Here is a 144,179-nt window from a genome sequence, read left to right on the forward strand (position 1 = left end):
GGCACTCGAACATGAACATGGGTTCCTGTCTGGACCATGTTACCTGTGGCCTCCAAAGCCTGCAGTGAACTAGTTCATGTGTCTTCAAGAATGAAAGTGTATGCGGTGCAAGACGTGCATGCAGCACTTGCTAAGTCAATAAACTCTGCGGTTTCAACTGTGAGAATTAGGGCGAGCACTTTTAAACTGTAAACTTTGGTTAGTGATGACATTTTTGGCACATAATGTTGTTTTATTTATACCTCATGCACGGTATTTTCGGTGACTGCAGTTTATATCAACGGTATTTTGTTAGAGATTTTGTCTTCAGTTTGACTATTTTGTGTGTATAAGTAAAATCATCTCGGTCTCTTCTAAATAAAAGAGTTGTATTTCCTGACCCTGAAAATATATGTTTTGACACTTAGACTGTTCTTCGATATTGGGTGAGATTTCAGTAAATTCAATTATCTGGCGGCCATGTTTAAAATCAAAGATGGCCAGAACAGTGTACAAACTGACCATTTGACACTGTCATAAATGGTATAGTTGCATTCCTTGACCCCGAAAATGTGAACTCCAGAATTTTAATCCCAAGTGGCTTAGAAGAACAGATATTGGTAGATATAGGTTTTCAATGGCGGCCACCCTTAAAACCCAAGATGGCCAACGCAATGTATCTGGACAAACCAACCATTTACCACTAACCCGAATGGTTCAGTTGCGTTCCTAGACCCTGAAAATATATGTTTAGACACTAAGATTTCAATCCTAAGTGGCTTAAATATGCAATACATTTTGTTTTCAATCATGGCGGCCATCTTCAAAAGTAAGATAGTCACGATACTGTTTCTGGACAAACAAACTATTTGACACTATCACAAATGGTACAGTTGCATATCTTGACCCTAAAAATGTATGTTTTGACACCAAAACTGTAATCCTAGGTGGCTTAGAAGATTAGATATTGGTAAATATAAGTTTTCGATAAAAAATGAAAGCTAAGGCATTGAGGAGCAGATATGGAAAGTTTGGCGCTTTTGTCAGGAATGTCCACATCCATTCCAAAAGCTGGCCTAAGCTGCCTGACTATTATAAAGTGATAACGGCGGTACTCTAGGGATAGCTCCCAGGGTGACCGTTTTAGCCGAATTTCGGCAACATTTGACAGGATTTTTCGAAAAAAAAAACGACTTTACAGAAAACTTTGCAGAAGGATTTTTTAGCAGATTTTTAGCAGAATTCGGTAATATTTTTTTCGTGAAAGGGAATTTTATAATTTTTGTTTTGAAATTGTATTACATCGGCATGTGACTATGAGTGTCTATGATGTATTTCTTGTAATAATAGGTGATTTTGCAGATTTGTGTTAAATCTAGCAGATTTTTGAAGTACATCTAGCAGAATTTGTCACCTTACGGTCACCCTAGTCCCCCAGCAAGCAACAGAGTCAACCATTTGTATACAAAGTATTACATTTAACCCATCCGGGCGCCTGGCCAAACCCATTGATCTCTATAAAAGACCCTTCCTGCGTTTCTGAAAAATAGAACCCAAGTTAAGCAGTTTATTTATAGAGTCTATTTAAGAAGACCTTAAAGTCAGAGCTAGCCAGAATCCAACCCACACATTTCGGTTTTACCTGCTGCGTGTTGGTTGCGGATTGCGGATTGCGGTCTGCGGATTGTGGATTGCGAATCGCGGATTGTGAATTGCGGATTATAGATTCATTATTTAATAATAATTTTTTAAATTTCATGGAATCCAATTTTTGTTTAATCAGTTCGCCCTTGTTTGCTCACAGCAACTATTGTCCTGTATAAGTTGAATTTAGTGATTATTCTCACGTACCCTATCAGTATCGGAGTCTTTTTGGGCTCTTTGGGACTAGGGGTGGAAGGGGACGGAGAGGTGGCGGCTCATTTTGTGGTCCGTCGTAATTTCCATATGCATCTGTCGTAATGTTCATACTTTGGAAGGAATGGAGGTTGAAACGTAGTCTGACAGAAGACGTCAGAAGGCCTGTGAGGCGACAGCCACGATACGCTTTTGCTCATTTGCACCCGTTTTTGGTCAAAAGCAACTATGGGAATCCTTTGTGACATTATACTCAACTTCATCTCATAGATGAGAAAGTACTATTTTTAATGTAAAACTCATGTTATATTATGAAACTACTGCTGCAATGACTACCTTTACGTTGAAGAAAATCGCTACAGACCCGGTTGTTAGAAACTAGAATTACAAATAGTTAATAATTCAAAGAGGGCGGCTCAAAGATACACATAATCATTCTATACAGGAAAAAACAAACAAACAAACACCCCAACAAACAAACAAACAAACAAACAAACAAACGAACTTGCTGACGGATGTAGCCAGAATTTGTACAATATCGTACTTTTCAGTTGTAATTGTAACCGCGTCAAACGATCCATATTTAACTAAACTATTCGGAAACAACTTAAGAATTTCAGGCTTATAATTATGTTGCCCTATGTCCGATCTGTTGGGAAATTTGGACAGCTATCAACAAAGGTATCCAGGACAACACACAGGGCCACTGGCAGGTAAAACATATATATTTTATTTGTTTTTGTTTAAACAGGTACATAAGCTGTTACAGGTGTTGTGAAGGATGGACTGGGCATAAATCAGATCGCTGCCCAACCCGTAAGTTGAACCCTTTTTTAGAATATTAACTTCAAATCCAAATACAAATGTAGGAAAAATAAAATCAACGAAACGTACCGTTGAGGTATAAGTAAAATTGTGTCTTAAGAGAAATATTTTTAAATCTTCAAACTGATTTTGCATCGGTGCTTTTCCTTTGTATTGGGTGTTTCTAATCTTTTCCCCTTTATTGAATGGTCGCTAGCCATTTGTTCTTACGGATGTCCCAATGGAGGTCAGTGTACCTCTCCTGACTACTGCAGCTACTGCAACCGAGGCTTCTACTCTCCGCGATGTTATCGTAAGTAAAGACACATGTTAGTAGCACCGCAAATGATATAGCTTTAACCCTCCCAAATCTACAACAGGGATACGTGTGGTCTCAGAAAGTCAAGAGGACAAAATCCTACCAGGAACACCTTTTTCACAGCCCCAGTGTTGGAGACAGGCCCAAACTTGTCAGGCCCTACTCTGAGTTTTCGGACTATCGAGCAGACCTTGAACCTTTACTTAAACACCGTCGGACTAACAAATCTTCGGACTAACGAGCCTTCGGACTTTACTGAACCTTTGGACTATATTGAATCTTCAGACTATATTGAAACTTCGGACTAACGAACCATCGGACTAATGAGCCCCAGGCGTGGTTGTAAGGGGGAGGGGGGGGGGGCCCTAGGGGGCTGTCCCCCTCTCCCCTAGGAGAAACAAACCGGTCTGCATTTCAGCATGCCTGCACGCAAACATTTCTGGATCCACCCCTGCTAGTCCCCCTAAAATATTGGCTCTGGATCTGCGCCTGAATGAAACTTTGGACTACCAGATCTTCGGACTACCGAGCGGTAACCCACCAACATACGTATTTAATGGGAACTACAGTCCTGTACGCCGAGTCATCACGAATGCCTTTTTAGCTGTTTCGGTAACACACCGAAACAGCTCTTGTTTTCGTTAAGATTTTTTTTTCTTTTTCTTTTTTTTTTTTTTTTGGCTTTTTCGCCATCAGCGAAAAAGCCTTTGTTTTTGTTCTGATTTTTTTTTTTCTTACTTCTTCTTCTTGTTCTTCTATCCCAAATCCCATTGACTTTGCACATGTTTCATTCTGGACCCCACTTTTGACCCTGAACAAACTTCAATCTTAATGAAACTTGGCACAGAGTCAGAACCCACAGTGAACTCGTGCATGGAAAAGTGACGTCATCATGACGTCATCATGGGCCACGTGACGTCATCTGAAATGTGCAAACTCTAGGACCATATATCTAAAGAACTATAAGTCGGATTGGGTTGAAACTCGGTATGTTGGTAGACCGGGATGTGTTATAGATAAAAATTGAGGTGACGTCATCATGACGTCATCGTGTGATTTTATATCGATTTTTGACGTTTTGGACCTTGAAGCCATATCTCACGAATGCAATATTCTAAATTCAAAATTCTTTTTGTATTAGGTTTGTTAAGCAATAGGTATATGCACAAAATTTTGAAAAATGTGTGACGTCATGATGACGTCATCAAAAATGCGATTTTGTAAAACACATATAAGGGAATGTCCGATCTTACTGAAACTTGGTGGGTGGGTAGATAATTGTACCAGTGCACAAAATATGAAATGACGTAACGATGACGTCATCGACAGTTTTTTAACGATTTTTTTAATATTTACTATTTTATTCTGATTACGAAATTTAACACTTTTATTCATCCAAGTCGCTTCAAACTTGGTACAGGCTAAATCCACAAAAGAATAATGAGCACCGCCAAGTATTGATATAATGACGTCATCATGGGTCACGTGACGTCATCTTATAGTTCATAATTCAAAGCCCAATATCTACAGCACAGTAAGTCTGATTGGATTGAAACTCGGTATGTAGGTAGACCGGGATGTGTTATAGGTAGAAATTGAAATGACGTCATAATGACGTCATCATACGATTTTATATGATTTTATGAGTTGTTGGACCCTTTAAGCCATATCACACGAACGCGACATGCAAAATTCAAAATAAATTCTTTTTGTATTTGGTTTGACAGGGAATACGTATATACACGAAATTATGAAAAGAATGTGACGTCATCCTGACGTCATCAAAAATGTGATAGTTGAAAACACATATAAACATAACATCAACATCACTGAACAATCACCATCAACTAATCAACAATAACAAATCAAAAATCAAAATCAACAGTCAAAATCAACAATCAACACCAAAAGCATCAGCTATCAACTATCAATAATCATCAAACCGACATCAACATCAACAATCAACAATCAACAATAAAAATCAACAATTAACAATTAACATCAACAATCATCAACAATCAACATCAATAACCAACATCAACAATCAACATCAAGAAACATCATCAACAATCGACATAAATAATCAACATCAACAATCAACTTCAACAATCATCAACAACATCAACATCAAAGATCAATATCAAAAATTAACATCAACATTCAACAACAACATCATCAACATCAACAATTAACATCAACATCAACAATCTGCATCAACTAATCATCAATCAACATCAACATCAACATTAACAATCAACAATCAACAATTAACAATTAACATCAACATTCATCAACAATCAACATCAATAACCAACATAAACAATCATCATCAGAAACATCATCAACAATCGACATCAATAATCAACATCAACAATCAACGTTAACAATCAACATCAACAATCAACAATCAACATCAACATCAACAATCAACAATCAACAATCAACAATCAACAACAACAATCAACAATGCGAAAAAGCCTTATGTTCTGTTGATTGAACAGACATAAACCTCTAGTTTTCTTTTTTTTTTCTCCTTGTTCAGACTTTTTCTCCATAGGTTTAACACACGTTTCTTCTACCAGTCCACTTTGCCACTTTTTAAAATCCGATTGATTTCAGACTTGGTACATACTTAGACCACCACCCACAGATGGTCGTAGAAGAAATTTGTGATCGTGACGTCATCAGGTGTCAGGTTACGTCACATTAAAGATGCATTTCTCCCCATATGTTTTGTACACGTTTTAAAACACTCCAGTTTGTCATCTTCGTAAATCCGATCGACTTTTAACTTAATTCATACATAGACCACCACCCAGAGATGGACCTAGAAGAAATTCGTGATCGTGACGTCATCAAGTGTCAGGTTACGTCACATTAAAGATGCATTTTTCCCCATAGGGTTTGTACATGTTTTTAAACACTCCATTTCGGCACTTTCGTAAATCCGATCAACCTTACACTTGGTACACACTTAGGCCATCACCCACAAGTGGTCCTTGAAGAAATTCGTGATCGTGACGTCATCAGGTGTCACGTTACTTTACATTAAAGATGCACATTTTCCCCATAGGTTTTGTACACGTTTTAAAACGCTCCACTTTGTCACTTTCGTAAATGTGATCGACTATATACTTGGTACACACTTAGACCACTACCCATAGATGGTCCTAGAACAAATTCGTCATCGTGGCGTCATGAGGTGTCAGGTTACATCACATTAAAGATGCATTGTTTCCCTATTGGTTTTGTATACGTTTTTCTTTAAAGAAACTTCGGAAGTACAAGTCTGATTGGGTTAAAACTTGGTATGCATATTCACATGGAGGTGTTATAGATGGAAATTAAAGTGACATTATCATCAAATGCCATGTGAAGTCCCTTAAAGGGGCATTTTATTCTTTTATAGGTCTATATCTACAGGACTAAAATGTTCGATTTGGTTGTAACTTGACATGTACATATTATAATATGCTAAATGACATTTATAGTGACGTCACTGATTGTTTATCCCGTGCTCAGAGTATTTCAAATATCCGAAACAGCTTGTGTTTGTCCACAAACACATCTCTAGTTACACTTGTTTATTAATTAATCTCATTCTATAACTTCTCAACCCTTAGGGTGGAAATATTTCAGCAGATAATTAACAAGGCCCATTCAAAAGTAGCTGCAATCACAGTGGCCTATCAGCTGTGACGGGTTTCAATGTAATTTCAACGTTCATGTCAGCAGAAGCGCGGTAAAGAATAACTAGACGGACGTTGTGTTTGTAGGTAAACAAACACCGAGCTGTTTCGGTGTTTTTTTTCTGTCTTCGAATGAAAAAGATTGACGTGGCCATCGGCGGCTATCGAACCCAGAACCTTTGTGTGGGGATTCCAAGTTTTTGCCGTGTGTGCCAAGTGTGTGAAGTCGATTTATGTCAGACGTTCTAAAGCCACGTGGTTCAATGTGTGCGCAGTCCTCTTTTCTTTGCGTTCGGGAACGGGTGCGCGTGCAAAGCGTAGTTGGGTGATTCCATAAATTTAGGGTCCAATTTTGGTGTCCGAGTTACATCTGACTTGTGTAAGATTTTGTAATTCAGGACACATGTCTCTGATTCTAAGAGTGATTATGTAAAGCAAACTACCTGGTAAACAAATGAAAAATAGTGTGAAGTCATTTTTATTGACACTTGAATGGCAAACAAGGATGATTTTTTTTCCCACATGGTAGGCAATGGGCATGGTTGTGCAATGGGGGGGGTGGGTTCTCTGTGAATATTGTATGCTTTACATGTAGTTAACTAAGCACCTCTGATTTTTTATAAAACGTTATCAGCCTACATGTATATGACTGCCCAAATCATCACTTGGTATCCAGTTTTGCCTTTCTCTGATTATATCCTTTTATCCCAGCCCCTAGCATTCGTCACATGACTGTCTCCTTTTAACTGCACACATTGATTCCTCAGATTGTATGTAATTTTGCCCCTCGAAATATAATCCTGACAATCTCGAACGTTTCATTATAGGTAGATTATTAAAACACTAGGGCAGCAAACAACTTTAACAGTGCCACAGTTGTGTGCGAGGTCTGACAAGAATACAACCAAAATCAAAGCGAAAAAAGGGTAAAGAATCTGAACATTTCACAACATCATTATCAAATTTCTTAATTTTTTTGTACATCTTACATCCTGGTATACAATGTAGGCCTACTTACATGTTCATCGCAGGTCAAAACCCAATCCGACGTATAGTTCAGACATTATTGGCCTCAGAAAAAAAATGTCCCTTTAATGTGACATCACTTCCAACGAGTTGACATTATGATGTCAGTTGAATTCTAATCTATACCACACCCTTATTTCGGTACATATCAAGTAACAACCAAATCAGATGGAAATCCACCATTTTAACGACACATCACGCGACATGTAATCAAATCACGGATATATCGCAGAAAAAAGGCACCACCATAATTGGACCTATTGTTCTATAGCTATACGTCTCAGACATACCCCCTTTAATGTGACCTCAGATGATATGTAACGATGTCATGACGTCATCTTGACCTATATTCTGGTATACAGTGTACAGTATAACTAATCCAAGTTTGTGTGAATACAAAGTTTCAACCAAATCGTAAGCATACATCTGGAGCCATGGGGATGGAAATGATGCAAAGTCAGGGTGCCCTCACATGACAGCAAATAAAGTCACTATGATTTCACCTATATTATCAAATATAACAGATCCCAATATCAACCCTATGAAGAAAAGAACGTGTACAAACCCTATGGAGAAAAGAACGTGTACAAACCCTATGGAGAAAAGAACGTGTACAAAACCTATGGACAAAAAAAAATCCCCTTTAATGTTACGTAACTTGACACCTGATGACATCATGATGACAATTTTCTTCTAGGACCCTCTCTGGATGATTGTCTAAGTATGTACCAAGTCTGAAGTCGATCAGATTTACAAAGGTGCCAAAGTGGCATGGTAGAAGGAAAATGTGTACAAACCCTATGGGCGAATTGACTGAAAAAGAAAAAAAAAAAAAATCTTAACGAAAACAAGAGCTGTTTCGGTGGGTCACCGAAACAGCTAATTATGCAACGCGTGGGCAGGTGCACGTGCAGAGATATCCGATTCCGAGAACTTATTTGTCCAAAAACCAAACGCAAATGGCCCTCTAGACAGTCACGCGGCCTGAACAGCCTCCGCACAAATCGGTTCATGGCTTCGCCTGTTGTGCTTTGAATTTAACAGGTTATGGCTACATTGCAAAAGGCAACAAGGTTTCGGGAAATTATGGTCATTGAAATCTGTGTGACAAAAAGGATTCTTTTGCAGATTAACAAATCCCGTGTCTCATTGTTTGGAACACTTCAAGAATGGAATTTGAGTGATTTTTTTTTATAATAAGCCTTTAAATAGCTCTTACCTTCTCGAGGGATTCCCTTTTAAATTGCATCTTTATTTTGGTACCTTTTGGGGACTTTTGTTGATACAGTCTGGATGAATTTTGTTTGAAGGGTGCACGGCCATCGCACATTGTCGTGAGGTGTACTGCAGCACTTACTCGGACCAGAGATGCGATAGATGTGATGGTGATTACGGCTCGTCTCTAGGTTCGGCGTATAAGAAGTCTTTCTCCATGACCCGGTGCATTAGTAAGTTTGCAGCTTGTTAATTAATTCAACTTTATTCCTCCATTCTTCCAAAAGATTTTTTTCTTCAATATATTTCTCATGGAGGAGACAATTATTAAATGAACACGTTTAGGGAATGAGTTTGAACATGAATGGTAGGAACAAGCCGCTTAATTCGCTGAGAAACCCCCCAAAAAGGGCAAAGATCAAGCACAAGAATATTCAATACAAAATAGACTGTTAAACGGGTCAAAAGATGTTACAGATTAAATCAACAAACCATGCAAAATTTACTGTTTCACCTGATGCACACAAAAATCGGCATCGGCCAATCAAAGGCCCAGTTTACAAAATTGCAAGACAAAAATCCATCATTATGTACTTGATTGCATTACATAAAACGTCAGCATTTTAACTGCGAAAAAGCGCACTGCGGGCCGGCAAGTGCCGTATTTGAATAAATAGAGACCGAAATTAGATAAACACCACATTCTCAGTGACAGATCGAAAGGAAGACAGACTGAACGAAATATTTATCCATCTTCAATCATTCACCTTTAATACTGTGCAAATGGGTGCAATATGAGAAAATAATTCACGAAGAAAATGTGGAGCGACTAAACTGCCTGTGATTACGTTTGAATTATATACCTGAAGAATCAGGGATACTGGGGACAAAAACAAATATTTTCGCTACTAAGACAATGCATCAATGTAGGACACACCCTTATACCAAAACCAGGAGTTAAATTGCTGTATACTCCCCAGGGAGCTGAGATGGTATTTGAAATGTTTCAGTGGCCCAATGAGCAGGGTATAATAACAATGATGAAGCGTTTTGAAACTGTATAGCTATAGCGCAATGTAAGCACCACATATGTAGTATTACTATTATTATTATTCATGCATGAGAACAACAATGGCTTAGGTTTCAGGAGATCTGAATGTACAGGCGCATAGTTGCTAAAAGCGTCCCTGAAGAAACTGACAAGATGTCATTTTTTTCGGTTGGAGCTTCAGTCGCACAGCCTCTTCCTAGTCTAGGAGAAGTTCTGGTCCTCCTTGTAGATGGGTCAGCTTAAAAAGTTCTAGAGATTTGATGAGTTTCCTTATTGAAAACGTTACTTTTGACAGAGCAATGTTCATGGAGGAGTGACAGCAATGCCTGCTACCCGGGGTCCTGCAGAGATTATGCCCAGTGCACCTGCAGCAGTGGATTCTGGGGAACTGATTGTAGAAGAAGTAAGTGATGACTCAGTAGAGATTTCTAGATAATTTCTAGTAGATAAATCGTAATCTTTGTCGATTGTTCTTCACACTGATTCACTCCAAAAACACTCATTTCGTTACTTTCCTATGTTTTTTTTAAATATTTTTTTTTTCAGAATGAAATCTTTTTAAAAACTTATTGCATGTTTTTCATTGCAAAAGTTGTAATTTTTTAAGGTCATGTGAATAACCATTCCCAATGGGCAAAAACATGTGAAGAAAGACAAATTAGACTAAAGGAAAGACCCGGATATTCTTTGGAGATGATGTCGGCAAACCGTATAAAAAAAGCATTCAAACTGAACATTTCGACATGACTTTCCTCTGCCTAATTAAAAAAAAATACACTGTTAAAAAAATATGTTGTTTTACATTGGCTTACAGCAAAAATCTCTGTGAAAATCATCGAAAAGCTCAAAGAATTTGTTGTTATTGCTTATATACAGTGAATATTAAGTTTCCTCGAAACTGTTTGTAATTGTACAGCCTCCATGTTAAGAAACAAAGGTTAACTGATGAAAACTGGCTCGTGCTGGATTTTTTTGTTTGTTTTAATCGATGCTGCATATTATTTGAAAACCCTACATTCAAACGATCAAAAACATTAATTGAACCTGTCATGATTTTTTAGGGCAAACCCTAATTCAATTTACTTCACCCCGACGCAAAAATTCGTGGGCTCGAGTCCCACCCGAGTGATTTGTTTCCAACTTTCACTCGGGAGGCAACACACTGAGTACACAGTGTTTATACGTCGGTGAAGGGCAAAACCTAATTTGATTTACACACCCCGACGCAAAACTTCCATCTTATGAATAGTTAATGCGATAACCGCTGCTTTGTACACCATATTCGAACCAGCTAACCGATCCCGTTAGCTCGGTGGTCAAGTGGTAAGACTTCTGCACTAGAAAGCAAGAGGTCGTGGGTTCGAAACCCGCGCGAGTTATTTTTTTAACTTCCACTCGGGCGGTAACACAACGTGTATACGTCGGTGAAGGGCAAAGCCGAATTTGATTTACATCACCCCGACGCAAAAAAATCATCTTATGAATAAAATGTTGTTCTTAAAAAAGGCAACTATCAGACCTGACCTGCGTGTGATCGGAAGTATGTACGTCCAAGTACATACCGAACAGCACAGACAATTTCAAAGCAGGGCTTGTCAAAATTAAGTTCCTAACTCAAGTGTTGTCCCTGCCTTAGTTCAGGATTTGCTCTTTCAGGAACAAGCCCAATTTCCGAAAGATTTGGATAATGCTTTGAAATTGTGTGTGTTGCGCGCGCTTTAAGCTAGTATGTGTGAACGTACATGTTGTCCAGCATGTTTTGCCCGCTGTATGTCAAGGCTACATGGTTCATTGTTTTGTCTGGATTAAGATGCTGTTTGACCGTCACTTTGTTTGATACAGGCATTACATTTTCCTTTTTTCCCCTGTTTTTATACAGCACTCTTAATCCACCATTATGGTTGAAAGAGACAAATATATTATGTACTGGCACACTGCATGTCATGTTCTCTAACAGCAGAAACATAGAAACAACTGTTCGCCAACAGAGCACATGTACTGTACAGTTTACAACAGTTCTGTAAATTCTCAAAAAGGTGTTGTTGCGCCCTCTACTGGCAACAAAGAAACCACTGTACAGTAACATGGCCATTGTAATACAAATTGACATAAGATCTCTGTGAAATAACAGCGATTTTTTTTTTATATTAACAGTGTATATAGCAGTATTGCCAGAACGTTTAACATAAACCTATACCATGACTTAGTTTGTGAGTATTACATAAATACAGTGAGCAGCAGTGAAGCACCAGTGATATCAGAGCACCGAGCCACCCTGATATCTGGAACAACCACGCTGGAATCCCCTTCGGTTCAGGACAGTACAGACACCGTCTTCACCAACGTAGCAAACTTCACAAACCTAACAATCACGTGGGTTAGCTCCTACCAGCCCTCTGGACTACCAAGCCTTAGTAGTGGTGGACATCCATACATCCAAAGTGTCCGGATGGGTGTTGTGGATGCAGGGGTGACAGCTGTTGTGAATCGTAAGTAAATTCACAAAAACGTATGCGCTTTTAATTGATTATCACAGTGTTTTATTAATATCATAGATAGGCTGAAAACTCTACACAATTGTGTCCCCCCCCCCACACACACACAAAGAGGAAAACATCAACCACTCACGAATTTAAGAGACACTTTTATTCCGCATAGCTAGGTACGTAATATTTTACGTTCATCCATTAACAGACCCATTACTTCAAAATTGAAACCGGGGTTCGGAAAATGGCCTTGCTCCCATCACCCAAGTTAATCGAACGACCATGTAATAAGGAACACCTCGGCGTTTCATGCCCATGAGTAGCCATTGTGCCCACACACGGCAAATGGGTCATTGTGCGTAATTGGCCCAGGCCCAGTTAGACTGCTATACAAGCCCACTCACGGCCAGCTGTTAATTATGTTTTTCCAGATGTGCGTAGAGGAAAGTCGGGAAGTTCGATGTATCCGCAAGCCAATTACCATTTCAAACTTAAAGTATCGATAAAATTATAGACCGTGCTAAGTAAAGCTTTACCATTTTTTTGTTTCGAGTTCTGCTATTCGAGTACGAGTACCTTGATGATCAAGTCCAATGTCGAGTACGAGTACTTTGCTGCCCGATTACGAATACCGTCTTTTCGAGTACGGGTTCTTTGACATTCGAGTACGAGTAGAGTACGAGTGCTCTAAAGAACAAAAAGAGAACTCAATTAGTACTCGAGTACGATACCGGGTACGAAATATTTGAATAAACCCTTCATAATCCGAACATTTGAATTTGCCGGTTTAATTCGTCTCTTTTCCAGGGGTTCGGGGAGTAACATATCAAGTAGGCACGTGGCAATGTAGTAGATCGACGAGTGGACAGTCCTTCAATCAAAACCAACCCGCAAACAGCCTGGTAACCTGTGCAAACACATTCACTATCGACAGTAATAGCTGGACGCCAGTTACCGGTGATGTGTAAGTCTATATAAAGCTATCCTAGCGATCGGATGCATGGACAAAATGCGGTAACAGTTAAACAGCTGCTTGTGGATGCTGTGTTTTTATGCACTGGGTATTCTTGATTTTGTTTCACTTAATTCCTATAATAAAATCACGGTTTTCTCAGTGGCACTTGTATTATGAGATCGGATGTCTAAAAATACTTTTCACAGTAAGACGATGGAAAAATGTGCATCTTCAAAGATTGCAAGAAACACATGGAAGGATATTTTCATAGAAGCACTCGGTATCAGGTCGGGCTGAGGATTCATTTTTCAACCTGTATGAAATTCTAACCCATGTCTTTGAAGTCAAATTATGCCAACCCGATGCCTATATATTCTTCTTCTTATTTTGTTTTTGTTTGGTGCAGTACTTAATGGTCCTTCAAATTTTCTTTCTAACACTGATATGGTACGGCAGACTGAGGGCTGATGTATCTTCAACCAGTGGCGGCTACATGAAACTTTACAACCGAGACAGCCATAGCCGGATCATCACCCGGTACTACAGCGGCAGCACAAGATACGGCAGCCCGTCTTTCACTTTTGACTTCGTTCAGCCGTACCACTGCGTGGGTGGCAGTGGCTGTAGGAACACAATGCTGGACACGGAGAATGTTATTTCTCAGGTGAAGTTTGGGGAATTTACGAAAACCTGGTAATGCAATGGCAAGGATATAACACTATGCATGGAAGAAATAATCCAAAGACTGACTTCCTCAGTCCTGGAAAAGGTGTTAGTGTTACATGACAACTGAACGGCCACCCTTTTCTCGCTGAGGCGGCATAAGAATGTACCACATTCCGAATCAACACTCATTACTATTTTAACATAGATCAGTAGTCTCAATTTATAGACTTCTAGTTGCACATGCCCACAAACCATAAATTGACTCATGATAATTGAAAGTTTGCATGCAGTCTGCAATATCTATGAACATGCCACGATAGCAGGCCACATGTATGTAGCTCGATATGTGACAGAGGGACCACCCCCTCTTTTGTGTTGGTCATTGCGTTACCAAACTGTCGGGAATTCTGTTGAGATATCTGGGTGATGTGTTAGGTAACAATAGTCTAGGGTGTGCATACGGTATAAGGAGATGGGGGTACCACTACGTTACATATTCTGCTTGTATAGCTGGCCAGGCTGGGAGAATTATGTCATGAACGGTCGACCTCCCCGTTTGCTTGTTCACACCGGGCTGGTAATCAGCACATTGCACAATACTTTCTTAAGAAAAAGCATTTGTCATGCTAATGCTTTTTAAAAAACTAAGGACACATCTCTTCCTTGTGTTTGTTTGTCGAAACAGTAAAAACTTAAATAAGATATAACAAGAACATAAACGTGGCTTTTATTTTCAAGCTTGAATTGTACAGACAAGTTGGGTACTATTTTGCTTTTTTTGTGTCCTCATTATACATTGGTGTCCTCCATAATTTGCCTTGGTGCCCTTTATCATTTGCCTTGGTGCAATTTCCCCATTCCTTTGTGCTTCTTGGTACAAGACAAACATTTGAGGAGGGCGGCAATAGAGGGCTCTGTAGTAGCTTCCGTGTTAATTTGAAAAAAAAAAAAGATTGACGCGCATGATTAAAATTGACGCGCGCTGACCAGAGACCGAGGTTTTTTTTTGCCTTATTGTGAATCAATTTACCTCGATATGATACAAAGGCATATTGTCACTATTATTTTTTTTCAAACAGGCAACAATGGCTGTAACCTGGGATGGCTGGTCAGACAGTGTGGCTGGCATCAAGGACTACCATCTGGAAGTGCGACAGTTGTCAGGTAGCCATGGCGATGAGATGACAGAAATCTTCGACAGCGACCCCATTTTCTCTGGGATAGCGAGCTCTGGTCAAAATGTCACCTTGACTGAAGTTGGTAAGTCCACGAGAAGCAACAATCATCTGCTGTTGTGCACTTGTTTTCTTTTTAAAAGTAATTGGCTATCGTCATATCTTAGCGATTGATGAAGACCTGGGGAACTTAAAACTGTTTGTTAGAAAACTCTAGTTTTAATTTCAAAAAAAGATCCTTTGAAACGTCTATTTTATAATGCCGCATGCAAGAAGCATACTAATACGCTGCTTGACTGAAATACAGTTATCTGCTAAGATTTTTTAAAACATTTTTTCCCCAATTTACATAGAAGAGCTAGAAACCCCTCACCTGGAATGTTGTCAGCCGTCTGGGTTCCAATGGGAGGGTATTAATGTGTGGAAATGGCGCATGGCAGTTCAAACAAATCCTGTAGCGTTGATTTCTGTACTGTAGACTCCAGACAGATTTCTGTACCGTAGACTCCTGACAAGACATCTTTAGCTCTCGACATTTCGGCCACTCTCTAAAAAATAACATATGTATCGTAAGAGTATGACCGCGTTACATCATTAGAGGTCCCTCCAAGACACCCTTTACTGTTAAGATTTCGTCTGGCTCGCTGTTTGTCCTTTTGTTTCCTTTTTGGTTATAGCCACGGGGAATGGATTCAAATCATCATCCCTCTTTCTCTGTGACACAGCTTTGTTCAAGTTTGTTTAGTACAGTTTTTGGTAGAACTTGCGGTAATAGCTAAAGGTAATTGGGTGTTTCAAATAATAGATTACTGATGTTGGGAATATCATAGAATAGTGATACTGAACGTACCCAAAACATGCAAAGGCCGTTCTTGTTAAACAGTAGGAGCAAGTCGTACTCCTTGATCTAAATTAAAGTAAAATTAAGCAATATCAATAGTATTTTCACTCGTGAGTAACCAACAAGAACATCTCCGCCTTTCTTGTCATCCCGACAGGCGTTTACTCTGTTGTCCTCGGTGTCTATGACAACGCGGGCAATGTCAAACATAGCAGACGCTTTGTGTTCTGTGACGACAATGACAGTGACGTTACGTTCACGCAGAGCAACGCGTCTGTGCGTGTACTCTCAGCCACGGAAGAAACCGACTATGTCTGGCTGACCCACCTGGATTCCCTCGCAGGGACGACATCTGTGCACCTTGATTGGACGAATCGTTTTATCAACGAATATCATCACAACCAAGGTTTACTTAAACCCATTAGGCCCTATGTCCCTGCAACTATTCATCCTGGTAAGTTTTACACATTCGACTGTGAACCACTTTCCATTCAAGGTCCGGTTAAGAAATAAAAAAAGAGAGCAGAGTTCACCTGTTTCTATCTAACAAGTTTTAGTTTAATTGAATATTTTTGACTTGAGAGAATGAATTAAATTGTGACTTTAAGCATTTTTATGGTAATGCAAATCAAATGAGAATTTGTGGCAATGTTTTATTATCACCAAAGTTTTATAATTTATTGTTTAGGGACAATTCCGTTAATTCAGTTTAATGAGCTGCTGTTGGATGAATGTAACACATCGCATCTGATGAACAGAAAACAGTTACAGACTAAACTTAACGACCTTGTACATTATGTAGTTGGACGTTCGCAGAGAAATGGATTTTACGGAATCAAAGTAAGGTGAAAATACTTCCTTTGACGAAAATAAATACTGCTGTTCCTTACCACTGCACGCTGTGAAAATTGTGGGCATTGACATTTTCATGTCAAACATTGATCACATCCTATGGTGACTTTTTGCTTTGCCTATATTTCCTGCCTAGATTATGATCAGAACTTTGGACTTCGTGGCCGTGCAGCCATCTCCAATGCCTTTGGCGTGACAGAATTCCGCGTGGTATATGACATTGACCACAGCGGTGGCAGGACCACTGTCAACGTAAGTGACGACAACTCAGACCACTGGAGCAGTGAAGGCTTAACTAAGCAAGCGACTTATGACGTGACCCTAGTAGACGGCGATTCCGTTCGGTTCTGGGTGGAGGCCAGAGACCTAGCTGGTCACTTTCTGAGGGACAGTGTGTTGGTTCACGCTGATTCATCCTCGCCTGTCATTGAAGACTTCTGGCTGGTACGGGACGGGGAGGTGAATCTAGCCGTTCATAATTCAGGGGATCTGCATGAAATGAGGTATGCATTCCGTTTGTTTCGGCTTTTGTTTCGCTGTTTCGGCAATTTGTAGAAAGCCCTTATTTTTGTCAAGACTTTTTTAGACTCTTGTCCATAGCATTTGTACACTTATTTTTGTTGCCAGCACTTTGGCCACGGAAGGCATCAATCTCATAAAGTCAATCAATCCGATCGCCTTTATACTTGGCATACACTTTGACCAGCATCTGGAAATATATTTGTGCCGAAATTGACGTCATCGTGAAGTCATCAGGTGTCCACTTACATTACATGAAAGGTGCATTTTTCAAAGCCCTATACCTACAATACCACTGGTGCGATTGTGTTGACACTTGGTGTTCGCATAATAGACAGGGGTGTGTTACAGATGAACGCCATTATGATGTCATCAGGTGTCATGCTGTATTATATAATGTTTATTATATGCATGTAGCCTACATCTGCTTAACCGCGGCCAAATGGGTTGGAAATTTGTATGCATATATACACATAGATAAATTGTAGGTGGACATTGATGTGCTGTTATGATGACGTCGTTAGGGGGTGAACTTACTTTACATTAAAGTTAAATATTTTGAAGCCTTATATTTGCAGAACTACATATACGACCGGTATTATACTTATTTTTCTCAGACAACACACAAAACCACACAGTGAGAGTTGATTTGACTTTTCTGGCATAGATTTTTAACTGTATTAAATGTCCGTAAATACGTTAACAAGCTATAACATACCAATAATTACCTATTTGCTAAAAGATATTTGCCTTAGAAACATTTAAAACAAGCTAAAAACGGGGCACGCTTGCCCCAAATACTTGCCATGCTTGGCATCACTGGGCCCGAAAACTTGGCACGCTTGCCAACCATTCAGTAGCCCCACCAGAACAAGTGGATGCTAGCCAAAGTGTTTTGTCACATGACTTAAGTATTTGTCACGTGACTTTAGTATTTATATGCTTATATTACTCAAGAAGTTATTTGTAGTTAAAGCACACCGATTTGGTCCACCGCTCGTAGATACGGTTGGCATGCCCCATCAGTACAAATGGGTGCTTGGCGTACTTTTTTACAAAGATTAAACACAACTTGTTAAATGTTTAACGTCCAAATTCAAAGGTTTTACTTAAGAACTATTCACCCAACTTGTTTATTTAGTTTGAATTGAGGCACTGCCCGTCGCTCCCAGCCAACTTCGCCAAACGCGCAACGCGCGCCCCATGGGACGACAGGCAGTACCCTCACACCCTTACCCCGAAGAGTAGAACCCCAAAAGAGAAAGACTGAACAAAACAAATACTAGCGCCAGGGTAATACTGGAGTTGTGTATAACTATTACCAACTGAGGATAGAGTGCGAACTGCTACCATTTCTTTCTTTTTTTTTAAAGAGTTAATGTTGCAAACATCATTAATGCTGTAACCTCATCGGCATGCTTGCCACAAATCTTTGGCACTCTTCCTAAACCACACAAGCTGCTTCTTTGAAATTTTTGAAAATTAAACACGCATAATAATAATACACATTACAAAGTTAGGTATTATAATCATACGCCACAACTTGATCATTGGATAACGTTGTCAAAAGAGGTAAAACTAATTACAAATGTTGATTAAATACTTTTATATATTTCTCAAACCAATCCTGATCGATATAGATTCAATTGATACAAAGGGGGAAATGTTAGTGGCTACCTTCTAAGCTGGCCTACAAAGTGGCACGAAATGTACTATTTTCCCGTGGGTAGATCTAATCTAAATCAGTAAGGGGAAATATCCCAACATATCAACCTCCTATTGTGAGTATCACTAACGTGAACTAAACAAATTAGCTGTTATTGCTCCTGAAAAAGGTGAAAAACCAGTACGAAACCCATCCTGGTGGAAAAGATCGAAAAAATTCCATTCCCGGCCCCCAAATAGGCGACCAAGTTTTCTTTGTAGTTTTTGGAGCAAAATTATCTGCAGGCATAAAGATTTCTCTTTTTTTTTTTTTTTTTTTAATTGTTTATGTTATCTTCCAAAAGTACAATTATTACTTAAATCCCCTTAAAACAATGAGTTTGTTGAAGAAGCCGTTATTAAATGTAAACAGTCAATGTGTAGCTATAGTTAGTCATTTAAACTGTTACCTGAAGATGAGTATTCGGTGTTCAATGTAAAATAAAATACAGTACAAAATAGCCAGGACTATGTACAACCTACAACCCAATACAATGACATCAAAAGCATGAATGCAATTTAGAAAATTCCAAGTTGTAATTTACTTAGCAATATTCATTTCATGTCAAGAAATGTTTTTAACCAGCTTGATCTGTTCCTTGTTGTTGAAGCCCAATTTTTTTTTTTGTTGAAAAATCATAACCAGCAGGAGGCTCAAGTACGGTGCATCAACGTTAAAATGAGAATGGGAAATATTATTACTCTTACAGGTAGGCCTACATATGAATAGTACAATTGGGCTGCTAAAGATCTGGGTCAAGCACGTAAACGCGCAACGTGTGGTTAAATGTATGTGTCTACGGATCATATAACTTAGCGTACACTTTATGTTGTATTATCCTCCTCAATGCCATCATGCTTTTAAATCGCGTCAACTTAATTGAAATCGATGTCCATAGAATTTAATAGGTCATGGTCAAGAAAGTGTGCCGCTTTTTCTGTTGATAGTTATTTTCCTGATATTCGCCTTTAGGCAACAGTTTATAATCTGGACGCCAAACTGGCCAAATTGCTGGACGATCAGTACCAACCGAACTTGACAAGATGTCCAACCTTGGAAGACCTCTATGTTGCAAATCTGAAGAGCATTCGATGGTATGAGTCCCGGTCCCAAACCAATTTGTAGCGTGTGCTATCCCCTGGCATCCTGCAACAGAAAATACTCAAAGCAGCAGCTATCCTTTGCAAACATATCTATCTTTTAAATGTATTCATTTATTTTTTGTTTATGTGTTCGTTAGGTTGTTTGTTTGTTGGGGTGTTGGGGTGTTTGTTTTATTTGTTTTGTCAGGGTGTTTGTTATCATTATTATCATTATTATTATATAATCTAAAGCATCCCACCAATGGGCGACAGGTTCTTTTTTTTCTTTTTTTATTTATTTATTTGGCAAGTCACATCTGGATTTTGGCAACATGCCATATGGGGGTGAAAAATTGGAGTCACCCTATTGTTAGAACGACCCTAAGGACAAGGAATGTTTGTGTTGCAAATTATCTAGCTCGAGAAAATCACCAAATTTCGTGAAGAAAAGATAAGAGGTAAACTTGGATTAGGTGATAGTTTAGGTTTGTGCACAAGTCTATGGTAAAGTCTCACTGTTATAGCATTAGTATAAATTATTACTATTTAATTATTAAAGTTTTTAGTATAGTATTTCATTATAATTTTAAATGTTAGTATAAATTCCTATGGCTTCACAAGTTTGCCCACGTGACAGAAAAGGATGTCAAGCTAAACAGGAGAGAAACTATACCTCGAATGAATAGGTCCCCCTTAATTGTGTGAAAAAGAATCTAGCATTTTGCTGCAATCATCATAGGTTGGGTTAATTACACATTGTCAAGCGGAGCCTACTGCGTTTTTGGACTCTTTGGCCAGGTTCCTTGGGTTAACAATTAACATGCCTTTTCAAAATAGGTTAAGAAAGTGCCCATCCAGTGATCTCAGATCTGCCAACCTGCTCCGAAAGCAGCTGCTCTGACAAACAGCGATCATGTCATGTTTGGCCAAAATCGCAAATTTATGTGGAAGTACTATCTTATCTTAGGAACTGTCAAGATTAATCATGCCAGTGGGGACACTGTCACTCCTCTTCTTCTTCTTCTTCTTTTTTGTTTTAAATTTGCATTAAAGTGCTTTCTTTACATTTAATTGTGTAGGCCCTACCATTAATATCATCATGATTATGTTTATAACTATGTAATTGGCATTACATGCACTGGCTAAAAACTGCTCAGGTTGCACCGCGGTGTTATTATAGGTCCCGGGCCCCTATTTATTGTATTAGGAACCAATGCCGAAAGATCGGCTCAAATTAGCTGCAGAACAATAACATTTGTCAGACTAGAAATGGTCTGAAAAATTAATTAATTGCCCAGGGCTGTTTTAGCTCTAGTATCTTATTGGATTTTGTTTTTTAATATTTGCGTGTTTGTTAGTTTATTTATTTATTACTATATTAGGCTATTCATTTACTTCTTACTATGTTTTACGGTTACGTTTGCACTCTGGCCACGATTTGAGACAAATACAAATGAAACAAATGAAATAACTGAATAGGCGCTAGAGCCTAGCCCCTGCTAATTCTTTCGAGAGTTTTAATCCTATATGTTAGGAAAACAAAACAAGCCCCACTGCATGCCTCAACATGTCGTAATATAGGGCCAACAAAGGCCTATTAATTATATTATTAAACATAAATGGCTGGCTGCAAAAACAAAACTATTGATAAAATTCAATAATTATTATTTTTTTTTTTCCAAATAAAATGAAGTAGGGACCAGGTATCTCCGTTGAGGGAAGTAATTGCAAAAGTGAATGAACAAGTCAACTGAACATTTAAAATAGCTCATGCTCATAGTCATAGCTTCAGGAAACCAGGATGTAGGCCTAAGCTTATTAAATATGGCAAACACTTAAGCTACCCAGGTATAAAGTTGACTCAGTAGGCTACCAAAGTTAAGGCCTCGGTGATCAAGTGATGCCTAATCGCCATGATTCGCCTTCAGCTTGCAGTGGATAGGCATTTTAACTATCGCGCTTAACGGTCCCCGAATGATCGAATTTATATCAAATCGGCCTAACCCTATGCCGACGTCAACACCGATGCCCCGTCTGAGTGATCATGGTGATATTACATTCAATGTGCCGTAAAAATCATCAGACATACTGGACAATTTGTTCAGTTTAAATATCAAAATCATTAATTCAACTATCCAAATTAGGTCAAACCATGGAGGTATGAAAGGAAATTGTAGGATTCAATCAAATGTCGATCGATCTCCGCACTTTCGCTTAGGGCCCTACCGCTGGCTGCGTATAATTGAGGCCTAGCGTTAAAACTAAAATCATAGAAACGGTGAACAAAAACTTCACACGATATTGCACAGTACAACAAACAATTACGGGCCCAAAGAAATGCTGTGTGATTGGAAAATTCTCACCTTGAATTCCATCATGCATGGCATATTTGAGCATGATGTCCAAGCCAGTGCACGAAGCGGGAAATCTCGAGAGAGGGTCGTGAAGAACAAAGATCCAGCGTTCACACTGTACTGCAAGCCGACACGTTGCCGCGGTCAAGATTGCCGAGAACACCAGCCACCAGCACCGGGGCGGATTTAAAGCTGGGCGGGGATGCGCCGCCCGGACTCGGCTGGAACGCACCGTCATGACCGTTGATTTAGCACCTGGACTTCGGTGTCCGTAAACTTATGACGGGCCATAATTCAAGTAGGACTACACAAGCTTCAATCATGGACGGCTGACATAATCCAGTGGTGATTCAGCATTCCAAAAAGTACGAGTAGGCCTAGGCCTATAACCCTGAGAATTCATGTTCTGGAAACCTTGGACGGCTGTGACAAATCGCATGAAATGTCGACAAGCGAGCGGATCGCTTGGGCATCTTGTAAAAGCTGTATGGTCGTACTCGTAGGATATACGTAAATGCCGTCTCCAAAACCCCAAAAGATCACTGAAGTCAGCTGCATAACATTTGCAAATCATAAGTTCACTAACCGAAGTTCAAATGTGAACGAAAAATCCATGGAATGTAAGCGAACAAACGCTTATTCCAGGAGAAATTTATTTTTGTTGTTGCGGTCTCAAAAAGCTACGCCGAACTGGCCTTTCATCCACGGCGTGCACGTAGTGCGTCTGTGCGCGCGCGTGGACTTATCACATTTGTATCAATATTTATATCTCCCTAGGAAGTTACATCAACTTCTGCCTATTGTAACGAGCGTTGCCCTTCGTCCTCAGCCAGGCCCCTATGGCGTTTTAGCTCCTGCGGTTGTATGCCACAACACTGGGCGACGGTCCAACTTCCAGACCTTGGTAGCGTAAAGCAGACTTGGAACAGTGCACCAGTGGAACTTTATTAGGGGTTGGGGGTTGGGTGCAATACTGGTGGATTGGGTGGATTACCTTGTGGATTTGGTGGATTACTTGTGGATTGGGTGGAATACTGGTGGATTGGGTGGATTACTGGTGGATGGGGTGGATTACTGGTGGATTGGGTGGATCACCAGTGGATTGGGTGGATTGCTGGTGGATTGGGTGGATTCAGTGGATGACCCGGCTGGTATAACAATTAATTGGACACAGGATACTGATTTGACTTCTCATTGGTCTCACTCCATCATAAGTCGAAGGAAAAGAAGAAGTGAGGTTTATTAGATCCTGCTCTTCCTTTTATACAGTCCTGATCATATGTCAGTCATAATATCTACATGTACAAACAGTGTATGGCATTAGCAAGTGCACAAAACCCATTAACCAATCAGAATCCAGTATTCCCACAGAGTGACTTAGAACCCGCCCCTTACACAATACAAGCCAATCAGAATCCACTGCTCATATGTGAGTGACTTAGCATGACTATTTGATCATACAATGCACGTTTGGCACATGTAACTTATTTATTTAAAGTTAATAAATGGCACATCACATGACCTCCCCCCAGAGTTTTCAGTCCCTGAAATAGTCCACCCTGAAGTATTAAATGATTAAATAACTAATTATCATTTCCACCCCATTCTAAACTCATACAAACAAAGATATTTCACAGCCATATCTTTTATGCAGTAGGTCTCATAACTTCTCAGCTGAAAAATCTTACATGCAGTTCTAAATTATAATTACAAAACGTGGCAGTAACTCTAGCATAAAACATTTTAAACTATACATCCGTGTAATTCTAACTAGTTTTCATCACACATGTCTCTGACAAGAATTACATAATTTAGCTTAACATTTACCAGATGATGATTTCCACTCTTAATCATATCCTTCCTAATTTTCTCGGTTTGAAGCAATAAACTTTAAATACGAAACTATTACACAACTCTTTAACTTTAACTTTATATAAATTATAACAACATGAACATCAACATTTTTCTTTGCAATAACACTTAAGGGCAAGTTATTTTTTTCTCTCTCTCTCTTAATCCTAATCTTGACATTTTTGTTGAAACTGGTTTGCAGGAAATTATAAAAATACTGATGACTTATCTATAATTTTAGGAAATTATAACTGTTGATTTGTCTTTAATTTTAGGAAATTATAAAAATAACTGATGATTCATCTATCTCCCTTAAATTTGAAGTTTACAAGTTAAATTCTTGTACCGCTTGTTCCTGGTGGTGCAGGATGGTTCCCTTGTAGACTCGGATTGTTGTTGTTACTTCTAGTCGATCTCCCACCTCCTCGCTCTCGGTGGATGAACTGACTGGGGCCATTTCTGCCTGCAACTGTCTAAGGAGTTTAATAGACTTTCCTCCTGTCTTGGGGTGACCGGTTGAAGTTAATGGGGGTGTGGGGGGTGTACCAGGTGGAAGAAGTTCCACTTGTGGCTCGGGTGGCATAGGGGTGTCGGCGAGTTCCACAGTTGGAGGAGCCGCTGCGGTGGATGCCAGGGGGCCAGTCGGGGCTGGTAATTGCATTCCCGGTTGGCAGTGGCTGCGTCTTTCGGCATGCCGATGGAGGCTGGCTTTTCGGGTAAACTCCTCTGAGCAGGTTTCGCATGTGAGTTTGGACGCCTTCTGGGGATGGGTCTCCTTAGTATGCCTGGCAAGGTTGGTCTTTAGAGAAAACTTCCTGCAGCACTCGGGGAATGGACACACGTACCTCTTGGCTGTGGACCTTGATGAAGACTGGTGTTGGTGCTGCTCGGCATGTTTATGGCTGCTTGGTGTTGAAGTTTTACCCAGGGGACGATGAGGTTGCTGCTCCCTCCCATGATGATCGGGCTGGGGATGGCTGGAAGTAGTAGGCCTACTACTTGTAGTTGCACCGCTAGTGCTACCCTGCTCCTTCCTTTGCTTCTTGAGGGACCCGCTCCCCTGCCGTCGCTCCCGCTTTTCCTGCTTTTTGTTGCCGTCATCTGCTCGTGGTTTTTCATTATCACGGCGATCACGACCATGATGACCACCACCACCATGACCACCTCGCATGGTGAATCTTGGATACAGTCCACTAGGGCTCCACAAAAACCCCCTTAATAAAGTTATGCGGTGGATCACGCACGTCCCCCGGTGGATCACGTTGGTTGCGGTGGATCACGTTGGTTGCGGTGGATCAGACACGGCGGCCCGGTGGATCACTTCGGTTGCGGTGGATCAAATCAGACTGAAGTATGTACGTGCGATGCGATATTGTGGCGAGTTCAACTAAGGAATGACGACAGTGTACGCGCGTGCGTACGTACGTACGTACGTTATCACTATGCAGCGAAGCGGTGCCCGCAAAAGTCACCGTTGTGTAGCTCTTTGCCTACCGGATACCAATTAAAAGTTTTCTGCCCTTTCTCGCATTGCCGCGTGGTGGCGCCCTTGTTTAATTATTTCGGAGATTTCTTCAATTTTTATCTTTCGAGGATTAAACTTCGTAATCCTGTAGTCTAGTGGGACGTCTTCTCTGCCGCCGGGGATATCGATGTTTTCGCGGCTGGGGGCTTGTAGAATCTTGTTCCTTCTCTTCCGAGGCCACTGTGAAGTTTTTACCCATGTTCTCTTCTGCTGTGCCCGGTGGTTCTGCCTCCGGATCCGCTGTCGGAAATTCGTCGGCACTTGATGCAAGGTGAGTTTCGTCATCCCGGAATTCACCGGCTTCCACATTAGACTCATTCAGTGGATTATCTGCTGAACTCGAGTCCACCGCAGTATTTGGCAACGATTGATCCTGCACATCCTCCAGTTCCACAGGGCTGCTGTTTCTTGATCCCACTCGCCATGTTCTCCTTTCGGGGCCGGTGTAAACCTTCAGTTTGTCATAGTGCACAACCTTCATCTTGGATCTTGGTGTTTCTTGTACTCGAAAAGTCACCTCAGACAGCTGGTCCACTACCAGATACGGTCCCAGCCACTTGAACTGAAGCTTAGGTGACAGCCCTTTTTTTCGTGCAGTGTTGTGTAACCACACGAACATACCCGCTCTTATTTTGTTGCCTGCCACATGGCGATCATAGTTGCGCTTCTGTCGCCGAAGATTCGCCTTCATGCTACTTCGAGCCTTCTTGTGTGCCTTGCTCATCTTTTCTCGCAGGTTTCTGGCGTAATCCGTTGACAACTGGTCTTCACAATTGTCTGGCAGCTCCGTAAGGGCATCCAGGGGTAGAGGTATCTCCCGTCCCATCAGCATGAAACACGGTGACTCTTCCGTGCTTGCTTGTGCTGCACTTCGGTAGGCCATCATAGAGTAAGCCAAGTTAACATCCCAGTCCTTCTGACCCGGCTCCACAAACGGAGCAACAAGGTTGATCAAACTCCGGTTGAATCGCTCGATGAACCCATCTGACTTGGGGTTCCATGGGCAGGTACGTGTCTGGTCGATTCCCAGCAGTCTACAAACTTCCCTAAACACCGCCGACTGGAAATTGGTGCCTTGATCACTGTGAATTTCCTTCGGGCAACCATATCTGCAGATAAACTGCTCCACCAGTGTTTCTGCTACCGTAGTTGCTTTCTGGTCCGGAAGTGCATACGCCTCAATCCACTTTGTAAATGGATCGCCAACTACGAGTACATAGGCCATACCCCGGTCACTTCTTGGAAGAGGGCCCATGATATCCAAAGCAATCCTCTCCATTGGCGCCCCAACCACGTACTGCTGAAGTGGAGCTCGTGGCTTCTTCCCCGGTGACTTTCTTCGAGCGCAGACTGTGCATTGCCGGATCTTGGTCCGCACGTCAGCTGACATCCCTGTCCAATAGTACTTCCGCCGGATTTTGTGCAGCGTCTTGTGCACCCCCTGGTGACGTGCTGTCTTGCTGTCGTGGAGTTCCTCCAGAACTTCATCCTGCAAGCTTCCTGGCAAAACCACCTGCCATCTGCCGTGCCTCCCGTCATCAGACTCATATCGTCGACATAGGACTCCCTGTCGTATCTTAAGCTGCTGCCAAAGTGCCCAGTATGTCTTTGTGGAAGCAGACTCTGTGGATATCGATTCCCATGCTGGTCTCGTATCCCTTTCCTCCTTCACTCTCATGATTGGTCCTATAGTGGAGTCTGCCAATTGCTGCTCCCTCAGCTCCTGTATGGTCCACTTCGGTGTTAGAGCGCTGAGAGTTCTAGCACCACGGTCTGCCTCAACCGTGGATGTAGCTTTATCTTTGGGTTGTTCCTCCGCTGAGGTCTCTGCTTTGGCTGCTTCTTCGGCTGTCTCCACTTTGGCCTCATCTTGCGGTGGATTAAGCTGGTCCTCTGCACCTGCAGTGTCTCTGCCGCACTGTCTGCATGGCTTTCGAGAAAGCGCATCGGCGTTCTGGTGGATCCGACCGGCACGATGTTGAACTGCAAAGTCATACTCGCTTAAGATCTCCATCCACCTTGCAAGTTGGCCCTCCGGGTTTCGGAAGTTGAGTAACCAGCGCAACGCTCCATGATCTGTCCTGACCACAAATCGCCGACCATACAGATAATGCTTGAAATGCTTTACGTATGACACCACAGCCAGCAGCTCCCGCCTCGTAACACAATAATTCTTCTCAGGTTTCGACATCGTGCGACTGGCATACGCAATGACTTTTTCCACCCCATCTTGTCTCTGCGACAGGACAGCTCCAATTCCGGTGTTGCTCGCATCCGTGTCCAACACAAACTCTCCTTCCGCCTTGGGGTAGACAAGGATGGGGGCTGTTGTCAATGACGTCTTTAAGGCTTGGAATGCCTGCTCACATTCATCTGTCCACTGGAAGATCTGGTTCTTCTCCATAAGTCGGTGCAAGGGTTTGGCCAGGTGTGCAAATCCCTTTATGTAGCGCCTGTAGTAAGATGACAGTCCAATGAAGCTCCTCACATCCTTTGTAGACTGAGGCGTTGGCCACTCCTCCACCACTCGGACTTTTTCCGGATCTGTGGACACTCCTTCATTGGATATCACATGACCCAGGTAGCTCACTGACTGCTGGAAGAGATGACATTTCTTGGGCTTTAACTTAAGGTTAGCTCGTCTGAGCCTTAGGAAGACCTCCTGAAGTCTTGCTACCTCCCCATCCACTGTCTTAGCGAAGACTACTATGTCGTCCAGGTAGAGCAGTAGGGTTTCCCACTGTAGCCCCGCAAAAAATTCTCTCCATCAGCCTCTCGAATGTAGCTGGAGCATTACATAAGCCAAAGGGCATTACCCTCCACTGGTAGAGTCCACCTCTTGTGACGAAAGCTGACTTAGCTTTTGCATCATCGTCCAGCGCTACCTGCCAGTATCCACTAGCCAAGTCGAGGGTTGAGAACCACTTAGATCCATCCAGCGAATCCAAGCTGTCGTCCACCCGGGGTATTGGGTAGGCATCCTTCAGAGTGTGAGAATTAAGGGACCTGTAGTCCACACAAAACCGGGTAGAACCGTCCTTCTTTTTCACCAATACCACTGGTGATGCCCACGGGCTACTTGATGGTTCTATGATTCCTTTCTGAAGCATGTCTCGCACCTGTTCATCCACCTCTGCACGCTGCCAGATGGGGAATCTTCTTGGGTGTTGTCGAATGGGGCGTGTCTCCTCCACCCTGATTTCATGCTGCACCACGTCGGTCTTGCCTAGGTCATCCATACCCCTTGAAAATACATCTTGATAATCTATCAGGAGATTTTTCACCTTTTCCCCGTCGACACTGTCTGGTAGATGACTTACGCTTTCCTGATACAGGCTCGTAAGGTGCTCTGGAAGTTCCTTACCAGTTTTACTAATTTCGTCTTCTGTTTCTTTTCCCCTTTCCATCATCATCACTGTGGAACCATCACTTGCTTGTATGGACTCTGCATCCGTGGATGTCAGTATGCCCACTATGCTTCTTTCGTCGACCTCTGCTACTTCTGTGCCCGGATTAAATATTTGTATGGGGTATCTCTCTGCCGTGGCGTCCACCAGCACTCTTGCTACCATCAGTCCTCGCTCAGCTAAGTTGTTTCTGTCAGTGGGCTCGATCAGCCCCAAGCCATTCAGTTTCTCCTGCCTTTCTAGCACTCCCATGATGATTGCTTCGTGCCCCGGTGGAATTCTGGTCGCCCTTTCCGCTCGGATGCGACAACAGAAAGAAGCTGGCTGATCCTTGCCGCAGCAGGGCGTGGTGAACTCCCCCATCTTTAAGTGGAGCTGCTTCAGATCCAGTGTACAGCCGGCTGTCAGCAGAACATTCATGCCAAGTATACCTTTGTTTCTGATCGAAGCGACGAGGACTTCAACTTCTGAACTGTACCCCCTATCTTTATCACCATGTTGGCACTTCCCCTAATCGCCAGTGGTTTCCCATCAGCTTGGCGGATAACTTCTCTGACTTGCCTCAACTTCGGTCGAGTCTCTCTACCCATTAGGTTATACTCTGACACCTCAATTAATGTTTCGGACGAACCAGTATCGATCAGGAACGGAATTGAATGTCCTCCTATTTCTCCCTGTACAAACACTCCATGTAGTGCTGCCCCCATCCCACGTGGTACGAGTTGTACTGGGTCTCTGGCAGGCCCTGTGTCCTCCTTTACTGACTTGTCTTCGTCTTCACGACTGGCACTTGGCTTGGGTCTCTTGTTGTTTCCGACCTTCCCATGACCCGCTGGGTTGGCCCGGATTCGTTTCCCGACGCCTGGTGGACCTTAAGTTCAGGACAGTCCCTCTTGAAGTGTCCCATCTTTCCACACTTGAAACACCCTTGGCTTTGACGCATCCACTCCCCTTCCCGGCTCACCCGCCGAGGAGTATCTTGTTGCATCGCCTGAGTCAACCCCGACATCATGTCATGCAACAACCTCATTTGTTCGGACATGGCCCTTGTCTGCCTCTCAAACTCGTCCCTTGAAACAGATTCCACTTGCCTCGTGGTTCTGGTGTTCCTATCTGGTCGGATACCTTGGTTCCGCTGCCGTTGCCTCTCTGCATTCAGAAAAGACTCCGTCTCCAGTGCTGCCCTTAATGCCTCATCCAGCGTAGCAGGATGAGCCCGGAAAATCCCTGCACGTATCTCAGCATCCGGTATTGCATCCACGAAATGCCCCCGTGCCAGCCTTTCCCTGCTATTCCTTGGGAGTTCTGGGTACGCCAGCTCTGTGAGTCTGCGTATCCCCTGCCCAGGCTCCTGCAAACTTTCATTTGCTTTCCTTACTCTGCTCCGCAGCTCAGCTAAGAACGTCTCGGCCTGCTCCCCTGGCCCATATCGTCTCTCTAGTCTTGCTGTTAGCTCCACGTAACTCAACACCTCCCCTGATGCCCTGTCCCCAAGGACTTGCTGGGCATGATTTTTCAAACTGGCTGCTAAAAAGTAGGCTTTTTCCTCCGCCTTCCAACCATTGATAACTGCGCAGGACTCGAAGTGGGCCTTGTAATCTCTCCACGGAACCACTCCAGCAAACCGGTCAGGGACGATACATGGTTTCCTGTGAATTCTCCCGGCACCTTCCACCTCTGCAACCTTGGGTGGACTTTTCCCTTCCGGGTCAGCCGGGAGTTTCACATCTGGCTGTTCTGATTGCAGCCCTTCAACCCCTCGTCCCACCAATTTCTGTTGCTGCTGTCCTGTACTCATCACTACTTCTGGCACCCTCACTTCCCCAGTACACAGATGCCGTCCTGGCATTTCCCCCAGCTTCTCCTGTAGATTACATCTCACTTCCCCCATTGAGAGTGGAGTGGTGAAGATGCTTGGAGTTTGCTGGAAAACGTATTGTCTGCTAGTGGCCTGAGGCGGAGTCCCTCCAAATCCTGCCAGCCCATCCAGCGACCCCAGTGGTCCCCCATGCAGTGTTTCTGGATATTTAGGCCAACTCACACTATCAGGCGTGGTCACTGCCTGGTACCACTCTGTCGGACCTCGGTGAGTGGGTCTTGGTCCCCATGTTACTGGTGTGGACACGTACCTGGGCCTGTGCGAAGACTCAGATGTGCCAACAGTTGATGACGCCACCTCCCCAACTTTCTCCTTCCTCAGGAAAAGTTCCTGAGCGGCCATCACTCTCTGTCGGACACCTCCAGTCTCTTTATCAGCTGCCCCAGGCTTTATCTCCACCCCCTCCACTCCGACATCTGTCCCTTCCGTTGATCTTGTCAGTGGAGGCCTTGTGGTGCTAGTTGTACATACTGGCGTTAACACAGGAGGCGATGGTGTAACTACCGGCTGCAGTCTGATGCTTGCCCGGCTGACCACCCTTCCCGTTGGTCCCTCAGAGTATCCCATACTCCCTGGAAACATCCCGTCTTTGCTGTCCATTGGTTTCTGTACCAGCTCCACTTGATCGCACCTATTCAGCTACTGCTTTTCCCCTGGATTTTCTGCCTATACGTCGCCCTCAGTGGATCCCACCGCTGCCACCAATGTAACGAGCGTTGCCCTTCGTCCTCAGCCAGGCCCCTATGGCGTTTTAGCTCCTGCGGTTGTATGCCACAACACTGGGCGACGGTCCAACTTCCAGACCTTGGTAGCGTAAAGCAGACTTGGAACAGTGCACCAGTGGAACTTTATTAGGGGTTGGGGGTTGGGTGCAATACTGGTGGATTGGGTGGATTACCTTGTGGATTTGGTGGATTACTTGTGGATTGGGTGGAATACTGGTGGATTGGGTGGATTACTGGTGGATGGGGTGGATTACTGGTGGATTGGGTGGATCACCAGTGGATTGGGTGGATTGCTGGTGGATTGGGTGGATTCAGTGGATGACCCGGCTGGTATAACAATTAATTGGACACAGGATACTGATTTGACTTCTCATTGGTCTCACTCCATCATAAGTCGAAGGAAAAGAAGAAGTGAGGTTTATTAGATCCTGCTCTTCCTTTTATACAGTCCTGATCATATGTCAGTCATAATATCTACATGTACAAACAGTGTATGGCATTAGCAAGTGCACAAAACCCATTAACCAATCAGAATCCAGTATTCCCACAGAGTGACTTAGAACCCGCCCCTTACACAATACAAGCCAATCAGAATCCACTGCTCATATGTGAGTGACTTAGCATGACTATTTGATCATACAATGCACGTTTGGCACATGTAACTTATTTATTTAAAGTTAATAAATGGCACATCACACTATCAACAGCACTTTTGGCTTGATGCCAGCAATGGATGGCCAGCTGCAATTTGGGGAATCAAAATGTTTACTAATTCCATACCATAGCAACCATCCGCTGATTAACAGAGAGTTTGAAACTCAGCCAGCCGTGTGTTCGTGGAGAATAATGTATTTTATCTTTCAGTGATAAAATGAAGTATTTACATTATATGTGTGATACAGACGAAAATCACATTAAAGTTGCATTATATGAAGCCCCTTATTTATTAAATCACACGGTCATTGGGGTTGATACTTAATATGCAAATTTATAAATGAACAGGGATGTGTTATAGATGAAAACGAATCTGATGTCATAATGACGTCATAATGACCACATTACATTAAAAGTGCACTTTATAAAGCCTTTTATCTACTATTTAACTACAAGTATAATTAGTTTGACATTTTGTATGTACAAAAGTGACAGTGACGTGTAATAGATGAAAATTCATGTACGTCAGGATGGTGTCACCAGATGTTATACACATTAAAGGTACATTTATTAGAATCCCTATATCTATTTAACCACAGGGACATTTGGGTTGACATTTGCACAGGACTATCGAAAAGTGCGTTTTTTTTCGGGGGGGGGGATTTTTTTTATTGTTATTTTACTAAGCCTATGGGCCGCCTAACCATCATTCTTTCAGTTCACCAATCAGCTCATTATAACTCTGCAGGGATTTAATACAATTACAAAATGATACATTTTTTTTCAGTCAGCTCAAAGCTCTGGCTCACAGAATGGCCAAAACCTCTTGCAATAATCTCCATTTTGTTGCCACCTGCTTGCTTTTTTAGGGATAGATAAGAATGCATTATCGTACAGCACATCATAATGTAGGTCCAACAACTTTGGCTTAGGCCTAAAGGGTGCAGATTAATATTGTAATTGGCAATGACTTAGTAGCATCTGGGGAAAAGAATTTGAAACGTTGTATAACATTGAGGTCATGGCTTACAATTCAATTACTTGTTTGCCCATTATAGGTTGATTATTTTCACTGGAAAGTTGACCCTATTTTTACAAAAACATGCTGGAATTTTGTTGTAATCCGCCCAGTCACCTTATTTTAGCAGTAAGGATATGACCAAAACAGCTTTGTACGGCATTATGGAAATTAATTAAATACCGGACTTAAAAGTAGGCCTAAATCAAAGTTGTCAGAGACTAAAATACGGGCCAATCAAATACTTCAGAAAGGGGAGAATATAGGTACATTAGTGAAACAGTTTTTGGCATTTAATTAAAATATTGATACAACAGTGACCAGTTAAAGCATAAGAGCTTTCTTTCCTGATATTGCATATTTTGTATTTCTTCTATTATATCCAGTGTTGCATTTAGGACCTATGATATTCACAGCGGCGTAAGAACCATCGAAACGCGTCTCTTTGACAATCACACTGGAACTGAGGTTGAACTTGACCATCAAACAATCCCAGCGAGGACAATCAATACGGTAATCATATTATTAGACTTGCTATTTCTTACGCCCTCCCAAAGTTCTAAAATAAGAAATATCTGAATTAATGACGATCTTAAAGGATTATGGGCCTTAGTCACGAGTCGGCCATATTGAATTGAAAGTTAGGTAAGATGATACATTTTGGAGAAATAAAAGCAAGTTAATTTCTAATAAATTCCAGTCTGCTTCAATGAATTATTTAAAGGTTGTAATTAAACATTCCCCAATGTTTAAAGCCATATTTAAAATAAAATGACAGTAAGGTAAGGCTGCACTGTGCCTGCATAAATAATCTGGCGCCATCCCATTTAGCAATTAACAATTAATGAAATGCTTTCAGGGAACTCGCCAAAAATGGCCAACGCGTGAATAAGGCCCATTACAGTTCAAATGTAAAACAAGCATACATACAGGAAATGCAAAGCATCTTTTAAGTGAAGTTCCATACATATCGATTGAAATCGTGAGCAGAGGAGATTCTCACGAGTGTCGTCCTGCATAACTCGCAACTGTCCAACTGTCAAAAAGAAAAAAAAAAAATAAAATAAGCTCCTCCAGAGGATTAGTTCAATCCTTCACATTTATTGAGACAAAATCCATGCATCCATAATCATCGCGGTGGTATATCCAGGCTCTTGAGGTGACTCTCAACTGTTTAACATGATGAACAATTCAATTGAGGTTGCTGTCTTCACAGTAGAACTCATTAATTTTCTTTGCAAAAATTAATATGTTACCTTCTTAATAGATTTTTCGAAACATCTAGTATTTGAGAGTTATCTTCCATAACAAAACACAGCGACGTTCAAATGTATTTTTTAGAACGTGCTGATAGAAAGGCATGCCATCTAAAGTATAAACGCTATCGTTATAAGCCATGTCCTCAGGCCAATACGCTTTCATTGATTACTGTTCCAGATATTACTTATAGCATTTTTATTTTATAAAAATAAGCAAGCTGTATTTGTAATGTTCCTTGGCACAGGACGACGAGCCTTGTGATCCTGTAAGCTGCATGTGTGTCCCAATCGGTAACTGTTATGCCGCAGACTATGGTTTCCATCCAAGAGATGTCACTATTGTGCACGACCATGACTACTTCATCACGCTGACGGTTACCAACCATGCAAGACTGATGACTACGCAGACTATCAAGGTATGTGGGCCTATTTTGCAATAGTATACAGCTTTTCAGAGTAAGTTTTAACTTGGTCTGTGTAATCAACTTTATTCTTAACCAATATGTATGACCCACAGGTAACAATCGACACATCAGCCCCTCAAGCCGGCGTGGTGCATGATGGGATACGTGGATCCAATGAGGTAGACTTTCAGGAAGGCAATGACCTCTCAGCTCACTGGGAGGGGTTCTTTGACAAGGAGAGTGGGGTCAAGTTCTACCAGTATCTGTTTGACAACTCCTGCTGGATTGACGAAGCATCGATTGGAAGGGTCAGAGATAATGTGAGTTTGTGCTGACGCCTTTTTCCTTGATATAAGCAGTATGCGAATTTCTGATTTTCCCCTAACGATTAACATTCTCGAACCTTGTCACAAATAGTAGAAATAACTTCCCCCTCATAGCAAAAGCAAAAAAATCGGAAACAGCTAGCATCCAAATTTTTGACCAAAAGTGTATTTAATTTATTACAATACCTTAATTTCTTTAGATGATAAGGACCACTTCCACACGTGCAAGTTGGGCAGCGCCCTCTCCTGGCCTCTACTACGTAACTGTCATTGCTTACAACCGAGCTATGGAACCTTCAGAGGCCGTGTGCTCCGATGGCGTCGTGATTGATACCAGCCCTCCAGAGCTGACCCAGATTGCTATCAGCTATGCCCGGATGTGGCCTAGTCTGGCTAAGGATGCTGAGGGTCGGGTGTGGTTCATCAACGAGCGTCGAAGGAAGATAGAGCTGGTTAATGCATCTAGTGACTGCAGGTAGGGAAAAGAAAGTCTGAGATTTTTCCCTTTCTCATCAAGCTGATGCCTCATTAGCTTAATTGTGGATGATTAAAAAAAGTGGTAGGTTGTTGTACTATATTCTTATGCAAGGCAGTTTTCTATAATTGCCTATTAACCTACAAGTTATGTGACTCTGCAAAGCGCAACTGACTGCTTGTTCTTGATAAATGCTTTTCAAATACCACGGGAGTTTTGTGTACTCATATGTGTTAGCCGATTGATGTAATTTACCAACAGTTCCAAGGCAGCTCTGGTAGATGATTTGTCTGTTTATCCTGAGATGTCTGCCACCAATGACACTACACAAATACCCCAAGAAGACCTGGACTGCCTCTGGATCTCAGCCGTTCAGCAGACATTCTTCCTCCCGACCGACAAACATGTACGATTGGTCATATTATTAATTTGTTTTGGACCTGTCATGTGGTCAGATCTCATGATTTTGAGTTTGAAGCTGTGCCCATTAATTATCCTGAAGTCTTTTTTAAGCTGTAGAGTTAATTTAGCAGGTACACATTAGTACACCTTAAGGTGAAGATTGGAAAATTTAAGTCCAAGGTCCCATGTCACAAGCATGATGGTCACAAAGCTGAGAACACATGATGTGATTGACTGCTCAACCAATTGTCAAATGAGGTGAACGAACACATCGATATTTATCTGAAAAGGAAAGCACCAAGGATTGCAGGTGGTCAATTGAAATGGCGCCCTCAACTGTTACTTTTCACATTATCACCACTGTATTTGCAACGTCCGTTGGCAAATGTGATTAAACTTGTATAGTCATTAGTAATGAAGCAGAATTTATTTTATAGTTTCGTCGTGTTTCCAATTTCAGGTTACCATCTCCTGGACTGGAGAGGATGCAGAGAGCTCCATTTATGACTACGAGATCGGTCTTAGCACTGACCCATCAAGTCTGACCACTGACCTCGTGACCTTCAGGTCAACATCAGGTCAAGATCACTTTATGATGTACCATCCCCATATCAGTCATGGATCTGTGTTCTATCTGGTTTTGAGGGCAGTCAACAAGGCTCAGTTGTCTACGTTCAAGGTAAGTGATGAATAATACTAGAGCTAACGAGTTCATCTTAGATTAACCAAAGGTTAAAAGAAGAATTCATTAGATGCTCACTTGCAAGTCATGCTGACTTGAGTTTGGACTTGTACAAAACAACTCAAATCTGGAAGACTTGATACCAATATTTAGTTCTTGCTTCCGATATCGCAGAAAGTTGGACCAATTGTAGTGGACACCACGCCACCCATATTTGTTGTGCGTGTCTCGGTCCATGCGGAGGATGAGTACTTGATTGCTGAATGGGGAGAGAGTGGCTTCATTGATGATGAGGATACCAGCCTGAGATTCCAAGTTGCCATCGGTGAGTCAATCAAACCTAGATAGGGTGGATTATTGGTCCAGAAAAGCCCCGCCCGTATTTGTTGGGTGTTTCTCTATCCATGTGAAGGATTACTTGGTACTTGGTTGCAGAATGGGGAGATAGTTGCTTCATGCGCAAACAAGAATGAGATATCATTGAGAATATTTACTTGATTTCTTTCACTGAGTAGATGGTACACTGAGCAATAATCATTTCACTCACATAACAAGCTACCATATATGAGGGCTAAGCGATTTAACCAAGTTATATATTCTCAAGTGACATTAAATATTCATAGCAATTAGATTAAATAAATCACCTAGTTTTCAATTGAAGAAAATATAGTCGTACTTTTGTGGTATTTGATAGCACTGGTCGCTGTCAATTTAAAACAAAAAGATCAAAAATGTCTTCCTATACACGTATTCAACCCTTTTTTAACCTAAAATATAACATCATCGATCACGGTCATTGCCTGGCCAAATTTAATATGATTACAGTATTGAATCAAATGTTTAATTGTTCCACTCATTTTCAGGAATGTATTGTCCCAACATGTTTTGGATTAAAATTACAATCCCGAGATGGACAATTGTTATAATTTTTGAAAGTTAAATATTTATCTGCATAAATACAGGGAGTACCCCGGGTGGCACGGAAACTCTTACCTTCGAGACAGAGAAAGATTACCGAATTGGGCCGTGTTTGTCACGATCATACTGTGCTGCATTCTCATTGGACGATATCAACTGGCATCTCCACGGCAATCATGAGTATTACGTAACAGTTCAAGCACAGAATGGCGCTGGGTTAACCACAGCTGGGACCTCATCGGTGTATAGACACATGGTGCAGTTGCCATCCGTGGGTGTTGTATTTGATGTTGCACCCCCTAAGGAGGAATCCGATGTGGACTTTGGGGTAATGTATGCTGATATCAAATCTACGGGTTTTAGTCCCTTCGTTTGTCGTAAATTGTTTCAAATGGTCAATTATATGATTTTCTTTCCAAACGTGCAATTTTTTTATATCAGACTTTTACATGAAGACATCAATGTAAACAGTTGTATTAAGACTTAAAAGATATCACGAGGATGATCACCATGCTTAACCGTGTCTCAAAACAGGTAGCCAACGATATTGACGTTCAGATGAACACCACCAGCATCTCAGCCCGTTGGTTTGGTTTTGAGCATCCTCATCTTGATATCAACTATGAGATTGCCGTTGGATCAGGAGGAGGCCCTACTGACGTCAGCGGTGGTTTCATCAATATCGGCAGTGCAACCTCCTATCGATTGCATGGACTAGATCTTACTTTGCTCGGGGTAATAACATCAGTTCAATTTATTGAAGAGGTTCCCCGGAACTCTTCTGTTGCTTTGAAACTGTCGAAAAGTGAATTAAATTTACATCACCCCGACGCAAACTCCATCTTATGATTACTAAGATCTCCTGACATCATCTTGGTGGTTTCTGTAGACCTTTTTCATTCGGGCTGAAACCGTCTGTTTTCATTTTTATCAACAGACTTATTACGTGACCATCCGTGCCAACTCTGAAGCCGGTAGCGTCAACGTTACTTCAGACGGCGTCAAAGTCATTCAGGAGGGTGTGGCATTGGAGGGAGCTGTGATCAAAGATGGACTGGGCTGTGATCAAGATGAAAGTAAGGTGTTCACTTCCTTTCTTTTTACTTTCTTATCTGCTTCATTCTTATCTTATACATCTTTATACATAATTACTACGCACAATTGCTAAGACGATAAAGCTTATCTCAGAAGACTGCCACTTTAATTAGATCTGCCTCTTCTTCTCCCCTTCTCTTCAATTATTGTTTTTTGCATCCTTCTTGCATGGTATGTACTATTAAGATTCTTCCAACACTCAGCCGTTGCTGATCTAGTAGCATGATTTCAGTTGTGATTACCTACCAGTTCTATACCCCCAGACATCTCAGTTCTATGGACCACTGTTCTGAGATTTCTCTACCATTTCTTCACTGACAATTTCTTGTTTCCTTCTTGCAGTGCATGTGCCATCAGGATTCTTCCATCACTCATATGTTGGTTATCAACCCTGTCAGGATGACATCACATACTAGTCCTTTACCTCAGGCACCTCAGCTGCTTGGGCCACTCCTCTAGATCCCCCTCTCTATACTCTCTTTATTCAAAGTTTCCTTATTCAATATTTTTGGCTTGATTCGATGTCCATGCCATCAGATGTATCCACTGGCTCATATCTTGCTCATCAACACTGTAGGATGACATCACCACCTACCAGGCCTATTTCTCAGTCATCTCAGCTTGTTGGACCATCTGTCTAGATCTCCCTACTCTTTCCTCATTCACAATTCATTATCTCCTCTTTGCAGTTTTTTGTGCCATCAGGATTATGCCATCAATCATCTGATGTTCATCAACCCTTTCATGATAACCTCAATCCTACCAGTCCTCTACCTCAGACAAATCAGCTAATTAGTTCATCCCTAGAGATCTTTCACTACTCTCTCTTCATTCACAGTTTGTTGCCTCCTTCTTGCAGTGCATGTGCCATCAGGACTATCCCATCAATCAGCCGATGCTCATTAACCCTGTCAGGATGACATCACCTACCAGTCCCCTATTTCGGACATCTGAGCTCATTCGATCATCCCTTTAGATCTCTCCTTTCTCTCTCTTCATTCACAGTTTCTTGCCTCCTTCTTGCAGTGTCTGCGCCATCAGGATTATCTCATTACCCATCCGTTGCGCATCAACCCTGTCAGGATGACATCGCCATTTACCAGTCCTCTTCCTCAGATTCTCAGCTCGTTGGACCATCTCTCTAGATCTCTCTACTTTTTCTTCATTCACAGTTCCTTTCTTCCTTCTTGCAGTTTCCGTTTCAGCGGGATTCTTTCATCACTCGTCTGATGCATGTCAATTCTGCAAGGATGACGTCACTTTTTCTTCCACCTCTGACATCTCAGGTCGCTTGCAGTGTCAGGGTTATCTTAACACTTACCCATTGCTCATGAGCTCTTCTACCTCAGCAATCTAAGTTTTGTGACCACCCTCTAGATCTCTCTCAACTCTATGTTTAGACGAGTTACTATTCTGACCATTATATCCGTTCCTCAGTCTCGCTCTTCATTTCCATTTCCTTGCCTCCTTCTTGCAGTGTCTGTGCCGTCAGGATTATCTCATCACTCATCTGTTGCTGACAAACCCTGTGAGGATGACATCACATACCAGTCGTCTACTTCAGACATCTCAGCTCGTTGGATAATCCCAGAGATGCTTGTACCGTTTGTGACTAATGTCGTCTGGACTGTTGAACGGGAGATTGAAATATACATAGGTAACCGCAATTGTTAACTTAGAGGGGGGGGGTTCATGGGGTGGGGAAGGCTTTTTTTCTAGCGGGAGTCGGGTCTGGAGGCGGGGCGACCGTCAACCTGGGCTTGGGTGGGAAGGCACGCAGGTTCAAAGAAGGGCCCAATGAAGTGAAGACATGACAGCTCTTTCTCTAATCTGTCTTCATTCACTTTACTATGCACTGGCTGACAGCTGGTGGCTTGTAAAAATTGGGCAGGGACTAATTAGTTTCGTTTTGCAAATTAAGACAAGGTTTATATAAAATTAATTAAGACATAACTGAAAATTAAAGTACATATACGTACCCATGTACAGACTCCAACTGAAGTCACAAACTACATGTATGGCTATGTTACCCTTGTGTCGAACAACTAAGGGAAAAAAAAAACACAGTTTCCTCAACTCTTGCCGAGGGCTGACCACGACTTGCACACTCTCACACATTACACTTACATTACATTACCCCTACGTGCACTGCACTTGGTCACACTTCGCATGCCATCGGTGCAAAAGTGGGCTACCCAAACCCTCGTGCATTTCGTCACAGTGCTTTCGTCATATCATCACACCATTCTACAATCATAATAAAAATAAAATCTCATCATTTTATGGAATAAAAGTGATGCAAATTATGTCAAAATTACTATGCAGTAATACCTGTAAACTGTAACAAATTTAGCAGGCACTGCCATGCAGCCTACATGGTCCTGGAGTTAATAACCGAGCGTACAACACATGTCAAGTGAATAATGCACGTAAGGACTAACACCTGGGCCTACGACAATTGGAATTTAACACATCAAAGCGGGGAAAAATAGGTGTTGAACTAATTTAAAACTTCCGTTTACATAATGGAGTTACCGAAATATTTTTTGTCGATAGAACGCATGGACTAAAGCTATTGTATATTTATATTAAACTTGCTTTTTGCAATTGAAGTTTTTTTAGTCTAATTTTGAAGTGTTGGATTTCAATGCATAAAGTAAGAATGGGCGAGTACAAAATGATTTTGTGAACAAAATTTTGCCACATCTCATTTGCTTTTTGTAAATATTTGTTCATACCGACGTTGTAGTTCTTCTTGGTTGTTCTTCGTTTAAATTTTAAAACCCTGTTATTCACTCTGAGAAATAGAACCTGTTTATTTTTTTTTTCTAAATGTACAGGATTAGTTTTAAAAAAAGATGGTAGAGGTAAGCATTTTGATGTTTTTCTCTTTGGACGTGCAAGAAACCAAACAAGCCGCTTAAATGTTTTGAATTAAGTTTGGATCTGTTTAAAAAAATATTACAGTAGGCCTCATTGATATTATGATTGATGCAAATTTTGTTTACTTCAGATGATGACAACACTACAAAAAAGTGGATACCTGTGCTTGATGATCAAAATCTTGGCATGGCATATCAACATGTCGGGGCTGGTATGGGGTTCCATGGTGGAAATCACTACAGAACAAAGGTAAGAAAAATATCATAGCATTATGAAATTATTTAACGTGAAACATAATATTGAATAAACAAGTGGAATGTATATTTTTATGAGAATACATGTTTGAAAAGGTCCTACGTATTTTGTATGGTAGGTGCAGTTCTGCCATAGTAATGTTTGCTTCCGACCGATCGTCACTGATGGATTCTGGGTATTATCCCAACCACCTGAGGTCGGTCAGATCACAGTCAACAGCACTGAGACTACGCAAGGCGGGACAGAGCTCCGTGTGGTCTTTCAGCCCTTTGCGCATGATTACGTCCGTCGTGACGAACCACAAGAACTGATGGATTTCTATGAATGGAGCATTGCTGAGGACGGTAGTGATGGAGCCTTACTGAGCCAGTGGACACGAATCCAGAATCTGATGGTTACTGGGGATGCGGTACGTATTTTGTGCTGTTTTTGAAGCAGAAAGGAGCGCTGGATATAGTAAAATAGAATACCACCTTAAACTGTATATCATCCACGATAGTGAAATGTTGACGAATGTGATCTGCGTTAGAGAAGTTCCAGGGTGCACGCGTGCACGTGTACTCAGGAAATGATATAGATCTCAATAGTATTTATGTACGATCAATCTTTCTTTGAGGTTTTTTTCATGTCAAGTAAACAAGTCATAGGGCAACTGACAATTTTGGTATAAGGTTGCTGAATGTAACCCCCCCCCCCCAAAAAAAAAAACACCTCTGAGCAATAATCGTAAAAAAAATAATCAGGTTAACACAGTATAAGCAGATTGCCCACGGTATTGAGAAATACATTTAGACACTTCTCCCCGATATTGAGAAATGCGCTTAGACACCTCTCAACATTAACTGTACATGATCCCTAGTCATACGATTTTTTTCTCTAAAGGCCCGCTTCACAGCTTCCTACAATGGGTCGTTGGACCTTGATTCGTGTTTGCGATTATCAGTGAGGGGCTACAATAACGCTGGTCTGTCCTCCATTGCCAGCAAGGAGATTGTTGACTGTGATGATGTGAAGCAGGTTGTCCCTCATCTTGTCATAGATGCAGATCGTAAGTTTCTTTGAACCAGGTTCTAATATACTGAAATGACAGATATTTTTGTTGTGTGCCTTCTCGTAATTTTGAAACGTTCCACTGCAGTTGGGCTGTACCAAAAATGTATTAACTACCCACTCATGCCCCCCACAATTTCCCTATTGAGGCAAGAAAAAGCAGCTTCAGGCATTCATTAATGTTTTTTCACCAAAAAGAAAAAAATAGAAAGCGAATGAACACACTTTAGTATAGGCCTGTTCATTAAAGGGTTACTAACTTTATTTGGGTTTTTTGTTTTGTTTGTGTTTTTGTATAGCCGCGGCAGTTTAATATTTTCTATAAAATTGCACCAAGAGTAATATTTCTGCTTGTTAGTAAAAAGAAATGTGAAAACAGGAAAAATATTTTCACATTTTCGAATTTGAAATCATAATGTACAATTAAAGTCATTTGATCAATTAATAAAAGTTAATTACTGCATTTAAAGTCCTAGTTTTGTCAGTATGCACTGCAGTTACATAATCAAGTTTTTAAGTGCTTTATCAGTTTATTAAAATGTGCACGCTTAGGCCTTTTAGAAAAACACATCGTGTATCACTCTCATTATGTTAGTTTCGTTTGTTTTGCCGTTTATTGTCTGTGATACAGTCGAAAGTCCGAAGACTACTAAAAACCACGATAATCTGTATCAACCTTTGTAATACAGATGAAGTAAACATTGAGCAGAATGCCCTGTGGCCGGAACCAGACAAGAACTACATCTCATCTACGTCCTCATTATCAGCAGTCTGGCCTACTCTACGTCACAGAGCCTATATCTGGGCAGTCATTGAAGACATCGGATCCAATGCATTAGGAAACTTGGACAATGGTCTGCAGTACCCCTGCGATCACCCGATGATGAAGGGCTGTGGGGAAACAGGTAAGAAAGATTCAAAATGAATTTAAGGAACCAAGGGTGACCATTGTGAAATAATAATTAAAAAAAAACGTGCTTACAAAGCGCTTTCCACACAAGGTCCCGATAAGCTGTACAAGAATAACTATTTCCCCTGCTCATTGGGAAAATGAAACGCTCTACATCAGACAACAATATACGACAACGAGACCGCCGCTTGGATTCAAAACCCAAGGCCACGATGGCCTTTTCAACAGGCCAGTCGGTGTGATGGATGGACCCATATGATGGCATGGGAATGACAAAAATTTGATTTATCTTGTAGATAAAGAGTTTGTCAACGTTCCTGATTTGGTCCTGGCTCATGGAAAGCGTTATCGAATTTGCATCCATGCTGATGAAGTGACATTGGAGCATGAGTTGTGGAATGAACCTCTGCCTGCTGTGTCCACCTGTAGTGATGGTGTTGTCATAGATACGACCCCACCGACCCCTGGCTCTGTGTGGATTGGATGGAACAGGCATCAAGCCTATCAAGTAATATAAATATTTGTTTGCACAAATTCATTCCACGCAACTGTGAACGCAACTATTGAATTGGGACTGTTGAACTTGGTTTTGAGCATCACACCAAATTTACGGAAAAATTCCACATTTCAGAGGAGGTACTGCTTTCTTGGTGTTGAGCAAGTTTGCCTTTACCTTTGCATAATCTCCTTTTTTCTCCCCTTCTTTTTGACAGAGTTCTAGCTCTGAATTAGTTCTTCATTGGGAGTCATTTACTGACATTGAGGAACACGGCATGGCACCACACCACTCAGGGATCAAGTACTATGAATATGCCATCGGTAGGAACTGTTATGTTCTGTACGGCCCATAGTTCTAGAATGGCTCTACTCTATTTGTTTTGGGGATGTGTATGGCCTATTTTTACATTATAGTGTTGAGTGGATTTGCCAATACTTCTTTCAATGGACCAAATTTGGTTCAATAGTCAGAAATTACGAATGGCCATTATTTATTTTGTTCCCTTCAATTTTGTGTGTTGCAGGTTCAATGCCGGGAAAAAGTGACGTGAAAGCATTCACGCGTGTTGGAATCACCAACAGTGTTATAATACACGATCTGAGATTACAGAATGGACACAAGTACTACGCTACAGTGAAAGGTAAGAAATCATGAGATTTAAAACGAAATTTGTAGTACAAAATTGTTTTTTTTTTAAATGACACCATAAACTAATTAAAGATATTAAAACGAAAACCAAACTTCAACAGCACACGTCGCCTGATAGCCGCTGCAATACAATTTGCCGTACCGTACTGGTTCTAGTCCCAAGAAGTAAAAGACGATGTTTCCAACTCACGTGGTACTCCGGATTGAGACGATAGTCAAATGTTAGCCGGGTAGTCAATTTTACTCTATGGTTCGTTTAGTTCCAAACAGGTACTATTTCGATTTTATATGCCTTGGAAGATTTAGGTGGTCAATATTGTGCGGTCTCAGTCTTTTAAAAATAACTTTCATACGCGGTGTAAATCAAGTTCGTTTGATCGGATATGGTGATTTGTATGTGTGGAAAGTTGAATCAAATTATTTCTTGACCATTATCGTATACAAGTTGATTTGACCGACTGCTTTTAAAAGTTGTAATTTCCTTAACAACCAGCGACTGACTTTGTCGGTCTGTCATCACAAGCAATGTCAGATTCAATCATCATCGATACATCACCTCCTGTCGTCAGTGCTGATTATACGTTGGACATTGGAGGCATCTTCATCCGGTCTACAACGTCCATCTCCGCAAGGTAGTGGACAAGAGACTAGACTTATGTTCATAATTCGTCATATCTCTATCATATTTCTTAATACAATGGAAAGATTCATGTATGCATTCTCTTTGTGAAACTGTGAACAAAGAATTTCACGGGATACAGAAAGTGTGAACATTTTGTGGGCTTCCACACGTATGCACGTTCACACTAGCTTCTTCCTTTCTGGAACAGGTTTAGAGACATTATCGGGTTAGGTTCATCTATCGCTAAATGAAGAGGAACGTTTGGTTTGAAAGAGTTTTCTCAGTGCGAGTTAAATGATGTTTTTCTTCGGTAGTTGTTGAACTACACAGCAAGGAATGTTCACAGTAGGTACATGGCTGTGTGGGATGTGTACAGGTTATCCTATACCACTGAGGACTTGGGACAATTTGGTTTATGCGATAACAATGGGACCGAAGCTGCCACTAGTCCTCGAGAATTTCGTGTACAAACCCTATGGGAGTTGTCGAGAGATTGTCAGAGTACAAACAAAAGGGAACAAAAAGCGAAAGGGGCAGGTCCTTTGAACATTCAGGGTTGCGTGTGTGTGTGTCTTCTAGCTACATAGCTGAGTACCGTTCTGGTTTATATTCGGCCAGTTTGCCTCATGTGAGTTAAACAAGTGAAATATGTATATATAGAGTGGTGTTGCTTTTGTATTTTTAATTTACAGAAGCAACTGAATCAAATACAGTTTTATTCTTTGTAGATGGCCCAATAGTGATCACTTCTTCAGAGCAAGGAATGGAACTATTGATAATGCAGGATTTGTGTTGTCGAGAAAAAAAATTGCATTAGAGTGGCATGAAATAGACCAATCATAATATGAAAACTGAACCACGTCTTGTGGACATCCCTCCTATCGAACACGACCACGACAGGGTGCGTCTAAACTCCATAATATAATACTAACAGTTGTGATCATTTGACTCATTTGTGTTGTTTGCTGCTCTTCTTTCAGTTGGGAGAATATATTCTCTGACAAGGAGAGTGGTGTATCGTATTATGAGTGGGCCGTGGGTTCACATCCGGGACATGCAGACATCATGCAATTTACTAGGGAGAGTACAGAGAACGGAGTCAGTGACCTTTCCAGACCTTTACTTCTACAAGAAGGTCACGCGTATTTCATTTCTGTAAAGGTGGGTTTGTGTTTACAGACTCGGTATAAGACCTCCCGTAAATGAAACAAAAAAAAAATTGATTTATGTCTGTGATATATGACAAAGAACACTGCGTTAGACAATTGCATCGCTTCTTATTTGTCATTGTTCGCATGTCCTGTTGCCTTTGATACAGATACTGCAAGGATCGAAATATCAGACCCTATTACGTTTAATGTGTGACAAAATTCTTCATTATGTCGTTCTACATTTTTAGGCCATCAACAGAGTTGGTCTAATATCTATGAAGAGTTACGGAGCTTTCGCAGTTGATGCAAGCCCGCCATTGGCCGGCCAAGTCCTTGATGGAAACCCAGCGCTTGCTCAAGCCAATCACAGAGACCGAGACTTCCAGGAGGATCGCAGAATGATCGGCGCATCATGGGAAGGTTTTAATGACCCTCACAGCGCCATCGTTGGTTATTCTTGGAGAGCTGGTACATGTCAAGGGTGTAGCGATGTCGTTCCTGAGCAGCAAGTGGGCATGGATACCGGTAAGTTTCGAATACGAATTTTAACAAACCACTGACTTATTTAAGTTTTTTTCACGCGGGTCTTTCAGCTTTTTTGTCTGTCATTTACATTTATTATCAATTAAATAGAGCATTTAACCATGATTTTATTATTACAGTTTTGTATCCTTAAATTTTACGTTGAAGTTCAGGTTTGACGGTCAAGAAAGAATATTTAAAGTACATAAAGAAATCGATGTATATCTATTTGGCTTACAGGTGTTCTTGCTGAAAATCTGAACCTAGTGGCAGGTCTGACCTACTTCTTGACCGTGACAGCCTGTAATGCTGCTGACCTTTGTACCTCAAAGACATCTGATGGGGTCATGGTTGATGATTCTCCACCAGTGCCAGGGCGGGTGTATGATGGCGGTCCTGGGAGTGGTGACATAAATTACCAATCATCAAGGTGAACCAAAAATTGAATTCCGAAAATTGAATAACAAAAAACCTGAATTGCTTATTTGGAGAGAGGTTTTCCCGACAGCCCAAACAGTAACAGTGGTAGAGGCAGGACACTGCACTGATGCATGCTGTAAATGTTTTTTTTTATTTTAACAAAGAATATACCTTCTTAAACAAGAAGTGCGGCGTTTAACCTGATTTTGAGGCGTTTGACAGACGCCGAATGCGTGAGAATTGGAAAGTATACACTTGGAAAACACCAAAGATGTGTAGAAAGACCAGAGTGATAGCCCTCCTCAAACCAGGAAAGGATCCATCACCAGCTGAGACTTTTTGCCCCATATCCCTTCTATGTGGTACACTTAAATTTTTTCAGCGCCTCATCCTGAACAGACTCGAATCCAACATGGATCAACATTCTATCCCAGAGCAGGTTGGCGGGCGCTTTCAATATCGGGTCTTCGGTAATTCACCCATTCACCCATGCGCCCGTCTGTTGTTGTATTACAAAACACTGCATTCGAATTGACCAATCAAACCATTTAGTACTGATTTGGGAATGAAATGACGTCACGATTTTGTAAAGTTGACTCCGATTGGCTGGCGCCCGTCCTGGGAGGTCAACAAACAACCAATTTCTCAAACCATTGAGGCAGTTGAGATCATCGGTTCAGTATTCGTGGACCTGACAGCAGCTTATGACACCATCAACCACTGTAAACTCTTCTGTAAGATCTTGGATATGTCTAAGACCTGGCCCTTACAGACCCTATAGGAACCAGAACCCAGAAATGGAAGTTCTTGGTGATGCTGCATGGTAAACAGATCAGGGGGCTAATTTCATGGAGCTGTTAAGCACAAACATTTGCTAAGCACCTTAAAGTCTGGTTTACTAGATGGTAAGATGGAGGTTACCAGCCAAAACTCCATGTGATTTTCAAGCTAAGCAAACAACAGCTGCTGGAATACCAATCATAAGCGATATACATCACATGGACATTTGGTTGGTAATCCTGGTTTTGCCAAGGAAGACTTTTCATTGTAAGCAAATGTTTGTGCTTAGCTGCTCCATGAAATTGGCCCAGGATGGTGACGACAACGAATTATATGGCCTTTCACAAGTCTATGTCTGTGCACAAACATGTTCAACACATACACCAATGACCAACTAACGAATATGGTGTCTAGACGATTAATCCATGCCAGTGACCCAAGTATGTTAGGAAAAGGAGTTTGTAGGTATATCGATGACACAGTTTTCAAAAGCACTTGCAAGCGCAGCATCACTCAATAATTTGTGAAGAACCCGCTTACATAGACTAAGGTCTCCGCCTTTAACCTAAAGAGCCAGGAAGCGAACCAATAACTCAACTTCACTAGGTCAGGGGCCATGTTGGAGAACTGCTCGAATCTGGTCCAGCTTTTTGTGCCGCGGGCATAATGAAGACCTACTGTATCGACACCTGAACCGTCCTAAAACCGTCGAAACATCAACGATAAAAAAACATGCCGCAAGGGGGCAAGTTGCGACTACCACAGCCTTTGCTCCCGCGTCTAAAGGTCTGCTTCCAGCTGGCGCAGCCAGGTGTTGCGTGGTCGGTCTCTGGGTATCCTCCAAGCCGGGCACGGTTGGAATCCCCCTCGCACTTCAACGCACATATTGAGGGCGGCGTTGGCGGGCGTGTCTTCCAGAAGCCGTCGGACGTGGCCGAAGTGGGAGTGGCGTCTCCGTGAAATGGTGACATAGATTTCTCGAGACAGGTGGCATCCGAGATTGTTGCGTTGTTGACAAAATCGGACCATCGGATAACGAAAATCTGCCGTTGGCACCTATAATGTTGAAGGCTTGGAGCCGTCGCCCAACCTCTGCTAGAATTGTCCAGGTTTCTGACCCGTAGAGAAGGGCGGGGAGAACACCTGACCCGTAGAGAAGGGCGGGAAGAACACCGGTTGTATATACCTTTGATTTGGTTCTGAGGTTGAGGCGTTTGTTCCGTCACATTTGGTCTAGTTGGCCGAAGGTTGATTTGGCAAGTGCAATACGTCTAAGGATGTCTGGAGAGGAGTACCCTAAGTAATCGATGTGGCTGAGATACCTTAACTTCTGTGTTGTATCGATAGGCTGGCCCTTGATAGTGACTGATGCGGGTAGTGGACCAAGGCCGGTGAAGTTCTGGATCTTGGTTTTGGTCCGTTATGTATCCATCCCAATCGTCCCGGCTTCTTCACCAAACCACTGGAGTGAAATAGGCCACAGGTCGGGATTTCCTATGAATAGGACGGCGTCGTCAGCATAGTCCAGTTCTGTGAAGGACGTGCCTCTAACCGCTAGAATCCAGTCGATAGCACAACAAATTAGCGTTAGGGCGAGGATGCAGCCCTGATGGACACCTGAAGTGTAGGGGAAGGGGTGGAGGTGTCGTCTCCGATGCGCTTGGTGGATGAACTGTCCTTGTGCAGGTCCTTCATCAGGTAAAGCAGGAATGGTGGGACTCCGGTTGCTTTAAAGACCTTCCATAGAGCTTCCCGGTCTTCCCCATCAACATATGCAAAATGGAGAGGTATCTCAAACTGGCGGTGAAGTTCTGACAGCAGAAGAAGCTAGGGCTTGCACCGCATTCACTGTTGACCTGCCCCTCGTGACTGCTGGGGGCAACGGCGTCGAGGGTCACGCAAACTGGGGGCTCTGCCCACTTGAGCAGCTTAGGAGGAATGTCATAAGGCCCTGCAACACGTCCATTCTTTAGCTTCCTGACAGTGCGTCGTACCTCAGCCAGGGTAGGAGTCTCTGAGGAGACATTTTCAGCTGGAACTGCGTCTGATGCCTGTGTAGTGAGGTCTGGGCAGGGCGTATCTGGAGGGTGGTAAAGCAAGGAGTTGTAGGGCTCTCGCCAGCGGGCCAGCGTCTCCTCAGCTGCCTTGCTGTGGGCGCCGAGAAACTACATCCCTGTTGTGGATGGCAACGCATTTGATGGCTTGGAAGATTGGACGCAGATCGCTTCTACGCAGCCCTTCTTCTGGGTAGTCAGCAATTTTGCCATAGAACTTGCGCCCCTAAAGACACGTAAGACCAGACAAGTGAGCATTCTCTAGTCAACATGTGGTCGATCCTTCAATCCTCTGATACTCCTTCCTGGTGTGACCATCGTTGGATAATTATGTCAACCTGTGAATTTCTTTCCGTCTAAAGAAGAATCCCAGGGTTGACAGGTCGGCAAGGGAACGTCATGGATCGGGGTGGCGCGTTGAGTTGTCGTATTGCCGTCCGGAAATCAGTTCCTAACAACGCGTAGCCTGCATGCTCTTTCCCGCGGACAGCGTTCAGATTTACAATGCCTAGGAGTTGGTCATGGGATGGCGTGGGATGAATGAGTGGTTCTAATTAAATTCTAATTTGCAAATTCATTTTGGTAATTAATGTTAATCACAGACATTAGTAGTGTGGTTATTCATTCCTCGAGGTATGCTAACTCAAATCAAGGCAGCTAGGTTTCAAGTTTTAAGTTTCAGTTTCATTTTCAGTCAATTTGAATCATTGTTGATAGGCTGCAGCTGCATGCTCATTGGTGGGGCTTCCACGACCCTCACTCTGGCCTCTCCCACTACGAATGGCGCGCTGGTACGACACAAGGAGCTGAAGACATTCTCTCCTCTACACGCATCGAGCTGTCAGAGGATGCGCTTACATTCCTGTCCGATTCAGGCCAGTTGCCAATCAGTACAGATATCTACATCACTGTGCGCGCCTATAACCAGCTTGGTTTGTGGAGTCAGGCTACGTCTAATGGGTTCCGGGTCGACTCTACCCCTCCTGCTGCGGTGAATGCACCTGCTGTGAGTGAGAGGCAGGGAATGGCTTTTAAAAACACTCAAGTAAGAACATTAATGTTTAGATATATGTGTTTGTAGTGTCATTTTGGTATTTTCGCAGTGTTGCTATGTGGAAGTTTTTTTTTTTATACCAACACTATTAATGACAGTCTTCTTGTGTTTAACCTTGTGGTAATTTCTGGTTGTCGTTCTCCGTCTTTTAGTTCTTACATAGTTTTATTAATAATCTTTGTTTAGATTACGCGGGATGTGATTCACGTTTCTTGGAAGTTCAGGGACACTGAGAGTGGTATTAAAAACCAGTTCATATCCGTCAGCACTCACCACAACGGAGATGTCAACATACCTACAATAAAGGTACTCTTTATCAAAGAAGTGGCCCGTGAATGGGTTTTCACCAACTAAACTACCAAGCCTATTAGTTTTGTCTTGAAAAGACCAGCAAAAATAATTACGGTTGCCAAAACAGTTTTACCACCAACCGGTTGGTTAAAAAAAAAACTGTTTTGGCAACTGGAAGAAATATCTGTTATGAAATAATTAATTCATATTTTATTGATTGCAAATTGCACCGATTGTATAGTGGGGTTTCCAGATGTACGGTTCCAACGAAAAAAAACCATCTTGTTTTTTCACCAATTCTCAGATAGCAGGGACCGAGTCGGATCACACATTCACTAATCTGACTTTACATGAAGGCAGCCGTTACATCGTCACCGTGGTGGCTTGCAACTTCGCTGGTCTTTGCACAGATAGCCAGACAGAACCTTTATTGGTAGGTGACATCAGTTACATTCACTCTCAAGGTCAAATCACCTCTAGAATCTACCAAAATTGCTTCATGACGACAAGGGCGGATACAGGGGGGGGGGGAAGGGGGCCACGCCACGCCCCAAAAAAGCCACCCATTTTTTTGTTTAAGTTGCAATGAATGTGGGCTCTACGTACACCACCATCTTTTCCTCAAAAAAAAATTTGTCAAAGTGGTCAGAAATTGCCTCAGATTGCACCACAAAGCGCCTAGAATCCATTTTTTTTGCTCCCCCAACGATTGTGTTCTGGATCCGCCCTTGTATGACGATAGTCTATACTTCCGCAATATTTTAAATTTTTCTTTTGCATGTAGGATAAGACGAATCACTAGTAAATTCTTTTTAATTCTTTTTGTACTTGAGGCAGTGAAATTCAGACACTTAAAGTAAGGTAATTTATTTGTAACTAATCATGAGATGTAATTTGCGTTGGGTTGTTAAATTCAGTATAGGATTTTGCTCTTTACCGAAGTATTGTAAAGTCAGTGACAGTGTTGCCCGAAGGTATTGTGAGAAAAATGTTTTCCCTCGCTCACTCGGGCAACGCACAAAGTATACAGTGTTAATAAACTTCATCTATGAAGGACAAATCCTATATTGAATTTATTTTAATTGCATAATTTAAGCGCATGGCAATTTTTGAAGAAATTGATGATTAATAGCAGCATGGCAATCATTTGGAAAAACTGCGATAAGTTTGTCTAAACAATAAACCAACGTCTAACCATCTACTCTCTCGTAATTGACAAATCATTTTGAATTCCCTCCATCATTGTTCGGACTCAAAGAATATCTGTGTACATGGTGAGTCAAAAGGAAAGTGACTGGGATTAATTATTTTATTGCCTCCAAATAACATTTGATACACCGATGATGCACGTATTAAAAGAGTATATTCCTCATCTTATCTGAAATCCCTGCTATTACAAGTTATGCATGTTTTACTGCCAGAACCTGAGACTACTACTATTTGGTATAGTTTAAGTCTTTTTTCTGGATTGAAAATGGTTATTTGTCTTGTTCCTTTGTACGTTTTCGCTTATTGCATTTAAAGGGGTTTCAATGTGTATATCGGGGATTTATCATTGGTGGACATTTGACTTTGTGGCATTTCTATTAAAATATAAAATAAAAAAATAACTTTAAAATACCGTAAAATACCGTGAAATGTTACTAGCAGTTACTAGCCAGTAATGTTTTTTTTTTTTTTTAAATAAAACGAGCCATATATCTTTTGAATACCTTTTCTCGGTCCTTTGTTCTCACCCTGTAGAATGGTTACGTTAATTTGTAATTTGCAATATTTGTAGGTTTAAGCTACACCAATATTTTGCCCTGTAAAATGGTGGTCTTTGATGTAATCAATCATCGCCATTCTCTTCCCAACAATCTTTTCTCCAAGTTTTGTATACTGTATAGCTTCACAATTCATTGTGATATGTATTGTCTCTAGGTTGATGGTAGTCCACCGTCCGTTGGCACGTTTGCTGTTGGAACGGAGAGTGCTGCTAACTTGGATAGGCATCATATCATCTGGATTGACCCAACTGAATCGGGTGAAACTACTCGACCGAATGAGCTGAGCACAACCGTGAGTTTGCAATAGTACTCTTCATGTTATTAATTAGTATGTTAACTGTCGAAATGATGGGGGAAAACATTGTGAAGTAGCCTCCTATTAACAATATTTTATGTAACATGTCATATAAATGTAGGCGTGCTTGTGTGTCTCTTTAATATTTCGCTAATGTTGCCAAAGGAAAGGCTAGGTATTTTAGTAGAGTATATATACATAATGGAAGGAACTTAGAAATGTGTTTTGTTTGTAAGTTGAAGGCTTTCAACCTCTTTTTAGTATTGCTAAAGAGAAATATGGTTTAAGCAGGAAAATTAAATGTCCGTTTTGTCAATAATTGGCCACCTTACCTTATACTTTCAGTATAGGTTACACTTGTATAGTCACTGAAAAAGAATTCGGGTAAATATTTGGCTTTTTTTATTCAAACCTTAACACAGCCTAATGTTACTGATGTTGCTAACACCACCGAGACACCGGGCACCCCACTGCCTTCACACCATCTTCCAACCACATCGGACTCAACCTACTCAGCCGTTGATTTCGACAACACCACTGATTCATCCACCAACTCAACCGCTGAAGTCGGCAACAGCACCGACTCGGTCAACTCTACCAAAGAGACTCCACCGACTACCCCATTTCTCCCACCCTACCACTCTGGCTGGATGAATTGGGTAGAAGACACCCGTACATCCCTTGGTTCCTTAGCCCTTGCCTGGCTGGGATTTGCTGATATACACTCTGGTATCAGCCACTACTTGATCTCCATCGGAAGCACCTATGGCGGGGCTGAACTCACTAGGGTAATTTTGTTCTTTGGTTGAAATATATAAAATGAGTGTGTCATTACTGCCAGTAAGACCATATGAAATGAAATAATGATGTTAGGTTTAAAATTCGTAGCATTCGTTTTGCTGTATGTGAATGATTTTTGTGTTACTTTTATTTTTTGTAATTTTTTGTATGAAGACTCCACCCTGCTCATGGCTGGTCCTCTTTGGTTTCTTTATTCCCCAAATCCCCCAGATAAGCACGTTTCTAAATTATGTTATTCCCTAAAAATTCACACATTAATATCATAAATGTGTAACAGGCACGTTTTGTTTCCCCAGAATGGTCCAATCCGTGTAAACCACAGCAACGACGGCATATCGCTCGATGAAGGCATCGCACAGACCGCAATCATACCGCTAGAGGGCAGTATAGTAGCCTTACCTCATCCATATCTCTACATCTCGCTCTGGGCTGTTAATGGGGTAAAAATTAATCTCTTTCCTGATCAGTTGCTCAAACGTTCTTTTAACACACACCAACAATTCTTAAGACTTCATCTGGAAGCCCGAAATAACTACTTTTGAATCTGTGCCTTAAGCTCGTCCTGCGATAGTATCTAGTAATGCTAGACATTTGATGCTAAATATCTATGTGGCGCTTATATAGCACTTTATACCCATGGTTTCAAAGCGCTTCACAATTATAATCCCTGTTCATCAGGAATGAGACCATTTTTCTGGAGCAGCTCGAGATCAGCGCAATTTGGTTTTTACCTTCCCAGGTACCCATTTATACTCCTGCCCGAAAAGAGGCAATCGTAGTAAAGTGTCTTGCCCAAGAACACAAGCACCATGTTCCCCGTCAGGGTTCAAACCTGTGTACCACGGCACGTGAGTCGAACACCGTAACCATTGGGTCACAGTGCCCCGATGACATAGGCTGAATTAACACCCGCTTCAGGGAGCTTTCCACAGTCGCCCCGAACCACAATGTATTTAGGATGACAACTTGGAACAATTCTCCCAGCAGTTAACTATCGTCATTTCATTAATTCGTTTTTTTTAATGTCTTCCCAGGTTGGGATACCAAGCGGCCGTCATCATTCCACTTTTGAGGTTGCTCCTACTTCACCAGTTGAGGGCGCTCTTGTCCTGCTTCGGCGCTGCTCACCTACCACATGCGAGGGCCACTGTGCGTGTGCACCTATGGATAGAACATGTAATCCAGACCAGAGTTGCAATGATGTAACTGACAGTAAGTAGGCCTAGATGTCCTTTGCAGATTCTCTGCAACGGCACCTTCTTTTTTTCCCCTGAGCTTCTCACATATCACAGTTTACTGATGACTTCAATAGTAACATTGTGTATATCAACCAACAGCGACGTTTGAAAGAAAAAAAACACATTAAATTATTAAGAAATAGCAAAGGAAATGTTCTTGTTAATGAATTGTTTTGCTTATCTTTGCTTTTGAGCATGCAGCTGTGATATTGTAATCAAAATTCCTCAACAGTGCCACAGACGTTGTTAGCGAACCGGTAAAAAGAAATAAAGAGAAAGAACGTTAAAACAAAAATGATTAGTGATGGAGCATAAGTACACGAATGCAGATTTGTTGTTATTTGCAAACATCGTCGTTGGGATTTATTTAGATAATATACTTTTAATTAGGCATCAATCTTGCATCTCTAATAAGGATGCACTTATCGAAAAAAAAACCTGTTATCGATTTTATGACCATCTTAACTTAATTATATATGTAAACAACTGGAAATCCATCAAGGCTGAATTATTAAAAAATATAATAAATTAACCTCAAGTAACCCAAATGATATCTCTAAGTGTTTAATACTCTAGTATATGGATTCATTGTGACAATTTGGTGATTCATAACTTAGTGCCAAAAATTAGAAGTGAAATTGTTAATTCTGTCTTCGTCATTATTGAAAACAATTATTTATGTTAAACCTAAAACAACCAAACCCAATATCCCAAGTTTCATCAGTACCACAACTGTTTAAACCCCTTTCTTGCACTGTTACTTAGGTAATCCCAACACTGAGATAGAAGTTCTTGATGTACTGGATCTGATGCATGATGATATCAATACCTTGATTGATATTGATGATACTGCCACTCAGTGTATAGCAGCTGCAGTTTGGCACGTAACCGAGCAGAAAGCACTTGATATCAGATGGTGAGTTGGAATATACATATCGCACTTGATATCAATAATTACGCAAGTATTGATATAAATGAGACAGCAATTCATGAAGTTGCAGTATCTCAAAGCAGAAGTGGGGTGGTGATATGTAGTATGGAACGTACACAGATAAAATAGAACTTTCCAGTTCTTTGACACGCTGATCATACTCCGCATGGGTACTCTTCATATACCTTTACTCTTTTCAGGTTTGAATGGAGCATTAGTGATGACTCTTCATCCGATCCAGTGGGAGTCTTTGATCCAGTGGAAGAAAGGATATGGTTTGATATAGGACAGGATAATTATACTATTATCACACTGGATGAAGGTAAGTGAAGTCAAGCGGGTTGAAGGAAACAAGCATGCTCAATATTACTGTTCTTTTGTGTATTTCACAGCAACTATAAACATTTGATAATGCCTACTACTACTAATAAAAACTAAATAAACATGTCCTCAACATATTTTAGGCTTGAAGTGCATTTAAGAAATTATTGAAGAACAAGTGGCGTACCTTGTCCCCCGGCGGATTTTGGATTTTTTTTAAAGATATTTTTTCAGTAAATATTTCAATTTATGGTTAGAGAGTTCTGAAATGAACACAAAAATAGAAAACTAAGTTCCAAAATCATTACAATTCGCCATGAAAATCGGCATAAATTTTCCAGTGTGCATAATTATGGTAAGTTTTGAAGAGCGAACCTCCCCCCCCCCCTGCTTTTTGATTTTACGGAGGCGAAGTGTCCGGAGGAAAAAACATGTCTACATTTCGGCGCAGGAATCAAAAGCTGGATACGCCACTGTGAACAACTGTAATAGCCGTTTGCTTTAATTACGCAGTAATGTTAACGTTCTTCAAGATATTGCATTGTTGCAACATATAAGATGTAAGAAATTGATATATTTTTGTTTTTGCAATCTTGGTTACCTCTACAACAATCCTCACCGCCTGGATGCCATATTTCACAAAGTCATTGACTTCATTTGTTTGCAAAGCAACTGCTGTAATAAGTGAGCTTGGTTAATCGAACAACATTTACATTTTTACTATTTCCCTGCATTATATTTTATAGATCACAAGATGATAAAAGGGGTAAAGTATCACGTGTTTATCCGGGCCTGGTATGATGCCAACACATACGCTGTGTTCAAATCAGACGGCATTACACCTGGTATCACACCGCCAAAAATATCAACAATCAGAGGCAGACAGGTGAGGAAAACAAATAATCAATAACAAACTTGAGGCTTCGACGAGAGATATAAGTTGACGAAATGGTACCTTCTTTGCATTCCGTATTTGTGTGATCAGGTTTGAATCCCATCCTGTCTGCAGAGCACAGGATTGGTTACCTCCACTAAATGCCTGATTCCTTGATGATCGTTATTTTTTTTCGTCCAGGTTTCTTCAAGCGTCCAGGTTATTGGGTAGGAGTACTAAAACCCTTGGTTTCATTGTCTCAATGAATTAAATGAAATGAAATATGCCTACTAAGACTTGTCATTTTTATTGCTTCCTCAACCAAACGTTATGTTATCTGATATTCATGCTTTACTGTATTAATAGGTCTTACACTGTCAATCAGACTCTACATTAATGTAGCGTTCCATACAATCTTAACCAACGAAGCATGTATGTTTGAAATGGATCTGAGGGGAAAATGCAAAATTTTATTTGCTTAGAATAATTATAAACTCTATAGATTGTAGCTGCAGCATGGATTCTTCGCCATCTTTGCATTGTTATAAATCTGAAAATATCAAACCGTTAGCATGAACCCTAATGCATTATTTTCTGTATGTCTAGATAAAAGATCTTGCTACATCTGATGCCCAGAAAGACACCGATTACCTGACAGATCCTAATGGGATCTACATTTCCTGGGAGGGAGTGTTTTTAGACGAAGCAATGTCCCTCTACCAAGTGTCTTTGAGTACCTTTCCAGGAGGTAAGCCAACTCAAACTAATTGAAAATGTCATCCTAGCAGTGGTTTATTCGTTTGTTGGTTTATTAATTTTATTGTCATGCCAGAAAATTACGTGACAGTTGGTTTCCTAGTAAGGGTATAAAATCTGGAAATAATTATACAATAATCATCGCCCAAAAAGTTTAAAAGATAGATCATTTGTTATACATAACGTGACCTTGATTTTCATATATAACTTAACTGCCATGTAACGTGTATTATTGATCAGGTGAAGATATTCGTCAGTTTGCCGATCACACTTTCCCAGCCACGGTGTCCAGCACGCGTTTCACCAACCTTAACCTACAGAGTGGAATGCGATACTACAGCAACGTACGGGCTTTCAACAAAGCCGGTCTGCACACGCTCAGAAGCAGTGACGGCTTCGTGGTGGATACAAGGAGGCCAGATCCAGGCTTGGTGTTTGATGGAATAGGTTTAAGTTTCTATGTTGTCTCTCCTTTACGAAAAAACAATCATTCATTTTTTTTCTTCATCATCTTGGCTGATTATGCGCGTAACATCTGGACAAATAGGGTTATTGTGTTGTGCAAACTTACCACACAACACGCGACTACCCGGCACTTTTAGCTGTTATTACCCAAATCGTCCAATGATTCGTTTGCTTGGTCAAACCAATACAGTAATGCTGCCATGAAAATCCAGTTCCATTGGCTGAACACCTTACAAATAGAGATCTGGCATGAATGACAACAAACAGGTTCCGTACAGAAGAGAATACTCTTTTGGTGTCATCCATTTTCGTTAATTAAACTTCAAAACGTACTCACACAAACTAGTATGCATAAGGTCGTTTTTATAATACAGCTTTTTAAACTTAGCCGGTTCGCATCTTCAGTTATAATGTTCCACAGCTACAAGCAACAGTCATCTCAAGTAATTGCACTTTTCCAGTTTATCCGTCATTGTTATACTCGTTCATTCCAGATCTACACGATGTCGGGTACCAGAACTCCAGCACAGTGATCTCAGCATCCTGGCATGGCTTTGTGGATTTGGAATCCTTTATAGACCATTATGAGTGGTGCGTTGGACAGACCCCTAGCACTGATGATGATGATGTCGTGCCCAGTACTGATGTTGGAATCCATCCGTCTGCCTCCAGGAGTCTATCAGTACCTCTCACAGATGGTAACAATAAAAATCAAGCAGCTTTTTGTCTGTATCCTTCACTGATTCTTCAAAATTACTAGGGAGCTTTAGGGGTTTTGCAGAATTGGAGAAGGTGCAGCCGAGCTAATTTTTCTTTACATTATGAGATAATCCCCAATGACGTCAATTCAGTTATATTCAGTTCTTCTGCATAGTAGAGGCTGTTAGAGGATTCAAGAACTTTTCTTGAATTTGCTTGGGCATTCTGATTTATGTTTTTGTACAATTCGTGTAAGAACTTTTTATAGTCGAAGCTTGCAGATGGGCAAATACTTTATCCCTACAGTTTTAAGAGTCTTAGTTTAAACCAAAAGGAAGCAGGCACATGTGTTCAAACCCTCCGAACACTGGCGCTTAAGGGTCATGTAGGCCTACATCTTTGTAATACTTTTAACTATGTGTTAATAATTGATTAATTCCTATCTCTGTTAGGTATTAGGTACTTCTCCAAGATCTCAGCAGTTGATGCTGCCGGCTTAAAGTCTCTAACAGTCTCTTCAGATGGGTTTGTGGTGGACACCACTGCCCCTGGGCCACTAGAACACATCCACTTTGGGGATAACTTGATTCAGAATCCATCCTTTGAAATGATGCAGAAACCGGGTAAGGCAGGTGAATCAAAAAAATCTTGAAAATACGCCTTTAAAACAAATATTAATATAGGAACACAATAATACATAGAAGTTTCATTTGCAGCAGACAAGAAAAATGTATTTTTTGCAAACACCTTTATCTCCGTAATTTGAAAAATATAAACCTTAGTATCTGGTTTTAGTGGCAATGAAATAGACGTTTGAAACTTCTCATGTAACATTTCAGATAAGGATGTTGTTGATACAACAACGGTTGCTGAAGGCTGGATATCTAAAGAAGGCAAAGAAAACTTCACTCCCTCACCTGTGCAGTCACTATCAACATATTCCAATGATAGTCATTTTGAAAGTTATCCATCAACTGCCAATAATTTGACAACTGAAGAAATGCCGACAACAAGCAGTGAGGATGTCACCAGCGGTAAACAAGATGAACAACTATTGCAGTGGGATGTTGGGTCCAACAGCCAGATTTCCCTGGTTGCTTCAGGGAAGACGATTGCTCAAGATGGTCGTTCTTTCTTGTCTCTTCACGGATCCATCTCCCAAACCTTCAACACAACAACGGGCAGCCACTATCAGGTTGTACTCTTCGCGAGTCACATCGTGCCGTCCCACTACCCTTTGCTTAACCAGGAAGGTCGCATTGAGGCACCGAGTTTGAATCGTGTCTTCAGGTTGTATGACCGGCCAGCACACGGTCACTCAGACCAGAGTCTGAGGTCCATCCGATGGCAGCAGCACAGGTTTTACTTCACAGCCGGTAACGATGTCTCAACTTTAAAAATCTCCTCAGTTGGAACGGCAAATGGAATCCTGTTGGATAATGTTCAGGTGAGTAAATAGTCACAGTGTTTAAACATTTACTATTAAAAGATTGTTGTGTTTTATATCGGGTTTTGTCGGCAAAGGGCACATCAATAAAAAATGTACATCTCCCCGAATTCCTATTTACGTTTCGGGGGGGGGGGGGGGCGGTTGTCAAAACGATGTGCCACTGTAGAAATGCCATTACATGTGTTTCAGGTTAATTAATAACATCTATTCATTCATTTCCATATTCCAAGATTCTATATCTATAACTTCCATAGAAGGAAATAGACAAACGTTTATGCAAACAATATTGCCATTGTATTGGTAACAGCATAGATCAACAAAAAAATATTACCTGCTGGTCACAAACATACCTAATTAGGATCTGAATTCATTCAGTCATCAGTTAATCAAACTCTTCCCAATATGCTTTTATTTCAAAGGTTTAGTACTTTAGATCATCAAATTCGTATTTACCACAGGTGAGACATATCACCCTTGGACAAAACACCGGTGATGGGGCTGTAGAAGTCCATACTCACATCAGTCAAGGCTGGTCATCAGTCCAGGCCAAGTGGCAATTTATTGACCCAGAGAGTCCCATAGTGGATTACAGCTGGGCCATAGGTAGGTTGAATATTGTATTCTATTTACCAATATTCTTGTCATCTGCTTACGATTATTTGTCCTGAAAACACCAAGCAGGTGCTTACAGTTGTGGTCTCAGTAACTTGTAATTTTAACATTCGAACCTTTTCACACATAACACTTGCAAAGCATTGCATCGTCACATAGATTATTGTGTTGTAAAAGCAACATTTAATATGGTAACCTGCCCGACTAACTTACTGACAAGACTTACCTGATGAGGAACAGAGCACACTGTTCGAAACGTTAAAATAACCATCTCAAGAGGGATAAAATTCACATGGTGTTACCGTAAACCTTTAATGCTTTACCTGACAAGAGCTTTAAGAAAAAAAAATAATAGGTATTACTTTTTGGATTTTGATATTGTAAGGTACAACGAAAGGCGGTACCCAACTACAAACGTACACATCAGTGGGTACACAGACAGATGCTATGAACACTAACCTAAGAATGGCACATGGCTCAAATGTCTACGTCACTGTGATGTCAAGAAATGCGGCCGACCTCATCTCCATATCGACCTCTGACCCTGTAGTGATTGATCTCACGCCTCCTATCATTCATGCTGTTACTGACGGAAAGGATGAACATGGTACGGTATAAAATAAATCCCCCTTTTTTGATTATTGTATATTCCTGCAACATGGCTTTGAATCAATCAAGCTATCCTCTTTCAGCCACAAAAATGTAGGTGTACGGGGAATAATCCTCAGTGGTGCGTAGTGATACTAATGAATTGTTCGTTCCCATTTTTATTGACAAACAATTTGTCTTTGTCAACCATACAAACAGTGTCTTCCTTAACATGCAAAATCGTGAGACATCCTCAAACATCCACGCACAAAGCACATTGATCTAAATGTTGAAATGTGAACAAACGAAAAAAAAAATGACATTCTTGTATTCAATGACGTGTTTATTGGCATGGTGCCATGAGCCCAACAACTCCCCCAAAACGGCACTTTTTTTGTCAGCTTTTCTTTACTTGATGCAAGGAAGAGTTTCACATTCGGTCCGATGGCGTCCAACATTGTCTGCATGCTTTGAACAATGCTTCCCATAGTCAGATGGTGCCAAATCCGCCTCCCCTTTCATTTCGCGATGGCCGGCTGACCGAAAAAGAAAAAAAAACTCGTCCAGTGTCTTTTTTTCCACCGTAACAGATGTTGACTTCAGTGCAGATAATTCTTCTCTGACGTTCAATTGGTCTGCGTCTGATCCTGAGAGTGGCATTGACCACTGTGATTGGGCAGTTGGTAAGTATACGTCCGTCAAGTTTGGACTGCCATACTTGACACTCAGTAGATTACATCACACTCGGATAAATGCAGATGTAATGCACTTAAACTCTGCAACACTTTTGCTTAGCAATATGTACAATTGGCATTGTAGAAACGGCCGTTATTAATACTCGTCTGACCCTGCATTTGTCCGTATCTGACCTTTAGCTAGTCTGCAACTGATCATTTGTTAGAACTGGACCCTCAGCTGGTCATTATAGTCAATTTAACATCCTATAATTTGTTAACATTCCTGATGATCCAGTCATCACCTGACTTTCAGTAAGTTAGCACATGACCCTTGTGGTAAGAGCCTGACTCCCAGTTTGTCATCATCTGCTTTGATTAATTCATCATAAAATCTTACCCAGAATTAGCCTTGAATGATCAAAAGATTACACATTGCTCTAATTTCCGACCCTCATTTGACCAACTCTAATCCTCACCAAGTGAGAATATGCATCCGATAATCTGCTTTTGATAATCAGCATCTTATTATCAGTTGGTGTGTTGTTTTAAGTTGTAGCAGTGAATATAATTGATGAGTACACATCCTATATCAATCAGTATTAGAGTCTATGAATAGACAGATTGCACTTAACATCTGTGTTCTGTCCCTGCAAATTAATTTTTCAGGCTCTGAGCCTGGACTGGATGACATCTTACCAAGCTCACCGTCTCCTAATGCGACATCTAGCATCACCGCTGGTCTGTCTCAAATTATGGTAGAGGGCCAGCGCCTGTATGCAACCGTCACGTGCTACAATCATGCTCAAAAGTCGTCATGGAAATCATCAGATGGTGTTACCATAGTGACGGTGCCTCCTAATTCCACAGCAGCAGTTGTCATTGTGAAGACCATGTCAGATACTCAATACGAATCACGCGACGGATACCAGTCTCAGAGGAACTCCCTTAGAGCATCATGGAGTGGTTTCATGGATCCATTCGGAATTCACTCCTATGAGGTCTGTAGATGTTTAAAGTTTAAAGAAATAAACATTGTTAATAAAACACTGCCAAACGGATCCAGTTAGAGCGAAGAGCGCAGCGTAGCGGCGTGACACGGGATACTTTGATTTGGAATGAAAAGGCTGTGATCAGAATATTTTTTCTTTAACGATTGTTTAACGTTACCACGCGCATCACATGGGAGACTCGCTCGATTGTCTTTGCAATAATATAATTCATAACAGGAAACTCGAGTAAAATATGTTTGTCTTGTTAAAAGACCAACACCTGTAACATTATGATTATCTGGCATGATGTGCATGAACTAGCAATCTTTGGACTATCTCAACATACAGTGGTCACAAATTCAAGTTGTGACATTTTCTAAGCTTGAAGTGTGAAGGTGATATTGATTAGCCTCATGATAGATACGGCCGGATCTGACCATTGGAGTAAAGGAGAGGGATGGAGTAATGGGGGTTGCACTAAACATTTTTATGAATTTGGTGACATATCTCAGGCCTCCTTAGAAATCACGTTTTCTCTTTCCAGTGCTTTCTTAGTGGTCCCAACGTCTCTACCTCCTGGACACCTTGTGGATCCACATCAGAGACCCACCTTGATTGGTCAGGTCTTAGCCTGGTTGATGATGCGACCTATAACCTGTCAGTCAGAGCTATCAATCATGCCGGTCTGATTAGTCAGCATATCACGAGCAACTTTGCTGTGGGGTCTTCAAAGCCTGTTGTGGGACGTATGTATCTCAGTGTTTCTAATTTTGTTGCGAATAGTTCGCAACTGTGATATTCAAAAGTCTGTAAAGTTCAGAGATTTAATGGAGAATGGATCCTTACACAGCTCAAAAGCCATATCCTAAATTATCCGAACAGTCTAAAAGCCAAATTTCACATCCAACCTACCAGGCCTACCCTTCCACCCAAACAATTTGGCTCAGTGTCCGAATGGTGAATGAAGATAATGGTTACGACATTGAAATCTCAATTTAATTGCCGCTAATTGGTAGGTTCAAGCACACATCTACTAACTTGGTACCACCGTAAAGGTTACATCCCCAAAAATGCACCCGTCTACCCAACCACCCCACATAACCACCTGCCTTTGGATTGATGTTTCTTTATGAAATAGCGCCAAGTCTGCTCAGGTCCTCCTCGCTGGGCAACACGACAGTTCATATTGCCTGGGATGGCTTGTTCCCCTCCTCTTCCTCCACTTTGGTGTATGAGGTATCGCTGGGTACCATCCCAGGAGGTAGTGACGTCATGCAGTGGGTGGAGACAATTGAGACTGGTATGCGTGTCTCACCGCTGGCACCTTACACCGACTACCACTTGACGTTGACGGCAATTAACGCGGCCGGCTTGTCGCAAACAGTCAAGAAGATCATTGCTGTCTAGATGATTCATAGTATATTAAGACACAAACGGCACTTCTAATATGATATAATCTGAACGGATGCCTTATTTAAATAAACTGGGGAAATTGTAGATGCTTGTACCAATACATTAATGTGTAGATTTGGAGATTTGAGGTTCGATCGTGCTTTCATGTAAAGTTTCAAAATACATTTTAGGTCGCTATACGTTTTACAGTTTATGAAATTTTTCTAGATTGTCATCTTTGCAGACAATGAACAACTCGATAATAATGTTGATGGACCAGTATTGAAACGACCGGACCTTACTATGTATGTTTACCCTTTGCCCGTAGGATAAAATATCATAACTCAATAGAATGCTTCTGCCAAGGCTGCATTTAATGAATAAATCATGTAAAACACAAATGCCTTTAACATCTTACCATTCCTAAAACATTTCGTTGGGTTTGGAATGAGCTTCATCTTTTTGACATGACACAGGAAAAAAGAATCAGTTGTAGTGATTTTCACCTATTAACCCTCCGAGCAGTCCGACGGTAGTTTTATAGTCCACATTTTCCAAATATGGGCATAATTTTTTTTTCAATGGGCCACTTAGGCCAAGCTTCCATGTAATCCTCACCTCTACTATACACTACAAGCCTGTAGACTCCCATTGGCCAGACCCTAGCCACTCCGGAGTAAGGAGTGTTGAAAGACAGAAGCCAAGATGGCGCCCAATGCCTTTGTGTAGTAATTGGAGATCTTAGTGGCCAGCCCTAAGTGCCGCCGACGTATTTTTTTTCCTAGGAGGGTTAGGGGCAATGTCATGAATAATTCAGTTTTTCCTTTGAATCATTGCAAGACTTTCGTTCAATTTTCCCCTTTATTTAAAATTATCTCATTGATACATTTGGAGAAGAAAAATAGCTGATGAAAATGAGCAGCGACGACGTGGATTCGAACCAGGGATCTTTGTATCCATAGCTCATCTCGCTATCCACTAGGCTACTGTTAAAATGCTTTAATGTATTGTAACTAGTTGAGTAACTAACAACAATGCTGTTGATGTCATTGTCCGTTCTCATGGATAAACATGAATTATTCATGACATTGCCCCTAACCCTCCTAGGAATAAAAATTACGCGCGCCGCCGATCCCTTTGTGTCAACCCTTCGTGCCGCCAGGAGCCCAGACAGTTTGTAAACAATCCCTGGCCATGTGAATGGCCTATATCTTGTGCATGTACAGACATGCCAGGGTTATTGACCTATAAACACATGTGGTGATAAAATTTTCCACGTGGTTCCCCGATGTGATCTTTTTGAAAAAGTGCTCCGAGGGTTAATTCTTCCCCTAGAAAGAAATAAAAACTAGACTGTTCAATGAATTTGAAACTAATTCAATCAGCCATCATTTTACGACCTACATTATATAGTCTTGGCCAAAGACGTCAGTGATCAAGAGCGATAGTTGCATTTTAAAAAAAACTTTCTTTCAGTTCCTGTTTATAGGGTCAATGCTTGATCATCGCAAACATTTTAATCATCGGGTGAGCCATTGAACCTTTTCTCGATCGCTGATTGGTTCCCTAGGAAAGCTTGGATAAGAAAGCGATGATGCTTGATCAGGTACTTCAATAGCGCGTATGTTAACAACCATTGGGCGAGCAATTGAACCGTTTTCTCGATCGCTGATTGGTTCCCCAGGAAAGCCTAGGGACAAAATGAAGAAATGTTAAACCATTAAAACGAAATGGCCGAGACGATAGTGCGAGTAGGACCGCTGGTTTAATTTTTGTGCCATTAGAGGGCGCACTTTGCACCGCCCACTATTGATCAATAGCGTCTTGGGCCAAGCCTAACATTACTACTACATGTACTGCAACATTGACAATAATTCTGCGGTGTTGCCACCCCTGTGGCGTATGATATAACTTTGAAATCAGTAATTACAAGTTGAACTGAGACTATTTAATCTGGTTTTATATCTTCCACTTTTTAAAATCGTTTTCAAAGTGTTACCCGGACTTGTACAAGAGTGTCAGTAAGTTTTGCCTATTTTTCAATCTCTTTCAACTTATTTGATTTTTTTCCTACCGAATGCATGTCTGTTTAATTCCGTAGCATTGTTAGCAAATTTAGTACTTTTGATGAACAGATATTTGATTAAAAGCACTTGAAGGGGATGCGAGCCTTTGGAAATATAATATTGATTAGAAATTTGAAAGTTTGTTGTAATGTTCAGGTAGCTTTCCATCACATGCATACCCAGATTTTGTTTGTGCTCAGATTGAGGGACAATAAAGTTTGATTTTGCAAGCACCTCGGTTGACAATTCGATTGTATTCTTGTAGATTACAAATGCATACAAACAAGAATGTTTTCTCCTCCGCTCGGTTTTAGTTCCTAATTCTAAATTCGGAATACTGAATCTTTGGATAAATGAACCTTTGGATTATTGAACGTTTGGACTAACGAACCTTCGGACTATCGCATCAAATGTTCGGATTAACAAACCTGTTTTAATTTTCGGACTAAAACCCCCGGTTGTGGAAAATGTGTACGTTCGGACTATCGAACCTTCGGACCAATAAACCTTCGGACTATCGAGCCTTCGGACTATCGGGCGGACCATATTACAGTTGGAAGTATTTCCCGGCCGATGATAAAGGATAATCTTTTCTTTCAAGACGTTGGTTCCTAGTTCCCTCCATCTATACCCACTTTAAAAATAACCCTTAAGACACTGTCCATTTCCCGTAGTTTTCACGGTTTATTACCGTTATTACTCGAACCTTAAAGAATTGGAACTCAGGCTAGCTTAACTAACTTCAGTTGGTAAAAAATATACAGTTACAAAAAAGTTGGACCAATAAGATTGGTTTCCTGAATCTGGTTACAACATTGTGCCACACAGGTGCGGTTACGTGGTTGATGGCGAAAAGTTCAGCACGACCCAATAACTGCATGTACTGAGTACTGAATGTGCCGTGATTAATGTAGGAAAATTCTCTCGCAGGCAACGGGCAGTCAATAAGGCCGCTCATGGTAAATTCTACATCAATAAACAAATATATTCATTTCGAAAGTATTGATGTCTTATGTCAAAAGTAGTATCCGCATAATGCAAAACCAACGACCGGACCTCACGAGTTAGCTGAAAAATTCGTCCACCACAAACAGTGGCGTCGCCAAGGGGGCACGTGCCCCCCCCCCTGAAAACCTAGTGCCCCCCCCCGAGTGCCCCCCCCCATCAAATGCTGGTGCCCCCTATCCTCTGCAAAATTCTGCGCGTTGTTAAAATCATTACCTCAAAAATAGCAATTTCTTGAGATATCTTCAGATCGAATTTAGCATCAAATGTGGCACCATTTGCATCTAGCCCATCCTCCGTATGCGAAAATTTTCCAAAGGGGAGGGGGCCCCATAGACCCCTCCCAAAGACGGCGATACGTATCCACCTAAGTGCCCCCCCCCCCCATCAAATGCTGGTGCCCCCCTGTGCCCCCCCCCCCCCAGACTGAAAAGTCTGGTGACGCCACTGACCACAAAACCACGCAATCACTCCAAGATAAGTTTTAAATATGAACGAATACGATTTGTTTACAGCCAATACCAACAAACCATTATGGGGCACTGGTTCAGTTCTGTAACCCCGAGTAGTTCAAGTTTCAAGTGCAAATCACCAATGCAGCGCAACTTAACTAGGTCAATTTAGAATTTGGTAAACTTAAACTCAGTCACTCCGTCAGGTTTTCTCCTCGTGAGGATCAGAGCCTACACCCGGTTCAGACAGGCGTTCCAGAGTCGCGCCGAACCAAATAAAAGTCTTGATTTGAAATAAGTGCGTCAAAAGTCCGACGTCTGAAACAATTAGGAGCGACTTGACACGCTCGATGGCGAAAGATCGACTGTTGGAGTAGTTAGAACGACTCAGGAGTGACTTGGTTTCAGACGTCGCTCTAGTCATGAGCCGAACTCAATGCAAATGTATGTAAATGTATGTAAATATGTAGTGACCTTCAAAGATATTAGGACTGCAGGCGATGCGTTTAACGCGCGACGCAATGCGTATAATTTGAAGGTTTTCTTTTTGCAGATTTAATCCAAACACGAGATTTCGATGTCGTGTTACAGAGCAAAAACTTACAATAAATGTACGTCCCACTGTCGCCCCAATACAACACAAGATGCATTTTTTTAAAGCGGAAAACCGAGACTCCCAGTATCCATATTGCACAGGCACGGCGCAGTCTTGAAATTGTTCGTAAGTGGCGTGACGTGCAAGAGATAACGTGAGCGTACATGGCGTGCGTGCAATGGTGCTAGCTGTCTTCTTCGATACGCGCGCATTTCGCGCAGTACGCTCTCAATCAGCGTCGATGCGTGGATCATGCATCGATTACGTATTACACGGCCAGGCGTTTGCGTAATGGAGGAACGCGCACGCAGCCGATACATAATCGACACTGCACAATACCGGCTTGTTGCTAAGATCCCATATTTGTTGGTTTGTACACAATACTCCAATGTATTAAGTTCACCTGTCTGAAACCAAAAATTCTAATCAGGTCGACCTGGAGTCGCTCCTAATCTATTTGTTTCGGCGCGACTCTGGAACGCCTGTCTGAACCGGGGGTAATTAATCGAAGCAACAATGTCACAAATAAAGTTGGTTTATCTTTAGAACCACTAATGCAGACGGTCTGAGCATACTGGCTGACTTCACCGTGACGAACAAACGGTTATTTCAGAAGCACCCCAGTCCCCAACGAGATTAATACCTGCTGTTGTCGCACACCCTCATAGTTTACATTATACAACACCTGAATAAATCCCCGTCATCTGATTGGTGGATCGTTGATCACATGCCATTGAATGATTCGTACCAACGCACGACGCGCGCGCGGCGCGCAGCGCACAGTGCAATGGAAGTTATATTGCACGGTGAATAGAACTTCCATTGTACGGTGTCACTGCTGCCAGGAGTGGCGCTGTTTTAAATTAAGATAAATTGAAGATGATTGTTGTCAACCTGTTGAACAGTTTGCAATAATATAAATATGATGAACTTGTCGAACTTTAAATAGTTTTTAATCTGAATAAATTGGCTATTAGTCCAGCGGATATGTGACAAAATATCGATGAATTGTGCACTTTTGCATAAAAGTGTGAAACTTGTCACAGATGTTCATATTCATGCGAGAAAATGTTTTAGATGTAAACCCATCGCAAATTTACCCTTTTAGGGGCGATTTTAAAAAAAGGGGGAGGGGTAAATATTATGCCCACCTTGGCAAAAATGTGCCCACATCTTATAGACGAATGAAACTAATTCCCACAAACGTTAATATTCGCGAGAAAAAAATTCAGACGTGGAGCCATCGCAAACACACCCTTTTAGGGGCGTGGCAGCCATAGTAAAATGGGGGGGTAGTCATGATGCCCCTATAAAAAAGGTGTGCCTCCCTTTTATAAACAGATTAAACTCCACACATACAATATATTCATGAAAATCTTTCTTGTTTCGAATGTGAAGTCATCACAAACTTTTATACGGATACATTATCGGTTGATATTTGATACATTATCGGTTGATACAGTATCCGTTCTGTGGTGATACATTATTGGATACAGTTATTTTGTAGTTACATTATCCGTCGACACGTGATACATTATCGAATACAAATTTTACTACACTATCAGTCAATTTTTGCTACATTATCGGTTAGTGATACAATATCGGTCAATTTGTGATACATTATCGGTTGGTGATACGTTATCCGTTGGTTACTACATTATCAGTTGTAGCACAGCGGAAGATACTGAAATAATGGATATTTTTAACCCTAAAAGAACCGGGGGAATTCCGACCCCTCCAAGATCTCTTTTACATGCATAGAACAACTTATCATGAACATAGCCAAGAAGTTTCATGACTATAGGTCATAGGGTTTTGGAATTATGGCTAATTAATTATTCATATGCACGAATGTTAATTCTGCTCTGTGTACACTCCGTATATGGGGAAATTCAGTGGCGCGTAGCAACGGAATTATTTTCGTTGCGCGGCTACCCGTGGTCCAATTTTTATAATTTTGGTATCGAAAGATGTGCAAGGCTCCAGGCTAAAAAGTAATAACTGCTTGGGTCGCGTAAACAAATTTTAAGGCTAACGCGGAAAAGGTCGAAGGTGGGGGGGGGCGGATTCCGCCCGCTGCCCCTTTAGGGTTAAGCCAGAGTGCCGTAACATAGCACCCCCCCCCGAAACAAAACTAGTAATAATCAACATGCACTACTGGCATATGATACATTGTTTACCAACTACCTGTCTGTATTTTAATATTATGCCAATACATATGCTAAGGGATGTACATATAATGCAATTATAATGTAACTAAATGTCAAAACACAAAACTAAGAAAAACAGAGACTAAGCTACTCATTTGGAGTTGATATCACATGTTTTTGTACTTAAGTCGATCCCACAAAGCATTTGTGGTACCAATATCTGGTCTGGCCCATGGACTAATTGCCTGAGGAGACGTTTACAATCTTTTGTTCCCTATTATTCACATGTCTCCATAGGGTACCGTGTACCAGATCATATGGAAAGACTGAGGTCGAACGGTAATAGCTGAGCCAAATATTCAGGACAATCACCATGTACATTTTTTAAAACAGGCAGCAATTTTTTTACAAAAAAATACAGATTTAATTATAGAAAACTGACGCAACACGCTATTTGGGGATGTAAAAAGATACAATCATATGAAAGTTTTGCTTTGTCAATATTCTACAATTTCCAGAAATAAACGTGTGACAAAAATGTCCATACACGTCAACCTTTTCAATCTTTTGCCAAAAATAGTGCACAATTTTGGTATTAAATGAACCTCAGCAGGTCCACCAATAGAACAAGTTTATATTCTATAATGTAATAGTACCTGAGACTACAACTTGAATATATAGGAAATAATGAACATGCCAACTATTGAACTCCACTATTAGGAGAAAGCGCTTTAAGGGCCTGTCACATTATATGCGATCTCATAGGAGACCTTACGGCGACCAAAACTATTTCATAAATTTAACAATCGCAGCGAAGACGCAAGATAATGACAACTTTCTGTCTCAAAGAAGCTCAAGCTACGTTCTACTGTGCTCTTCCCACGCTTGAGATGCGCTCAACTCGCTCTCTATACGCCCCTGTCAAGCTCAATTACTCGATCTAGTCGCTGCTGCTGCGCTGTCACTGTCCTTACACTACGCTCTGCTCGCTGTTGATACGTCCTAGTAGCTCGCGTCGCGCTCTCTATTCGACCAACATACTGTGGCGGGGATCTCCCCGGGCCAAACCTAAGTTCGTTGGACCAAGTCTGACACCTATTAGAGTGTAGCTGATCTTCCTGAACGCAAGCTTTCCCAAGACGAGAGACCGCTCAGAGCGACCTCAAGGCCTAGGAAGCAGGTCCGTTTTGGAGGAAATATACCGCCGATTATGATGATTGTGATTACCCACTGTTAATTGCACAATAAACCAACAACAAATACACCTGGACAACAGGAATGTCGGCACCACAAATATAATCGTAATTTATTATACAATAATCAAGAAATATGCAGTAGTGATTGAGACTTAATGAGGTGGTTAATTATCAGGGTCACTTAAATACACTTGCAAGTCAGCTAACAGCTCACCTAAGCAGAAATTAAAGCGCACAGCTTGAGCAATGCGCCCAATGTAAACAATGCACTGGTCAGTCAACAAGGTGCTCTAATGTAAACAATACACTGGTAAGTCAACAATGTGCACTAATGTAAACAATGCACGGCTAAGTCAACAATATACACTAAGTAAACAATGTACACTAAGTAAAGAATGTAAACCAAGTCAACAACGTACACTAAGTAAACCATGTACACTAAGTAAACAATGTACACGAAGTCAACAACGTACACTAAGTAGACAACACACACCAATGTAAGTAACGTACGCCAATGTAAATAACACAAGCCAATGTAAGTAGTGTACGCCAATGTAAATAACACACGCCAATGTAAGTAATGCACGCCAATGTAAGTAATATACGCTGTCAGCCTTAACCCGATTTACGCTTTACCCGTACCCATGCAAGCTAGCGTCAGTATCGTACAGTACATTCACTAGTACGGCTGCGCGTCAGCATCACACAGTGCAACTTCAGCACAGTCAGGAAATTTACACAGTGCGCGTCAGCATTACCAAAACACTCCTCCGCGCGATCACGTGAATAGCCCTCACGTGAACATGCATACGCCGCACAAACACATATGCATGTACTAAACCTATGGGCCTAAGGCAACCAATAGCGTACGCGCATTCAGCCACTGGGCTCTTACGCTCCGCCCAGTCACCAACACACAGTGAATTTACGTTAGTGCAATAGGAATGACGTAGTAATTAAACTGGCTACAAGTCGCCAAACACTTTCCGCTACAATACGCTCATGTGACGTCACTTGCGCTGTATAAATACCACGGCAAAACGGTCAATACACAGTCCAGTTTCAAAATTATTCTACAAGTTCATCTCAGTCGAGTTACTTTCTCATGGAGACTACATCGTCTGTCTTGCGCCTAGGCTGCCTCAATGCCACTCCAATGTCGCACGATTCACGTTCGCACAACGCCCGAGTTGCGTCATTGCGGCGCCCTGGCCAGAGCGCAGAGGTGTTGCGATTGTTTTGAGCATGTTCAAAGACCTTGACGCTCATCGGAGACCATAAAGACCCTCTGGCGCCCATCTGGTGACCTTTTTAGTTGTCGCTGCGATCTAGTAGTTGTTGTTGCGCCCCAGCTATTTTTCAAGGACGCAGTGACAGCGCATATAAGATCGCAGACAGTGTGACAGGGCCTTTATTAAACAAATTGAGCAGAGTTACCGAAGCAATGGAAGCTAACATTACTTCGAAAACAACTATATTTACATTTCACCTAAGGGTAACTGCGAATAGTTCTTGTCAAGATACAAGTTATTTTTTTGAATAAAGACAAAATGACAAGAGATTCAATGAACAAATAAAGTATTACAAACTTCATTTAGATTAGAGACCCCACAAGTAACTTATTTACAAAATTGACGAAATTGTATTTATCATTCTCAGACCATTATGGAATAAAAGAAACTCAAGCAATTTAACCCTAAAGGGGCCGGGGGGGGGAATCCCCCCCCTCAATATTTTCCGCGATATAGCCTCTAAAACATTTTTTTTTCGCGACCCAAGCATTTATGACTTTTTAGCCTCGAGCTTTGCTCATCTTTTGATACCAAAAACATAAAAATAGGACTACGGGTTGCCGCGTAGTGACAAATTTTCCGGCGCTACGCGCCGTGAAAACTGAATTTTCGCATATACGTCGTGTACACAGAGCAGAATTGCCATTCTTACATATGAATAATTAATTAGCCATAATTCCCAAACCCTTTGACCTATAGTCATGAAATTTCATGGGTATGTTAAAGAAGAGTTGCTCTATGCATGTGCTGAGTTTCAAAATTTTGCGTAACTCGATGGCTGAGATCTTAGGGGGGCGGAATCCGCCCCCCCCCCCCCCGGCTGAGAGATGGTCAAATAACCCGGCCCCTTCAGGGTTAAGAAGTTTCTGAAAATGGAAATCTTTTTCTCCCGGAGAACTTCTACCAATTGTAACATTCGCTAAATCGGAACAAAAACAACAACAATATAACTACCACAAACAAAGCCAAAAAATGAATACGTAAACATGGACGTCGCTTGGAGGGAAAAGGAGAGAGAAAAACAAGGGGAAAAAAAGAATAAAAGGTGCGAAGTCATATTGCTGTCAATTTAATGGGTGGGTTGGGGGCAAATATCCTTGCTCACCCTCGAAAAATAATAAATCGAAAATGCTGGAAAAATGAAGCGATTTGAGGAAATTTGGGAAATGTGCTTTGCCCCCCTTTAGAAAAATACTGGCGACGCCCATGTACGTGCCCACACCGTTACACAGGCACAGAAGTGGGGTGCTTGCTTTGTTCTCGTGTACTGACATTTTGCAATGTCGCACACTAATTTCAAAATGCTCTTATTTTAACCAGAAATAATTCCAGGGCTGAATTTCGGACTTAATATATCCCTTTTCTAAAACTCTTCCATTTGCAACGGATCAACCCACCTAGGAAATTCCTAGGTTTTGAGTATATTCCATATTTCTATTTCGTGAAAAACTTGTTGGGTACCAAAACGGTACCCTGCAATTCGGTGGGCATTCCTTGTGGGGTACTTCCCATTGTTCTGGTACCCCACAAGGCAGCGTTTATACGTTCACCCATGTACCTAGCTTCTACAATAAGACATCATAAACGAGTGTGTTATATTGAAAAGTATATCAATGACCTCTACGTATTCAATTGATACACATTGTTTTTTAAAAATATCAATTTTTCTATAAGCAAAGTCTATGTCATAGGTCTTCGTACAAGGCAAGCAATGATAACTTGTGGGAAGATTTCATATTTGACCTCTTGTGACCTTCCAGAGGTCAACAACCTTTGAACTAACTGTTCTAACTCTATTTATATTTATATATAAGATATACTCTTTAAAGCCCAACTTTTTTCAAGACCCAAATCTCAATGCTAAGTGCTCATGCTGTGAAAAAAAATCATAACTACGAGATTTTATATCTAACCTCTGATGGCCTTCAAGGGGTCAATGAACTAGATAATAGAGGATTTACTTTGCAAAACCCATTTTTTTGCATGACCTATATCTAAATTTAGGTATTCTTGCCATGATTTAAATTTTCAGATATGTAGACAATTCATATTTGACCTCTGGTTACCTTTACGATGTCAATGATCTCTGTATACCCTGATTGCCGTTACATGTCATATTTAATCTTTCAAATGCCATTGTTTAAGGACCTAATTAGTCTAAATATTGCAAAAGAAGTGTTGTTTGATAATTATTCTACAGCATTATCATGAATTCAGACCACCAAAACATTTTTTTCATGACCTCTGATCTCCATTTCTCTTTTTGTAAGGGCAGACGCAAGCGCAACAGAATGTAAGAAGCACATCGGTCCAGCATCACGGTCTAACATTGACCAGTGAGCTTGGTAAAAAGTTGAAAATATGGTAACCATATGAATAAAATGGAGTGTAATAAGTACACAGTCAAGCGTGCAAATACTTCAAATATTTCTTCATTGCAGTACAGTCCTACCGTGCATTTCCAGTTAAAAAACAAACAAAGCAGAGGTCAGATGTCACCTCAAAATTGTTGATTGATTCTGGTATTATACTATGACTGTAGAATAATAGGTACAATACCTTTCTTTGGCACTATTGAGGCTTGGGTCAAGTTAAAATGACGTTTTTACGAATGAATATGGTAAATAGCAACAAATAAGGTATACAAAGTCCATTGACCGATCCAAGGGTATCAGACGTCAGATATAATGTCCCCTCGTCTGATTTTTTTTTCCTCGTTCAAAGAGCTAACTTTTAGACTTGGGTCATGAGAAAGTAATATTTACAAGAGTAAATTCTATAAATCTCTGTAAATAGGATTTACAAGGGTCATGACTTCTCGGAAGGTCACAATAGGTTAAATATGAAATGTTCCATGTATGAAAATACACCTACCATTTAGACCTTGGACGGTAAAAAGTGGATTTTAAATCTTACAAATAGCTACAAATGAGGTTTACAAAGGTCACTGACCCCTAAAAGATCACCAGCGGTCAGATATGAGTCATTCAAACATCTAATTATTATTTGTATTGTAAGACATGTATGAAGGGATATGATGCAGACTTGTGTTATAAGAAAGTAACGTTTCGAAGGATAATTGACATAAATAGAGTATGTAAAGGTCATTGACCTCTCAAAAGTCACCCGAGCTCAAAGATGAAATGCCTCCATATCTGAAAAAAATCATGGCATAAAGAACGAACATGCGAAGTTTCATGGTTTTATCACAAAATGCGGGGATATGCCGCACCACTATAAGTGGGTTAACACATTTTAGCGACCTTAAAATGATATCAAACCAACCACCAACCAAGTTTCTGTATCTCCTTCACTTTGGAATCAAGATCATTCAGGTAAGTGAAATGAATTACAATTGTTTGGTTAATGTGTTTGTCTCTCCAGCCAGGGACACGATAGTACAATTTACCGTCCGGGTAGTTGACAGGATTGAGTGTCTTCATTTTTAACCCCCCGGCGACATTCTTATCTAGCTCTCTATTTATAAGGCAGTTAAAAACTTTTTGATCCGCAATAGAACCCTTTGTTGTTTCTAAAAATGTTACCCATTCCCTTACTAGACTAATTGTGTTATTTGTGGGGTGATATAAGACAAAACCGTCACAAAATACAGGTTTTCGGGGACGATGTACCTCGTCATGCGCGGCAATATCAAAGTCTCCCTCAAAATCTGTGAACGGATCTTTGCGCCAAAAGCTATCAGTGTCCGCAAACAGCACATCATAACCCTTCTCAAGTAGTTCCAGTACATACTGTGGACGTCTGTTAATGAAATTGTTGTATGTCTTTGTGTTCAACTTCAGTTTCTCAGAGGTAGTCAGTCCAGCACTGGTTTTCTGCACAATCAACCCCTGGTAGAATGTCGTCAGGTTTGTCATATATTCATAAGACTGCTTGTCTTCGGTGATAACGGTTACGTTTGGGAAAAAAGGGGTTCTAATTCGCTGGATGCTTGCCAGCATGTTTTCAGCCATTTTGTAGTAAGGACCATTCTTGTTCCCTTTTTGACAACAGCTGGTTTGCTTGTCAAAATCTTTTCCAAAGCGCCGGGGTTACACATCGGTTTGGAAGATGACGTGTCCATTCCCGTTCCGTTTAACTGAAAGACTGTAAATGTTATAAAACAAAAAAGAACAGTTTATGACCAAATCACATTATGCAACACACTTAAATGCACCTTGTACGTTTGGAAAGTTCGATCCTTTTTGTACAAATTTGAGTCGATCCCACCAACGTTTATGATCAAAAACGTCTCATTGATTGTGTAAAAGATAATATGTAGTCTTTTGATATAATTCAATCAGGGGTTAAATTACCAGACTAGCATGACTCGTGACTGACTCAAGTCCGACTGGAGTCCAGTTTTCCATGACTCGGACTCGGACTCGAGTCACGATGACAAATGATTCGGACTCGGACTAAAATCCCACGGACTCAGATTTGGACTCGGACTCAACCTGTGAGACTCGGGACTCGACCAAAACTACCACCAAATCAGATTTTTATTTCAATAATATAATACAAAAAAATATTTTGAAGACGATTCTCTCCTGAGCAAGCGACACAATCTGTGCGGTGCAGAAGAAGCGCATCTGAGTACGTGTACTGTGCACAGCGCGTGTGTCTGGTTTGTTTCCGATATACATGTATTGATTAGAATATCAATGTATCCAAACATGTACCCCAGCGTCCACAGTTGATATTGCGTAAATGCAAGCTTGATACTGTTTGGTACCAGATTATTCTTTCCAGACACTGGTACCTGGCCTTATTTGACTTGTATAGTGGTGATACTCTTTGTTGACAAACTTCAATTTCATTCTGTTAAATACTGGTATTATTACCCCAACAATTCTTGCTGTTAAACCTTTGTGAAAAAATTCAGTGTCATGAAATTTAGTAGGAATTTCAAAAATGGTGGCGTCGGGAAATTGGGCATACAAATCGGCTAAAGTGGCGCACTTGAACGAACCTCGGAAAATTTTTTCAGAGAATCTCTTTAAAGTTGAAAATTTTTGTTAAACAATTATCATCTTTACTCACATATCCAACTAGAAAATTGTCAGATTTTTATTTCATTTTTTTGACGCATTTTCAAAGTGTTCACTGTGCACTTCAAAATAAAATTGGAAAATCACGCCAAAATAAATGTATCTGTTTCGTGTAATGAGTATGGGTAAACTTAAAATGTATAAACAGTGATGTTCAGAGCCTGATGAAATTTCACTTTTCAGGTAAAACTTTTGCTTTAGCAAGGCGCAAGAGCCGAAAACTCAAAGTGCGCCACGTTACATGTATTTTCAGTTCATTAAATTAGAGATAACTGTAAAAATGGAAACGTTTACCTCGTGAGGTTTTAGCAGTATCTCAAAATTTGTTTCCAATGTATATTCAAAGTGACTCTTGACTCGGACTCGACCATTGTGGCTCGTGACTCGGACTGGACCTGTGTGACTCAGGACTTGGACTCGGACTCGATGTTTGGTGACTCGAATAAAAGTCTGTAAATTGCAATTTGGACTAGTATGCTACACGTGAGTCCGTGAATCTCCTGACCTTTCTGTGAGATCATCACATGTCCATCAAATGTAATCTATCACACACAAGTAAATCAAGTAAAAGGCGACTAAAATGCCTTTTTTAATTGAATATTTACTTAATTTTTCATTGGTTTACTCGTGATTGCCCCAAGGGCGGATCCAGGGGGGGGGGCAAAGGGGGCCATGCCCCCCCCCCAAACGAAACCAACTTTTTTTTTATGTGACATCGAAAAAAAGGCAGGCAATGAGTACACCGCCATCTTTTCCTAAAAAAAAATTGGTTAAAGTAGTCAGGTATTGCCTCCTCAGATCGCACCACAGAGCATCTAGAATCCAAAAAAAACTCGGGGCCCTTAAGCGGGCCCCAAACCCCACGCCGTATTTTTTGACCCACTTTTTTGGGGGACCAAATTTGTTTTGGCCCCCCCCCCCCAAAAAAATTGTGTTCTGGATCCGCCCTTAGATTGACCTGTGAGACACTCTGAAGTATTTGAGGACTTTTGATGGACTCGACTACAGCACAGCCGAGTAGAGTGGCTTTGGTGAGGAGAAAAATATTCCGCTCTTAATGACAACGAATCTAGTTACCGCACCGCACATCTGGTTTCTTATCTCGGTATTGAATTTGCCCTTCAACGTTGGGTCACTCTGCAGTGTGCGCTGCTTGGTGTGCTTTGGTACAAGTTGTGATGCGTTGCCTGAAAAAGGAACTAGTGACTGGTATCGGTGCTCGACCATTCTCGATCAGAACAAATGACCACATCCATTCATACACTCGGGGTGATCTATCGAGTATTCCTATCGACAAAATCGGTGTGCTATTTTAATTTTAGAGAGTTTAGCCATCTTAGCCGCTCCTGCAAAAAAACCGCAACACGACCCTGACGAACATATCCGACCAACCGCTGAAACCAATGTACCTGCAACCTTTATTCATAAAGCATAAAGCAAAAGAAGACCAAAATAACGAATCAAAACAAAATCAAAACCCGCCACACCCATCCGTCCTGCCTCTGCCGCGAAGACTGCGTCCCTGCACCCCGAGGGGACAAAACTGTCCCTCTCCGCCCGGGTGCGGGCTGTATTACCTCACCCTGCCCCGTTAGCAGCCGGTGGTCATTATTCGGGATATTTTGGCACGCCTGCGGCTAGGGACCCCGTGCCCGGTGGAAACCCCGCCCTGCCGCTATTTTTTAAACTACCAAGCCCTTATCAAAGAACCAAACCCACCCTCATCCACCTTCGGAAAATATGTCCACCCGAGCCATCCCGACAATCCACCGATGTCATTTCCAAACGAAAGAAATCTAGTTCAAAACCATCTATTCCCCTCCGTTCCAGACTGGTCAAACCCACGTCTCAATCCCGCCCCCCCCCCCCCCCCCCCCCCCCTGGCTGTGGTGACCCCTGTAATCAACAGGTACCCCTCCGATCCTCCACTGCCTCGACTGTTGACACGAACACTGACACTGACTCCATGGTGTGGGAAGATACTCAGACCGACGATGACGTTCTTCTTGAGTGTCTTTCCTCGACCAAGGCCCTCTCCTACATGATGGACTTGTCAAATTCCTATTCAAGGTCAAGGCCAAAAAGAAACAGGTTCCAATCGCCAGGAAATTTTCAAAAACACAATAGCAAGACAAGGGCAACAGTAAGAGAAAAAAATCGCTGGGAAACCAAACAAAAGGGAATGTGGAGATATTGAAATGTCGGGAACAAGGAATGCAAAAAAAACCCCCAACAACTACATATTCAATACAACATTGAAATGCGATTCCTTATTGGCCTCTGTGATTTTTGCTGTATGTGTATCCTTGAGGATTGGGAGAGGGCAAACTGGTCATGCTCGGGTGTCTGGTTGCTGTCTGACATGATGCCCAACGATCTCATTTAAATGAGATTTGGGTTGTCATACAGAGCGCTGTCTGAAGATATTCAGGTTGGTTTTTACATTCAAATGAGATTTGGTTTGGTCATAGAATGCACTGTGAGGATATTCAGTCAGGTGTTCACATACAAATGAGATTTTGGTTGGTCATATCATGCACTGTCTAGAGATATTCAGGCTGGTGTTCACATTCAAATAAGATTAGGATTGGTCATATAATATTCGGTCTGGTGTTCACATACAGATATGAGATTTGGGTTGGTAATACAAAAAACTCTGCCTGAAGATATTCAGGTTGGTGGTCACATTCATCTGAGGATATTCAGGTTGGTGTTCACATTCAAATGAGATTTGGGTAGGTGATGTCTTAAACCCTAATTCACGGCGGCAACTTTCTTGGAATGACTTTGGAACTTTGCAACAAGTTATTAGTATCAACAGATTGTTCCCTGAATTTTGCTTGCACAAAACCGGTTCTTCCTTGCTATTTTCCTAGCCAAAAAAACACTTCTTTTAAGAAAACACCAGTCTGATAAAAACTCCATTCCATTTAACTTAAAATGTAGTGGCGACATGTATGATTACGCCTCTTCCTATTACACACAAAAACAAACAGATTTGGGTAGGTGATGAAAAAGCACTGTCTGATCACGGATCCTAGACACCAGGATAAACGACTGTTCTGAGCTCTAGTACAAAATGCACTGAGCGGACTTGCCTTAATTGGTCAGACCAAATTTCGTTTTTAATGCGGCTTTTACTAAAAAGTTTTAGAGAGATGTGATGCCGAATCGATGAAACAAAAGCGACATTTCATTGTTAATCTTAAAGCTAAAGATATTGTGCTCAGCATTACCATGGTTATGTAGTTATCACTTATCATAATTCAATAATAAAGACCTAAAACGTAGACTCATGAATATTCAAAAATATAATTCGCCAGATCGGGTGCAGAGCCTTGCAAATCTGAAAGCCACCGCACGCAGTGGTCTTTGTTGAAAATTATTCATGGTATTTGCCACCAGTGCATGCCGTTATCACGCGTCTGACCAGGAGTTGGGCCGAGTCGTTTATCCTGGCGTCTAGGATCCGTGGTCTGATATTCAGGTTGGTGTTCACATACAAATGAGATTTGGACTGGTCATAGAAAGTACTGTCTGAAGATATTCAGGTGTGGCGTTTACATTCAAATGAATTTGGGTTGGTCATAGAAAGCTCTGCCTGAAGATATTTGGGTGTCATGTTCACATTCAAATGAGATTTTGGTTGGTCATATAATACACTGTCTAAAGATATTCAGTCTGTCATAAAAAAAAACTCTGCCTGAAGATATTCAGATTGGTTCACAGTCAAATGAGATTTGGGTTGGTCATAGAAAGCACTGTCTGAGGATATTCAGGTTGGTGTTCACACACAGTTATGTGATTTGGGTTGGTCATAAAAAAGCACTGTCTGATATTCAGGTTGGTGTTCACATATAAATGAGATTTGGGTTCACTTGGTCAAAGAAAACACTGTCTGAAGATATTCGGGTGTGTTGTTTACATTCAAATGAGATAAGGGTTGGTCATATAATACACTGTCTGAAGATATTCGGGTGTGTTGTTAACATTCAAATGAGATTTTGGTTGATCATAGAAAGCCTTGTCTGAGGATATTCAGTTGGTGTCCACATATATTATGATGCACTCCGCTTTGGCCACGAGCTGTGTTCACGCCTCTTTCGGACGAGCTCTTTTGAAACATGCATATTTATAATGTTCAACAAAGACACCGGTCACAGTTGCATAGAGCACCCTGTGCAGAGCTTCTCACTGGGCGATGATCAGTTTCTACGCTGCTGCCGTACTACCTTCGTTCAAAACGAAGGAACACCATTCCCAGTACGGCACGATGTACCAGTCAGCGTTCCTACGTTCTCTCTTCCCGTAGGCAGAATTGGCGAGGTTGTAGATTGCATCACGCAGGTGGGACCACTTGGATTCCACAGTGTCATTACCGCCTGTAGGTTCTTCCAGAGCCTCTCCTAGACTGTCAGCAAACCGCTGAGTCCTCTCTGGGTTGTTGATACAGCATGTGGTGATTTGCGGTGACCCCTAGTCTTGATATGGTGGGTTTTTTTGTTACGAGCTTCTCTTTCCTGGCCACAAAAAGGGAATTGTTTGTATCACCACCAACCGCCATAGGGGCTCCACCCCTGATTTTTCTGTAGGGTTTACTCTCTTACCCTTTACCATTCCTAGGGCTATCTGCAAGGCAGCGGCTGAATAGACTGTCAACCAAGACTAACGAGCTCGACCAGCCTGGCTTTGTGATCAGAGTTTTTCCTCTCCTAGGCAAAATGCCTACCCAGGCCTACGAGTTCTACTTACTTGGGTTTGATCACAAACCCTAAAATCCTGTGTTCCTAAGATCCTGTGTTCCTGTGAACACAGGTTCGTGCCCTTTACCTTTAACTTTTTAGGGTTTGTGATCACAGTTGTCCTTCTCCTAGGTGGACTGACAACCAACGAGCTCCACCTTCCCGAAGCAATCTTTTTATAGTACCAGGGACTTGCTGACACCCCCTGCCATTCAGCAGAAACAGGGTTGGCACGACAAGCCAGACAGAAGGATTTAGTTAAGATAGTTTAATGATGAGACGTTGTGCTATACAATGGGAAACTTCAATTGGAATGAAACAGCTCTATTCTCCATTCCACCCCAGCACATCCTAACCCTTTAACCCCTGGAATATTAGAGTTTGGAAAACATGCAGATTAGTGTTTTGCAAGATTGTAAGTGCAAATTTTAAGTTTTAGTATTTAACTTGTTTTAATCATTAACAAATTACATTCATTCGATTCGCAATACCAAAATTACCCCCAAAACGTGTTCACTTGTCTTCCTATGATGCCTAGTTCAAACGTTATGTCAAATAACCAATTTTCGCCGAAATCCAAAATGGCCGCCAAGATGGCCGCCACATTATAAAATTAATGCTTTCAGTCGATTCCTCACGCCCAAATTACCCCCCCCCAAAAAAAAAAAACCGTGTTCATTTGTCTTTGTATGATGCCTAGTTCAAAAGTTACGTCAAATAACCGAGCTTTGTTGAAATCCAAGATGGCCGCCAAGATGGCCACCAAATAATAAAATATAACGCATTCAATCGATTCCTTCCACCCAAATTACCCCGAAAAACGTGTTCATTTGTCTTCCTATGGTGCCTGGTTCAGATGTTATGTCAATAACCGATTTTCGTCGAAATCTAAGATGGCCGCCAAGATGGCCGCCAAATAAACTCCATGGGACAATATTTGATGTTGGGAACATCAAAATTCATTTACTAGACACCTTAAGGATTACAAAAAAGTAGGTTGAAAATATATATCCAGGGGTTGCATGGGAACCCTAGAATTCCTCCCCAACTACATAGTTCTTACGAATCAGCACTGCAACTGTTTCAAGCGGCCATGGCCGCAGACTGAGTTAAATGAAGTCTGTGTGCCGGGGAGCGGGCGTAGCCGCATTGCCGCACGTACACATTTCTGGATCAGCTCCCACCTGTTGTTGCCGGCAGGGAGTAGGGAAAAGTTTGAATCGAAGGGCTTTTTACAGGCTCACTGAGCCCTTTCGATTGTGCACCGCGCTCAGGCTAGCGGGTGATCAATAGGGGTTCAGTGTATGGCATTATTTCTCATTCAAAAGTCAAAAGGTGCACATTTTCATGAAAAGGTGCACCATTTCAGTAGTTAATGTTGAAACTGGAGATAAAGTGCACCGTGTACGTGCGTTCTTTGTAAAGAGTACGCTCGGCTGATCACACTGGGCTTTCTGTGTACATGTACACAGCCTATAGGCACTTGCATATGTGGCAGGGCCAAATTGAACTTGTATTTTCCAATGTATTTTTGTAGTGCTTTAGTATTAGCCCCCTGAATAAATCCAGCGTTTTTATTAGATTCCCCTTCCCTTCTTTAGTAGTGTATCCCCTGCAGATGAGCTTTCCCCAGTAACAAGTCCACATTGTATGTAAATTAGACTCATGCCATTGGTTCCCTTCCCAAGACTATGTGCCCTGCCACCCTGTTAGACCACAGACCCCTCATGATCAGTAGCAGACCAGCGGCAGTAAAGAGAACACTATATTTTTGAGCCTCTCTTTCCCCTTGATTTTCTTTGGGTGCGCTTTGCCCTGTGTGAGTGGTTTTTTTTGCTAGAGTTATTGGTATATGTTTTTCTTTGTATTTTCTCATTAAGTGTATTATTAAGTTTTTAGAAGGTTCGATCTGTTTTAGCTTTGTTCAGAGTTTTGACAACTAGGTTTTATAAAGTTCATGAGCAGCCTTTTGTGATTTCAAGTTTATACCAGTTGAGTTTAGTGACTTGAAGAATTTTTTGCTTGTTTTTAATATGATGGATCCTGATAGTTGCAACTTTTGGGATTTTGTAGGAATATTGTGTTGTCACAAGAAGTTAATTATTGACTTGGTTTTTTGTGTTTTATTTCTCCATGGTTTTCTTGACTGATTTTGGATGGTGTTTTCTTCATTACCTCTTTTGTTTTATTGTACATGTATGAAGCTAAGAGGAGTGGTTTTCCCACAGATTTCTTACTGATTAGTTTGATATGTTTATTCAATAGGTAGACTTGTTCAAGCTGTTCATTTAGTGTAGATTTGCCTTTCCTTTATTTTGTACTTAGCCACCTGTTTCTGTTAATTCTTATGTGCTATGGACCTGCACAAGTTTATTGTTCAGGAATGTTGAATTAGCCCCTTGTTGATTAGCCCCAGCTTCTTGCTCAACCCAAGGAAGTGGCCGGACCTTATCTTGCTCATTAAATATTCACAAGAGATTTTGGTGTTCTCGCTAAGACTTGACTTTGTGTGTATTATCTAGATCTAGTGTAGCTTGACTTTTGCATTGTTTACTTGTTTCTTATTATTTTTTTTTCTTATCTTGTCTTACAGATTTTCTGCCTGAGTGTTTGTTAAGGTCTAGTTATTATTACACACTGTGTAGGTTTTAGGGTTTTAGTTTTTTGGTTTAAGTCTTTGGTTTTAGGTTGAAGTCTTTGTTTTAAGTTTCATGTTTTGGGTTTTATTTTTTGCTTTTAGTTTCTGGGTTGGTTTTTTTTGGCTTAAAGTTTTTTTGTAAATAGATTCTATATTTGGTCCTTTTTAGTTTTTCCTTTCGAAATCCTGAGTTTAGTTTACTTTTGTTAGTAAATCCCCATTGAGTCCTTTTGCGAGTTCCCCAATAGTTTGTCTATTTTCACGGTTACTTTTAAAAAAAAAATTTGGTGGAGAATCCTGGTAGGGAATATATTTTTCTAAGTAAAATTTAGCCAGGAATTGTTTAAAGAGATGATGCGGCAGATGATTGGAGAACAGGCACGGTAGAAAGGCTACATACAGAGTCTGGAGGTCCCTTCCTGTTAGATGTAAAAGTGAAACAGCGTCCCCCAGATGTAATACAGCCAGCTCCAGAAGTCCCCATCCCACATCAGCCAGTTCCGAAAACCCTAACCCGCAGCCAGTTCAAGAAGTCCCCAAGCCCACCCCCATCCAGCGCCAAAAATACACTCAAGCACCCCTGGTGAGGCGACACAGGCCAGCTCTCAGGGAGGTACAAGGTCTGCAAGGATAAGCCTTCTGGATGCTCAGCTGAATGATCCCGTAATTAGGCGGGTTGTTGAGCTCAAGACGGCAAGCCCCCTGATGACAAGGAGGCAAATGTCCCAAGAAACCAGAGTGGTGCAGAAGTTGCTAGGAGTATGGCGTCGACTATAGGTGAGGGGAGGACTTCTGATGTACAAGAAGGGCGGCCAGGTTCCGTATCTGGCAGTGCTTCCCCGACAGCAGAGGGAGGAGGTTTTTAAGAGTCTCCACGAAAACATGGAGAAGTTCGGCTATGGAAGGATCCTGAAGCTTGTCAAGGACAGGTACTACTGGCCTAGTCTTCATAATGAAGCAACATACATTAGGTGTAGTCCAGGCAATATATGGTTTGACATCAAACAAGTTGCAACATAATTTTTTTCACCACACTGCATTTCTATAAGGTCCCTAAAATGACATACTAAAAGCTCCAAAACAAAATCCAAGTGGTGGAAATATGCCTAATTTGCATAAATCCAAAATGGCTGCAAATTTTAGGACTTTCACATTGATTTGGTCAGCCACTGCCGTGTCACGCACACAGCCCTGTTTGACCTCAGTTTCTTGTACCGAGGTCGCGCACGCATGGCCCAAAAGCGTACGCGAGGTTTTACGAGATTTATGCGAGACTACAGAAAACACGAAAAGTGCCTGGATACATTTAGCCAAGATGGCTAAATATGTTAAAAGTTGAAATCGTGTGCTTTATTTTGATACCAAAAATAACTGCTTTTGATAAATATAAAGTCTTCTTACGGCCTGTCAAACAAAATCATATTTTTTATCAACAAAAGCGAGGGCCGATAGTTTGTAGGTGTACATTCAATTCCTAAAAAAGGCCGAAAGACACGGCTTAATTCATTAGATAGAGGAAAGCATACGCTTCATTTTTCATTTGAAACACGTGCAGGAGACTTCTAATGTTTGGTCCAAATCGCCAGTTGAAAATGAAGACTTTTGCGAGATTTCATGATTTGCAATCACATGTACGCGTGTAAACGAACGTTAGTACGCCGACGTTGGCATGAAAACATTGTGAATAGCACGTGCGAACGTGCAATGAATGACTTATGAATATTAAGCAGGCCATGCTCGAGCTCGGCCAATCAGTGGGTGTATGAAGTCACAAGGTCACACCGGCGTTTGGGTTCCTCGCTCTATGCTTTACAATGGCGACGATCTTTTCGCGTTGTGAAAAATGGAAGTTGTTGGAAACATTAGGTGTACATCGAATTCTTAAAATATTAACGACATCACGTTCACGAGATTTTTTGTAGACGAAGGTTCATTCTTTCCTTTGATTACCTCAACATTTGGGAGACTTTCGTCGTCAAAGAAAAAAGACCGGAAATTTCATGACCTAATTTTTAGTAGATTTGTCCGTGAAATAATATCGTCAAAATGCATCGAAATCCTTTTTTGAGAAAAAAAAATACCCTGATGGATGTATGAAGTAGGTCTTTAACTACCTAAAACAACTTTGTTTGTTTCGATCGGTTGTGGTTTGTCATGAAATTGCGAATTTTCTGAAGCCCTTTTTATTGCCAACTTTCGTTGGACTCGCGTTGCTGTCAGTTGTGTGGACGAGAAAATAGAGCAGCTACGCGTGACACGGCAACTGACTGTGGTAATATTTATCATACTAGATACCTTTTTCATGTAACGACAATTTTAGTCTTTTTACAATGATTTCATCATTATTATAGTTCTAGGTAAATTTCAAAATCTCTGTGTTTCCCAAATTTGCCAGATGCCGTTTAATAATTTGCATAAATGCCGTATATTATTTTGCATAAATTACAAGTTAAAATTATGGCTGCCATGTGTGGACATATCACAATTGAATTTTTCCTGATAATCCAACTTCAGTTATGTACACAAGTGTAATATCACACCAAAGTGCACTTCTATAAGGTCCCCCAAAAAGTCCAAAAAAATCCAAGTGGTGGAAATATGCGTAATTTGCATATATTCAAAATGGCCACTATTTATATGATTTTCATGTTGATTTGGCCATAACTCTCGTCCTACATTGCTTTTTGGGGTACTTTAAACAACAATTAGTCCTTTTACATTGATTTCATCATTATTCTAGTTCTGGGTACCTTTCGAGATAATTTTGTTTCCCAAATCCGCCAAATGCCGTATACTAATTTGCATAAATGCCGTATATCAATTTACATAAATTCAAATAAAACTAGAGGTCTATGTCTGTTTGCAACAGAGCATAGGGCTTTTCCGCATTGTTTTTTTTTAATTGGGGTCATATTTTTGGTTTGGTGCAAAACTGTGTGCATTTATGTTTTGTCTAACAAACCTCATTCAAAGGGAAATTTGATTTTGGCATATTACATTTGTGAGATACGACAAAAGTCTTATACATGTATATAAAATATATATATATAATCACAAGATGACGTCATGATGACGTCAGCTCAATATTTATTTGTAACACATCCCGGCCTGCCCCGAAACCAAGTTTCAACCAATCTAAATTACTGTTGATGAGATATAGAGGCTTAAAATATATAAATGATGACGTCACATAATGATGACGTCATTCTAAAAATACTTGGCAGTGCTCATTATTTTATTGTGGTTTTAGTCTGTTCCAAGTTTGAAACAATCGGATTAATGAAAGTGTTAAATTTTCGAAGCAGAATAAAATTGGCAATATTAAAAAAATCGTTAAAAATATACTGATGACGTCATCGTGACGTCATTAAAGATGTTGTGTACTAGTGTTATTATCTACCCACCCACCAAGTTTCATGACGATCTGACATTATCTTATATGTGTTTCAAAAAAGCGCATGTTTGATGACGTCATCATGACGTCACACATTTTTCAAAATTGTGTACATATACCTATTGCCTAACAAACCTAATACAAAAAGAATTTTAAATTTAATATGTTGGGTTCGTGATATATGGCTTAAAGGTCCAAAACTTCAAAAATCTATATACAATCACACGATGACGTCATGATGACGTCACCTCAATATTTATTTGTAACACATCCCGGCCTACCCCCATACCAAGTTTCAACCCAATCTGACGTACTGTTCGTGAGATATAGGGGCTTAAAATATACAAGTTAACGATGATGTCACATGTCTAATGATGACGTCATCGTAACAATACTTGGCAGTGCTCATTATTTTATTGTGGTTTTAGTCTGTACCAAGTTTGAAAATAATCGGATTAATAAAAGTGTTAAATTTTATAACCAGAATAAAATAAGCAATATTAAAAAAAATCTTTAAAAATCGACCAATGACGTCATCGTGACGTCATTCGAGAATTTGTGTACTAGTGTTATTATCTACCCACCCACCAAGTTTCATGACGATCGGACATTCCCTTATATGTGTTTCAAAAAATAGCATTTTTGCTGACGCCATCATGACGTCATGCACTTTTCACTTTCTTTGTGCATATATCTATTGCCCAGCGAACCTAATACAAAAAGAATTTCGAATTTATCATATTGCGTTAGTGAGATATGACAAAGGTCTTCAAAAATTCAAAATTAAATATAAAATCACATGATGACGTCATGATGACGTCATTTCAAATTTCATCTATAACACTTCCCGGTCTACCCACATGCTGAGTTTCAAGCCAATCGGACATACCGTTCTGTAGATATAGGGCTTTGAAATATGCAACGTTGCGATGACGTCACATGACCCATGATGACGTCATCATTGCGTCTATCTTCGCGAACGACCTTTGCTATATGTTCTGTGACTATGTTAAGTTTTGATGTCATATGACTTTGTTTTATGCCAAAAGTGTTTGCTAGAAAAAATGTGCACAAAGTCTATGGCATATCTACCCACCCACCAAGTTTCATGACGATCTGACATTATCTTATATGTGTTTCAAAAAAGCGCATATTTGATGACATCATCATGACGTCACACATTTTTCAAAATTTTGTACATATACCTATTGCCTTACAAACCTAATACAAAAAGAATTTTAAATTTAACATATTGGGTTCGTGATATATGGTTTAAAGGTCCAAAACTTCAAAAATCTATATAAAATCACACGATGACGTCATGATGACGTTACCTCAATATTTATTTGTAACACATCCCGGCCTACCCCCATACCAAGTTTCAAACCAACCTGACGTACTGTTCATGAGATATAGGGGCTTAAAATATACAAGTTAACGATGACGTCACATGTCTAATGATGACGTCATCGTAACAATACTTGGCAGTGCTCATTATTTTATGGTGGTTTTAGTCCGTACCAAGTTTGAAAAAAATCGGATTGATAAAAGTGTTAAATTTTCTAAGCAGAATAAAATTGGCAATATTAAAAAAATCTTTAAAAATCGACCGATGACGTCATCGTGACGTCATTCAAGATTGTGTGTACTAGTGTTATTATCTACCCACCCACCAAGTTTCAAGACGATCGGACATTCCCTTATATGTTTTTCAAAAAATCGCATTTTTGCTGACGTCATTATGACGTCACACATTTTTCCAAATTTTGTGCATTTATCTATTGCCCAGCGAACCTAATACAAAAAGAATTTTGAATTTATCATATTGCGTTAGTGAGATATGGCTTAAAGGTCCAAATCTTCAAAAATCTATATAAAATCACACGATGACGTCATGATGACGTCACCTCAATTTTCGTCTATAACACATCCCGATCTACCTACATACCGAGTTTCAACTCAATCGGACTAACAGTTCTGTAGATATAGGACTTTGTAATATGCACATGAATGATGACGTCACGTGACCCATGATGACGTCATCATGACGTCTATCTTCGCGAACGACCTTTGCTATATGTTCTGTGACTATGTTAAGTTTTGATGTCATATGACTTTGTTTTATGCCAAAAGTGTTTGCTAGAAAAAACGTGCACAAAGTCTATGGCATTTTGGTTGGAAGTCCCAAGAGGAAAAAAAAAAATAAAAAAGAAAAAAAATTCGTAGAGAAACAAAGGCTTTTCCGCAACTTTGCGGAAAAGCCAATAAAGTAAAGTTAAAATTATGGCACAATTGGGACCCGTGTTGGGACTTAGATAATGAAAAATGGGTTGCGGGGGAAACAATTCCTCAGGTTTTGTTTTGTTTTGTTTTGTTTGTAATAATCTTTTTTGCCCGTTTGTCATTCATTCCCGTTATTGAGTCTGGTTGTTTTGTTTTGTTTGTTTGTTGGGTTGTTGGGTTGTAAGAGTATTTATTTATTAGTTCGTTTTTATATTTTTGTATCTGTCTGGTTTGTCTAATGTTTCACTCTAAGATTTTTTTTGCTGAGTCTTGTCTCATCTCCCCGTCTTGCCTCGTCTCGTCATGTCTCGTCATGTGTCGTCTCGTGTGGTTTCGTATGATTTGTACAATTTAGTTTTCAATAGCACTATAATTTTTATGAATGGAATTTTAAATCTGTTTTATTGGTAGGGGTTTGGATAATCGTTTGACAATTGTTTTTTTTTACTTTTACATATCCGTGGCAGCCTGTTTAACTTTTAGCCTTTATTTTATGTTTTAAGATTTAAAATAAAATAATTGAATCTAATAAATCAAATAAAGTTTCTTCAAGTCTTTTTACGCTGGAGATTTCCCGATCGCAGTACAAATGAGAGGCAGCCCAAATAGGCGCGACCTAATCCGGCCAAATTACGATTTGTATACTAGTTTATCTGTAATAATAAAGAATTTTAGCCCCTGCATTTGAGGGGCTGTATTTGTAGAAGTGAAGGGTCCATGTCCCTGAATTTGGATTTCTGAACAAAACCTTTGAATGGAATCTATATTGATATGGAGTGGAAGGAATCTTTTTTTTTTTTTCAAAATGGCGATGGGGTGATCATCGTTGGAGGGAAAAATCACCCAAAAGTCATAGGTCAACCCCCCCCAAAAGAAAAGATTTCCAAAAAGGTAAAGAGGATTAATTCAGCTTTCATTTGGTGTATGTTTTAATCACCTGTGAGGGTTCAGGGTATGTTTCCCGATTTGTTTAAATTGGGCTAATCATCTTTGGTGCCTATGGGAATTTATGTAATAGTTCGCATCCTTAAACGGAGTGCTGTAAATTCAGGGATCGCATCAACAACTGCTTTTGAATCACACATTCATGTTTGTGTACCATACTTTCCCACACATAAATTATGTTGAAAATAACAACTTCATGGATTCCAAGCACAACTCCTCACAATAAGCCCAGTGTCTGAAAATGAAAATTGTCGGTTTGTGTATTATGAATATGATCAAGTGAAATTATTTATTCAGTATTTTGCCCATTTCCCTCAAAATTGCATATTGTAATATTGTACATTTTTTACAATTTGCTAGAATAGTGTTACGAACCCAGAATGCTTGATTATGGAAATCTAGCGCCCTCTGGATTCACTCTGTCCATGAAGTACACAATCTTATTGTTGTCTTTTGATGTTCCCTTATTTTACCTAATTATCGTAAATTGCCAACTTGCACTTTTATTCCCAGGGTCTCTTACCAAGCACAGCACATGATGCAATACCACGTGCGCTGCTGTATGCATTATTCATGTAGCGATGTACATGTGCGCGACTGACCACACCTCCCTTCGCCCCAGCGAGCTAAGTTCCTTTCCCCATAGCATGCGTGCTTTGGCGTTCTCCGAGAGACTGCTCAGCGGCACGGAGCGTTTCTCTCCCCCGTGTGTTACCCATGAACACTAACTGGAGTTCTCGGTCCAGTTTTCTAGTCCCGTACTTAGCTCGAGGGAATGGAATGTTACCCTTGAGTGGTCGCGTAGCTGGGCGTGGTAAGACATCCTGCGGTGTCAATAACCTGTGACACAGTAACCTTTTAGCTTGTCACTCACTCCATCAAGGTTGCTCGAGATGTTGTGTAAACACTTTTGCACTCTGGTCTAACTATTTGTACACATCTCTCTCTGTATTTGCACACTTCTCTCTCCATGTTTCCCCTCATGTAAATGCACACGTTTCTAGTCTCTTGCACTAGGCACTCTTAGTAAATCATGTGACTAGTCATGTGACCCTTAGACATGGAAGATTACTATTGGTTAATTCCTAAATCAGTGCTCATGCATTATTTAATCCCAAGACTTCTACTGCCTATAAATACCGGAGGTTTTCCTCACTTTCGGCAGTGCGGCGAACCACGAAACCAATGTAATGCGAACGAACCCTAAACCCAAAGTTGTGCGGTGAACTTATATGTTTTGCGGTAAATCGTATGATGTGCGACGGACTCGACTCTGACAGACCGATTGTTGTGCGACTCTTGTCACTACGAAGCATCGGCCTCCCTCGGTGGTTGAGGCGCGGTGAAGTAATAGTGCAATCACTAGTACTAGTGTTATTATGAAGCATCCTTCTCCTAGATCCCTCGAGGAGTGTGTAGAAGCTGGTGAAATAGTAATACACTAGTCCCAATGGTGCTGTGCGGTTTCGAATGGCCATTGAACTGCTAGTCTTAGCTTGAACATGTTGTGCGGTTGTCTGGTGCTCTAGCCCAGCCAGAGCTAGTTCATCCCCGTCACTATATACAGCGGACCGCTCCCGCTGTGGCCAGCCGGCTCCCCGTAGCCATTCCCCCCGTAGTTCAGCTATGCTAGCCCGTTCTTGTCATAAACACTATCCTTGGTGCATAGTGCCTCGATTGACCTTGGATACCCGATACGCCACATGCACACTTTGGCTCGAACTGTAGTGCGGCCTGTTACACTTGCTGGCCCCGTCCAGTTGCCGTTGCCTCCCCGGTCATCGTAGCGGACCGCTCCCGCTTCGGTCTGACCGTCGATAACCCGTACCGTTCCGGTGCCCACTCAGTTCGTATTGGTTGACATGGTTTTGCCATAGTACATAGTGCGTCGCTAAAAGTGAACTATGGTCTGATTTCAATAAAGTCGACAACTTAATCCCCTTATCAACCCGAACCATCAGAACTGACTCTGCTGAAGTTCAAACCCCTCCGACCAAGCCGACTGACGTCCCGCCCCCGTGCAGTAACGTCATCTCCAACACGGTCAAGCCCTTATCCTTTGCGACAGTCCTCGTACTGATGGCAACGATGGTCACCCTCCTACTGGTTCCTGTGTGCAGCTTAGGTAAACTCATTTGGCGCTCGTGCAGTGAGTTTACCGGCGACTTTGACGATGGACAATTCAATAGTCGTTTTGCGCACACAACCATCCCTATTGGAGAAACTCCCGGACACCCCACGTCCGCCACCATTCGGGCAACACGACCAAAACGTGCTAAAAACTCCCCTGACTCAGTGAGAAAAGAAAAGAACTGCGACTCGCCCTGTGTCCCCGATAAAGATGCAGAATCCGGTTCAAGTGCCGGATCGCAAAGTGCAGAACTATCTTATCTTACTGACGAGCCAAACGACCAAGAAAATGATGGTTCAAGTGATCGTGCCCCTATGGTTGCTAACACCGGTTCCAGTGCTGGACATCACTCATCTTGGGTTAACGGTTACACATCAGAGGAGATTGCTGCAATGCAACGAGCAGACCCCGAACTGAAAGTTGGACTTGATTGGTTGGACCAATCACTCCAGCGACCCAGTAGAGACACAGTGGCTCGCCAAAGCCCCGCAACGAGAAATTTGTGGTTGCTATGGCAACAACTTGTCTTGCAGAACGGTGTACTGTACAAACGGTGGGTGACTTCTGACAGAACGAAGTCATTTCTTCAGCTCGTAGTCCCCGACCAGCTAAAAAGTACTGTGTTACGCGCTACCCATGATGCCGTAACATCTGCTCATCTTGGTGTCAAGAAGACAATCACAAAGACCAAACGTCAGTTCTACTGGTATAAGTTAAAGGAGTCCGTCCGTGAGTGGATCAGAAAGTGTAACAAGTGTGGTGCCCGCAAAAGGCCACACCAAACTCCCCGAGCTCCTTTAGAGGACTACCGAGTAGGCGCGCCTATGGACAGGCTCGTCACTGATATCTTGGGACCCCTTCCCGTATCAGAGCGAGGAAACAAGTACATCCTACTTGTTGGCGACCAGTTCACACGATGGATGGAAGCCTACCCGCTCCCCGACCAAACAGCAGAGACAGTAGCCCACAAGGTCACTCCAATCAGGGTCGAACCTATGAATCGAAATTGTTTCAGCAAGTCTGCAAACTTTTGGAGATTCACAAAACTAGAACGTCTCCCTACCATCCTTCAGCGAACGGTCAGGCTGAGCGGTTTCACCACGTACTGGTTAACATGATTTCAGCCTACATTGACGAGAACCAACGAAATTGGGATTTTCACCTCCCGCTGCTCACTTCAGCCTACAGAAGTTGCCAGCATGAAACCACAGGGTACACACCAAACATGCTCATGTTCGGTCGTGAAACCCATACCCCTATCGAACTTGTGCTTGGCGGCCCAGCTACGGACGAAGTATCACATGGTGAATGTGACTATGTCAGTTCACTAAGGAAGCGGGTGGAGACAATTCATCACCTTGTACGTGAACACCTTGGGCAGTCAGCCACTCGTCAGATTATTCTTCTTCACATTTACAAAAATATTTTTGCACTTCTTTTTTTCTCTTTCTTTGGTATTCTCATCATTACAAATAAAATGAAGTAACTGAATTGAATGTAAATGTTATTTACAAATTTCTTTTTTTCTCTTTATAATCAGTGGCGTCACCAGACTTTTCAGTCTGGGGGGGCACAGGGGGGGCACCAGCATTTGATGGGGGGCACTTAGGTGGATACGGATCGCCGTCCTGGGGGAGGGGTCTAAGGGGAGGGGGTGCCCCCCTCCCCTTTGGAAAATTTTCGCATACGGAGGATGGGCTAGATGCAAAATGGTGCCACATTTGATGCTAAATTCGATCTGAAGATATCTCCAGAAATTGCTATTTAACCAACTCAGATGATGGGAGTTGAATATAACAAAATATATTTATATTTTTTTACCAACCCAAATCTCAGATGGGGGGGCACTCGGGGGGGGCACTAGGTTTTCCAGGGGGGGCACGTGCCCCCCCTGGCCCCCCCTTGGCGACGCCACTGTTTATAATTGCAACTGAAATGAAACTAAAACGCTGTACTCTTTGAAACAGGCGTGTCTTGGAGTTTCGTAAAATAAGTCCGAGTTGGGCACGCTTTGAATTTGCCAAGATGAACATCTGGCCATGTATTCACGGGCATCGGACAAATCAGAGATGTTAAACAAAACAAACGAGCAATGTACGCCAAAATCAGCATGGACCCTTGTGTAGCGCAGAAACCAAGAACATTGGCCGACTTTCTTAAGACTGGCTTGAAAAGTATGTCCAAGTCCAAGAAAGTATATTTGAAGAATTACCCCGAGGCGAGTCCGTAAAATAGTGTTTGCCCTATGTGGTCCACCCAATGCCGGGATTCAGCACTACACCGATAGAATAATGAGGCGACATAATCATCACACGCACAAACCGTTGATGCCGATGTTCATTCCCCGCCCCCCCCCCCCCGAGTTTTTAGAAATGGGTCTTGGAGATTCAAGACGTTTACTTTGAAGTTTCCTACAACGCAAGAAAAGATGAAGCTGATCCGTTGAAATTCCTGTCATGCAACCCGTGCAAGAGACAGGTACAGACGTTACAGAGTATATAGATGATCAAGCAAGTGATAACTGCGAAGCATTCAGTTATTATTGTCAGAGAAGCAACCCAAAAGGATACCCAACTTAAGAATTAGAGCCTTAGAATCTAGCATGGCGCATACTAACACGTTGATGTATGCACTGCTGTATACAAACCAACAAAAGAGAAGCTCCAGAATTTGTTCGCTTACCATTGAACGCATTATAACTTAATCAGAGTCATAATGACAATGAAACGCTTTTTGACCAGGAGTTGGGACAGATAGTTCGAAGCTTCTGCAAAGCAAAATTGACCCACTCTCCGGGTCACCTGTAATTTAAACCTTCTGCCGGTCAAAACTTACCCGTTTCCGGGTCACATAACATTTGAAGGTTTTTTGAGTCAAAACTGACCGTTTTCCGGGTCAACTGTAGTTTATTATACGGTATGTAATGTACACATAGTCAATAATTAAATTGATTTTTTGTGATGTGTATGTAATACTTAATCGAAATAATGTTCATTATTTAATATCATGTTTAAAAGAAATTAACTCGTTATTGTGAAACGTTTTATATTTCTTTGGAAAAATGGTACTAGGAACTTGTATGGTGTAATTTTGCACCCAGAACGGATTGTTTAAAGGATATGAATTTTAACATACATTAATATATCATGACAAATCCCCCGGGCTCGCCCTGCGAATTTGCTTTTTCTTTAACATTTATATATACCAGGGATCAACTATACATCGACTTTTTTTTTCTTTCTCCAACAACGTGAAATGAGACGTTAAATTCAAGATGTATCAACGACATCGACTTAAGAAACAAGAATACGAATGCATACACAATCCTGTATTTTATCCACATCAATTGTAGTCGCCCTATGTGTTTACTTACCAGCATAAAGAAGGCAAATAGAACAGCTAAGGCATCCAGCAACCACAAGTTTGCCTCGAACTCTCGCCATGATGACTCCGGTTATCAAACTATTGGTGGAAAATAAATTTAAAAAAATAATAATAATCATACCATGCTCGGTTATATTATGGACACTTGACACCTTGTGGAAACATTTTTTTTATGACGGATTTTTATTATAATGTTATTACCACAGTCGAAATGTACAGATTTTGCCCAGAATCATTTTTGTTGCCCTCTAACCTGACCTTGCTCGTGGAATAAGTAATTAAAAAATTAGCCTCTATACTGATTGTCGTATTGCCCTACGGGCGTTCCGATAGCATTGAGTTCCTTTAATCCCTTTTTCTAAAGATCCTCTTCTGGGGCGATTTTTTTCTTATTTTTAAAATAGAGGGGTGATGTGTACTGAGAGGACCATCACCCCACAAATATGGTAAGGTCAGAACGGGCCTACAGTCATCTTTGTACCTGCCTCACTGACTTACTGTCAGTTGTGAGTGTGTGACTTTGAAAGAAGTCTTACCGCTTAGACCATATCGGTCTCGGACCAGCTTTACTGTATGTAGGCTTGCCTAGACTTGTTAACACCTAAGATTCTTCTCAAGCGTGACATTTCAAAGACATTCAGGCTGTTTTCATCTTACTTTAGGAGGGTCCACATGCCAGCTCCGTCTGTAAGCATCAAACTTTGAGTGACTGATAGAACTTTTGTTTCTTGTCTCATATACTTTACACTGTAAAAACGTTGGGTAAAATACTGTTGGGCAATGTAATTTACCCGACATTGGTATGAAATTACCTCATATTGGGTTGAATTGGGTAAAAACTGTCAAACTATTGGGAAGAATTTGCCCAAGAGTATAGGCAGTTGATAATTCGACCAGCACTGGTCGAATTATCAACCCATTTTGCCCAACTTTTTTTACAGTGTAGGCCTACTCCGTATGGTGTTGAGTTGCTGGAAAACATATCACGCTTTGCTTATCCTCGACTTGATATCATCGGAGCATGAATCATTTCCGCTAATGATACTTTTCTTGTTCCAGCTCAGAGGTTTACCAATGATGGTGTTAATTTCCTGACTTGTCTTGGACTATATTTTTATCCACATTAATTCTTAAGGAAGTCAAAGGAACCACCCCCAAAACGACATGAGCCCGCTACTGGAAACACACTGCACGTCCCAAAAGGATGTCCCAGAACCACTGACTCCCAGAAGGAAGTCTCCATCCAAACAGACATGACTCCAGTTCCACCAAATCCTGAGCCAGCCGCACCACCTGTTAACTCCAAAATCCCAACATTGCACGATAACCCAGATCCGACAACCACCTCCACTGAACAGCCCACACTGCAAAGATCCATTCGTACTCGATATGAACCAGTTAAATTCCAAGATTATGTTCGATTCTAATCACTAGTCAAACAAAATCACACACAAAAACCCACCAATCTTTCCTCCCCATTTAAATCCTCTTCTCTTTGGAACCAAACATAATCATTCACAGAAAAAGTGATTTTCTACTCAAGTTTTGGAACAGAAAAAAAATGGTGAAAGTTCGGTTTTGCATTTTACTCATGTTGCATTAACTCTTCATTTTTGATTAGCTGTTGTTGCCTAATCACATTACTCTTTAAGCCATCTAGTTCAAATTGTTGATTCAGACATGGAAGCCTGCATTTTGACAGCCTTTTGAAAAAAATCTCAGCACTACAGGTTTTTTTTTTGGATGGAGACAGCTAATTTATACACAGTACTTGAACTCTTGAATTTCGAACAAGTTAATGGACTGTTGAAACCATCGGACTGTTAAATGTATAAGGAACTCAATGTCCTACATGTAATTTGTGAAAACAAAATTGTACGCCTTTTCCACAAACTCAAAAAGGGGAGGATGTAATAATATGTATTATACACCCATTGGACAACAGAGAGCGCTGTGTAATGTGTCATTCTCTGAAACATGGCTGTCTTCCGGAAAGTTATAATCTGTGTCAAACTCGTGTCAGTTTTTATTCTCTACCCGCGCCTGAAACACAGGGGAATGGTTATGATAAATAATTAGGGATTACTTTCTGCTTCTTCTTTTGGTAGATTTTAAAGAAACCAAACTGTTAGGTAATGCGCTAAAACGAAATGTAATGAATACATATATGCCAGCCATCCATCTATGGAAAGATAGAGTCTGGACACTTGTTTAAACCATGCTTACACAAGACACTAATCCAGCCGCTTAGAACTCTTTGTTTAACTTTGGAGGCTGAAAGGCTGCGAACCGGTATGTTGTTGTTTGAATGACTGAGGGGCACAAATACTGGCTGAGGATCATACCGGCCTCAAAGGGCCGGTACATGGCAGCGCAGTGGAAGAGGTCAGATCATAGAAGTAGAGTTAGATGTACCCATCCAGGAAATTCTACCTCCTAGGCAAGGGCGGATCCAGGGGGGGGGGGGCAAAGGGGGCCATGACCCCCCAAAAAACGAAACCATTTTTTTTTAAATTTTTATGTGACATCGCAATAAAGGCAGGCAATGAGTACACCACCATCTTTTCCTCAAAACAAAACATTGGCTAAAGTGGTCAGAAATTGCCTCAGATCGCACCACAAAGCATCTAGAATCCAAAAAAATTGCGGGGCCCTTAAGCGGGCCCCGAACCCTACGCCGTAATTTTTTTTTGGACCCACTTTTTTGGGGACCAAATTTTTTTTTGGCCCCCCTAAAATTGTGTTCTGGATCCGCCCTTGCTCCTTGAGAGCATGGCTACATTATTTGGCAGATATATGACTTTTTGGGTTTTTTTTTAACCAATAAGGCGGCCATATGGGCCGCCTTATTTGCCGCCATATTGGCCACCATTTTAAATTTGAAGCATGATAGCAAAAAAGAGATACCAAAAATGAATTGGCGAGGGTAAAAAACATATAACTAACAATTTTATTGATGTTTTTATCACATTTTATGGCTGATATATGACTTTTTTCGATGTTGTTTACCATTTTGGCGGCCATATTGGCCACCATCCTGGCCATCATCATGAATTTGAAGCATGATAGCGAAAGAGAGATACCTGAAATGAATTTCAGAGGGTGGAAATCATATTTTACAATTGTATTGATGCTTGTATCATATTATATTATTTGGCTGATATATGACTTTTAAAAATTTTTAACAATAAGGCGGCCCCAATGGCCACCATATTGGCCACCATTTTGAATTTAAAGCATGATAGCAAGAAATAGATACCAGAAATGAATTTACAAGGGTAAAAAACATATAACTAACAATTTTATTGATGTTTTTATCACATTTTATGGCTGATTATGACTTTTTTCGATTTTGTTTACCATTTTGGCAGCCAGATTGGCCACCATCCTGGCCATATCATCATGAATTTGAAGCATGATAGCAAAAAAGAGATACCTGAAAAGAATTTGAGAGGGTCAGAATCATATTTTACAATTTTATTTATGATTTTATAATACGATTAGGCTGATATGTGACTCTTTCCCATTTTTTACCAATATGGCGGCCATGTTGGCCACCACATTGGCCGCCACCTTAAATTTTAAGCATAATAGCCAAAAAAAGGATATCAGAAAGGAGTTTTTGAGGGTCTAAAACATATAACTAAACATTTTATTTGAGCTTTTATTACATAATTTGGCTGATTTATGCCTTTATTTCCAGTTTTTACCATTTCGGCGGCCATATTGGCCGCCATCTTAAATATTTCCTTCGCATCGGATTTTGTTTTACTGTTAACATCCAAAATGTGTTTTAGGACTAAAAAAGGCACCCCGGGGGTCCCCTATACATACTCAACTATGTTGTTGTGGGTAGGAGAACAAGGCCTGGACAAATGCAATAGTTGGAACTTTGACAATGAGGAGGACAGAAAGAAGATGTACTGCTGTCCCGCTTCCAGCAACACTTAGAGCCTAGGTCAAACCACCGCATCTACCGATACAAACTACAGGACATGAGACAGAATCCCAGTGAAACTGCAGATCATTTTGTCTCTAAGATGAAAGCCATAGCAGCAAAATGCGATGACAAAGTGATGGAAGACAGCCTGGTTGATCAACTAATCTCGGGATCAGCCCACAAACATGTACAAAAGGTGCTGATAGGGAGAGACGAAAACTTATTACTGAAGGATGCCATTGATGTTGCACGCAGCCATGAAGCGACTACACTTCAAATGCAGTCACTCCTAGGCTTAACCCAGAACCCCCATACAGCCAGTGATACAGTAGAAAAGACTATCAACGCAATAACACGCCGCAACTCGCGAAGCGTCGTATAATCCATTTCACGAAAGTTGCAATGAGTTGAACGCTTCTCAAGTTCCTGGACAACGGCTTAAAACACGTCGCAAGTTACGACGTGTCTAGTGGTCGTCGCAAAATAAGAAGAGTCCGTATTTAGCCAATTTTGTGCCATTCACATTACATAAACGAGATTATAATACCGAGGCAATGTGTGTAAAATTGTGAATAGAAAATGAAAAGAATAATTAGCCTCTCAGATATTGCAGTGGAAATTTCAATGTAGCTGCACAGTTGACTGAGAGCTCGTTCTCCTTTAAAATTGCATCGCACGGCCGCCATTTTGTCCTACGTTTTAACAGATTTCGAGCGAAGATCCGACGACACTTTGTTGAATACCAGACGACTATTTACTGTACGCCGACTTGATACGTAAAACAGTCACCGAGTTGTGCTATTAATACACATACGACGGGCCGCACTTACGACGTGTTTTGTGAAATGGATCGCAGGACGCGTCGCAGCTGCAACGCATCGTAGGGATACGATGCGTCGCAGCGCTGCGATGCATCATAAGTTACGATGAATTTCGTGAAATCGGGTGCAGAAACCCCAACAATCACCCGATCAGGCAGAAAAAGTTAAACAACCCCAATCCAAAAGTAAACCAAAAGTAAAATCGAAAGTGAAATCAAACAAAACCAACAAACCGAATCAATATACCACAATTACAAGTATCAAAACAAATGATAGGTGAACTCTAGAAGAATAGAAGGGAAAAACCTTTGGACTCTTTATTAGGAAAAACATGAAATTCTGGAGAAAATGACAATTAATCTAAACTCATGAATATTGATTGAACTGTTTGAACTTGAATCAAAATTTTGGAAATGTTTGTATATGTCACATGCAAACAACACTAATGTAAATAGCGCCCTCTAGAATATCACCACCAATTTATGTGAGCAAGCAAAGATGGCCGCCAGCATGTGACAATAACGCCGTTCATGTTAAGTCCAAAACAAATTTCTGCACTTTCCTAAATGCTACAGAGAAGCATTACAGTTTAAAAGTTGAAGAACGACGTCTGAAAAGTTGAACCACGGCGTTCGAAAGTTGGAGTACGACGTCTGAAAGTTAAATCACGACGTTTGCTTATCCGTTTTAGAACACCCTACCTTTCAGCTTGGCATCTCTTCAATTTACTGTGTCTGTACATTGCAAAGCAATCTGTCGTGGGACAAACATGTTGAGGATATTGTCAACGAGTGCAATAGGACTGTCGGCCTCATTCTCCTCAATACTGGCTGGTCGACTTCCAAGGTTGCCTTTCATCTATAATACAAGACTATTGTTCTAGGACTTCTGTTCTCCCATTTCGTGGGTGTTCAGCAAGAAGCACATCAAACAGCTAGAAACCTTTCAGCGGGAAGCAAGCAGCGCCATTGTAAAACAAGGTTTTCAGGAACAATCTTACGATGATCTTACGGTCTCTTGGTCTTATGACTCAACAACCGAACGGATTTCTTGAATATGTCATTCATTGCTAAACTGCTTGTTAATCGTTTGATTTTAATAATGATTTTCCTAGCACTTTTGTTGTTAATACTCTGGGTCTGTGCGATTTCCAAAAATGTTTTGGTCTCGACCACGATGTTAAGAATGTTCTCATCTCCTTTTTTGGTACAACTGTATTCCCTGTTTCCAGAATGTTACTGGGTAATTTGTCTTTTGCATATATTTCATTCTCCAGGATTTGCTTATACGTGTCTATCTTGTGCCGTAGTTAATGTTTTTGTTGCATTTTGATTGAGTTGCTCTTAAAATATTTTCTGGGTTGGTCTATGATGATATTATAGTAATTTATACTGTTCAATTTTCCCTTTGGTCTGACACAGTCATTGATGACAATTTTTACAAACTGCTTTGTCTACACCAGGCCAATCTCCCTTTTAATGGATTTTTATTATTGTCTGAAGGTATCAAATAAAAATATAATATGTCAATAAATACATTACTGTTATCACGTTACCGACGCTTTCTGGAAAAATAAATTCAATGAAATCTAATTCAGTAATTCATCTATGTTAATATACCGAAGAACTGAGATCTATCAAAGACATAATAATGTTAATGATAATTTTCATCTATAGAAGTTGCAGTTGTAATTTTAACATGGAAATGGTTGTGTTGCATGGAGACATTAGTCTAGTAGAAAAATAGGGTTCCCATGCAACCCCTGGATATATTTTTCTAACCTACTTTTTTGGTAATCCTTAAGGTGTCTAGTAGATAAATGTTGATGTTTCCAACATCAAATATTGTCCCATGGGGTTAATCTTGGATTTCGACGAAAATCGGTTTTTGACATAATTTTTGAACCAGTTATCATAGGAAGACAAATTAATACGTTTTTCGGGGTAAACTGTGTGTGAGGAAACGATTGAAGGCATTATTTTTATAATTTGGTGGCCATCGTGGTGGCCATCTTGGATTTCGATGAAAATCGGTTATTTGACATAACTTTTGAACTAGGCATCATAGGAAGACAAATTAAGGTGTAGGCTTAATCTTGTAGAATTAGCTGGAAATAGTGATATAGTGAACTAACAATCATCGCATACTTATATGCGATGGTGGGTAATCGCGATGGTGGGTAATCATGCCAGTGTAGTGATGCGGCCCTATCCTTCCCCTTCACTCATTCACTTGCTGCAGAAAACTGTTGAGGAGATGGAGTATCAATAGTGGAAGAGCATCAAGAGATTGATTTTGATGAGTTTCGTGAAGATGACGACTAGACGTTTAGTATGGCGATGAAATGTCATTGATTACCACCTCTCTAGCTTGTCGTGTCGCTCACGATGACAATTGTATTAGAACTATTTCCTCTTCACTATTACTTTGTGTAATCCTACCGCGTTATTTTTGCCCATTACAATTACTGACAGTTTAGTCTATTTTAATTTCCACTGGAATATTACTACTACTACTATGACATCACTTCGTCATGGTTGACGATGGTGTAGCACAACGAAGAAGTCTTAACTATCACGTCAGTAGATAGATCAATGTCTTTTGCACTTTCTAGTGTGACTGTTAAGACCCACCTGTGGGAGGCAGTCTCTACCACAGCGAGTGCAGGCCAAGGATGAGGATGCCTGAGATGAACCTGCCGGCTCCTTTCGTCTGGCTCCCTTGTCAGTCACGAAGTAATTTCTAGCATTTTCAGCCCACCTCACACCTCCCTGCAGTGCGTTCCCAGCTGTTGTGGCCTATTTCATGAGACTTCAAGTCCCTCTTGCAGATGTCATGTAGCGGAGATAGGGTCGCCCTGCAGGTCTTGTACCTTCAGCAAGTTCTCCAAAAAGGAAATCCTTTTAGGAGCCGACCCGAGTCCATCCTCTTGACATGGCCCATGTCATCTAAGACGCCTCATAATGAGGAGAGCAACCGTGCTCGGGATACCAGCACGCTCTAAAACCTCCGTGTTGGTCAGTCGATCCTGCCAGTTTATGCAGAGGATGCGTCTGATGCATTGGAGGTGAAAACTGTTTAGTCTCTTCTCCTGAACGGCATAGGTTGTCCTGGCTTCACAGCCGTGGAGGAGTGTACTGAGGACAAAGGCCTGGTACACTTGCATCTTGGTGTGCACAGTCACGTGATGGTTGTTCCAGACTCTTTTGCTCAAACTATAGTTAGGACAGCTGCGGCCTTGGCTACTCTGCTGTAAAGCTCTGTGTAAAGAGACAGTGTGCTGGAGATGGCTGAACCAAGGTATGTGAAGGTATCCACCACCTCAAGAACGTGTCCATTGCTAGGAGGGGGCGGAGATGAGCCACGTACATCGACACACTGCGGCGGGATGTTGGTCTCAGTGACACAGGCGAGCTGAGCCCTAATGCTGGATACGGAAGAGTAGAGGGTGGCGACCAAGTCCCGAGCTGGTGTAGGCTAGGCTGCACCCTTGCGTCGCATCGTTGATGGTGATGGAAGAAAGGCGGTCTACGTTCTGGGCCATGACGTTGGTCTTGACATTGGCCATGACGTTGGTCTTTTTCAGGCATGAAAAGAGTGACAAAACACTCGACGAAGCTATCTGCAAGGCAGCGGCTGAATAGACTGTCAACCAAGACTAACGAGCTCGACCAACCTGGCTTTGTGATCAGTGTTTTCCTTCTTCTAGCCAGAATGTGTACAGCAAGTAATCCGTTCTCGAGATACTCGGTCCTATTGCCTTCTTGATGCCCAAATTGATGGCAAGCATGGGGCAGGCAATGGATTAGCCGCAGAAGCTGGGCTTCATTGTGGGTTTCCAACGCTGCATCATCAGTAAACAGCATTTCGCGAAAGATCTATGAGGACCTCGCGAAGTTTGAAGCAAAGGCGAGAAGTGTTTAAAAAAAAATGCCATCAGTTAGGGTATGCAGGTATAGATACCCTTGGTGCAGTCTACTGTAGGAGCAGCGTACTGTAGGAGCATGGAGAAGAACATACCGAAGAGAGTGGGAGCTAGCACTCAGCACTGCTTTACTCCACTTCTCACTGGGAAGGCATCGGATGTTTCACCGTTGAAGTACACTGTACTGTGCATGCCTTCGTGGAATGATGTTATAATGGCCAGCAGCCTAGGGGGCAGCCAATTTTCTGCAGCAGTTTTAGGAGCCCACTTTTGCTGACCAGGTCGAAAGCCTTTGTCAAGTCTATGAAGTCAGTATAGTGTGGCATTTGCTGCTTCCGACACTTCTCCTGCAGCTGGCGAGGTGAGAAGATCATATCCACAGTGGATCTGCCTGTTCTGAAGCCACACTGTGACTCGGGGTAGACACGTGATGCGAAGCTCTGTAGACGGGTCAGGACAACGCGTGTGAAAACCTTACCGACTAAGCTGAGCGGAGAGATTCCGCGATAGATATTACAATCGCACCTGTTGCATCACGCATGTCCTTTGGAAGGTGGCCCTTTTCCCATAAGCGATGGGTTCCTGCTCTTTCGGACTTCAGGTGGGAAACCGTCAGTTCGAGGAGCCTTCCCACATGAAGGCAAGGCGGACTTTGGCTTTTCTTGGCTCTTCAAGTGAACTGTGATGGCAATGCGTGTAGCTCCTCCATGACTGGCAGGTCCGGGATGGCTTCCTGGGCGACAACTGTCACCGGCACCACGTTCTGTGTGGCGTACAGCTCAAGGTAGTGTTCCATCCAACGTTCCAGCTGTTTCCCGTGATCTGTGATAATGTCTCCTGTCTTCGACTTCAGCAGTGCCGTTTTCGAGATACTCGGTCCTATTGCCTTCTTGATGCCCTAATACAGCCCTCTTGCATCACTGGTCTCTTGCGGCCCTGAGAGCATCTTGAGTGCTGCGACTGGGATTCTTGTGCGGGCAAGGAGAGCTTATCTCTTGGCTTTTGTCACAGGTTATATTCATTCTCAGTTGGGCACGTACCAGTCAGCGTTCCCACGCTGTCTTTTCCCGTAGGCAGCATTGGCGAGGTTGAGGATGGCATCACGCAGGTGGGACCACTTTGATTCCACAGTGTCATTACCTCCTGCAAGTTCTTCCAGAGCCTCACCAAGACTGTCAACAATCTGTTGAGTCCTCTCTGGGTCGTTAATACTGCATGTGGTGATTCGCGGTGACCCCTAGTCTTGATATGTCGGGGGGGGCGGGGTTATTTCCAGGCCACAAGGGAATGGTCTGTATCAGCACCAACCGCCTTGGGGGCTCTACCCCTGATTTTTCTGTAGGGCTTTACTCCCTTAGCCTTTACCATCCCTAGGGCTATCTGCGAGGCAGCGGCTGAATAGACTGTCAACCAAGACTAACGAGCTCGACCAACCTGGCTTTGTGATCAGAGTTGTCCTTCTCCTAGGCAGAATGCCTACCCAGGCCTACGAGTTCTACCTACTTGGGTTTGATCACAAAACCTAAAAATACAAGGTAATCTTGTGTTCCTGTGAACACAGGTTCGCCCCCTTTACCCTTTAACATTTTAGGGTTTGTGATCACAGTTGTCCTTCTCCTAGGTGGACTGACAACCAACGAGCTCCACCTTCCCGAAGCAATCTTTTTATAGTACCAGGGACTCGCTGACGCCCTCTGCCATTCAGCAGAAACAGGGTTGGCACGAGAAGCCAGACAGTAGGATTTAGTTAAGCGAGGCTAATGATGAGACGCTGCGCTATACAATGGGAAACTTCAATTGGAATGAAACAGCTCTATTCTCCATTCCACCCCAGCACATCCTAACCCTTTAACCCCTGGAATATTAGAGTTTGGAAAACATGTAGATTAGTGTTTTGCAAGATTCTGAGTACATTATCAGTTTTAAGGTATTTAACTTGTTTCAATCATTAACAAATTGCATTCAATCGATTCGCATTGCCCAAATTACACCGTAAAACGTGTTCACTTGTGTTCCTATGATGCCTAGTTCAAACGTTGTGTCAAATAACCAATTTTCGCCGAAAACAAAAATGGCCGCCAAGATGGCCGCCACATTATAAAATTAATGACTAGTTCAAAAGTTACGTCAAATTACCGATCTTTGTTGAAATCCAAGATGGCCGCCAAGATGGCCGCCAAATGAACCTCATTGGACAATATTTGATGTTGGGAACATCAAAATTCATTAACTAGACACCTTAAGCTTTACAGAAAAGTAGGTTAAAAATATAATGTATTATATCCATGGGGGTGCATGGGAACCCTATCTTCCTCCCCAACTACATAGTCGGATTCTTACGAATCAGCACTGCAACCATTTTAATTAGGGAATAGATGTGTGATTGGCCGATATTAAACAATATGTTTAAGACCAGTTTGGAGTCTGGACGCTCGGCTCGGGTCATTATCAGCGTTCAGACTCCGAACCAGTCTTAAACATAGTGGTCAATACCGACCAAGCACATATTTATTCCCATTCATAAGTACCTTTTCGATCAAACAGTCAACACAAGTTGAAAATTATACCTTTCCAATGATTTTGTTCAACAAGCTTACTTCATGTGGTATGTGCCTCTCGCGAGTAGTCGTAAACAACTCCTTATTTGGAGATTGGCGCGCGTTGTGCATACTGCGCAATGTGGCGTAGAACGTAGCTATGACGGTGTAGTGTGAGGTTAGGACTATAAAAAAAAAGACTGATTGGTAGTATTGCGCATGCCTAACCGAGATTTGTGAACGTTCATCCAATAAAAGGGTAAAAGGGACAGGATTTCATGGGACTCCAAATTTCATGTGACTACAGAAAAGTGTTTAAGACAAGCCAGCCGGTATTTTATCAACCGTTTAAGACCGGCCACGTGACGTGCTCTCGACCAATAGGAATGGGTAAACAGAGTTGATATGGTATAAGTTGATACAAATTAATGCACGTGGTCATCCGCGTTGATAGGGAGTTCAGACGCGTTGAAGGTATCTTAAGTTTGGCGAAATCGATCCCTGGAAGAGACCCGCATAAAGACGTGTTACTCTTTGTAACAGGTGTGTCTTGGAGTTTCGTGAAATAAGTCCGAGTTGGGCACGCTGTGAATTTGCCAAGATGAACATCTGGCCATGTATTCACTGGCATCGGACAAATCAGAGATGTTAAACAAAACAAACAGAGCAATGTACGCCAAAATCAGAATGAACCCTTGTGTAGCGCAGAAACCAAGAACATTGGCCGACTTTCTTAAGAAACCTTTAACGACTGGCTTGAAAAGTAGGTCCAAGTACATGAAAGTATATTTGAAGAATTACCCCGAGGCGAGTCCTAAAATAGTGTTTGCCCTATGTGGTCCACACGAAGCCGGGATTCAGCACTACACCGATAGAATAATGAGGACGACATAATCATCACACGCACAAACCGTTGATGCCGATGTTCATTCTCCCCCCCCCCCCCGAGTTTTTAGAAATGGGTCCTGGAGATTCAAGACGTTCACTTTGAAGTTGGTCAAACGGGACACCGACAATGCAGAACACTATACGGTATACATGTACACATAGTTAATAATTAGGTATTTTGTTTGTTGTGTGTGTAATACTAAACCCTAACTCCCTAGGGGGTGTGCACAATTATATTGAAATTGGAGGATTCAGGACTGTTAGGGATAGCTGTTCGAAATAATGTTCATTATTAAATATCATAGCAAACTGTAGCTTGTTTAAAAGAAATTAGCTCGTTATTGTGAAACGTTTGACATTTCTTTGGACAAAATGGTACTAGGAACTTGTATGGTGTGATTTTGCACCCAGAACGGGTTGTTTAAAGGAAATGAATTTTAACATACATTACAAAAGATCATTACAAATCCCCGGGCCCACCCTGCAAATTTGCATCCTCTTTATCATTCACGTGGTGTTACCGCAAACATTCCATTCATTGATCATGACCACCATGCAAACCCTTAAGTCTACATATATAATTTGAAATACACGACTTTAACAACTTGACTTGTAGCCTACAATGCGAGGCTGAGTAAGACAAATGCCACTTATAGAAATTGAATCTAAAATTGCATCACGGCCACGACAAGGCCACTGACTATGAATCAACATAGTATGAAAACGTTTCTCCTTAACATACAAAGTAGTGTGTGGGGGAACAGGTGTTTTCTCCCGTGTGCAGCAGTGTTACACTGATAGCATACTATATCTGGTTGGGGGCAGGTTTGTGGGCTTCGCACTAATAATTGACGGTAATAGTTTAACATATAATTTGAATTTCACATCGCCTCTCTGAATAACTAGTATACTGACTTCAGGAGACAATAAGTCTTTGAATTCCCTGATTTGTATTCTAAGTGGAATGGACAACGTGTGATTTTTTATCACCCCCTGCTGCCAAAAGGCCAGTCCAAACCATGCAGTGCTAACCTTCCGATGTGCCACTGTACTATTTTTCATAGTCGCTTCGCCTTAAAAAAGCAATTACTTTTTCATCCTGCCCCCAAAAAAACTCTCATATTCCTAGTTCAAAGCAAGCCAAATAACATGGTAAGTGCATGGAGATATAAACAGCTCCATGGTAAGTGCCGCTTGAACCCTGGTTGAACCGGTGACCCAGCTTTTTGCAAAGCACAGTGCTGCCCCAAGAGTCTCCCATTACTTTGTATACATAAAGGGGCCTTTGAGGTCTGGGTTTTTCGGTTTGCTTGGATCGACACGGTAAACGATCGAAAGACATCGATGGCCAAATAAACAATCGACATGCTGGGATCGGAATATATTCAGACACTATGAGAAAGTACTGTGTTGACATATAAAGCCATAAAACCGAACAGCATTGGGGTTATTACACGAAATACAAGCGACTATGAAAAATAGTACGGACGCGCGTTCGTGTAAAAACAGTACAAGTGGCACATCGGAAGGTTAAAGTTCAAATTGTACAGAGAATTTTCAAGTTGATCTTAGTGTGGATATGCTATGGAGACTGGTTGGGGTAGAAAATCTATTTCATCCGATGTACATTAACGCGCTTCTGTGTGAATAGTATCTTGTACGTGTTGGTTTCCCTCTTGTTTTCAACTGTTAAATTTTTTCTTTTAGGCTAATATCCGTAGTTCAATTTTATTGAGAATAATTTTACTTCCCATTGCATTGTGGTTGGCATAACGGGAAATTTACAGACGAAACTGCAAAACTTGGTGCTGGATACTATCGCTGGTCACCACACCGCCACCGATTGCCGCCATAGCAGAGAGATGCTGAGGAGGTTTATAACTTGATTGAATATGCAAGCTATATCCACTTACCGACTTTTTGTTAATATCGTTAAATTTCCGAACTCCGAGTCCAATCTCCAGGCACAGACCAGCGGTACGAAAACTGCTCCCACCCTGGTCTGATGAACGTTGTGTATGCGATCTCTGCACACGGAAACAAAATTCAAAAGCAGGAATCCTCAGCGAGCACAAGCCACAAAATCACGGGGTATATCAAGGAATATATAAGACGACAGATGGCATATTGTCGTAGAAAACTTGACAAAAAGCTAGAAATGTAACTCGACAATCATCCCAACGTGTCACTATCAAAAAGCTGACCGATTGCCTAGTCTGTACATAACAAAGTTCATGTACTTTTCCGCGCACACCGCACGGTCAAAATCGTCTGGCATCTCGACTCAAAATGCTGTGTGATGAGGTCGATGTTATTTTTCAAACGCCACAGGTCGAACACAAGGATTTCGCTCGTACCCCCCCCCCCCCCCCCCGCCCTGCAAACAGGACGCTGGGATACTCTGATGAATTCACGCTCTGATTGGTTGGATTTTGCGTGACCAGTGACCTGCGCGTCATCACCGTCATGACTCTGCAAGGTTTGAAACGGCCGTTAAGACTGATTCGTTACTCTTTTATTCCAGTTAAGAGATGGTTTTTTCGCTGAAAAGCGTAATAATTTAGGAAATTCTGTAAAACTAATCTGTGTTGTAAATTTATAATTCCCGTCACTTGCTCAGGCTCAGTTACGAATCACGAACGGTCGGATTGCATTATGCGACGTTAGATAACCTCAGCAATAATAAACTGAACGCCTTCAAGTTGGCTGTCGCACAAAAAAGGCCATTCGCATTTGCACTCTATCACACCCTCGGGACCACTCTGCACCTCTCTTTGCACACCTACGCACCCTCACTCTTACTGACATCAACAAATTGCACACTTGGATCTTTATGTACAAATTTACTAACAATCTTCTCCCTCGCACATTCTCCTCATACTTCACCTCAGTTCATGAAATTCATAATTATTCATCAAGATCCCGCAATAATCTTTTTGTTCCCTTCACCCGCGCGCACCTTATATTCTATCAACACCCTTCGGTTTTACGGTCCTCGTTTAGGCGAGCCATCAGATAACAGACCGTTCGGGTACCGGGTCCGGTATGCTACCCAATCGGTATGAAGCCAGAAGCCACCCGGTCACTGAAGTGTGACGCCCACATCGGTCCAAACTGGTGATTCAGGGTTTCACAATAGGCAACATAAATTGAAGTCTAGCCATTGTTGGAGGATTATTCGGCCAGCTGGGATTACCAGCGGCAACTTCTTTGAAGCTCATCACAGTCATTGTTGCCTACTTGAGGATTAGCGCGTCACAAATTGGTTCCTTTGTGATGAGCCAGAGCCATGGTGCAGAAGCCTGGTGAAGTTAATCCAGGCCGATCGGTTCCATGCAAGGTCCCAATCCCTTCAACATACTGGGCGGGCTCAACCCCGAACGGTCCGGGGAGGGATTCTAATTTGAGGGCTCGCCTTATGGAATGCCATCCCCAATGACATAAGAACGGAGTCGTCCGTAGGTCGATTTAAGATCTCTTATAAACGAGTCCTCCTCTCCCATTATGTAACATAGTTGTATTTCTCTCTTTTACATCTCTCCTTTTTTCTCTCTTTATTTATCTCCATGTTTATTCACGTTTGAAGTCATTGGTTTTTAAATCAAAATACTGCTTTTTTTTGCTTTTTCTTTTTGCCGTTAGCTATCGTCGTGTAAGTCTTTGGTCTTGTCTGTCTCGTCCGTGTGTCGTTATCATGTTGTTTTTCTGTTGTTAGTGTTGTCTGTAAGGGCTGTTTCCTACAAGCCTCGGCTTACTTAAACAGCCCCATACTCCTTACTTTCTCTTGTACATATATTGAAATAAGTTTATCATTTCTTCAAAGCGTATTTTACTTTTATTATTTTTGAGACAATTTATTGATTTTGTTATTTTGCTATTTACCAGTCTTTCTTTTATTTATGGATGTATTCTCTAAAGGAGTGTGGAATAAATGTCTTCTTGAATTGAATTCAATTGAATTGAATTGAATTCAATTGAACTTAATATTGAATTGAAAACTGTATTACTTTACTGTATTATGAAAACTGTATTCATAATTCAGAAGTATAGACCTACAGTTTTACCATCTTGTTTATTTGTGGTTTATTTTCTTTTGACCTCCTTTTTGCAGACGATAAGGTACAGCGATAGATAATCTCAAATGTTACAGGTTGATTTGAAATTGTTCTAATTGCTAAACATTTTCGCCGTCATTCAATTTCAAGCCAATTAAAACAAAACTCAATCCATTGTTTTCGGGCTGCAATTTGTAAAACTAAGACAACAGGGGTAAATCCAAACCTGGAAACACTCCCATAAAAAAAAACATGTGCTAATTAACCTGTGGATTTATGAGCAAAAAGTGTGTTAAACAATCTCATAACTTCAAGATAAATAGAACATGCTTGTGATTCAAATGCATCACTCATCTTGTACATATAATTTCAGTACTTTTAATATTGAAATTTTAAGGAAAATAATGTAGGATTACACGTTTGCAAAATGTAATACTATACGCGCGACACGGACAGCGCTCTCCAAATATTGTGCAGGTGATTCTATTATTAATGCATCAGGTGCGGGCCAGTAAATAGGCCCAACATTGCCTACGCCGGCCAAATCACGATTTGCATGCCCTCAAATTCTTCGGTATAAGAGAATTTGACGTTCATGAACTTGAAGGTTTGTTAAAACAAAAGAAAAATGGAACACGATTAAAAAATAACACTTTAATTTGATGTTAGTTGCTTAATTATTGCTAGTATTTTAAATATTTTTGGAAGCGCGCGTTTTTTGTGTTTTTTTAAGTCTATTTACAGGTCGGCTACCATCAAATCGTCTTCGAGTAGAAAATTATCGAGAACATCATGTGTGGATTACACTTCTCAACGCACCTATGCAAGTTCAATAGGACGCACGGAAAGAACAGCGCCCTCAAGCGATATCCTTGTTCGGATCCTTGTGTTCGACCTGTGGCGTTTTGAGAAAATAACCTCATCACACAGCATTTTGAGTCGCGATGCCAGACGATTTTGACCGTGCGGTGTGCGCGGAAAAGTACATGCACTTTGTTATGTACAGACTAGGCAATCGGTCAGCTTTTTGATAGTGACACGTTTGGATTGTCGAGTTACATTTCTAGCTTTTTGTCAAGTTTTCTGCGACAAAATTTGCCATCTGTCGTCTTATATATTCCTTGATATACCCCGTGATTTTGTGGCTTGTGCTCGCTGAGGAATCCTGCTTTTGAACCCTGTTTCCGTGTGTAGAGATCGCATACACAGCGTTCATCAGACCAGGGTGGGAGCAGTTTTCGTACCGCTGTGCTGTGCCTGAAGATTGGACTCGGAGTTCGGAAATTTAACGATATTAACAAAAAGTCGGTGAGTGGATTTAGCTTGCATATTCAATCAAGTTATAAACCTCCTCAGCATCTCTCTGCTATGGCGGCAATCGGTGGCAGTGTGGTGACCAGCAATAGTATCCAGCACCAAGTTTTGCAATTTCGTCTGTAAATTTCCCGTTATGCCAACCACAATGCAACAGTGGCTTCACCAGACTTTTCAGTCGGGGGGGGGGGGCACAGGGGGCACCAGCATTTGATGGGGGGAGGGGCACTTAGGTGGATACGGATCGCCGTCCTGGGGGAGGGGTCTAAGGGGAGGGGGTGCCCCTCCCCTTTGGAAAATTTTCGCATACGGAGGATGGGCTGGATGCAAAACGGTGCCACATTTGATGCTAAATTCGATCTGAAAATATCTCAAGAAATTGCTATTTTTGAGGTAATGATTTTAACAACGAGCAGAATTTTGCAGAGGATAGGGGGCACCAGCATTTAATGGGGGGGGGGGCACTCGGGGGGGGGCACTAGGTTCCCCCCCCCCCCTTGGCGACGCCACTGCAATGCGAAGGGAAGTAAAATTGTTCTCAATAAAATCGAACTACGGATATTAGCCTAAAAGAAAAAAATTTAACAGTTGAAAACAAAAGGGAAACCAACACGTACAAGATACCATCACACAGAAGCGCGTTAATGTAGGCCTACATCGGATGAAATAGATTTTCTACCCCACTCAGTCTCCATAGCATATCCACACTGAGTTCAACTTGCAAATTCTCTGTAAAATTTGGACTAACACTGCATGGAAGTTTGGACTGGCTTTTTGGCAGCAGGGGGTGATGAAAATCACACGTTATCCATTCCACTTAGGATACAAATCAGGGAATTCACAGACTTAATGTCTCCTGAAGCCAGTGTACTAATTATTCAGAGAGGCGATGTGAAATTCAAATTATATGTTAAACTATTACCGCCAATAATTAGTGCGAAGCCCACAAACCTGCCCCCAACCAGATAGGCCTATAGTATGCTATCAGTGTAACACTGCTACACCCGGGAGAAAACACACAGTCGTTTTTTGCTATGCTTCCGATGATTGGCTTTGTGTTTTCCTTTGTCCCTGTAATATAACACTCTCCCATAGACTAAGCACACAAACCTGCCATTACGGGAACATCTCACTAGACAGTTTTGCTATAATCCCACTCCATTTTGGCTATTGACTTTTCAACACCTTTTCCCAGTTTTGCAATCCCTTGGCCAAACAAATGCTTGTAATTCTTCACCAAACCGAAACTGTAAGTTGCCGGCACTACTTTCGATTCACCCAGTTATGAAATGACGGCTGTTGCATACAATGGAATCATGTACTGACCGTGGTTTAAACACTTGGAATGCAAAGACTGTGCATTCTGGAGGGCATTCTTTCGTTTTTATTTATGTTACTATGTTACTATTATATATTAAAAAACTTTGGAAATTTCAACCTGAGGCCAAGTGAAGGGACACCATGGGCGTCAATCAGTGGGGGACAGGGGGAGAAGTCCCTCCCCCACACTTTTTAAAGTGTGGGGGGGGGGGCATAGTATATCGCTTGGCCCCCCCCCCCCACTTTTTTCATCCCCGAATAAATATTGTAGCCTACATTTTGATTCTGTAGCTCAGATTTCTGTAGCTGATTTAATGAACCAATTTCGAAAATAATGTTTAAATGATGATCTTTTGCTGAAAAAACTTGGTGAAAGTGGTCAGAAATTGCCAAAAATGGAATCCAAAAATGTTCGGAGCCCTTAAGCGAACCCCATGCCGTTTAATAGGCTACGCGCCCGAATTTGAGCTAATATTTCCAGACAGGATAATATACAGTTTATCTATTAACTTAAAATAAAGAAGATGAACATTACAATAAACGAATCACCACCAACTGTTTTTGTTAACATACTTCCAGAACCAGCAGCAATCTTTATGCAGAATCACTGTGTTGATATGAATTAAAAGCCAAAACCAATAATAACTTTCAAAATAAAGTCGATGGGTCTAGACTTGTTTGGAAAGAATGTTGCAACGTGACGCTACTTTTTTCTTCATATGTCATCTCAATAAAGGTCAGTCGTTGCAAAAATGTTGAAAAGACATGAATCTGGGACTTTCCAATTTTGTTAGGAATAGACTTTGTACACAACCGCTGAAGTGGCGTCTGGATACAACATTCTTTCCCTTTTTTATTTTGTAATTTATAGTGCGCTGGTTTAGTGGAGTATGCTCACCATTTCCAGTCCAAATCATTTTCATTTACGCAATGACAGGTATCAAAATGTGCCTTTAAGACTTGCCATAATTAAAGAATTAATTTTGAAAGTTGTCGATGTTTTTGTTTCTACCAGGCGGAGTTTGAAGTTTTTCACACCATGCCACAAGGCTAAATATGCAGGGCATTAGGCCAAGAAAAATAGGGTCGCGGGTGGGTCAGAGAATTCTTTTTCCATTTTTTTTGTCTGAAGGAATGGGTATCCCGATCATATTAGCAAGCTCGGCCCGATTTGTTTACATTCATTACATGAAAGCTATCAAATTCATGCATCCCCAAAAGTGATGAACACTTGCCTTTTACTAATGTAGATAGGTGGATGACTCTTCAAATCACAGCAGATATAGAGTAGTCAAGATCAATTTCCGGCCCAAGTTATTTTCATTTGCACAGTGACAGCTACAACTAGTACCAATGGGCCCTTAAGACTTGCCATAATTAAATTTAAGAATACATTTTAAAGGTCGTCGATTTTTCTGTTTCTAACAGATACCGAGTTTGAAGTTGTTCACATCATGCCACTATATATGCACGGCATTTACCATTAGGCTTAGAATAGGGTTGGAAGGCCAGATAGCTCTTTTGCAAATTTCCTTTTTGTCTGAAGGTCTCTTAGTATCCCGACCATAATGCGCATTTTCGGCCTGATTACATTTACACCATGAAAGCTATCAAATTCAGCCCCCAAAAGTGATGAAAACTTGCCTTAACTAATGCAGAAAAAATTAAGGTGCAAGGATGATTCAATGATTCTTAAAAGCACAGCACACTGAAAATGCAGTCAAGACCCACTGATCTTAAGCGCCGCGCAAATTTGCCAACACCGTCCGTATATCGCACAGCAGAATCAGCGTGCGTTACCGAATTGTTGGGCAGACAACAAACCACGTGCCACGGCAGAAAATATCAAGGAAACACGCTACCTTGTCGCGCTTGAAGTACGAGCAGTACAGTCTCAAAATAAAGACATGAAAAAAGAAACTACATTTACAGAAAAGATCAGGGATCAAGTTCTTTGAACAAACTCGCAGAAATCTTTGTTGGTATCGATGCTTGCTTACGATTTCTATGTTGTCCAATTCATCCACCGTGATTTTTACACTACATGTATTATGTCGGCCATAGACTGTTCCCGGTATTTCCATCATAGCACTTTGTTATAGCACGCGGCAGGAACCATTCTTTACTGACCACCGCATACCCCATGGTCTAATTACTTCAGCCGGCGAGTGCGATCCGGGAAAACTCGTCGGTTTCCTTCCGAATTTAGTAATTGGAAACATTTTTACAGTGATTTGGTTTTTTTTTAAATGTTGAATAATTATTGGTACGTACATGTGTCGTGAATAAGAAGGGCATGTTGGCTGAGAACTGGGAATATTTTTGAAGGGGCATTGCGGCCAACTCGGCAGGGCATGCGGCCAATTTAACCACGATTAATGTCGAGGCGCTAACATAAGAATTATTCACACAATGATCGATGGCCCGTCACTCCAAGCATCGTAACACCACAGAATTTGCAACTACATCGACTGCTTTGTAAACTTAGCAGTTATACCCCGTTTTCGAACCGTCTTTTGTTCGGCTAACCTTGGAGGAATAAGAACACATACAGCATGCATGCAGCGTGTGTCAGAAAGTCGACATTGCGGTTCAGTGATGCCTAGTCTACAAGTGTACGTACACGTACTCGAGCTACACGCATGAATTTGAATGTATACGTTCGCGGAAGATAGGGCAAGTAATCACAATCTGCTGCTAGTTGGGTAAAATTCTTCATGATCTGGTAGCAATACTTCAATTAGCAGAAATAACTTGAACGGTTTTGGGCTCTTGTACCGTTAAAGCAAGAACACATTAGCTGAATTTCCATCCGCGTATTCACAAGCAACAGTGTACATGCACATATGCATGCTCAAATCACACACACGTGCTGGCATATATAGTACGAACACTACGTCAGATTTGTACCGGCTCCTGTATCGTTCTCAGCTGTCCAGAGGAATTTTTTCATGATTAAAAGTTTGCGAAGTAATGACACAGGGTGTAAAAAACGAACACAGGTATTTTTCTTCAGTAAAAATAAAGAATTCTTGCAGATGTTTAAGGGTTAAGACTAACTCACTTGGATAAGAATATTTATCAACAATTAAAGGATTAAACTGGAAGTATCTAAATTTTATTGACACAAGATAAAGAAAACAAACAAAACTAATCCCCCAAAAGGGAGTGCTTTTTCTGAGTGGGACCCTTTAACTCGGAAACCTTCTAGTGGGATGTGGACGTAATGGTTCGAGGACAATAGGCACCGTCCTTCGAGGATCAATGGCTCCTTTGTGCTCCTTTTGTTGTCTGTCCTCAGGCGTAATGCAATGCAGGAACACCTGTTTTTCCCCCACACTTTACTTTTTACGTTAAGGAGAAACGTTTTCAGCTACTATGTTGATTCATAGTCAGTGGGCTTGTCGTGGCCATGATGCATTTTTGGATACAATTTTCAAAACTCTCAGATATACATCAACAAGTTCAAAACCACATGATGCCGATTTGTCTGACCCGTTAATGGACGGGGCCATTACAATAAAAGTAATGCGGGGGGGGGGGTGCTTCGCACGCAAATTGCCGGATTTGTTTTAAGAATAGACGTTCCAGGTCGACTCTTTAGTTTTAGTGAAACGAATTTGAAATAATGAGTAAAAAATTATGAATTTTTACCATTCAGCATTTTTATCAAAAAACTGTAGGCTATATACCTCTTCTTGCATAAAAGCGTGATACAATTTAAAATGTTCCCTTCAATATACTGCTTAGACCGCCAAGGCCAAATTCAGAAGGAAAAACCCTACAAATTGACAGGAGTTGGGATTAATGTTGTGGTATTTTGTAATTTATGTTTTACCTACCTCCAACCTATAAAAGGTGTCCCCTCCCGCTAGAGAGAAAGTTTGTCCAAAATATATAATTTAACACGTAACTATTTCGGCTCAAAAACAAAACAAAACTGTCCCAACATAAAGTTTGCTTTTGCTGTTATTCCTTTCATCTTAATAACCTCGCATATTCTTCTTGTAAACCTAATTAATGTTGTATGCCTTTTTCTGAATGTTTTTCCACATATCCATAATGTATTCATCGTATACCAGTATTAAGATTTTAAAAAATCCGCTAAGGGCGTCCCTGTTTAGTTCTTCGGTTTTCCTTTTTGATTGCCTCTGAAGTAGGGCCTTCGGTCCACAGGGAATACAAATCTGAAGGTAAGAATGGAGTTGCAACGGTATACCAGATGGATAAATTAAATGATGCCAAGTGCGTTTTTGTCTGTAGTTCATCATGGATTGACATCACTGAACAAATAATAAAGCCATCTTTGACAAGATGTATAGCTGACGTACAGCTAAATACATTGTAGGTTTTGGCAAGTGGCAGCCATGACGTCATGGCTGTAGACCTGTTACGATGACAGCTTTTTGGATAAAAGTGGTTGCTATACGTCGTACTTCGCGTAAAAATCTGATATTATTTTATACAGCTTTTCAAATTACACATATCCTGACTGCCTGAATTATGTATTCAGTGAAAGTGTAAACGTTGGCAAACTACGTACCATGCCTATAAGTGGCATTTGTCTTACTCAGCCTCGCATTGTAGGCTACAAGTCAAGTTGTTAAAGTCGTGTATTTCAAATTATATATGTAGACATACGGGTTTGCATGGTGGACATGATCAATGAATGGTAGGTTTGCGATTACACCACGTGAACGATAAAGAGGATGCAAATTTGCAGGTTGCGTGAGCCCGGGGATTTGTCATGATCTTTTAATGTATGTAAAAATTCATATCCTTTAAACAACCCGTTCTGGGTGCAAAATCACACCATACAAGTTCCTAGTACCATTTTGTCCAAAGAAATGTAAGACGTTTCACAATAACAAGTTAATTTCTTTTAAACAAGCTACAGTTTGCTATGATATTTAATAATGAACATTTTTTTCCGAATAGCCCTAACAGTCCTGAATCCTCCAATCTCAATATAATTTTGCACACCCCCTAGGGAGTTTAAGTATTACATACACACAACAAAAAGTGTACTGAATTATTGACTATGTGTACATCACATACTGCATAGTGTGTTCTACATTGTCGGTGTCCCGTTTGACCAATTAACCACAGGTGACCCGGAAAACAGTCAGTTTTGACTCAAGAGCCTTCAAATTTTATGTGACCCGGAAACGGGTAAGTTTTGACCAGCAGAAGGTAAAATTACAGGTGACCAGGAGAGTGGGTCAATTGGCCTTGCAGAAGGTTCGAACTATCTGACCCAACATCTGGTCAAATAAAGTAACCCTTTTCATTGTTATTATGACTCCGATTAAGTTATAATGCGTTCATTGTTAAGCGAACAACTTCTGGAGCTTCTCTTTTGTTGGTTTGTATACATCAGTATATACATCAACTTGTTAGTATGGAGTCCGCTTTTCTACTGTTAACATCTGGCTAGGGTCCTTCGAGGTCTACGGAAATGACGTCCCCATGTTGAAATTTGACTACCTATATGTCTCTCTCCGCTACGTCAGCATCTGCTTGGTCTTTGTCGTTCCAAGAATGTTCTTGACTGTGGGCTGATTTGATAACTATTGTCTGCAAGTTGTTTGGGATGACGATGCAATTCAGTCTATTTTCAACCCTTCAGCCTCATACAGCTAATGTATGATCATGATGCGATGTTTGAGTTTTTTCTGGTATCGTACCCAGTCGCCATGCTAGATTCTAAGGCTCAAATTCTGAAGTTGGGTATCCTTTTGGGTTGCTTCTCTGATAACTGAATGCTCCGCAGGTATCACTTGCTTGATCATCAATATACTCCGTAGCATCTTTACCAGTCTCTTGCACAGGTTGCATGACAGGAATTTCAATGGATCAGCGTCATCTTTTCTTGTGTTGTAGGAAACTTCAAAATGAACGTCTTGAATCTCCAGGACCCACCCATTTCTCAAAACTCGGGGGAGGGGGGGGGGGGAGAATGAACATCGGCATCAACGGTCTGTGCGTGTGATGATTATGTCGCCTCATGATTCTATCGGTGTAGTGCTGAATCCCGGCTTCGGGTGGACCACATAGGGCAAACACTATTTTACGGACTCGCCTCGGGGTAATTCTTCAAATATACTTTCGTGGACTTGGACATACTTTTCAAGCCAGTCGTTAAATGTTTCTTAAGAAAGTCGGCCAGTGTACTTAGGTTCTGCGCTACACAAGGGTTCATGCTGATTTTGGCGTACATTGCTCTGTTTGTTTTGTTTAACATCTCTGATTTGTCCGATGCCCGTGAATACATGGCCAGATTTTCATCTTGGCAAATTCAAAGCGTGCCCAACTCGGACTTATTCACGAAACTCCAAGACACACCTGTTACAAAGAGTAACACGTCTTTACGCGGGTCTCTTCCAGGGATCGATTTCGCCAAACTTAAGATACCTTCAGCGCGTCCGAACTCCCTATTAACGCGGATGACCACGTGCATTAATTTGTATCAACTCATACCATTTCAACTCTGTTTACCCATTCCTATTGGTCGAGAGCCCGTCACGTGGCCGGTCTTAAACGGTTGATACAATACCGGCTGGCTAATTGTCTTAAACACTTTTCCGTAATCACATGAAATTTGGAGTCCAATGAAATCCTGCCCCTACCCTTTACCCTTTTATTGGTTGAACGTTCACAATCCTCGGTTAGGCATGCGCAATACTACCAATCAGTCTGTTTTTTTTTATAGTCCTAACTTCACACTACACCGTTATAGCTACGTTCTACGCCACATTGCGCAGTATGCGCAATGCGCGCCAATCTCCGAATAAGGAGTTGTTTACAACTACTCGCGAAAAGCACATTCCACATGAAGTAAGCATGTTGAACAAAATCGTTGGAAAGGTATAATTGTTAACTTGTGTTGACTGTTTGATCGAAAAGGTACTTATGAATGGGAATAAATATGTGCTTGGTCGGTATTAAACACTATGTTTAAGACTAGTTCGGAGTCTGGACGCTGATAATGACCCCAGCCGAGCGTCCAGACTCCAAACTGGTCTTATACATAGTGTTTAATATCGGCCAATCACACATTTATTCCCTCATTAAAATTGTTGCAGTGCTGATTCGTTAGAATCGACTATGTAGTTGGGGAGGAAGATAGGGTTCCCATGCATCCCCCTGGATATAATACATTATATTTTAACCTACTTTTCTGTAAAGCTTAAGGTATCTAGTTAGTGAATTTTGATGTTCCTAACATCAAATATTGTCCAATGAGGTTCATTTGGCGGCCATCTTGGCGGCCATCTTAGATTTCAACAGAGATCGGTTATTTGACGTAACTTTTGAACTAGGCATCATAGGAACAAAAATGAACACTTTTGGGGTAATTTGGGCGTAAGGAATCGATTGAATGCAATTTGTTAATGATTGAAACAAGTTAAATACCTTAAAACTTATAATGTACTCAGAATCTTGCAAAACACTAATCTACATATTTTCCAAACTCTAATATTCCAGGGGTTACAGGGTTATGATGTGCTGGGGTGGAATGTAGAATAGAGCTGTTTCATTCCAATTGAAGTTTCCATTGTATAGCACAGCGTCTCATCATTAGCCTCTCTTACCTTAATCCTACTGTCTGGATTCTCGTGCCAACCCTGTTTCTTCTGAATGGCAGAGGGTGTCAGTGAGTCCCTGGTACTATAAAAAATTGCTTCGGGAAGGTGGAGCTCGTTGGTTGTCAGTCCACCTAGGAAAAGGACAACTGTGATCACAAACTCTAAAAAGTTAAAGGTAAAGGGGGCGAACCTGTGTTCACAGGAACACAAGATCACCTTGTATTCTTAGGTTTTGTGATCAAACCCAAGTAGGTAGAACTCACCACATGCAGTATCAACAACCCAGAGAGGACTCAGCAGTTTGTTGACAGTCTTGGAGAGGCTCTGGAAGAACTTAAAGGCAGTAATGACACTGTGGAATCCAAGTGGTCCCACCTGCATGATGCCATCCTCAACCTCGCCAGGCCAGGCCTACCTCGTAGGCCTTCTGGTAGGCATTCTGCCTAGGAGAAGGAAAACTCTAATTAAAAAGCCAGGTTGGTGGAGCTCGTTAGTCTTGGTTGATAGTCAATTCAGCCGCTGCCTCGCAGATAGCCCTAGGGATGGTAAAGGCTGAGGGAGTAAACCCCTACAGAAAAATCAGGGGTGGAGCCCCTAAGGCGGTTGGTGCTGATACAGACCATACCCTTGTGGCCTGGAAATAAAACAAACCCACCACATCAAGACTAGGGGTCACCGCGAATCACCACATGCAGTATTAACGACCCAGAGAGGACTCAACAGTTTGTTGACAGTCTTGGTGAGTCTCTGGAAGAACTTGCAGGAGGTAATGACACTGTGGAATCCAAGTGGTCCCAACTGCGTGATGCCATCCTCAACCTCGTCAATTCTGCTTACGGGAAGAGAAAGCGTGGGAACGCTGACTGGTACGTGCCCAACTGGGAATGAATATAACCTGTAACAAAAACCAAGAAATAAGCTCTCCTTGCCCACAAGAAGAATCCCAGTCGCAGCACTCAAGATGCTCTCAGGGCCGCAAGAGACCAGTGTTCCAAGAGGGCTGAATAAGGGCATCAAGAAGGCAATAGGACCGAGTATCTCGAAAACGGCACTGCTGAAGTCGAAGACAGGAGACATTATCACAGATCAAGGGAAACAGCTGGAACGTCGGGTGGAACACTACCTTGAGCTGTACGCCACACAGAACGTGGTGCCGTTGACAGTTGTCGCCCAGGAAGCCATCCCGGACCTGCCAGTCATGGAGGAGCTACACGCATTGCCATCACAGTTCACTTGAAGAGCCAAGAAAAGCCAAAGACCGCCTTGCCTGCATGTGGGAAGGCTCCTCGAACTGACGGTTTCCCACCTGAAGTCCGAAAGAGCAGGAACCCATCGCTGCTGGGAAAAGGGCCACCTTCCAAAGGACATGCGTGATGCAACAGGTGCGATTGTAATATCTATCGCGGAATCTCTCCGCTCAGCTTAGTCGGTAAGGTTTTCACACGCGTTGTCCTGACCCGTCTACAGAGCTTCGCATCACGTGTCTACCCCGAGTCACAGTGTGGCTTCAGAACAGGCAGATCCACTGTGGATATGATCTTCTCACCTCGCCAGCTGCAGGAGAAGTGTCGGAAGCAGCAAATGCCACACTATACTGACTTCATAGACTTGACAAAGGCTTTCGACCTGGTCAGCAAAAGTGGGCTCCTAAAACTGCTGCAGAAAATTGGCTGCCCCCTAGGCTGCTGGCCATTATAACATCATTCCACGAAGGCATGCACAGTACAGTGTACTTCATCGGTGAAACATCCGATGCCTTCCCAGTGAGAAGTGGAGTAAAGCAGTGCTGAGTGTTAGCTCCCTCTCTCTTCGGTATGTTCTTCTCCATGCTCCTACAGTACGCTGCTCCTACAGTAGACTGCACAAAGGGTATCTATACCTGCATACCCTAACTGATGGCATTTTTTTTTAAGCACTGCTCGCCTTTGCTTCAAACTTCGCGAGGTCCTCATAGATCTTTCGCGAAATGCTGTTTACTGATGATGCTGCCCCATGCTTGCCATCAATTTGGGCATCAAGAAGGCGATAGGACCGAGTATCTCGAGAACGGATTACTTGCTGTAGTACACATTCTGGCTAGAAGAAGGAAAACACTGATCACAAAGCCAGGTTGGTCGAGCTCGTTAGTCTTGGTTGACAGTCTATTCAGCCGCTGCCTTGCAAATAGCTTCGTCGAGTGTTTTGTCACTCTTTTCATGCCTGAAAAAGACCAACGTCATGGCCAATGTCAAGACCAACGTCATGGCCCAGAACGTAGACCGCCCTTCTTCCATCACCATCAACGATGCGACGTAAGGGTGCAGCCTAGCCTACACCAGCTCGGGACTTGTACGTGGCTCATCTCCGCCCCCTCCTAGCAATGGACACGTTCTTGAGGTGGTGGATACCTTCACATACCTTGGTTCAGCCATCTCCAGCACACTGTCTCTTTACACAGAGCTTTACAGCAGAGTAGCCAAGGCCGCAGCTGTCCTAACTATAGTTTGAGCAAGAGAGTCTGGAACAACCATCACGTGACTGTGCACACCAAGATGCAAGTGTACCAGGCCTTTGTCCTCAGTACACTCCTCCACGGTTGTGAAGCCAGGACAACCTATGCCGTTCAGGAGAAGAGACTAAACAGCTTCCACCTCCAATGCATCAGACGCATCCTCTGCATAAACTGGCAGGATCGACTGACCAACACGGAGGTTTTAAAGCGTGCTGGTATCCCGAGCACGTTTGCTCTCCACATTATGAGGCGTCTTAGATGACATGGGCCATGTCAAGAGGATGGACTCGGGTCGGCTTCTAAAAGGATCTCCTTTTTGGAGAACTTGCTGAAGGTACAAGACCTGCAGGGCGACCCTATCTCCGCTTTATGACATCTGCAAGAGGGACTTGAAGTCTCATGAAATAGGCCACAACAGCTGGGAACGCACTGCAGACGACAAAAAATGCAGGGAGGTGTGAGGTGGGCTGAAAATGCTAGAAATTACTTCGTGACTGACAATGGAGCCAGACGAAAGGAGCCGGCAGGTTCATCTCAGGCATCCTCATCCTTGGCCTGCACTCGCTGTGGTAGAGACTGCCTCCCACGGGTGGGTCTTAACAGTCACACTAGAAAGTGCAAAAGACATTGATCTATCTACTGACGTGATAGTTAAGACTTCTTCGTTGTGCTACACCATCGTCAACCATGACGAAGTGATGTCATAGTAGTAGTAGTAATATTCCAGTGTAAATTAAAATAGACTAAACTGTCAGTAATTGTAATGGGCAAAAATAACGCGGTAGGATTACACAAAGTAATAGTGAAGAGGAAATAGTTCTAATACAATTGTCATCGTGAGCGACACGACAAGCTAGAGAGGTGGTAATCAATGACATTTCATCGTCATACTAAACGTCTAGTCGTCATCTTCACGAAACTCATCAAAATCAATCTCTTGATGCTCTTCCACTATTGATACTCCACCTCCTCAACAGTTTTCTGCAGCAAGTGAATGAGTGAAAGGGAAGGATAGGGCCGCATCACTACACTGGCATGATTACCCACCACCGCGATTACCCACCATCGCATATAACTATGCAATGATTGTTAGTTCACTATATCACTATTTCCAGCTAATTCTACAAGATTAAGCCTACACCTTAATTTGTCTTCCTATGATGCCTATTTCAAAAGTTATGTCAAATAACTGATTTTCATCGAAATCCAAGATGGCCACCACGATGGCCACCAAATTATAAAAAATAATGCCTTCAATCGTTTCCTCACACACAGTTTACCCCGAAAAACGTATTAATTTGTCTTCCTATGATAACTGGTTCAAAAATTTTGTCAATAACCGATTTTCGTCGAAATCCAAGATTAACCCCATGGGACAATATTTGATGTTGGAAACATCAACATTTATTTACTAGACACCTTAAGGATTACCAAAAAAGTAGGTTGGAAAAATATATCCAGGGATTGCATGGGAACCCTATTTTTCTACTAGACTAATGTCTCCATGCAACACAACGATTTCCATGTTAAAATTACAACTGCAACTTCTATAGATGAAAATTATCATTAACATTATTATGTCTTTGATAGATCTCAGTTCTTTGGTATATTAACCTAGATGAATTACTGAATTAGATTTCATTGAATTTATTTTTCCAGAAAGCGTCGGTAACGTGATAGCAGTAATGTATTTATTTACATATTATATTTTTATTTGATACCTTCGGACAATAATAAAAATCCATTAAAAGGGAGATTGGCCTGGTGTAGACAAAGCAGTTTGTAAAAATTGTCATCAATGATTGTGTCAGACCAAAGGGAAAATTGAACAGTATAAATTACTATAATATCATAAAATCCATTATACAACACATCAGCGTAAACAAATTGATACTGAAAGATAAATCATTCGCTGAAGAAAAACACAACAAACAAACACACTACAAAAATTTCGACCAACCCAGAAAATATTTTAAGAGCAAATCAATAAAAATGCAACAAAAACATTAACTACGGCACAAGATAGACACGTTTAAGCAAATCCTGGAGAATGAAATGTATGCAAAAGACAAATTACCCAGTAACATTCTGGAAAAAGGGAATACAGTTGTACCAAAAAAGGAGATGAGAACATTCTTAACATCGTGGTCGAGACCAAAACATTTTTGGAAATCGCACAGACCCAGAGTATTAACAACAAAAGTGCTAGGAAAATCATTATTAAAATCAAACGATTAACAAGCAGTTTAGCAATGAATGACATATTCAAGAAATCCGTTCGGTTGTTGAGTCATAAGACCAAGAGACCGTAAGATCATCGTAAGATTGTTCCTGAAAACCTTGTTTTACAATGGCGCTGCTTGCTTCCCGCTGAAAGGTTTCTAGCTGTTTGATGTGCTTCTTGCTGAACACCCACGAAATGGGAGAACAGAAATCCTAGAACAATAGTCTTGTATTATAGATGAAGGGCAACCTTGGAAGTCGACCAGCCAGTATTGAGGAGAATGAGGCCGACAGTCCTATTACACTCGTTGACAATATCCTCAACATGTTTGTCCCACGACAGATTGCTTTGCAATGTACAGACACAGTAAATTGAAGAGATGCCAAGCTGAAAGGTAGGGTGTTCTAAAACGGATAAGCAAACGTCGTGATTTAACTTTCAGACGTCGTACTCCAACTTTCGAACGCCGTGGTTCAACTTTTAAACTGTAATGCTTCTTTGTAGCACTTAGGAAAGTGCAGAAACTTGTTTTGGACTTAACATGAACGGCGTTATTGTCACATTCTGGCGGCCATCTTTTCTTGCTCACATAAATGGGTGGTGATATTCTAGAGGGCGCTATTTACATTAGTGTTGTTTGCATGTGACATATACAAACATTTCAAAATTTTGATTAAAGTTCAAACAGTTCAATCAATGTTCATGAGTTTAGATTAATTGTCATTTTCTCCAGAATTTCATGTTTTTCCTAATAAAGAGTCCAAACGTTTTTCGCCTTCTATTCTTCTAGAGTTCACCTATCATTTGTTTTGATACCTGTAATTGTGGTACATGTATATATATTCGGTTTGTTGGTTTTCTTTGATTTCACTTTCGATTTTACTTTTGGTTTACTTTTGGATTGGGGTTGTTTAACTTTTTCTGCCTGATCGGGTGATTGTTGGGGTTTCTGCACCCGATTTCACGAAAAGTAACTTACGATGCATCGCAGCGCTGCGACGCATCGTATCCCTACGATGCGTTGCAGCTGCGATGCGTCCTGCGATCCATTTCACAAAACACGTCGTAAGTGCGGCCCGTCGTATGTGTATTAATAGCACAACTCGGTGACTGTTTTACGTATCAAGTCGGCGTACAGTAAATAGTCGTCTGGTATTCAACAAAGTGTCGTCGGATCTTCGCTCGAAATCTGTTAAAACGTAGGACAAAATGGCGGCCGTGCGATGCAATTTTAAAGGAGAACGAGCTCTCAGTCAACTGTGCAGCTACTTTGAAATTTCCACTGCAATATCTCAGGCTAATTATTCTTTTCATTTTCTATTCACAATTTTACACACATTGCCTCGGTATTATAATCTCGTTTATGTAATGTGAATGGCACAAAATTGGCTAAATACGGACTCTTCTTATTTTGCGACGACCACTAGACACGTCGTAACTTGCGACGTGTTTTAAGCCGTTGTCCAGGAACTTAAGAAGCGTTCAACTCATTGCAACTTTCGTGAAATGGATTATACGACGCTTCGCGAGTTGCGGCGTGTTATTGCGTTGATAGTCTTTTCTACTGTATCACTGGCTGTATGGGGGTTCTGGGTTAAGTCCAGGAGTGACTGCAGTTGAAGTGTAGTCGCTTCATGGCTGCATGCAACATCAATGGCATCCTTCAGTAATAAGTTTTCGTCTCTCCCTATCAGCACCTTTTGTACATGTTTGTGGGCTGATCCCGAGATTAGTTGATCAACCAGGCTGTCTTCCATCACTTTGTCATCGCATTTTGCTGCTATGGCTTTCATCTTAGAGACAAAATGATCTACAGTTTCACTGGGATTCTGTCTTATGTCCTGTAGTTTGTATCGGTAGATGCGGTGGTTTGACCTGGGCTCTAAGTGTTGCTGGAAGCGGGACAGCAGTACATCTTCTTTCTGTCCTCCTCATTGTCGAAGTTCCAACTATTGCATTTGTCCAGGCCTTGTTCTCCTACCCACAACAACATAGTTGAGTATGTATAGGGGACCCCCGGGGTGCCTTTTTTAGTCATAAAACACATTTAGGATGTTAACAGTAAAACAAAATCCGATGCGAAGGAAATATTTAAGATGGCGGCCAATATGGCCGCCGAAATGGTAAAAACTGGAAATAAAGGCATAAATCAGCCAAATTATGTAATAAAAGCTCAAATAAAATGTTTAGTTATATGTTTTAGGCCCTCAAAAACTCCTTTCTGATATCCATTTTTGGCTATTATGCTTAAAATTTAAGGTGGCGGCCAATGTGGTGGCCAACATGGCCGCCATATTGGTAAAAAATGGGAAAAAGTCACATATCAGCCTAATCGTATTATAAAATCATAAATAAAATTGTAAAATATGATTCTGACCCTCTCAAATTCTTTTCAGGTATCTCTTTTTTGCTATCATGCTTCAAATTCATGATGATATGGCCAGGATGGTGGCCAATCTGGCTGCCAAAATGGTAAACAAAATCGAAAAAAGTCATAATCAGCCATAAAATGTGATAAAAACATCAATAAAATTGTTAGTTATATGTTTTTTACCCTTGTAAATTCATTTCTGGTATCTATTTCTTGCTATCATGCTTTAAATTCAAAATGGTGGCCATTGGGGCCGCCTTATTGTTAAAAATTTTTAAAAGTCATATATCAGCCAAATAATATAATGTGATACAAGCATCAATACAATTGTAAAATATGATTTCCCCCCTCTGAAATTCATTTCAGGTATCTCCCTTTCGCTATCATGCTTCAAATTCATGATGATGGCCAGGATGGTTGCCAATATGGCCGCCAAAATGGTAAACAACATCGAAAAAAGTCATATATCAGCCATAAAATGTGATAAAAACATCAATAAAATTGTTAGTTATATGTTTTTTACCCTCGCCAATTCATTTTTGGTATCTGTTTTTTGCTATCATGCTTCAAATTTAAAATGGTGGCCAATATGGCGGCAAATAAGGCGGCCTATATGGCCGCCTTATTGGTTAATATATGGCCGCCTTATTAGTCATATATCAGCCAAATAATGTAGCCATGCTACAGGAGCAAGGGCGGATCCAGAACACAATTTTAGGGGGGCCCAAAAAAAATTTGGTCCCCAAAAAAGTGGGTCAAAAAAATTACGGCGTGGAGTTCGGGGCCCGCTTAAGGGCCCCGCAATTTTTTTGGATTCTAGATGCTTTGTGGTGCGATCTGAGGCAATTTCTGACCACTTTAGCCAATGTTTTGTTTTGAGGAAAAGATGGTGGTGTACTCATTGCCTGCCTTTATTGCGATGTCACATAAAAATAAAAAAAAAATGGTTTCGTTTTTTGGGGGGCCATGGCCCCCTTTGCCCCCCCGCCCGCCCTTGCCTAGGAGGTAGAATTTCCTGGATGGGTACATCTAACTCTACTTCTATGATCTGACCTCTTCCACTGCGCTGCCATGTACCGGCCCTTTGAGGCCGGTATGATCCTCAGCCAGTATTTGTGCCCCTCAGTCATTCAAACAACAACATACCGGTTCGCAGCCTTTCAGCCTCCAAAGTTAAACAAAGAGTTCTAAGCGGCTGGATTAGTGTCTTGTGTAAGCATGGTTTAAACAAGTGTCCAGACTCTATCTTTCCATAGATGGATGGCTGGCATATATGTATTCATTACATTTCGTTTTAGCGCATTACCTAACAGTTTGGTTTCTTTAAAATCTACCAAAAGAAGAAGCAGAAAGTAATCCCTAATTATTTATCATAACCATCCCCCTGTGTTTCAGGCGCGGGTAGAGAATAAAAACTGACACGAGTTTGACACAGATTATAACTTTCCGGAAGACAGCCATGTTTCAGAGAATGACACATTACACAGCGCTCTCTGTTGTCCAATGGGTGTATTATACATATTGTTACATCCTCCCCTTTTTGAGTTTGTGGAAAAGGCGTACAATTTTGTTTTCACAAATTACATGTAGGACATTGAGTTCCTTATACATTTAACAGTCCGATGGTTTCAACAGTCCATTAACTTGTTCGAAATTCAAGAGTTCAAGTACTGTGTATAAATTAGCTGTCTCCATCCAAAAAAAAACCTGTAGTGCTGAGAATTTTTTCAAAAGGCTGTCAAAATGCAGGCTTCCATGTCGGAATCAACAATTTGAACTAGATGGCTTAAAGAGTAATGTGATTAGGCAACAACAGCTAATCAAAAATGTAGAGTTAATGCAACATGAGTAAAATGCAAAACCGAACTTTCACCATTTTTTTTTCTGTTCCAAAACTTGAGTAGAAAATCACTTTTTCTGTGAATGATTATGTTTGGTTCCAAAGAGAAGAGGATTTAAATGGGGAGGAAAGATTGGTGGGTTTTTGTGTGTGATTTTGTTTGACTAGTGATTAGAATCGAACATAATCTTGGAATTTAACTGGTTCATATCGAGTACGAATGGATCTTTGCAGTGTGGGCTGTTCAGTGGAGGTGGTTGTCGGATCTGGGTTATCGTGCAATGTTGGGATTTTGGAGTTAACAGGTGGTGCGGCTGGCTCAGGATTTGGTGGAACTGGAGTCATGTCTGTTTGGATGGAGACTTCCTTCTGGGAGTCAGTGGTTCTGGGACATCCTTTTGGGACGTGCAGTGTGTTTCCAGTAGCGGGCTCATGTCGTTTTGGGGGTGGTTCCTTTGACTTCCTTAAGAATTAATGTGGATAAAAATATAGTCCAAGACAAGTCAGGAAATTAACACCATCATTGGTAAACCTCTGAGCTGGAACAAGAAAAGTATCATTAGCGGAAATGATTCATGCTCCGATGATATCAAGTCGAGGATAAGCAAAGCGTGATATGTTTTCCAGCAACTCAACACCATACGGAGTAGGCCTACACTGTAAAAAAAGTTGGGCAAAATGGGTTGATAATTCGACCAGTGCTGGTCGAATTATCAACTGCCTATACTCTTGGGCAAATTCTTCCCAATAGTTTGACAGTTTTTACCCAATTCAACCCAATATGAGGTAATTTCATATCAATGTCGGGTAAATTACATTGCCCAACAGTATTTTACCCAACGTTTTTACAGTGTAAAGTATATGAGACAAGAAACAAAAGTTCTATCAGTCACTCAAAGTTTGATGCTTACAGACGGAGCTGGCATGTGGACCCTCTTTGAAATGTCACGCTTGAGAAGAATCTTAGGTGTTAACAAGTCTAGGCAAGCCTACATACAGTAAAGCTGGTCCGAGACCGATATGGTCTAAGCGGTAAGACTTCTTCCAAAGTCACACACTCACAACTGACAGTAAGTCAGTGAGGCAGGTACAAAGATGACTGTAGGCCCGTTCTGACCTTACCATATTTGTGGGGTGATGGTCCTCTCAGTACACATCACCCCTCTATTTTAAAAATAAGAAAAAAATCGCCCCAGAAGAGGATCTTTAGAAAAAGGGATTAAAGGAACTCAATGCTATCGGAACGCCCGTAGGGCAATACGACAATCAGTATAGAGGCTAATTTTTTATTTACTTATTCCACGAGCAAGGTCAGGTTAGAGGGCAACAAAAATGATTCTGGGCAAAATCTGTACATTTCGACTGTGGTAATAACATTATAATAAAAATCCGTCATAAAAAAATGTTTCCACAAGGTGTCAAGTGTCCATAATATAACCGAGCATGGTATGATTATTATTATTTTTTTAAATTTATTTTCCACCAATAGTTTGATAACCGGAGTCATCATGGCGAGAGTTCGAGGCAAACTTGTGGTTGCTGGATGCCTTAGCTGTTCTATTTGCCTTCTTTATGCTGGTAAGTAAACACATAGGGCGATTACAATTGATGTGGATAAAATACAGGATTGTGTATGCATTCTTATTCTTGTTTCTTAAGTCGATGTCGTTGATACATCTTGAATTTAACGTCTCATTTCACGTTGTTGGAGAAAGGGTCGAAAGAAAAAAAAAGTCGATTCAGCAAATCGCAGGGCGAGCCCGGGGATCTGTCATGATATATTAATGTATGTTAAAATTAATATCCTTTAAACAATCCGTTCCGGGTACAAAATCACACCATACAAGTTCCTAGTACCATTTTTTCCAAAGAAATATAAAAAGTTTCACAATAACGAGTTAATTTCTTTTAAACATGATATTAAATAATGAACATTATTTCGATTAAGTATTTCATACACATCACAAAAAATCAATTTAATTATTGACTATGTGTACATTACATACCATATAATAAACTACAGTTGACCCGGAAAACGGTCAGTTTTGACTCAAAAAACCTTCAAATGTTATGTGACCCGGAAGCGGGTAAGTTTTGACGGGCAGAAGGTTAAAATTACAGGTGACCCGGAGAGTGGGTCAATTTTGCCTTGCAGAAGGTTCGAACTATCTGACCCAACTCCTGGTCAAAGAGCGTTTCATTGTCATTATGACTCTGATTAAGTTATAATGCGTTCAATGGTAAGCGAACAAATTCTGGAGCTTTTCTTTTGTTGGTTTGTATACTGCAGTGTATACATCAACGTGTTAGTATGCGCCATGCTAGATTCTAAGGCTCTAATTCTGAAGTTGGGTATCCTTTTGGGTTGCTTCTCTGACAATAATAACTGAATGCTTCGCAGTTATCACTTGCTTGCAGTGGCGTCACCAGACTGTTCAGTCTGGGGGGGGGGGCACAGGGGGGCACCAGTATTTGATGGGGGGGGGGCACTTAGGTGGATACGGATCGCCGTCCTGGGGGAGGGGTCTAAGGGAATTTTCGCATACAGAGGATGGGCTAGATGAAAAATGGTGCAACATTTGATGCTCATTTGAAGAAAATACGAATTACTGTGCTTCTTTGTCCTTATGAAAAACCAACTCAGATGATGGGAGTTGAATATAACAAAATATATATATATTTTTTTACCAACCCAAATCTCAGATGGGGGGGGGGGGCTCTCGGGGGGCACTAGGTTTTCCAGGGGGGCACGTGCCCCCGCTGCCCCCCCCCCCCCTTGGCGACGCCACTGCTTGCTTGATCATCTATATACTCTGTAGCATATGTACCTGTCTCTTGCACGGGTTGCATGACAGGAATTTTAACGGATCAGCTTCATCTTTTCTTGCGTTGTAGGAAACTTCAAAGTAAACGTCTTGAATCTCCAAGACCCATTTCTAAAAACTCGGGAGCGGGGGGGGGGGGGGAGAGAATGAACATCGGCATCAACGGTTTGTGCGTGTGATGCTTATGTCGTCCTCATTATTCTATCGGTGTAGTGCTGAATCCCGGCTTTGGGTGGACCACATAGGGCAAACACTATTTTACGGACTCGCCTCGGGGTAATTCTTCAAAAATACCACCTTGGACTTGGACATACTTTTCAAGCCAGTCTTAAGAAAGTCGGCCAATGTTCTTGGTTTCTGCGCTACACAAGGGTCCATGCTGATTTTGGCGTACATTGCTGTTTGTTTTGTTTAACATATCTCATTTGTCCGATGCCCGTGAATACATGGCCAGATGTTCATCTTGGCAAATTCAAAGCGTGCCCAACTCGGACTTATTTTACGAAACTCCAAGACACGCCTGTTTCAAAGAGTAACACGTCTTTACGCGGGTCTCTTCCAGGGATCGATTTCGCTAAACTTAAGATACCTTCAACGCGTGATCGAGCTGCTTATCTTTCAGAATTACGCGTATTCGTTTTTGTGGATTTTTTTTTAAATACTTTAACCCGCTAGTATTCCCTCCCGTGTTTGACTATCCATACCATAAAATATATCTCATCTGTAAATATTTTCTTTTCTTTTTTACCATTTTTTCACGTATCTCTTGTCATTTCTTTGTTATTCTTCTTTACATTTACAAAAATGATTTTGCACTTCTTATTTTCTCTTTCTTTGGTATTCTCATCATTACAAATAAAATGAAGTAACTAAATTGAATGTAAATGTTATTTACAAATGTCTTTTTTTCTCTTTATAATTACAACTGAAATGAAACTAAAATGCTGTACAGTGAAATTATATTGGTGAAGTGGGTTGCATACACGATGTCTTCCAGGGTATCAAACAATCTACTTGGTTGGATGATAAACTTTGAAACGAGGGGCAGGACAAAGGGGAACTTAATAAGTTTCACACATGAATCTGGTTTCTTTTCTTATAAAATTTCTTGAACAAACAACACAACGTTTGAACAACCTAGCATGTTTCCCCCTTGAGGGTATGTCAGCAGGGAAATTTCTTCCTATCAGTCTACTTGGACCAGGAAGACGGAGTGTTCTACCTCTAGATCGATATACAGGGAGGTTTGGTGTGTGGGCCAGTAGTAGGGAAGGTGGGGGTATGGGACCAAAACGGAAAAAATCTGCGGCGAGCCTGGGCACGCCGCTCTCGATTTTAAAAAATTAGGGGAATCCCCCGATCTCCAAAAAAAAAAAAAAAAAAAAAAAATCCTGACGCCGAGAGAGAGAGAGAGAAAAAACCAAAAAAATAATAAAAATCCCGACGCCGGGAGAGAGAGAGAGAGAAAAAAAAAATAAAAAAAAAAAACTGACGTCGGGAGAGAGAGAGAGAAAAAAAAAAAAAATCTGTGCCAAGTCAGAGCCTGTCGCTCTGGAGTTTAAAATAAAAATCTGTCGTCGCTAAAATGAGGTGAGTCTGATTGCTTATAAATCCAAAGTCTGTCTTCCCAAAAAAAAAAAAATGAGAAAAAAAATATTATATTTCCTATAATAAATGGAGAGTAATATGTTTAGACCGACCGTCAAAGGATATTCTAAATGGAACAAAGCCACGCTGCGTGATTACGTACAGCGGTATTATATACCACACAATGAAAATGTTTCTCTTACTCGTAAAGTTTACATCGAGGGGATAAAACATTATGAAAGTAAATTTAAAAACTTGAGGAAAAAGAAACTTTATGAGCTCAAACAGATTGTAGACGAACAAAATCTAGAATACGTACCGACGGGTTATAAAGGACGAGTTTTGAAAAAAGATTTAATCTCGGCGATTAAAACATACAGACAACCCGAATACTTTACAGAGTCAGCTTTTAGAGAAACGAGAAGGTTTAGAAATTACTACAGAAACTGGGAATTAAACCCCAGACTTTATAACCATGATTTGATCAAGTTTTTTGATTCGCACAAGGAACAAATAGTCAATAAAATCAAGTCTGAATTGAGAGAGCTGAGAGGTTTAAAAATGGAGCTCACAATCAAAATAAAATACGAAAAAACCAAACCGGATGGTACGATCGAAACGATCGAAGCTATTCATTATAGCAAGCCGAAAGCCGTTTTAAATCAAAGTCAAATAAAACAGGTTTTAAGAGAAGAGATCGAAGAGCTATTCAAAAAAGATGAAAGGTATACGAATCAAGGATCGGGTTGGGTTTTAAAAAAGATAATGGCGTTATACATAAACATCAACAGATATAATCCAGCGAGAGGTAGTTCTTACATAAACCTACCCGAACATCTTAAAATTAAACAGGCGATGATAAACATCAAAAACAAAGACGACGAGTGTTTGAGATGGTGTTTGAGAGCTGCTCTTGAGTTGTATACGGATAAAGTAAAAAATCAAATAAGAAATAATCCTAAATATAAAATTCATAAAGAAGAACCCGTTGTATACACCAAAGACGACGGACTCAGTTTTAAAGGCGTTGACTTTCCGACACCGGTCGATCAGATACCCAATATAGAAAGACAAAATAATTTATCGATAAACGTATACGGTTATGAGGGTGAGATATATCCATTATACGTGTCTAAAAACTACGGGGCAAAAGAGATCGATCTGCTTTTGATTTCTAAAGGTGACAAGCATCACTATTGTTGGATAAAATATTTTACGAGGTTGATGTACGACGTTACGAAACATAAATGTAAGAAATATTTTTGTAGAAGATGTCTATGTCATTTTACCAATCAAAACAAATTAGACAGACATATCGCCGATTGTAAGGGTATAGATGCGCATCCATCAAAGATTGTATTTCCTATGGGTAAACCAAAATACATAGACGGGCAACCAGGCGAAAGAGACGTACCGATATTAGAATTTAAAAACTATAGGCACAAACAAAAAGCACCATTTGTCATTTATGCTGACTTTGAATCCATACTACAAACAACAACAACACCCACACAGACACTGACATCTAAACCTACTCACTCAGACAAAGAGACAAACACAAAAAAGATTAACGTTCACAAAGCTAGCGGTTATTCGCTAGTTGTCGTTCGATGCGACGCTAAAAATGTGTATCAAGAGACTTATAGAGGCAAAGACGCTTCAACTAGATTTATAACGACGTTGTTACAATTACAAAGCGATATTAATTGCATATTTGAAAAACCCCAACCCATGAAATTTAACGAGCGAGCTAAAGACCATCATGATAAAACAAACGCGTGTTGGATTTGTGAAAAACCAATTTATCCCAATTACTCGAGCAACTGTCAGTGCCAAAAACCCAGAGAACCCAAGACGATAAAACAAAAGAAAGAATATCAGTACAAAAATAGTAAGGGATTTATCGAGTCTAAATGTCTCGACTGCAAAAAGAGCATTAATAAATTTAGAAAGGTGAGAGATCACTGTCACGTCACTGGTAAATATAGGGGTGCTGCACACGCTTATTGTAACCTCAAACTACAAATTAAACCCGGTTGTACACCGATACCAGTCTTTTTTCACAATTTACAAAATTACGACGCGCATTTAATCATGCAGGGAATGACAGAATACGATAGCCAAACAAAAATACAAGTGATCGCTAAAAATTCAGAAAAGTATATTTCGTTTTTGATAGGAAATCTACGATTTTTAGACTCGTTTAGTTTTATGGCATCATCGTTGGATAAATTAGTGAAAGCTTGCCCAAAAGAGTCGTTTCAGCTACTCAAAAAGCATTTTAAACATCCTGACTTGCTGTTACAAAAAGGAATTTATCCCTACGAATATATGAACTCGTTTGATAAGTTTCAAGAGACCAGCCTACCACCCATCGGCAAGTTTTACAGCAGACTAAAAGACGAAAATATATCGCAACAAGACTACGACAGAGCTCAACGCGTGTGGAAGGAGAATATCACGACTTGTACGTGACTACCGATACGTTATTACTTGCAGGCGTATTTGAAAACTTTAGAAGAACGTGCATTACAAACTACGGGTTAGATCCAGCCAATTATTACACCGCACCCGGATTGTCGTGGGATGCTCTATTAAAACACTCGGAAGTTAAACTCGAACTATTGCAAGACGTAGACAAACATTTATTTTTTGAAAAAGCAAAACGAGGAGGCATATCGAGCGTTGGTGGAATGAGACATCACAAAGCCAATAATCAATATCTCGATGATTACGATTCAAACAAACCCTCGAGTTATATCGCTTATCTGGATGCCAACAATCTGTACGGTTGGGCTATGAGTCAATATCTACCGTACAGCGATTTTAAATGGACACCCTCGAAACCGTTTATCGAAGAAAGAATATTAACGCTTAAGAAAACGTCCAACACCGGTTATTTTTTCGAAGTAGACCTCGATTACCCGCACGATCTACACGCCAAACATAACGATTATCCCCTAGCACCCGAAAATATGGTCATACCCCAAGCTTGGATGTCTGATTATCAAAATGACTTATTGGATACCGAACCTAGTAGCGACGTACAAAAATTAACGTGTACGCTTAATCCAAAAGAAAAATACGTGTTGCACTACGTTACGTTGCAGTCATACCTCAATCTAGGTTTGAAATTAAAAAAAGGTGCATCGCGTGTTAAAATTTAAACAAGCGCCTTGGATGAAATCTTACATCGATAAAAACACGCAACTCCGAACCAAAGCAACCTCTGATTTTGAGAAAGACTTTTTTAAACTGATGAATAACAGCGTGTTTGGTAAGACGATGGAAAACGTTAGAAATCGAATAGATGGTTACCTACTGAGAGACAATAACGAGAGCGATCAAGAAAAATACAAAAAAATAATTCAAAAACCGAGCTATAAAACAACAACGCCGTTTCCAGAATGTGACCTGTCGTTTGTCGAAACATATAAAACGACAACCGTGTTAAACAAACCCATTTACTGCGGAGTGAGCATCTTAGATCTATCTAAGACGCTGATGTACGATTTTTATTACAACCGATTGAAAGACAAGTACGGAGATCAAATCAGGTTGATGTATACGGATACGGACAGTCTGTTGATTGTCGTTTACACGGATGACATATACAAAGACATGCAATCTCACGGGCAACACTACGACTTTTCAAATTACAATCTGGATCACGAGTTATACGATCCAACCAATAAGAAAGTGATCGGTAAATTTAAAGACGAGTTTGGAGGTAAGGTCATTCAAGAAGCCGTTTGCGTAAGACCTAAGATGTACTCGATTTTAGCGGATGACAACAACATCACTCTTAAAAAAGCCAAGGGGGTCACAAAATCGGTCACTGACAAAAAATTAAAAAACCGGCACTACTACGACTGCATCTTTAAAAATAAATCTAAAACAGAAACGATGACTCAAATTCGATCTGAAAAACACATCCTTTACACCATATCGCTAGATAAATTGTCGTTGAGTCCGTTGGACACAAAGAGGTACATTTTACCGGATGGAATACACACGCTCGCTTATGGTCACCGTAATCTAGATATTAATTAGGCGGTAATTGCGTGTCCTCGGGTACGACTTGAAGCTCTTGTCTCACAAAACTCTTTTTTGGGCCGTTTTGAAGGTAATAAAGAGTAGGACCCGTCGTGACTTTTTTACCGTTAATCATTTTAAATTGACTCGTTCTTTTTTCCACGTTAAAAATGTCTACGCTCCAAATGGGATCTGTGGCTCTTCTCGAGGTTCCACCCTCTTGCTCGCCCGGGTAATATAAATATCTAACCATGGCGTCTTGCGGTAATTGTTGCTCTTTTGTTTTAACGGGGTTAGCCGGCGATTGCCGGACCTGTTCTAGTTTAACCGCCTCTGACGGCGCTTTAGCTATTAATCTCGTCGTTTCATCGTTTATAGCTTTGATCACGCTGGGTAATCGCTCGACCCATTGCGTGTTTCTACTCTCGGGATTTAACATTTCTTGAGCGTACTGATGACCAAACAGTCTCTCGGCTAGCGTTCGATTAAATCTTTCTACGATACCCTGCGACCGGTGGTTTCCGGGTTCGCCGACGATAATCTCGACGTTTTTTGAAGCCATCCATTTTTTAAAGGTTCTGCTTCGTGGTATCGACTCGCAACGTCGACAACCGTCAAAGCGTATTTATAAGTCTTGCGTTTTACTTTATCCCAGGGTAGGTATAGCACATCCATTTGGTGAAAGTCGTTTGGTGTTTCAAACTCTCGCGAAGTACTCGTAGGCCTGGGTACATATGCAGGACCCGGTAGATAAATTTGCCAGATCGCTTGTTTTTTAAGCCAATCCCTGATTACCTATTTATCGATTTTTGTTTTATCGTGTAAATGGTCGACGGCGCTTTCACCTTTCCAATAACCGCTCGGGCTATAATACAGTTTTTGAAGTTTATCCATCATTTACT

The 144,179-nt window shown here is 41.3% G+C and overlaps 1 protein-coding gene across 1 annotated transcript; it reads left to right on the plus strand.

Annotated features, from left to right (window-relative positions):
• The first annotated feature begins 789 nt into the window (after positions 1 to 789).
• On the plus strand, positions 790 to 66,803 carry LOC119724015. Its single transcript, XM_038194936.1, has 55 exons — positions 790 to 808; positions 1,784 to 1,937; positions 2,588 to 2,652; positions 2,858 to 2,953; positions 8,985 to 9,122; positions 10,236 to 10,343; positions 12,172 to 12,429; positions 13,234 to 13,390; positions 13,838 to 14,045; positions 15,127 to 15,307; positions 16,221 to 16,517; positions 17,052 to 17,418; positions 34,021 to 34,147; positions 35,139 to 35,309; positions 35,411 to 35,617; positions 35,824 to 36,098; positions 36,360 to 36,504; positions 36,961 to 37,183; positions 37,361 to 37,507; positions 38,145 to 38,428; positions 38,635 to 38,835; positions 39,038 to 39,176; positions 40,673 to 40,852; positions 42,209 to 42,327; positions 42,452 to 42,742; positions 43,216 to 43,381; positions 44,073 to 44,288; positions 44,590 to 44,801; positions 45,007 to 45,112; positions 45,316 to 45,432; positions 45,934 to 46,072; positions 47,043 to 47,223; positions 47,462 to 47,738; positions 47,976 to 48,165; positions 51,707 to 52,034; positions 52,230 to 52,349; positions 52,639 to 52,767; positions 54,258 to 54,395; positions 54,821 to 55,186; positions 55,496 to 55,639; positions 56,234 to 56,411; positions 57,203 to 57,353; positions 57,569 to 57,690; positions 58,436 to 58,575; positions 59,170 to 59,311; positions 59,560 to 59,766; positions 60,279 to 60,482; positions 60,936 to 61,106; positions 61,323 to 61,930; positions 62,392 to 62,536; positions 62,931 to 63,152; positions 63,724 to 63,816; positions 64,477 to 64,808; positions 65,344 to 65,545; positions 65,938 to 66,803. Exons 1-55 carry the CDS (start codon positions 790 to 792, stop codon positions 66,204 to 66,206), a joined length of 10,572 nt encoding a protein of 3,523 aa, XP_038050864.1. The 3' UTR covers positions 66,207 to 66,803.
• Positions 66,804 to 144,179: the final 77,376 nt, after the last annotated feature.

Source organism: Patiria miniata, unplaced genomic scaffold (genome assembly GCF_015706575.1).
Source record: "Patiria miniata isolate m_02_andy unplaced genomic scaffold, ASM1570657v1 HiC_scaffold_17, whole genome shotgun sequence".
Taxonomy (NCBI): domain Eukaryota; kingdom Metazoa; phylum Echinodermata; class Asteroidea; order Valvatida; family Asterinidae; genus Patiria; species Patiria miniata.

Coding starts and splice junctions, on each gene's coding strand:
- LOC119724015 (XM_038194936.1), top strand. Junction 55,640..56,233: donor CGCTCTGGGCTGTTAATGGG/GTAAAAATTAAT, acceptor ATGTCTTCCCAG/GTTGGGATACCAAGCGGCCG. Junction 60,483..60,935: donor ATCAGTACCTCTCACAGATG/GTAACAATAAAA, acceptor TATCTCTGTTAG/GTATTAGGTACTTCTCCAAG.